The sequence below is a fragment of the Hyperolius riggenbachi genome, chromosome 4, assembly GCF_040937935.1.
Source record: "Hyperolius riggenbachi isolate aHypRig1 chromosome 4, aHypRig1.pri, whole genome shotgun sequence".
NCBI lineage: Eukaryota > Metazoa > Chordata > Amphibia > Anura > Hyperoliidae > Hyperolius > Hyperolius riggenbachi.
Genome location: NC_090649.1, coordinates 323728564 through 323872742, shown reverse-complemented (window position 1 = coordinate 323872742; position 144179 = coordinate 323728564).

The following is a 144179-nucleotide window of genomic DNA, read 5'->3' as shown; positions in this document are numbered from 1 at the left end:
GATCTTTTTGCTCATATAACCAATGCCAGTATTTTCTCAAAATTGGACTTACGTGGGGGATACAACCTGGTGCGCATCAGGGATGGTGACGAGTGGAAGACGGCCTTCAATACGCGAGACGGGCATTACGAGTACTTAGTTATGCCCTTCGGGTTGTGTAACGCCCCGGCGGTCTTCCAAGAGTTAATAAACGAGGTCTTCAGGGAGGTATTGGGGAAGTTTGTGTTGTTTTACCTTGATGACATATTGATTTTCTCTCCCAACCTTAGAGAGCATCGTAAACATGTCAAGTTCGTATTGAAGAAATTGAGACAGAATTCTCTGTACGCAAAACTAGAAAAGTGTCTCTTTGAGGTCACTCAAATTCCTTTTCTGGGTTATATTATTTCGACTTCAGGTCTCTCTATGGATCCAGAAAAGGTCTCTGCTGTCTTAGAGTGGCCACAACCGGTGGGCTTGAAGGCACTTCAGAGATTCCTTGGTTTTGCTAACTACTACCGGAGATTCATCAAGGGATTTTCTTCGGTAGTAGCCCCTCTGACTAGTGTTACCAAGAAGGGGGTTGACCCATACCATTGATCTTCGGAGGCTCAGTCAGCCTTCGATACCCTGAAAAAATTATTTTGCTCTGCACCCATACTGAGACATGTTGATGTCACTCTTCCCTTCATGGTGGAGGTGGATGACTCGGAGATTGGGGTGGGGGCTGTCCTGTCTCAACGCTCGGGTCTGCAGGGCAAGACACATCCTTGTGCCTATTTCTCACGTAGGTTCTCCCCTGCTGAAAGAAACTACGATGTGGGCAACAGGGAACTCCTTGCCATCAAGCTAGCTTTCCAAGAATGGCGTCATTGGCTTAAGGGTGCAGAACACACTATTGTTGTATATACTGACCATAAGAACTTGGAGTACATTGAGGGGGCCAAAAGGCTTACTCCCAGACAGGCCCGCTGGTCTTTATTATTTTCACGTTTCAGATTTGTCATCACGTACACTCCAGGTTCTAAAAACGTCAAAGCAGATGCTCTCTCCAGATGTTTCGAGCCTGAGACAGCTCAGTCTACACTTCCCGAGGGCATTCTATCCCGCAAGGTGGTGCTAGCTGCCGTCGAGACCTGGGAGGATTGGGCAGCCACATTAGCTACCTACCAGTTAAGATACCCCGGAAGGGAAACCGGAAGGGGTTCTCTTTGTACCACTTCCCTTCTGATTACAGATCATGCAGTTATTTCGTGCCCATAAGAACACAGGTCACCCTGGGGTCACTCGCACTCTGGATCTGCTCACGAGGTGTGTTTGGTGGCCTTCATTGGCCTCGGATTATAAGGAATTTGTCAGAGAGTGTGTTGTGTGCGCCAGGAGCAAACCTTCTCGCCTGGCTCTGGTGGGTACCTTACAATCCTTGCCAGTGCCAAGTGAACCATGGACCCATCTGTCCATGGACTTCATCGGCGAACTCCCCAGGTCCAAAGACATGACTGTCATATGGGTGATCGTAGACAGGTTCAGCAAAATGGCCTATTTTGTTCCTCTTAGAGGATTTCCCTCAGCTCAAGAGTTAGCTGATCTCTTCGTACAACACATCTTCCGGTTACACGGAATCCCGGATGATGTGGTTTCTGATAGAGGAGTCCAATTTGTATCTAAGTTTTGGAGGGTCTTTTGCCATACGTTGGGTATGAACCTGCCCTTTTCTTCTGGGTATCACCCGCAGACCAACGGGCAGACCGAAAGGGTTAATTAGGCACTGGAACAATTCCTTAGATGCTATGTGACAGATGCGCAAACTGAATGGGTTAGGTTTTTGCCCTTTGCAGAATTTGCGCACAACAACCTGAAAAGCTCTTCTACGGGGTTGTCCCCTTTTCAGGTTGTATCGGGGAGGTCTCCTAAATTTTCCCCATTACTGGTGTGTTCTTCTCCCTTCCCTGCCCTGGAGGATTGGCAGAAGGCTTTGAAGGAGCTTTGGGGACAGGTGAAGAAAAATTTAGGAGTAGCTTTTCGGAATCAGAAGAAACAGGCCGACAAGCGACGGTCTGTTGAGTGGCACTTCGCCCCAGGAGACATGGTTTGGGTGTCAACCAGACATCTGGCTCTCAGACAACCATCCACCAAGTTGGGTCCCAGGTTCATAGGGCCTTATCCGGTGGCCAGGAAGATCAATGATGTTTCTTATGTGATTGATCTCCCAGCCAGCATGAGAAGCGGGAGGTCATTCCATGTCTCTCTGTTAAAGCTGGCAGTGTATGTGGATTCCTCCCCCCCCCCAGTGGTAGTGGAGGGCCAGACGGAGTATGAGATTGAAAAAATTTTGGATTCTCGTCTGGTACAGAATTCTGTGCAGTATCTAGTCCACTGGAAGGGGTATGGTGTGGAAGACAGATCTTGGGTACCAGAGAATCGCATGCATGCTGAGAAATTAAAGAAGAGGTTTCATCAGTTACATTCTGAGAAGCCGTGTAGGAAGTGTCCTGAGTCCACTCCTCAAGGGGGGGGGGGTACTGTAAGGTTTAGCAGAGGTACCGAAGCCGCGCTGGGCAGCATGGCGGCGGTCTCCGCTTCCCAGCCGGCAGTTTCTGCCACACATGCGGAGCTAGTGGCACAGAGCGGTGGGGACACCGCTGCGGCTGGCGACATGGCGGCGGGTCCCGCAACCCAGCCGGTGGACTTCAGTGCGCGTTCGTGCGCTGACCCGGGGCATGGCCTCTCTGGTACACAGAGGCAGAGGGTCACGCGCGCGCGAGGCGGCAGGACTTTTACCTCCTACGTAGGAGGGTCAGCTGACTCTCCAGTCAGCTGAACCCAGGGGGTCTCCGGATTGGCTGGGCTTCTGGGGGGGTTGGCTGAGTGACTCTCAGCATATAAGGAGCTGGATGTCAGTTGCTCCTTGTCTGCTGTTGTGAATAGTACAGAAACAGAAGGCTGATTCAGAGTCGGTAAACAGGCAGTCGGCAACTTGAATCAGATAGGCAGAAGTACAAGAGCGATTAGAGTAAAGAGTAGTCAGGGATAGCCAGAGTCAAAACACAGGTAAATATACGAATATAATCCTAATCTAAGGTGTGACGTCCTTGGTATCAACACCTAGGAAACTGGACTAAGGTCTGAGCGCTAACACGAATGTATTCACGACAGCAGACGAGGAGCAACTGATACCTGGTTTCTTATATGCTAGGAGCGCATCTGAAGCGCCACCCAGCTGCCCAGCCAATCCAATAGCTAGTTGGAGTCAGCTGACCGGCAAGTCAGCTGACTCCCCGTCTAGCTGCATAAAGGTCCTGCCGCCTGGAGCGCGCACGCGTAATGCGTGCCCTGTTTGCGGCCGAAGGACCTGTGTGTAGCAGCGAGGCGGGGACCGCCGCCGGCTGCCACGTGGAGACTGCGTCCATGCCGCTCTCTCCGCCGCGGCGGTATCCCAGCCGGCTGTTACAATGTGCAAACAGTCCAATGCAGTGAATAATGTGTATAACGCACTGCATGAAGTACTTTCACTTAACGTGCAGCGTTAGTCACCAAAAACAGAAGTTTGCTTTCCTAAAACAGAAAGAATTTGCGATAATTCAGGTTGGAGTGAGCTCGAGATGTCTCCCAGGCACCACTGCTGAATATATGCAAATTAACCATTGTACCCTTAGAAGCTAAACACACTTCCAGAACCGCTGGAATGCAATGATGTGTCAGCTTGTTAATATGTACAGAGCCATAATAATCCAACATGCATACAGACTGTTTCGGATTGTTTGATCCTCATCAGTGCATGGCATGGATTAATTTGGCTCTATGTTAGTCACCAACACTGTGCATGGTGAATGGGGCATTGATTTTCATTGCAGTGAGTTATTCTGCGTTAAAAATGTTGTTTTAACGTGCAACTTTAACATTGCACTGTGAAAGAGGCCTGAGAATAAAATAATTCTTAACATAATGTACCACCCAAAGAAAGCCTAAATGGTGGTGTAAAAAGCAAGGTATAGATCATTTATTTGTGATAAGTAGTGATAAAGTTATTGGGGAATAAAAGGGAGGAGTGCTGAAAGGGGAAACTCGTTCATAAGGTGAAAAATACCCGCGGGCTGAAATGGTTAAACAGAAGACAAAAAAATGATCTTTAACCCATTCAGGTTCCGTGGTTTTCACGTGAGAAATGTTCACCTCCCATTCATTAGCCTATAACTTTATCACTACTTATCACAATGCACTGATCTATATCTTGTTTTTTCCGCCACCAATTAGGCTTTCTTTGGGGAGTACATTTTGCTAAGAGCCACTTTACTGTAAATGCATTTTAACAGGAAGAATAAGAAAAAAATGGAAAAATTCATTATTTCTCAGTTTTCAGCCATTATAGTTTTAAAATAATACATGCCTCCATAATTAAAACTCGCGTATTGTATTTGTCCATATGTCCTGGTTATTACACCGTTAACATTATGTCCCTATCACAATGTATGGCGACAATATTTTATTTGGAAATAAAGGTGCATTTTTTCCATTTTGCATCTATCACTATTTATAAGTTTAAAATAAAAAAAAATAGAAATATTTCATCTTTACATTGATATTTAAAAAGTTTAGACCCTTAGGTAAATATTTACATGTTTTTTTTTTTTTTATTGTAATGGTTTTTTTTTTTTTATACTAAACATTTTATTTGGGTACTTTTGGGAGGGTGGGAGGTAAACAATAGATTTATAATGTAAATGTGTGTTAACTCTTTTTGGTTTTTTTTTTCAGGTGTAGTATTACTTTTTAAGTTTGTTTACATGACGTCACTCTAAGCGTGACGTCATCGGGAAGGAGACAGCCAGAAAAAGCTCAGCTTCCGAGAGAAGCTGTCGCTTTTTCAGCGGGGGAGAGGAATCAATGATCGGGCTCCATAGCCCGATACATTGATTCCTTGGCTACCGAATCCGCGGCCGGGAGTGCGCGTGCATGCGCACGATCGGCCGCGGGGGCGCGCGGTAGCGCGCATGGTTCCTGGACGTAGAAACTACGTCCAGGAACCAAAATAGGTTAAGGACAAAATGTAGGATAAAAAGGTGAAGTGAATCAGGTCCTATGTATCTTGTCAACTATTAGCAAAAGCAGTCTGTGCCTCTTTAACGCTATGTTAAAAATAATTATGTATTCAATTACTTTGTGACACAATCTGAATTTTGTTAATAAAGTATTACAGTTATTAGATTCTGATTAAGTAAAAATAAACAAGATTAGTTGTAAAGGAATATTCTAGAATCTGTTCTATCTTTGAAAAAGGATGACCTTCCAAAAGGTAATTGAGAATATATTTGACTAATAGATACACCATATTTCTTTGCACATGTCTTATAAATAGTTTAGTTTTAGTCAAGCAAACTCTTCATTTCTAAGATTGCTATATGGAATATAAATGCAATGAATTGAAATAATAGTTGCAGCAGTAGAAGAGTTAATTTTTAAATCTCCTCTTCTATTCTTTAACAGAAAAACTTCCTTCCTCTAAATAAATTGATGAATGATTTTGATCTTCCTAGGGTTGCAATTACAGCAAATATGTTGGAAGGGAAAAATTGCTTCTCCCATAACTGTCACCTTTAATTTTAATAGACATAAATTGCACCAGAGCATGTCATATTTAATTTTTTAGCTAGATTATCTTGACCCTTGCATTTAAATGATTCAGTATTTATGACACATAGTGGGGCTATTAAATAACGGCATCTATTGATGAGAAAATTAATCACTCTGTTTGCTGTATTTCACTTAAACAAAAGGATCTAAACAAAACCATGTTTCTGCATGCAGAGGTAGTTTTATGTATAGCATTTTGTACTATGTCTTAAGGGAATAATATATTTATTCTTGCATCAAATGTATGCCATACACACATATTACATGTTCGCATATCCATCACCCTGGCATGAGTGGCTGATTGGCTCAGCACAAAAGGACAGTGTTTAAGGAGGGTGGGTGTGTATATATATATATATATATATATATATATATATATATATAGTTACACCTACACTTTTTTTTAAACATTTATGGGCTTGTAATCAGTGATGGATGCAAACTGAAAAATTGCACCTTTATTTCTAAATAAAATATTGTATAGATCATTTTATTGTGGTAAGTACTGATAAGGTTATTGGCAGATGAATGGACGCAGCGCTGAAAGGTAAAAATTGCTCTGGTTTTATGGGGAAATGCTTGGAAGTGGAGTGGTCAGACTCTTAAACCCCCAGCAAGCAATAAAATACTCAAAATAATCTTGATAGTACTTTTTCAAGTACTTTTTGATACTTTTTCAATTGAAAATAATGAAACGTTATTTTAACCACTTAATGACAGGCTGACTTAAAAAAACGCCCTGCTAGAGCCTCTTAATAGCTCCAGGAAATTTTTATAAGTCAGACAGTGCTGCTGCCGCTGTGCGCGTGCACGTGCGCGCCCCCGCACGTGCATGTGAAAATAGTGAAATTAGTGAAAAAAAAACACCAAAGAAAAAATACACCTTTATTTCCAAATACTATATTGTCACCATACTTTGTACTAGGGACATAATTAAAATGTTGTGATAACCAGGACAAATAGGCAGATAAAATGTGTGGGTTTTATGCTCAGTAGCAGTGTTTATATTAAAACTATAACCATATTTTTTTCCTTATTTTTCCCCTTTAAAATGCATAGAAAATAAAGTAATTACTGAAAAAATAAATCAACTCCAAAAAGCCCAATTGGTGGTGAAAAAAAACAAGATATAGATCATTTCATTGTGATTAGTAGTGATTAAGCTATTGGCAAATGAAAGGGATGAGCACTGAAAGGTGAAAATCGCTCCTGTCCATTAGGACAGGGTAGTAGTTTGGGTCACCCTGAGCTGCTTGGTTACTCTGTTGTACTCGTCCAAGCCCTATTTCATACAGCCTTATCAATCCCTGCCATGTACTGATGAGGACCAAAAGTCCGAAACAGGCTGTCTACATGTGGGTTTGATATAGCTGTGTAAAACTTAAAGCTATAGGCTTGCTATATACCAGTGGTTCTGGATGCTTGCTTGGCTTAACAAGGGCAAAAAGGGATAATTTGCATATTTAGTGGTAGTGCATTGTGGGTAACCACAAATGTTCATTTATAACTGAATTATTGCAAATTTCCTTTTGTTTTAAGAAGGCAATTATACCAAGCTTTGCTTTTTTAGTAAGAGGGCTTTTTGGTCCCGTTTATCCCCCTACACATTCCTAGTAGTTTGGGTCACCCTGAGCTGCTTGGTTACTCTGTTGTCCATTAGGATAAAAATGCCTTTGGGGTGCAGTGGTTAAAGAGAATATGAAAAATTATCTACTAGGAGAAAATTCAGGTGAAAAAATTAATTGCATATGGGCCAGTCACTGTATCTTCTGTTTTTTTTTCTCAACATAATCAACTCCAGCCTAAACAAACATACTGTCATTAAGTTACATTAGCTATGTTAATTAAAATAGATAGGTAATATAATCTCTTACCCACACTGTTTTAAAAGAACAGGCAAATGTTTGATTTCATGATGGCAGCCATCTTTTTTGGTTGAAAGGAGGTGACCGGGAGCATGAGACACAGTTCCAACTGTCCTGTGTCCTGAGCACCTCTCCCAGTTGCTAGGCAACGTGAATAACAACATAGGAAATCCCATCATGCTCTGGAGCTTAGCTAAAAATGAAGCTAAAAATGATGCTTTGGTAAGAAAAACAAAGTTATGATGCTGTGAAACTTTTAAAGAAACACCAAGCCTTTTCATTTCTGCTGAGTAGATTTTTATTCCGGAGGTTCACTTTAAGCACTTATCATATATTTTTACAAGATTTTTGTAATGAATAGCGGAGATATGGCTGCAACAGCAAGCGGCATGGCGGCTATCTCCACGTCACAGCCGGCGGTTTCTGCCGTGCAGTTACACGTTGGTACTTTGACTGGTCCTTCTATTGCTTATAGACAAAGGGCTACGCACGCGCGCGCCAGGCAACAGGACCTTTATGCAACTAGAAGGGGAGTCAGCTGATCAGACGATCAGCTGACTCCAGCTATGCTCCGGATTGGCTGAGTGACTGGGGCGGCGCTGTGGAACGCATGCAGTATATATAGGACAGGTCATTCAGTTGCTCGGTGTCTGCTGTTGCAAATGCTACGTGTTAGCACTCAGACCTAGTCAGATCCCAAAGTGTGCTAGAACCAGCTGGAGCTAGGGATCCACACTTAGCCAGATTCTGTTGATAGCTTAAAGTACTAATTGAATTGTATTATTTGTTATGACCTTCTGCTAGCCTGACTACTCTTCTGTTTACTGACCCTGTACCTTTCCCTATCTGATATAGTTGCCAACTCTGCCTGAAATACTACTCTGATCTAGCTTTCTGTCTCTGTACCGTATCTGTCCGCTCGTTGCCAAACCTGCTTGTCTGACTCTCCTATCCTCACCAGTGAGCCTAGTCACTGGTGAGGGATTCTCTGCCAGTATCACCTGCTTCACTGGTGAATACTAGCTGTGGTACTATCTGAATCACCTGCCACTCAGGTGGTCAGTAGCTGCAGTACAGTCTGAATCACATGCTTCTCAGGAGATTACTAGCTGCAGTACTATCTGAATCACCTGCTCCTCAGGTGGTCAGTAGCTGCAGTACAGTCTGAATCACCTGCTTCTCAGGAGATTACTAGCTGCAGTACTCTCTGAATCACCTGCTCCTCAGGTGGTCAGTAACTGCAGTACAGTCTGAATCACCTGCTCCTCAGGTGAATAGTCACTACACTACCATCTTCTCTTCCTGCCCCTTAGGTAATAGTGGCTACAGTACAGTCTGAATCACCCATTCCTCGGGTGATCAGTACACTTGTTGTAACATAGTTCCATTCGCTCCTCGGGTGAACTATCTCACTATTGTCTGTTTCTCCAGCTTGCTGGAGTTTGTATTCCAGTGTTACATAGATATACTCCTATCTCCCAGCTCCTCTGGGAATAGAGAGTATCTCTATCATTACTGTTGCACCAAACACATACCCTCACGTTGGTTGTCCTGGTCCTGGTTATACCAGTATTATTGGTGATTCTGCAGATCACACATAATCAGGTATAGCATCTGTTTTATTGGTGATACTGCAGATCACCAATAATCAGAAAAATCTGTTCTTGCTGACACCAATCGTTACAGAACAGCAGACCAAAACATTATGGACGCACTGCGTGACCAAGTTGAAGTCCTGACCACCGCGGTAAACAATCTTACCGGGGTGATTAATACACAGCAGTCTCAGATTACACAACTGTCTGGGACTGTACAGGTACTTCAAACAACCATTGATGCAGTGCGATCCCCTCCAGTCACGGACCTTCGTATGTCCGTACCTGAAAAGTTTTCTGGGCATAGATCTGACTTTCAGAATTTTAGGAATTGTGTGTTGTCTTATTTTGAGTTGAGGCCCAACCTGTTAGGATCTGAGAACCAGAGGGTAACATTTATAAAGACCCTTCTGTCAGGAGATTCACAAACATGGGCATATAGTCTGCAGGATGAGCATAAGGCCTTATCCTCAGTTCAGGAGTTTTTTAAGGCCATGGCCTTTATATACGATGATCCGGATATTGCTATCACGGCTGAAAGGAAACTAAAGACCCTCAGGCAGTGTTGTAATCCAGTAGAGGTTTATCCCGCAGAGTTTAGGAGGTAGGCTGTATCAGCTAGATGGGGGACGTATGCATTGTTAGATTGTTTCCTGTCAGGATTATCTGATGCAGTTTCTGATTTGATGTTAGGGCATCCTGAGCCTAAGTCCCTAGAGGAAGCGATTTCGTTGGCGGTACGAGTTGATCACCACCTTCGCTATCAGAGACAGACCCGTGGGAGAAACGCTATAAGATCTGTTTCTTACACCTCTTCTCCACCCTCGTCACCTCAAGATGAACCGATGCATATCGGTCACTCTAGGTTAACGCAAGTGGAAAAGAATCGCAGAAGGTCAGAAAGACTCTGTCTATACTGTGCGGAGGAGGGTCACATTGTCCAGAATTGTCCTAAGAAGTTGGGAAATGCTGCCGCCTAGGTGTAGTCAGAGGTAATACCCTAGGCGAGCCGTTTCTACCTCTAAACAATAACCGTTTGCTCCTCCCTTGCTCCATTACCTGGGAGGGTTAGGCCACAGCCACAGAGGCATTCGTGGACTCGGGCTCTGCAGCTAATTTTATAGACTATGACTTTGTGAAAAAATTGGGTATTCCTTTACTCCCGCTGGATCGTCAGATTCTGGTCACAGCGGTAGATGATTCTCCGTTACAGTGTAGACAGCCACTTTCCCAGACTCCCTTGTTGTCATGTACTATAGGGGTGCTACATAAGGAGAAATTACAGTTCTTTGTCCTGCAAAAGGCAACTTCTACCAGTATCCTCGGTATGCCCTGGTTGCAACTACATTCCCCTTAGATTGACTGAGCTTCCGGTCAGCTACAGAGCTGGTCAACCCATTGTCATCATCATTGTCTGGAGAGAGTTGCTGTTTGTGCCACCAAGGTTCAGGTGAAAGGGGTGCTAGTGCATTACGCTGAGTTTTCTGACGTGTTTTGTCCCAAATCAGCAGACAAACTCCCACCTCATCGAGTTTCGATTGTCCCATTGAGTTAAGATCAGGTTGTATGCCTCCTAGAGGTCATCTTTATAATTTGTCTGGGCCTGAGAAGCTGGCTATGCAGAAGTACATTAAGGAAAATTTGGCCAAGGGCTTCATCCGTCCTTCCAGATCTCCAGCGGGGGCTGGGTTTTTTTTCATGCAGAAGATGGACGGTGGGCTCAGACCTTGTATTGACTATCGGGGGTTAAATAAGATCACAGTGAAAAATCGCTATCCACTGCCTTTGATAGACGATCTGTTTGTTCAGGTGACCAATGCCAGTATTTTCTCTAAACTGTACCTTCGAGGGGCATACAACCTGGTACGCATTAGGGACGGTGACAAATGGAAGACAGCGTTCAACACGCCCGACGGGCACTACGAGTATCTGGTAATGCCCTTTAGGTTGTGTAATGCGCCTGCCGTCTTCCAAGAATTGATTAATGAAGTTTTTAGGGAGGTTCTGGGAAAATTCGTGCTAGTATATTTGGACGATATACTGATATTTTCTCCCAACCTAACGAAACATCGTAAACATGTGAAGTTTGTGTTACGTAAATTAAGGCAGAACTCGTTGTATGCTAAGTTGGAGAAGTGCTTCTTCAAGGTCATTTAAGTCCCTTTTTTGGGATATAATATTTCCACTTCAGGCCTTTCCATGGATCCTGAAAAAGTCTCTGCTGTATTGGAGTGGCCGCAACCTGTGGGTTTGAAGGCACTCCAGAGATTTCTTGGCTTCGCCAATTACTACAGGAAGTTCATCAAAGGGTTTTCCTCTGTAGTATTACCCCTAACCAACCTTACCAAAAAAAGGGGCTGACACTTACCATTGGTCGGCAGAGGCACAGTCTGCCTTTGCTACGCTTAAAAAGCTATTTTGTTCTGCTCCCATTCTGAGACACGTGGATGTCACCTTCCCCTTCATCGTTGAGGTAGATGCATCAGAGATTGGGGTTGGGGCTGTACTGTCTCCGCGCTCTGGCTTACAAGGCAAACTCCATCCCTGTGCCTTCTTTTCTCGTAGGTTCTCTCCAGCTAAGAGGAGCTACGATATTGGCAATCGGGAGCTTCTGGCCATTAAGTTAGCCTTTGAAGAGTGGTGCCATTGGCTTGAAGGGGCAGAACATACAAATACAGTCTAGCCAAAAGACTTAGTCCCCGACAGGCCCACTGGTCCCTGTTCTTTTCAAGGTTCAGATTCGTGATCACGTACACCCCAGGAAGTAAGAATGTCAAAGCAGATGCATTGTCTAGGTGCTTTGAGCCAGAGACAGTTCAGCCTGCAACCCCTGAGACCATCTTACCTCAGAAACTGGTTGTAGCAGCCACGGAAACCTGGGAGGATTGGGCAGCTACCTTAGGGCCTTACCAACAGGATATCCCAGAAGGGAAGCCCGAGGGGGTTCTCTTTGTGCCACTTCCCTTTTGCTTACAACTTCTGCAACTATTTCATATCCATAAGAATGCAGGGCATCCCGGAGCTGCTCGAACTCAAGACCTATTGGGTAGATGTGTATGGTGGCCATCCTTGGCACTTGATTGCAAGGAGTTTGTAAGGGAATGCTCTGTGTGTGCCAGAAGTAAGCCATCTCACCAGGCACCGGTGGGTACACTTCAGCACTTCAGTCTCTACCAGTGCCAAATGAACCCTGGACTTACTTGTCTATGGACTTTGTGGGAGAACTCCCCAGCTCTGAGGGCAAGACGGTCATCTGGGTGGTAGTTGATAGGTTCAGTAAAATGGCTCATTTCGTACCTCTGAAAGGACTCCCTTTCCCTCCCAGGAATTGGCTGATCTCTTCATCCGGCACATTTTCCGGCTGCATGGCATTCTGGAGAATGTAGTGTCATCAGATAGGGGAGTCCAGTTTGTGTCGAAATTCTGGAGAGCCTTTTGCCGTCAGCTCAATATGAACCTTTCATTTTCATCAGGCTACCACCCATAGACCAATGGACAGACCGAAAGCGTTAACCAGTCATTGGAACAATTTCTTAGATGTTATGTGGCAGATGCACAATCAGATTGGGTAAAGTTCTTGCCATTTGCAGAGTTTGCGCATAATAATCTGAAGAGTTCTTCTTCAGGATTTTCTCCATTTCAAGTGGTCTCGGGGAGATCTCCTAAGTTTTCTCCTTTGCCAGTGGCATCTTCTCCCTTTCCAGCCCTAGAAGATTAGCAAAGGGCTTTGAGGGAGATTTGGGTCTTAGTAAAGAAAAATCTGGGAAAGCCTTGCAGAAAAAACAGGCAGATAAGAGACGATCTGAAGAGTGGAAGTTTTCCCCAGGGGGAAAGTGTGGGTGTCTACTCGACATCTAGCGTTGAGGCAGCCATCACCCAAGTTGGGACCCAGATTCATAGGCCCATACCCTGTGTCCAAAAAGATTAATGATGTGACATATGTGATTGATCTCCCAGCCAGCATGAGAGGTGTGAGATCATTCCATGTTTCCTTGCTTAAGCCTGCTGTGCATGTGGATTCCTCACCCCCCCTCCCCCTGTGATGATTCACGACCAGCCTGAGTATGAGATCGAGAAGATTTTGGATTCTCGATTGGTGCAGAATTCTGTACAGTACCTAGTCCATTGGAAGGGGTATGGCCTAGAGGAGAGAACTTGGGTGCCGGATAGTCGCAAGCATGCGGAGGAGTTAAAGAAAGAGTTTCATAAGTTACACCCGGAGAAACCGGGTAGGAAGTGTCCGGGGTCCACTCCTCAGGGGGGGGGGGGGGGGTACTGCAATGAATAGCAGAGATACGGCCGCAACAGCAAGCAGCATGGTGGCTATCTCCGCGTCACAGCCGCGCAGTTACACGTTGGTACTTTGACTGGTACTTCTATTGCTCATAGACTAAGGGCTACGCGCACCAGTCGACAGGACCTTTATGCAACTAGAAGGGGAGTCAGCTGATAAGGCGATCAGCTGACTCCAGCTATGCTCCGGATTGGCTGAGTGACTGGGGCGGCGCTGTGGAGCGCTTGCAGTATATATAGGACAGGTCATTCAGTTGCTCGACGTCTGCTGTTGCAAATGCTACGTGTTAGCCCTCATACTTAGTCAGATCCCAAAGTGTGCTAGAACCAGCTGGAGCTAGTGATCCACACTTAGCCAGATTCTGTTGATAGCTTAAACTCCTCGGCGGTAACCCCGTGTGTGACACGGGGTAAGCCGTAGGAGGGTGTCGCTCAGGCCCTGCTGGACCGATTTACATAATTTTTTTTTCATACACGCAGCTAGCACTTTGCTAGCTGCGTGTCTGGTCTGATCGCCGCCGCCCGCCGCCGATGCGCCGCTACCTGCCGCGGAAACAGGCCCCCCCCGCATACCCCTTGCGCAGCCTGGCCAATCGCAGCCAGGCTGCTCTATGGGGTGGATCGGGATTCCCTGTGACGTCATGACGTCGGCGACGTCGATGACGTCACTCCGTTCATTGCCATGGCGACGGGGAAGCCCTCAAGGAAATCCCGTTCAGAACGGGATTTCCTTATGGGCAAGCGGCGCCGGCGGCGATCGGTAGGTACGGGGGGGGGGGGGACGCCGCAGGGAGGGGGAAGCATGTAGCTAGCGCTAGGCTAGCTACATGCTAAAAAAAAATAATTTGAAAAAAAACCTCCCGCGGCCGCGCAGCCGCATTTATCATACCGCCAGGGAGGTTAAAGTACTAATTGAATTGTATTATTTGTTATGACCTTCTGCTAGCCTGACTACTCTTCTGTTTACTGATCCTGTACCTTTGCCTATCTGATATAGTTGCCAACTCTGCCTGAAATACTACCCTGATCTAGCTTTCTGTCTCTGTACTGTATCTGTCCGCTCGTTGCCAAACCTGCTTGTCTGACTCTCTTATCCTCACCAGTGAGCCTAGTCACTGGTGAGGGATTCTCTGCCAGTATCACCTGCTTCACTGGTGAATACTAGCTGTGGTACTATCTGAATCACCTGCCCCCAGGTGGTCAGTAGCTGCAGTACAGTCTAAATCACCTGCTTCTCAGGAGATTACTAGCTGCAGTACTATCTGAATCACCTGCTCTTCAGGTGGTCAGTAGCTGCAGTACAGTCTGAATCACCTGCTTCTCAGGAGATTACTAGCTGCAGTACTCTCTGAATCACCTGCTCCTCAGGTGGTCAGTAACTGCAGTACAGTCTGAATCACCTGCTCCTCAGGTGAATAGTTACTACAGTACCATCTTCTCTACCTGCCCCTCAGGTAATAGTGGCTACAGTACAGTCTGAATCACCCATTCATCGGGTGATCAGTACACTTGTTGTAACATAGTTCCATCCGCTCCTCGGGTGAACTATCTCACTATTGTCTGTATCTCCAGCTTGCTGGAGTTTGTATTCCTGTGTTACATAGATATACTCCTATCTCCCAGCTCCTCTGGGAATAGCGAGTATCTCTATCATTACTGTTGCACCAAACACATACCCTCATGTTGGTTGTCCTGGTCCTGGTTATACCAGTATTATTGGTGATTCTGCAGATCACACATAATCAGGTATAGCGTCTGTATTATTGGTGATACTGCAGATCACCAATATAATCAGAGAAATCTGTTCTTGCTGACACCAATCGTTACAATTTTGCATTACGTTACAATTTTCTTTTCTTTTCTTTTAACTCAGTAACTTTTATTGAAGGAAATGAGACAGGACATAAATGAAATGGAAAATTTCTGCCTGCAGGCAGGATAATACCAGAAGAAATGGTTCGTCATATAGTGGAAACGTAATGCAAACAGAGAGGAGTATCAATAAACAACATACTGAATAGCAGAAGGTGTCTAAAATGAACAGTATAACATCAAACAGAACCAACTATAATGGTGTGTAAGTACCCCAGACCCTGCCATGCCATACCCACTCCTAGGATAAAAGCTCATAAAATAAGTAAAAAAGGGTCAGGAAATAGAAGGGAATAAGATAGTTATTACACCACTATGGATACACGGGTATTATCACTATATAATAACTTACGCTGATATATATTATAACTTATGCTGACAATTGAATTAAAAGTTATTTATGTTCTGTTTCATGATAGATTCTTGTACTACTTTAGTCGCATTCCTCATTACACATGGGGCCTGATTTACTAACGCTTGGTGTGATTTTTTCGCGCTAAGCATTTTTTGCACGCGCATACATTTGCGCACGCTGGGTTTGCTCGGGGTGCGTCTTTTTGGACGCGCGGAGCCCAATACGGGTCCATGGGCTTTGTGCATCCGGGGCGGCGCATTGCGTCCGGGCTTCCGCATTAGCTCTCGCGGATGTTTGGAGGAGCAAACAAACAATTAGACATGCAAAGGGGCTTATCGCCCTTTTGTAAATCAGGCCCTTGGTGTTTGCACGTCTCCTGTCACAGCAGATCGCCCCTTCTGTGACAGACATAATATGTCATTTTGCATTTTGTATTATGATGGCAAGCACTTAGGGTCGTGTTTTGTTTATTGTATATTGTTTATGGTTTGTATGCTTGATTTTTAGCTTGCACTCCTTGCCTGATGAAGCGGGTTATAGCTGCGAAACGCGTTGCGGAGTGCCAAAATAAATTGTTATTTGCGATTTGAACAATCTCGATTGTCCATCATTTCAGGGGGTAAGTCCACCTGATCATTTTAACCTGACTGGCGCCTCTGTCCAAATTTGCACTGTAATAAAGGAGATGGAGATGTTCGGGGCGCACGTATTTATGTGCAGTATCCCACTTTTAGTGTTTGAGCAAAGGTAATGGGAAGGTCTTTAAAATAATAGAAGTTCTTGGCTCCAGTAAGGATAATGCTAACGAATTCAATTTGTGAGAGAGGAGGGAAGTCTGCTAGGTATCTAGAAGTCTGTCTTTGTTTAAAGTTAGATCAAAAAAATAGTGTGAAAATTGGGCCGCAAGATAATAGATATGGCCGTTAGGGACTGCCAAATAGTTCAAGGGTAACCCTACATTCAACCTGTGCAGTTTCAATGTCAATGCATTTAATTTCTGAATTTGTCTAACAATGAGTGTAAAGGTCTCCCAGACTGGGGCGTGGCCAAGATGGCGATGGAGTAGGTGGCATAGCTGCTGAGCTCCGGACAGACCATTTTGCCAGCACTTCCAGCTTTACTGCAGAGCCCTTGCTGTGCAGCGTCTAGACCCTTGGAGCCTTGCCGACATCACTGCAACCATGTCCCACCAAAACATAGACTTACCGGCAATGAGACCATTGAGAAATACATGCGGCTTGATCCTCCAGGCCTTCCACAATGAGGACATCAGCTGCACTGTGGGAATGGAACGGTAAGTGACGGCTCCCTGTCTCCCCCATGCTCTTCTACCGCTGCTTGCCCGGACGCCTCTGTTGAGGAGAATCAGGTAGCTGACATCGCAATGTAGGGAGACGCTACCTTGCACATGGCAGAAGTTAACTCTCCACCATCCTGTAATGCAGCATTGATTACCGCTGATCAGGCCTCTGATGAGACTTTATCTCTCCCCCAGATGCTACCATAACCGACTGGGACACAGTAAGTGTAACTGGGGATAATGGAGATCCTGAGGTTATACTTAAGGATGTACATATGCAACTACTTTCCGCCATTACTGAATCCCGCACCACAGTCACCACGAAAGTGGGAGAGATCAAGATTGATGTAGCCCTAATCAAGCACGACATGCAAAAACTGCGTGATCGTACCTTAGGCTTGGAAGTGAGGGTCTCAAGTATTGAAGATATGGTAGCTCCTTTTGCTGCAGATATCCATTCTATACAACAGCAAACCACTGCTAATTAAACAAAATCTGATGACATGGAAAATCGGTTACGCCATAATAATTTGAGATTTGTTGGGATCCCGGAGGGGTCGAAGGGCTCCCGACCCGAAGAGTTTATTGAACAATGGTTAATACAACAATTTGGTGCTGAAAATTTGTCCAAAGCATTTGTTGTTGAACAGGCTCACAGAGTCCCTGCACGTAAGCCACAACCTGGTAGCCCGGTTTTTTCGAGAATCCTGAATTGCAGGGACAGAGACAATTCTTCGATTGGCGCGCAACAAAGGAGAACTTAAAGTGGACAATGCTAAAGTCATGATCTTTCCTGATTATTCCCTGGACCTGAAAAAAAAGCGTGCTTCCTTTATAGACATTAAACACAGGCTTAGAGATGCCAATGTCCCCTACTCTATTCAGTTCCCAGCAAAATTGCGTATTGTTAAATGTTTATGGCAAATTTTCTTTACTGATCCAAAAGAAGCAGTGAATTGGCTAGATGCTAAAGCTTGATCAGTTATTTTGATATCTCATATAGAGATGGCCCGAACCTCCGATTTTAGGTTCGCGAACCTTTGCCAAACGTTCGATTTGCGCAAACTTTCGGAAACCGCAATAGACTTCAATGCGGAGGCGAACTTTGAAAACTAGAAACATTTATGCTGGCCACAAAAGTGATGGAAAAGATGTTTCAAGGGGTCTAACACCTGGAGGGGGGCATGGCGGAGTGGGATAGACGCCAAAAGTCCCAGGGAAAAATCTGGATTTGACGCAAAGCAGCGTTTTAAGGGCAGAAATCACATTGAATGCTAAATTGCAGGCCTAAAGTGCTTTAACACATCTTGCATGTGTATGCATCAATCAGGGAGTGTAATTAGAGTACTGCTTCACACTGACACACCAAACTCACTGTGTAACACACCACAAACAGCTGTTTGTGTAGTGACAAGCATGCTGGACTGATGCACAGCATGGCGAGAGAGCAGGCTGTGGTGGTTTCCAAGCCCATATGGTCGCCAGGCTGTGGTAGCTCAATGATAGAACAACAGTGACTGTCCAGCTGATCAAATTTGGTCTGTCCACAATGAAGCAACAACCTTATTATCTCATATAGCCGTCGGTCATTGCTTCCTTGTGATACGCAAGCCCCTTCACCACGGCAAGGTAATGATCATGAATGGGAATTGGCACATGTACATGCCTTTTGTTTTGTTGTTGCAGCTGCAGTGCAGCCAGAAAAATTAGGCAGGCATGTACACGCACCAGAAAATGTATTATAGCGGCCGCTGCTTGCAGCAGCCTTAAAAATTCAGGAATCCACCTGGAGTCCTGGACCCTGTTGGTGGAGAAGGCAGTCAAGCGGCCTGCGGACAGAGGTGCTGTGTGGGGAGCGACTTAGTCTTGGGGCAGGCAGTCACTAGAGATGGCCCAAACGGTTCCAGGCTAACTTTAGGTGCTTCGCGTTCGCCGGCGAAGGCGAACTTTTGCGGAATTTCGATTCGCCCCCATATTGCTCCATTAAGAACAACTTTGACCCTCTACATCACAGTCAGCAGGCACATTGTCGCCAATCAGACTACACTCACTTCTGGAGCCCCACCCCCCCCTTCTAAAAGGCGAGGTTCTCCTGCCTTTTTACTCACTCGTCTGCCTACAGTAATTAGTTAAGGGACAGCTGCTGACAGACTCTGCTAGGGAAAGCTTAGTTAGGCTCTTGTAGGCTTGTTAGCTTGCTCCTGGCTGATTGTTATTCCTTATATTGCACCTCACCACAGCTCCCTCCTCCTCCAGAGGAGTAGGGTCTTGTCTCCCAGGGAATTGTGGTATTTCAAAAGCCAGTTTACATACCTTGGCCAGGAATTGAACCCAGGTCTAGTGCTTGGTAGGCAGCTCTCTTCACCACTATACCACCACCAACACTACATGCTGAAGCCAGCCTAGCATGTACCATTATAATATATCCAAGAGAAAAATGAGCTTGCTTAGGGATTTGTGGCAGGAGGCCTGCCTGCAAGCCATGGAGGTGTCACAAATTGGTCCACTGCACAGCCACGTACTCCCTGCTTGCCATTGGTCACCAGGTTGACCCAATGGGCTGTGTAAGTTGTGTACCTACCCTGACCGTGCTTGGCAGACCAGGCATCCATGGTCAGGTGGACCCTTGACCCAACGCTGTGTGCCAGAGATGACACCACTTGCCTCTCCACTTCACGGTACAGTTTGGGTATCGCCTTTTTAGAGAAATAATTGTGACCTGAAATCTTCCACTGCGGTTTCCTAATGGCCCCAAATTTACGGAAGGCCTCAGAGTCCACTAGCTGGTATGGTAAAAGCTGGCAAGCTAACCGTTCCACCAAGCCAGCTGTCAGATGCTGGGCAAGGGGGTGACTGGAAGAAATTGACTTCTTCCACTCAAAGATTTCCTTCATGGACACCTGCCTGCTGTGGGCAGAGGAGCAGGAACTGCTCAAGGGCAGAGGTGGAGTGGAGGGGGGTGGCTGGGAAGGTGGAAGGGAGAAAGTGGCTGAAGATGCTGCACCTGAAGGAGGAAGAGGAGAAGGAGGGTGACTTTGCTTTTGTGTGCTGCTTTTGCTCAGGGGCGCTTCCCATTGCAGTTATTGCCTTTTCTCCATGTGCCTTCGTAAGGCAGTTGTCCCTACGTGGGTGTTGGCCTTTCCATGGCTCAATTTTTGGAGGCAGAGAGAACAGATGGCATTGCTCTGATCTACGGATGACACACTAAAGCATTTCCAAACCGCTGAGCCCCCCTGGGGTGATGGCACTATGGTGGCATCATCAGCTGACATTGAAGGGCATGTTGGCTGGTGCTGGGCACTGCCATCAGCTGTTTCTGACGACGAGCTCCCCCTGCTTCTTTCAGCAACTCGTCTCCTCCTACTCCTCTCTGGCTCCCCCTCTGAACTGTCCCCTTGGTCATCTTGTCTCTTAGGATCCCACGGGGTATCCGTATCATCGTATCATCATAATCATCCTGCCCAGCTTCGCTTGCCTCAGACACCTCCAAAACTGCACGAACAGCAGGCACTTCATCCTCCTCATCCTCACACGTTACGTCCATAGTGTCGCCGCCTAACTCAGACATATGAGGTGGTGTAACTTGCTTAGTTAGCGCCTTCATCTGGTTGTAACAATAATGGCTGTGAATCAGTTAATTCCCCACCAATTAACTCCTGTGACGTGTCAAATGCAGCGGCTGTGGTGCTTGTAGTAGCGCTGGTGGCTACGGAAGATGAGGTGTTCTGTCTTAAATCGTCAACCACGTCCTGACAATCTTGGGAGTTGATGGGACGTGCCTTCTTCTGAGCACTGTACTTTGGGCCAGGGCCGCACGAAATCACATCAACACGACCTCGCACAGACCTGCCGGGTGGCCTTCCTCTGGGTCTGCCTCTACCTGTTTTGTCCATATCGGGGGGGGGGGATGAAGTGAAAGGTATCCACTGACTTAACTAATACAATGTGCAGTCACACAGGTGCAGTTAACGGGTATGCACGGAGTGGTATATCACACTGCGTGCACTTACGTAGGTGGGTGGGAGCACTGTGGTGCACAGGTAGGTAGATGCAGAGGGTATTACAATATGCACCTGTCACACACAGACAGGCACCGGACAGGCACAGTGACACTGTGTGCACTCACAGAGGTGGGTGGGTGCACCGTGAACAACAGGTAGGTATATGCATTGGGCATTACAATGTGCACCTGTCACACACAGACAGGTACCGGACAGGCACAGTGACACTGCGTGCGCTCACGTAGGTGGGTGGGTGCACAGTGTACAACAAGCAGGTAAATGCAGTGGGTATTACAATGTGCACCTGTCACACACAGACAGGTACCGGACAGGCACAGTGAAACTGCGTGCGCTCAGCTCACGTAGGTAGATGGGTGCACTGTGAACAACAGGTAGGTAGGTATATGCAGTGATGGGTATTACAATGTGCACCTGTCCCACACAGACAGGTATTCACTGAATGTGCTGGGCCTGGCGGTGGCACACACAGTAGAAATTACCAAGGCTGTCTATGCAACACAAGTGTCAGTAGGACACACACACACACACAAAAAAATTAGATCACAAGAACAAGATTAGCTCTCAAAAGAGCTGTTGAGTGGTGCCTTTTTATAGCAATAAGAATCAGCAAAGAGCAAGCTAAGAAGCCTACAAGAGCCTAACTAAGCTTTCCCTATGAGAGTCTATAGCAGTTTTCTCTTCTCTAATTACTGCAGGCACACAAGTGAGTGAAAAGCCTGACGCTGCCTGCCTTTTATAATGGGGGGGAGGGCCTCCAGGAGGGAGTGTAGCCTGATTGGCTACAATGTGCCTGCTGACTGTGATGTAGAGGGTCAAAGTTGACCCTCATGATGAACTATGGGGGCAAATCGAACTTCTGGTAAAGTTTGCGGTTCTCTGTGATCGCGAACCCCGGAATATCGCTGGGAACCGTTCACCGGCAAACCGTTCGGCCATCTCTAATCTCATATGTGCCTACAAGTGATCTAATACCACATTTTTCTGCATTAATTTCATAATTTAGACGGTCACTAGAGAATATATAACCTTTCTACTTCATTGGTATAATGTAATATCTTGCTATTATTAACTGATCGTTCTATATGCAATGTTAAAATGTATGCTACCTATTGTTTTCACATAGGGGGCACTGCGGTGTATACCCTGCCATTGGTCTTTCCGGACCAATACTACCACTTGGTTCTCTTAAGTATAGTCAGTCTATAGCTGACTTCTTGCCTAGGTTTTCTTTGGGTAAAAGACCTCGGTACTGGTTGTTCATTTAGTTAGTACTGTGGGTAGGGGTTAAAATATTCTGTTTTCTTGTTTCAGTTAATTGTCTATTATGGTTTTTTTTTACATCATATTGCTTAGCACCTTAATTGAAGACACTTTGTCCTATTTTCCTGCACTATGTAACTATACCAATGCTCACTATGTCTTTGGATAGCTTAAAATTCTTGTCCTGAAACATTCAGGGCATGAACGACAGATTTTTAAACAGGTTGAAAAACAGAGACCTGATATACTCTGCTTGCAAGAAACTCATTTACTACCTGGGAAAACTTCTTATCTCCGGAAAAGATGGGATGGTTGGGCTGCTCATAGTACATACTCTTCATATTCACCTAGGGTTTCTATACTATTCCATAAAAGACTTAGATATAATATCCAAAAACGTGATATACATGATCGTGGCAGATATATGTGCATAGCACTTCATATTAAAGATCTCTAATCCTTATAGGAATATACAACCCTCCACCTGCATCAGTGTCTCTTCTCCGGCATATTGCCTTATTTGCACTGGATTTCCCAGGTTACCATGTAGTCTGCCTTGGTGACTTTACTATGCTGATGAACCGAACTCTGGATAAATGTTATGATCTTCTTGTTGTGCCACCTCCCCCTTCACCTACAACTTTGGCTACATTTGTCAACAAGCTTGCGTGGATTGATGTATGGAGGTCTTTCTACCCGACCACGACTCAATTTACTTGCCATACTGCTTAGCGACATGCACTCTCCCGTATTAACTACGTCTTTGTTACCCCACAAACGTTACCCCATATTGCTAGTATATCTCATCTGCCATGTTCACTCTCAGACCACGTCCCAATAGTATTTACCTGCTCCTTACAGAATATCAGACCACAACCAAGATGGCGATTACTTCTATTTTGGTTCTCCCAGATAATTGAGCATGGTGGGGTGGGGAAACAGCTGGAAGATTTTTTTGTTATTAATGCTGATGAAACTAGTATTAAAAATAAATGGGATACCTTTAAAGCGTATGTTAGGGGCCCATTTAATCTTGCTATTAAAACTATTAAGAGAGATACTCGTCAAATGGAACTTAAAGTGAACCCCCGGACTAAAAATCGACTCAGCAGCACTGAAAAGGCTTGGTGTTTCTTTAACAGTTTTACAGCATCAGAACTTTGTTTCTCTTATACAAGCCTCATTTTTAGCTGCACAGAAGAAAACTGCCTGGGCTTTTTTCCCCTGATGCTGTGCAAAGCATGATGGGATTTCTGATTTTGTTGTTCCCGTTCTGCTGTTTTGGTGCAATTTTTTTTACATTTTGAATATGACATTTAAAGCCTAGCGTGTGCAGCTGGGAGGGGTAATCAGGACACAGGGCAGTTGGAACTGTGTCTCATGCTCCTTGTCACCTCCTTTCAACCAAAAAGATGGCTGCCCCCATGACAAAGATGGCAGCCCCCATGAATCACAAACATTTCCCTGTTCTTTTAAAACAGGGTGGGCAAGAGATTATATTGCCTATCTATTCGAATTAACATAACTAATGTAACTTGATGACAGTATGTTTGTTTAGGCTGAAGTTCCCCTTTAATTTAGAATCACGTCTGTTATCCTCTGAAAACGAATGTACTCAAAACCCAAATGATTCTACTAAGCGTACGTGGTCCTAAAGAATATAATGCTATCTTGGTTGAAAAAGCTAAAAGACGTGAATTCTTCTTTAAGCAATGCAACTTTGAAATTGTTAACAAATCTGCTAAACCTTTAGCTCAATTAGTGCATTCCAATCAGGCCCCACAAACTATATTAGCAATAACAGGTCCAAACGATGTAGTATATAAAAAATATTCCCAATATGATTGCATGTTTTCGTGATTTCTACAAACAGTTGTATACCTCCTCCCTCACTTGAACTGATCTGGAGATTAGCAACTATCTAAACTATATAAAATTTTCTCAGCTATCAACTTGATCAGCAGCAAATGATGGATAGAGATATCACTATTGAAGAAGTACAAGAAGCAGTTATGTCACTAGCTAATAATAAAACTCCAGGTCCTGATGGCCTTCCGGTGGAAGTTTATAAATGCTATGATGAAACACTGATTCCTGAATTATATGCGACATTGAAATCCTGTACTAAATCATTCTCTCTTCCGGATTCTTTTAACCAATCTAAATATTAAAACCTGGTAAAGATCTTATGCAGTGCTCTTCTTATAGACCAATCTTGTTACTTAATAGTGATTATAAGGTATTTGCCAAATTATTATCTAACCGCATTAAAAGTGTTATTTTGGATATAATTCATCCAGATCAGTATGGATTCATGCCTGGGAAGTCAACGTCAATTAATATCCGCAAAACGCTAACACACTTGGTGATTAACCATGACTTGATTGGGGATAGGGCCTTGGTATCATTCGATACTGCCAAGGCCTTTGACACTGTTGAGTGGCAATTACTATGGCAGGTTTTGGGTAAATTTGGGATTAGACATACATTTTTTGCCTGTGTTCAACTACTGTATAAAGTCCCACAAGAAATTTTGATTGTTAATCGGTCATATGGCAGCTCCATTGTCACTCACTAGAGGAACTAGACAGGGTTGCCCTATCTCTCCTTATTTGTTCTCCTTAGTTATAGAAGTACTTGCTATTCATATACGCTCTAATGCTCTGATCTGTGGTCTGTGTGTGGATGGTCTTGTTGATATTTTAGCTTTGTATGCAGATTATCTAATCTTGTACTTGCAGGACACAGCGGAATCCCTTTATCAAGTGTTTAAGACCATACAATCTTTTTCTACTTATTCTGGATTATGCATAAATTGGCAAAAGTCTGTTTTACTTTTAAACACTAATTCCATTAAAGAAATGTCCCTACAATCTCAGGTTCAGGTTGCCAAGAGCTTCAAACATCTGGGCATATATATTGTGGCTGACAAAACAGAACTGAGGAGACCCAATTGGCACGCCCACTCCTCTGAGCCAATGAGGAGCGGCGAAGGTCTCCTCTGACGTCAGCCGACCAGCTGGTCAGCTGACACGCCTCCTCCCTGCATAAAGGTCCTGTCTGTGCATGCGCGCACGCGACAATGCAACCGTATGTGCGGCTGACAAACCCGTCCTCGGCGTGCTAGACGCCAGAGGCATGGGTGACATGCTGGACAGAGGAATGGAGGCAGCTGCGGAGGACGCCAGACTGCCCGCAGCTGCGGAGGACGCCAGACTGCCCGCAGCTGCCTCCTCCACATTTATTACAGTACCCTACCCCCCCCTTGATGCGTGGACTCCGGACACGATCTACATGGCTTTTCTGGATGCAACTCATGGAACCTCTTTCTAAGTTCCTCAGCATGCATACGATATCCTGGCACCCAATACCTTTCTTCATAAGTGACATTATTAATCTTCTTAGACACCAGGTATGGGCCTATAAATCTGGGGCCCAATTTAGTTGAGGGTTGCTTTAAGGTCAGATGCCGGGTAGCGACCCACACCATGTCTCCTGGAGCAAAATCCCATTCTACAGACCTTCTCTTATCTGCCTGTGTTTTCTGGGACTGAAAGGCCTTTTCCAGATTCTTTTTGACCAGGACTCAAATCTCCTTCAAAGCTCCCTGCCAATTTTCCAAGGCAGGAAAGGGAGATGACACCACAGGTAATGGCAAGAATTTGGGCGATCTTCCCGTAACCACCTGGAATGGGGAGAAACCTGAAGAGGAACTCTTCAGGTTATTGTGCGCAAATTCTGCAAACGGTAGGAACTTAACCCAATCCAACTGGGCATCTGCCACATAACACCTTAAGAACTGTTCAAGGGACTGGTTAACCCTTTCAGTTTGACCATTGGTCTGTGGGTGGTAGCCGGAGGAAAATAATAGGTTCATACCGAGATGATGACAAAAGGCCCTCCAAAACTTGGACACGAACTGGACTCCCCTATCTGACACTATATTTTCTGGTATCCCATGCAACCGGAAAATATGCTGGATGAAGAGTTCTGCCAGTTCTTGAGCTGAGGGGAGTCCGTCCAATGGAATAAAGTGAGCCATTTTGCTGAACCTATCGACTACCACCCAGATAACCGTTTTACCCTCAGATCTAGGTAGTTCACCCACAAAATCCATGGACAGATGGGTCCATGGTTGCTCAGGTACAGGCAATGACTGAAGCGTACCTACAGGAGCCTGTCTGGATGGCTTATTCCTGGCACAGACTGAACAATCTCTAACAAAGTCCCTACAATCTGAGACTATAGATGGCCACCAGACGCATCTGTCCAACAATTCCTGTGTCCTAGCAACCCCTGGATGCCCTGCATTCTTATGAGCATGAAATACATTTAGAAGTTTCAGACGGAATTGCAGTGGCACAAACAGAACCCCATCTGGTTTCCCTTCGAGAACATCTTGCTGATAGGGACTTAAAATGGACGACCAATCCTCCCAAGTTTCTGTAGCTGCGAGGACAACTTTCTCGGGAAGGATGTTCTCAGGGGTTGGTGGCTGTACTGTCTCGGGCTCAAAACATCTAGATAATGCATCTGCCTTGATGTTATTACTACCTGGTTTGTAGGTAATAATGAACCTGAATCTCGAGAAAAATAACGACCAGCGAGCCTGTCTAGGACTGAGACGTTTGGCTCCCTCAATATACTCTAAATTCTTGTGGTCAGTATAGACCGTAATAGTATGTTCTGCCCCCTCGAGCCAATGTCGCCACTCTTCAAACGCGAGTTTGATGGCCAACAATTATCGATTTCCAATGTCATAATTTCTCTCGGCGGGAGAAAACTTCAGAGAGAAAAATGTGCATGGGTGTAATCTGCCCTGTAGACCGGAGTGTTGAGACAGCACAGCCCCAACCCTGATCTCTGATGAATCTACCTCAACAATGAAAGGATAAGAGACATCTACATGACGTAAAATGGGGGCAGAGCAAAACAATTGTTTCAGTGAGGAAAAGGCAAATTGTGCTTCAGGTGACCAATTATAGGTATCAGCCCCCTTTTTGGTAAGCTCAGTGAGGGGTGAAACCACAGAAGAAAATCTCTTGATAAACTTTCTGTAATAATTGGCAAAGCCAAGAAATCTCTGGAGTGCCTTTAGTCCCAAGGGCTGTGGCCACTCCAGAACGGCAGAAACCTTGGGTCCATAGAAAGTCCAGCAGTGGAGATAATGTATCCCAGAAATGGAATCTCAGGCACTTCGAAAAGACATTTCTCTAACTTTGCATATAAAGAATTCTGCCTGAGTTTCTTTAGCAAAAATTTCACATGCTTTCTGTGTTCAGTTAAATTGGGGGAAAAAATAAGTATATCGTCCAAATATACGAGGATGAATCGCCCCAGGACTTCTCTGAAAACCTCATTGATTAGCTCCTGGAAGACGGCTGGAGCATTACACAACCCGAAGGGCATGACAAGATACTCGTAGTGCCCGTCGGGTGTGTTAAATGCCGTCTTCCATTCATCACCCTCCCTTATCCTTACCAGGTTGTATGTCCCTCTCAGATCAAGTTTAGAGAAGATACAGGCATCCGTAACCTGAGAGAATAAATCGCCAATTAAGGTGAGAGGGTAACGATTTTTTACAGTAATTTTGTTCAACTCCCTGTAGTCGATACATGGCCGAAGACCACCGTCCTTTTTCTGTATGAAAAAGAATCCTGCTCAGGCCGGAAACTTAGAAGGACGGATAAATCCTTTGGCCACGTTTTCCTTAATATACTCCTGCATAGCAAGCTTTTCAGGCCCTGAAAGGTTATACAAGTGACCTCTAGGGGGGCATACAACCTGGTCTTAACTCAATGGGGCAGTCAAAACTCCAATGTGGAGGAAGTTTGTCTGCCGCTTTGGGACAAAATACATCAGCAAAATCTGAGTACTGAGCAGGCAATCCTTCCATTTAAACCTTGGTAGCGCAAACCATTACTTTCTCCATACAATGATGATGGCAAAAGGAGGACCAGCTCAGCAACTGTCTGGAACTCCAGTCGATCTGAGGGGAGTGTTTTTCCAACCACGGCATACCAAGGATCACTGTGGAAGTAGCCATTTTGAGAACAAAGAACTGTATCTGTTCTTTATGCAGTGCCCCCACCTGACATAACAATACGGGAGTGTAACGATTGTGTAATTCTCTCCGTGGTCAGCGCACAGGACGTGCGCTGACACTGCGGAAATCCTCCACAAGCGTATAATTCGAGAGAACCCAGCAAAAGGTCCAACGCACCTGTAGAGGGAAATTCCTGTCGGCAGATGGAGCTGTGGAGTGCAGAGGAACAGATCCTCTGCCCTGCCACAGACGCCAGATAGGAATTGTACGAAGGGAAGAACGCAGGGCAAGATAGCCCTTAAAGAGAGTAAAGCGACAGAGTGCATGTGTGTCCACCAATCTAGTCGACACCCAGCGACGATGAACACACAACCATGAAGATCAGGTGAGAAGGCAATCGCAAGAGTTGGCGCTTGCTAACAATGACACAAGACAGAATAAGCACAGAGGAGGAATGTATGTGTGTGCACCAATCCAGTCGCCAACCTGCGATGGTGGACACACAACAGAGGAAACCAAGTGAGAACGAAATCGCAAGAGAAGAGATTGCGAATGAGAATGAGCACAGGGACAGAATGTATGTGTGTGCACCAATCTATCGGCGGCGAATCGCGAAGGCTCTATTCCAGGGGCATCACACCGCTTCCAGTCATCTCCCAGCACTCGGGTAAGCTTCCCATTCTTGACACGGTTGATCACATCCATGGTTTTTTAGCTGACGCCGTCCAGCCCTTTCACTACCCTTGCATGCTGGGTTTCTTTGCTCTGTTCTTTCACTTCCACCATGCTTTCATGCACGGGGTCCCTCGTTTTTTTCTTGTTGAATCCTTTAGGTCTTACAGTGATCATTTAGGGGGAATCCCCTTTTTTACATGCAGTAGCACTTTAGCCTGCTCTATTTATGGGGTGATATTCATCTTTCATCACTTTTTGGAAGCCAATTCATGATTGTATGTAATATTATTCATATATCATGTTGATTTATTATAATGGTGTGATAGCCTGGATTATTCATTTTAATTGATTTTATTGGTGGAACCTAATTGTTATACAATAAAGCTTTTGTTACTTGGTTTAAACCTGTGTGGTGCGGTTTCTGTGGGGATAAGTCTTTAGTTTGGTTGATTGTGCACCAATCTAGTCGCCAACCCGCGACGGTGCACACACAACAGCAGATACGAAGTAGGAACGCAATCGCGAGAGAGGCGATTGCCAGAGGTGACACAAGGCTAAAGCAAGACAGGGCATGAGAGTAGCAAAGGCACAGCAAATCATACAATGAGAAGATAAGGAAAATAACAAACGCTAACTAAACGTGAACACCGCAACATTCGCAACAGCGAACGCGTTTACAGCGCGATCTCCGCACGTTAAGCGCAACAGAGACAAGCACGCCTAACTAACCCCCGCCACCCAAACACGAAACAGAGAACGCAAGCACTTGCTTAACGGTTACCTCACCGAGCCTACAGCAAGCGTTCGTATCAGACAAGACAGACAGACGAACGGGAAACAGGATAGGAAAGATCCACTGCTCTTTCCGCCAGAGCGAGTGCGATCCAAGTAAAGCAACAGAGCTTAGCAGGATCCACTGCTCTTTCCGCCAGAGCGAGTGCGATCCAAGTTCAGGGACAGGATAGGTAAGATCCACTGCTCTTACCGCCAGAGCGAGTGCGATCTGGGTTCAGGGACAGGATCACAGATCAGAAGGATCCACAGCCGCTACCGCTAGGGGCTAGTGCAATTCAAGCAAGACAGGCAGATTAGATAGCCGGTGGCAACCGCTGCTCCAGCTATACTCCAAGAAAGCAGATCAGAAGAATCCACAGCCGCTACCGCTAGAGGCTGGTGCGATCCAAGTAAGACAGATGAAACAGAAGGGGCTACCAGTAACAACTGCTGCTCTGGTTAGAACCCACAGACAGACAGGACGATTTCCTATCGACCACCGTTGGCGACAGGACAATCACAGCAGAGAGGCAACATAGACAAAACAGATAAGCAGGCTAACTGCACTAGAGGAGCTGCCTAGTGCAGTCCCCATAATTACTCTAAGATACCTATAACAATCCAACAGAGAAGGCTGACACTCCAGGAGTGTATATAACAAACCGTTATGACCAGCAAAGCCTTCTGGTCAGCAGAAGGCTTTTATACTGCCAGCCCTCAAACGAGACAGCTGGGCAATTTGCATGTATGCAAATCCCTCAGCAAAGCAACTCTGAAAGTTGCAAGATGAAGCCAGGTCTCTTTTCCAGAGACCTGCATCTTTCAGACATAAGGAATGGTCAAACAGCTGTCTGCCTGTGCAGCCAGCTAAAGCGGATCATTACAAGGAGTCTGTGATAGAGGTTGTTTCCCCTGCAGTGGTGAATCGTCCACTGCAGTAACACAAATTCTACAACCCAAGGAAACAAGGGGAAAACCAAACCTAACAGCAAAATCATAGTCCATAAAATTGGCTGCGGAGCCCGAGTGTACAAAGGCCTGGGTGAATCGGACTTGAACTTCCCAGGTGATAGAGCACGGGAGCAATAACAGATTTTCTTTTAGAGGTAACATAGGTTTGCCTAGGGTAGTACCTCCAGCTACACCTAGGTGATACAGTGTTCTGCCTTCTGAGGACAATTCTGTACCATGTGACCTTTCTCAGCACAGTATAGGCAGAGTCTCTCAGTACGTCTCCTAGTTTTCTCTGCCTCAGCCAATTTAGATTGTCCGATTTGCATCGGCTCATCTTGAGGAAGAGAAGGAGCTGGGGCAGAGAACGTAATGGGATTAGATCTCACTGGTGCTCTACCCCGAGTTTGCCTTTGGTAGCGAACTCGGCGATCTATCCTTACAGCCAATGAGATTGCATCATCCACAGATTTGGGTTCTGGGTGACTCAACATAAGATCGGCAACAGCATCAGATAATCTTGATAAAAAACAATCTAAAAGAGCAAAGTGTCCCCATCTGGCTGACACCGCCCACCTTCCAAATTCTGCAGCGTATGTTTCAACAGTATTATGCCCTTGTCTGAGAGCTTTTAACTTCCTCTCTGCGGTCACTGCTAAATCGGGATCGTCATATATAATTGCCATAGTCTTAAAGAATTCCTGTAAGGCTTGGTGGTGTATTCTCCACAGTCAGCATGCAACGCATGAGCTGACGTGGAGGAGGTACACACACTAGCACAAGGAAACAGGCTATCCCTAGTATAGTGGAGGGGAGGACTAACTCCAAAAGGAGATTGTGGCGCACAGGGCCGGTGCAGATCCGACAGCCACAAACAATGCTTTTGCTATAACGTCTCAGCGCAAAGTAGCGCTGAGCGCATAAACCAGAACTGAGGACATCAGGACAGGTAGACAGAATGAACGCTTGCTAGCTAGCCGCTACTTAGTGACAGCAAGCGTCCACAACAAGACAGACTGGAAAGAGGCAGCCAAAGCGTAGCGGCGATGGCGTGCCTCACAAAGACAGGACAGGATAGTCAGGAATTAGCAGGATCAAGATAGATGAACGTAACACAGATAAATATACAAATAGTATGATTTCCTAGCGTATTACAATTACAGCTATCAATGAAACTATTTGTAACGTCTGACTAACATATGTATATATCGGCAATGAACCGATATATGACATAAGCAGGAACACTGACTTAGGACTGGAACGATACAGGGAACAGGACTCAGAAGGATTCGCTATCTCTTCGCAGAGATGAACGTAATCCACAAACGGTAACAGGACAGGATTCAGAAGGATTCGTTATCTCCTCGCAGAGATGAACGCAATCCACAAACAGGACCAGGAACAGGATAACTAGCTCAGCACGGGTGATCAACGTGCTAGAACTGACTAGCTGAACACAGGATATAAACAGTTCGTGTACGTATATATCAGCGTCACTGATGTATCAACGTAACACGAATACAAGGAAAATAATAAACGTGCTGGTATGCATATATATGGGCAATGAACCAATATATGATGCAAAACCAGCAAAGTATCTTTAGAACAAGAAACACGATCGGGGGCTGAAGCGACAGCAAGACAGGCCTAAATTGAAGCTATGAAAACCCGAGAAGTCCTGCAGGAAGCAGATCTTTATACTGAGGTCATCCAATGGGAGCAGACATGCAGATTCTCACACAGGTGAATGATAATCAGTCACAAGCTGACAGCAGGGAAAGGCAGACAAAGCTATGCAGCTTGCATGGAAAGAGATCAGAACTACCTGAGCTGCAGCACTACTACTTCCAGCAATACCTGCTGCAGCAGCGATCATGACAGTACCCCCGCCCTTAAAAGCGGATTCCAGACGCTTTTCAAAACTGAAATTCCCAACAAAACAGTCTGACTGATAATTCATGATGACCGGGACAGCCCGGCAAGACTGAATTCCAGAATCAGTCCCCACAAGACTGGACCCATCAGAACCAGAACCTACAGAACCATGCCCATCAGTACTACAAGCCCCAGTGTGACACCCATCAGAACCATGATTTCCAGAAGAAAGCCCTCCGAAACTCCCTAAACGATACCCACCGCCTTCCAGGAACCGTTCAAAAACGCCAAAGCCTTTGCAATGCCCACCGGGACTGTCTTTACCAACACAAAACCCACTGTTGAACCAGTCCAAGGCACCAGGACAAGTTTTCTCAGAGACCTCCCAGAACACCTTGAAGCTCCAAAGAGATCACCATAGGTCAGAATGCCCCTTAGGCTCACATGGAGAACTATCAAGAACCCCTATGGAACCTAGGGCAATTCCCGAGTCAGGGCCACAAGGACAAACATCAAGATCAGGGCTTTCAGGGACCAGAACCATCTCTGGGCATGCAGGCAGACTGGCAACATCAGAACATGTTCCCACTAAGGAAGCATCAGAGCACGCTAACACCTTAGACACACTTGGGCATTCTGGCACACAAAGAACATCTGGGCACACTGGCACAAGAGAAACCTCTGGGCATGTCAAGGAACCGTGAGCCTCAGGGTCAGCCAAGACAGGACCAAAACCAGGACTGGCCAAAAAAAAAATCATCATGACTAGACTTCGCAACTACTGGACTTTTACACGAGAATGCAGGATCAGACTTAGATGTCGCTGATTCCAGCAAAGTCAGTAACAAATCAGATTCAGGGGCACTAACAAGACAGGACAAATCTTCTGATGTATGCACTGAACCAGATAGGGACTCCACAACTACCTCTGGACTGGACAGAGACTCATCTAATACACTGGATTGGAGCTCATGAGGCGCTGCAGAACAAGTCAGTATTGCAGCAGCCCCCACTGGACTAGGCAAAACTGAGGAATTCCCTGGACAGGAAGGGGACTCTGGAACCTCTGCCACAGCGGCCAGAGAACCAGAATCTTTCAGGATACAAGGCTGGGTTTCAGGAACACTCATCAGACCGGACTGAAATTCTGAGATTTCTATTATTTTGACCAGAGAATCAGAATTATCCATGTTACAGGGCAAGACTTCTGAAACATTCAGAGGACAGGGCTGGAGTTCCTCGGCTGTTACAACACTGGAGAGGGACTCAACAACATTGGTTAAATCAGACTGTGTACAGGGCAAGGTATCTAACACACTTGCTGACGAGGACAATATTTCAATGGCTTCTGCTTTGCTGGGCAGAAATTCATCAAGTTTTATTAGAGCAGACTGTAATTCCAAAACAGCTGCTAGACAAGTGAATATTACTGCAACACCAACTGAGGTAAGCAGTGCCTCAGACTCCTCTGCTAGAGGGTTTGACGTATCCAAAGTACTGGGTGAAGCATAAGACTCTGCGACCACAGCTTCACTGGACAGGATCACTGAACAGTCCATATTGCAAGGCAAAACCATGGAAGCACCTGCTGGACAGCATAATGATTCTGTGACCTGAGTTTCATTGGAGAGATCTACTGCACAATTCATGGTACAGGGCAAATTTACTGGAACATTTTCTGAACAAGGTAATAATTCTGCGATTTCAGGTTCACATAGCAGATGCTCTGAGCTATTCACGATACAGGGCAAATTTACTGGAACATTTTCTGAACAAGGTAATAATTCTGCGATTTCAGGTTCACATAGCAGATGCTCTGAGCTATTCACGAAACTAGAGCGAGGTGTAGAAACAGGAAGATCAAGACACAATGTTTGCGCATCTGAATCACCATTCATTTGTAAAATTGGAAAATTCAGATGCTGGGGTTCTGAGGTTTCTAGACAGGATTGCTGGGACTCGGAAACTGATGTAGTGCATCTATTGGCATCTGCTGGATCAGACAGGAGTTGAACTTTATTAACACAGGTAATTTCTGCAGAAGTGTTTGCAGAGGCAGGCAAGATTTTTCTGGTGTCTGTTTCACTGAACAAAGACTCATGAGTACTGGCTAGACTGGACTCGGAAGTCAGCAGGACCTCTGGATTCTCTGCTGAGAAATTTGTGCAGGGCAAGGTTAAGAAAGTATCAGTGGCTTCTGTTTTACTGGGAAGTAACACTGAGTTATCCATGGTACAGGGTGGAATTGCAGGAACTTCAATTTCACACAAAAAGAGCTCCGAATCACCTGCTGAATCAGCGAAAGGTGCTGAAGCAGGCGGGTCAGAACGCCATATTTGTGAATTCGGAGTCACATAAAAATCATCCAAAATCAGTTCCCACACATCAATCAAAGGAGCCACACAGTCATACCTACACACACCAGTCTCTATTAGGTTATAGGCTGACTTAATGCATGCATTCAATACCATTTCACTTTTTGCACTGTAAAATTGACAAAATGAACTTGAATCATTCTTCCATTCACAGACCAGGGCTTCCATCTCTCCCCTCTCGAATGGAGGATCCCATGCATACTTAACAGCGAAACATTTAGGCTGATCACAGTTGGCAGATATGATTGTGGCAGGCACATGTATAGGGTTAATTAGCAGGTGATTGGCAGATTCCTTATTCTTAAGAATCTCCAATACCTGTAGCAAGTGTTGAACTGTAGTGTATGCAAACTTCCCTTGGTTCACAAATGATTTGTTCAATACTCTGTAATATCTCCTCATAATCATACTCAGATAATTCTTTTAAACAAAAATCTTTATTTTCCCTAGCCAGGGAGGAAAGTTCATTAGTAGTCTCATAAGTCCATTTAACTCCCCTGATAGACAATTGCATTTCATTATCTGTTAATGGCAGAATCTCATTATAGGTCTCAGTCGCTAAGGATAACGACTCTGCAGATCGGACACGTTTCTTAGAACGTTTGCGTTTTGCCTTAGACCCTGCTGCCTTTGGTGATTTATTCAAAGCTGCAGGAAAATTATCAGGAACACTCTCTGCTTGCTGATCATTTTTGCAAACAATTGAAGGGGAAGCTGATTGGCCTGCTGCCAGGAGTTCATTTAGAGGAAAAGGCAATGGATCTATGCGCAACCAGTTATGGATCACAAACGCTAGAAATTCCAGCGGTCTCTCTTTCAAATCGGAATGATTGAGAACATCAAATGCCCACTGAAACAATTGCCCTTTAAACAAAATATAAACTAGCTGGAGTGCCCAGGTTGAAACAGGAGTCGCTTGGAGATCGGGATTGGCCAGGAACCTGGCACATTCAGAGAAAAACTCATTTTCTGTTTCAGAGTTAAGTTCTTCAAATTTCTTAAAGGAACAGGAACCATAATTAACAGTGTCATACTTTCTGGGAATCCCCCCCACAATGGGGATTGGTAATGGGGTTTTCCTAATGTAAGGCTTGGTGGTGTATAGTCCACAGTCAGCATGCAACGCATGAGCTGACGTGGAGGAGGTACACACACTAGCACAAGGAAACAGGCTATCCCTAGTATAGTGGAGGGGAGGACTGACTCCAAAAGGAGATTGTGGCGCACAGGGCCGGTGCAGATCCGACAGCCACAAACAATGCTTTTGCTATAACGTCTCAGCGCAAAGTAGCGCTGAGCGCATAAACCAGAACTGAGGAGATCAGGACAGGTAGACAGAATGAACGCTTGCTAGCTAGCCGCTACTTAGTGACAGCAAGCGTCCACAACAAGACAGACTGGAATGAGGCAGCCAAAGCGTAGCGGCGATGGCGTGCCTCACAAAGACAGGACAGGATAGTCAGGAATTAGCAGGATCAAGATAGATGAACGTAACACAGATAAATATACAAACAGTATGATTTCCTAGCGTATTACAATTACAGCTATCAATGAAACTATTTGTAACGTCTGACTAACATATGTATATATCGGCAATGAACCGATATATGACATAAGCAGGAACACTGACTTAGGACTGGAACGATACAGGGAACAGGACTCAGAAGGATTCGCTATCTCTTCGCAGAGATGAACGCAATCCACAAACGGTAACAGGACAGGATTCAGAAGGATTCGTTATCTCCTCGCAGAGATGAACGCAATCCACAAACAGGACCAGGAACAGGATAACTAGCTCAGCACGGGTGATCAACGTGCTAGAACTGACTAGCTGAACACAGGATATAAACAGTTCGTGTACGTATATATCAGCGTCACTGATGTATCAACGTAACACGAATACAAGGAAAATAATAAACGTGCTGGTATGCATATATATGGGCAATGAATCAATATATGATGCAAAACCAGCAAAGTATCTTTAGAACAAGAAACACGATCGGGGGCTGAAGCGACAGCAAGACAGGCTTAAACTGAAGCTATGAAAACCCGAGGAGTCCTGCAGGAAGCAGATCTTTATACTGAGGTCATCCAATGGGAGCAGACATGCAGATTCCCACACAGGTGAATGATAATCAGTCACAAGCTGACAGCAGGGAAAGGCAGACAAAGCTATGCAGCTTGCATGGAAAGAGATCAGAACTACCTGAGCTGCAGCACTACTACTTCCAGCAATACCTGCTGCAGCAGCGATCAAGACAATTCCTGCACTGAATTTAAAGCCTCATGACCAGTGGGGAGACTGTAGGCCCATGACTGTGAATCTCCAGATAATAACGTCTTTATAAAAGTTACTCTCTGACTTTCTGAACCTGAAGAGGCAGGTCGCAATTCAAAATAGGAAAGACACCGATTTTTAAAATTTCGGAAATCAGACCTATGCCCTGAAAACCTTTCAGGGAGAGGTATCCGGGGTTCCATAACAATAGGGGATGACACTAGTGCATTGGGAGTTCGTAAGGTGCGCACCATCTCAGACAGCTGGTCTATCAGTGTCTGCTGGGTGTTTATCGTGGAGGTTAAATTGTTAACGGCTGTTGTCAGGAGTTTGACCTGACTGCACAGTGTCTCCATAGATATTTTGGTCTGCTGTTCTGTAACGATTGGTGTCAGCAAAGCAGATGTCTGATTATTGAGTGATCTACAGTATCACTAATAATCCAGACACTATACCTGATTATGTAGTGTCCTGCAGAATCACCAATAATACAAGTATAGCAACACACAGAATGGATATTATGTATAGTGCTTAGTGCAACAGTAGTACTTGATAGCTTCAGCTATACCTCACCAGAGGAGCTGGTGGGTACTATCAGTACCGAGGCCCTCACCAGAGATCAGGGCTCTCTGGTGGGGAGGCGAAGTCAGACAGGTAGGGTCAGCAACAGACAGGTAGTGACAGTACAGAATCAGATAGCAATAGGAAGGTGGTTGTACAGGCAAAGTCGGCAACAGGATCAGATGGGTAGAAGTAAGTAAACAAGAGAGAGGTCAGAGGCAAGCCCGAGTCATACACAGATATCAATACAGAGTAATAACAATAATTCCTATCTTGTGTGAAATCCCCGGTTTCCTCCCGGATCAAAGCACACCGGATCTATCTAAGGTCTGAGCGCTAACACGTATGTATTTGCAACAGCAGACAGTTTGTAAGTGAAGCCGATAGGCTTAAGAAGCAGAGGAGACCCAATTGGCACGCCCACTCCTCTGAGCCAATGAGGAGCGGCGAAGGTCTCCTCTGACGTCAGGCGACCAGCTGGTCAGCTGACGCGCCTCCTCCCCGCATAAAGGTCCTGCCTGTGCGCGCGCGCACGCGACAATGCAACCCTATGTGCGTCTGACAAACCCGTCCTCGGCGTGCTAGACGCCAGAGGCACGGGTGACATGCTGGACAGAGGAATGGAGGCAGCTGTGGACCCGCCAGACTGCCCGCAGCTGCCTCCTCCACATATATTACAATAACATGTTCATATCCCAATTACTAAAACGTTCTTTACTGAACTTAACTCGCTAGTAACCACCTTTTGTATGGGGTAAAGGTAGGCATAGAGTTAGACTTCAATCTTTGCAAGCTCCTAAACAATCTGCTGGTCTAGCACTCTCTAACTTTTATCTGTATTATTTAGCTGAACAGCTTAGGTATTTAACCATCTGGATACATGATCATTTGGAACGCCCTATCTCAGAGCAGATTTTAGCTAAATTTGTTAGAGGAGATAATAATCTTTTGTCATTTTTGGAAACCCCCAAAACTCAGTTAATTCGTAATGGCACTTCAATTCATAGATTGGCCGTTAAGGTCTGGGGGGAAGCTAAGCAAATTTTTGGGGTGAATACTCCATTGGAGATTACCCCCTTGTGGTTTAATTACAAATATTCACAACTGGCCTCATTTCATGGTGCTCTAGAATGGCAACGGTTAGGTATCACTATGTTCAGCCATCTTGTAGCTCAGGGTACTTTTAAGTCTTTTGACCAATTTAAGCTGTCGCATAGCCTTACTAACTAATCAGTTCTATAAGTATTTGCAGTTAAGACATTGCTGGCAAGCCCAATTTGGCAATCTTCAAATGACATTTTCTGACTTCCCGATAATTGGAGTACTTCATACGCAAGGTATGGGTGGATTGGTATCTATGATGTATACTTCCCTTATCATGGTACTGGCTGATCAGGACACAGACCTTCTAAAATCTAAGTGGTCTAAACTCATAACAGATATGGATGATGAAGAGTGGGAGGATGCTCTTGAGTCACCTGTCTATGCCTCAATCTCAGCTAATAGTAAATTAATTAAATTCTACCTCATTAGGCAGGCATACCTTACACCACTTAGATTATCAAAGCTAACTACTCTCCAGCTTGTCCCAAATGTCCGGCTCCATCAGCTGATTTTTGGCACATGCTGTGGGAGTGTCCCCCGATATAATCCTTTTGGTCACAAGTTATTCAATTATTGGCTGAAGTGTTAGAAAAAAAAATAGACTTATGCCCTAAACTCTGTTTATTAGGTATGATTCCAGAACACCAGTACAGCAAATTTGAACGTACTATGCTATGTGAATATATGCACACAGATCTATTAGAATATGTTGGATTACTACGCGAGTTCCATCAATATCTGATTGGGTTATGCAGGTTAATAATGTTTTGCCGTATAATAAATTGGTATACCAACATAGGAATTGTCCTGGTAAATATACTAAAGTGTGGGGTAAATGGACTCTATCACCATCCTATCAGTTGTATTATAAGTGTCTTCTAATAATGCTGCACTCTAATTTTTCACCTGTATGTGATGTATTCTGATAGCCTTGTTGTGATTGTGTTACATTATGCCCTGTGGACATATGTTACTGGATGTATTATGCTGGCTTAATCTGCAATTTATTACCTGATCTCAACTAATAGCTGTTAATATGAACAATGCCTTATACCACCTTTTGTATTCTTATATTGATGATAATATTGTTCTGTTATATAATATTTGCAGATCTTTCAATAAAACTGGGTTGAAAAAAAAATAGTCTCCCAGACTGATGTGAATGCAGCAGAATCAGCCTGCAGTTCAAAAAAGCCAGCAAGAGCTACTGGAAACTGCTCAGATTCCTGGATTTTGAAAATCCAAAAGGGGTTGAGTCTCCACATGATGGAGTGAAGTTGGAAGGACCAGTTATACTGAGCAACATAGGGGGGCGTGGCCTGGATGGCTGACTGAGAGGTCGCATCGTGTGAACCTCCGCTGCCCTAATTCTGCAAAATACCAGATTACAGACAGAAAACTGACATTACATGGATTTTATTTTATTGCTAGTTGGGATAACACTTGGGGCACATCCTGGCTGAGTGGTGTGATCCTCCGCCGCCGGAGCTTGAAGAAACCGGCTCTTTTCCGACTGGCTGGGAAGACACGCCAGGCCCGAGCAGAGACTGTCTGACCCAATGCGACCCTCTCCACACGGCTTACCGATGTCGCAACGAAATAAAACAAACAAGGAGAAGGGGGAGAGGAATAAATCTCCAGATAAACCCCCTGCTACTCTGAGTTCCGGTAAAGGAAAGAACAAACAAGACAAAGTCAACAAAGAAGTTACCCTGGAACCAGAGAATGAGAATGAGGAGCAAGAAGTTATCCTGCCATATGCAGAAGCCCTGATGGACGCTAACAAGACCTGTCAAACGTCCCTAACAGCTAAAATTGACCATCTGGAGTCTGGCATGAGCTTCCTCCGCCAAGATATGTCGACTATCTGGGATAGAATGAAAGAGGTAGATAGGACATCCGATACTGAAGACAGAGTGCAGGAACATCAGATCGCCATCCCAGATACCCAAGGCAGGGTGAAGGCGTTAGAAGAGAGATCTAAAGATGCCGAAAATAGAAATTGGAGAAACAATATCCAGCTCCTAGGGCTCCCGGAGGAACGCGAGGGAACAGAAGTTTCTGCCTTCACAGAGACACTTCTCCGCCAACTTCTCCCGGCTGAAACATTCTCGCCATTCTTTCTAACAGAAATGCCGGGCAAAAGAGGCCCTGTCAGGGTGCCGCCACGTGTACTGATCTTCCGACTCCTAAACTATCAGGACAGGGACACAATTCTGAGGGCTGCCAGACAAGCAGGGGAGCTCAAGTTTGAGAATGCACACATTATGCTGTTCCCGGATTACACAACCCACACACAGAAATTGCGTCAATCCTTTGTACAGGTTAAGAAAAAGCTCCGGGACCGCAAAATAGAATACGCCATGCTCTTCCCGGCAAAGCTGAGAATTCAGCACGATGGCTCGACACCCTTCTTTGAAACTCCTGGAGAAGCAACGACCTGGTTGGAAGCCCTGCCTCGACCACCACGGTAATACTACCTTCTTTTTCTGAGGAACTGTAAGTACTGTCCTGTGCCTATATCCTACATATGCCTTTGATGATCCCTTTTATTGCTAATTCTATGGATTCTTAGCACCAATGACACTATGGGCCTGCTGCCCCTTGGGAGACCGCCATGCAGAGATACTCCATATGCCTTCTCTATATAACCACTTTGATGTTAGTCCGGTCTACAGAACATAGACAACACTTTATTCACTCTCACCCCTTTTTAAACAATGTGTTGTGGGCAATTATTATTATAATTAATAGATGTGAACATGTACTCTATATCAAATATTCCATACGAGACTACTACCTATAAATGGCGCTAAGAGATGTTCAAGGGGAGGAGCTTGTGCCCTCTTTGGCGCTCAAACTTTGTCAGAGACTGTACCTCCTGATAGCCATGTATACATTTACTGAGCGACATGGAGAATTACTAGCTGCTACCTCCCTCATAATCTTTTCCCAAGAGTGACTGTATGAGGGGTTTCTTGTAGTGTTTGACATCCTGTCACAGAGGAATTAATATCCAGACCAGTATACATCTGATCACGGAATCACCATGCCTGCATCCTTACGCAGCACAATGTTTCTAATATGCCCTCAATGTCCTATATGTGCCTTTAATCTGTATACTACTCTGGGGGTTGCCATGCCTCAATGAGCACTGTTAATCTAGGTCCTTTAGTTTGACTAGCAATGCTGTCTTGTATACATATATAATGCAGTATCCTACTGCTTGGTTCCACGCTGGACTTGTGTGGTTCCTAATTGCGGCATATAGCTTTCTGTCCTCCCCTCTCCTGTTTGAGAGACTTAACTATTAACAAAACTGTGTTTTATATTTATTCTGGACAATCTGCTTAGATACTGTGATGATATCGAATAAGCCTATTGAAGAGCCGTGCTAGCGTGTTCTGGTGCTTGTAAGGCATGGGAAACCCCATAAATCGACATCACTATTATTGTTTTTGACCTGGGTGGTGGGATTGAGTGGGGCTGATTATACTCTGATTCTGCATTTTAAGATCCCCATAATTGTTCTGGCTCCACTTGATCACATCGCCCTGCTGATCATATCGGGGGGAGGTGGGGCATGATGTCGCTGGCTGGACTTGATGTGGGGAGACGGGTGTGGCCAGGCAAAGCTGAGCTTGTTTTGTCCTTTCTTGTAACCTCTTTTACTGCTCTGGTTCTGCTCAGTCGCATCCTCTCTTTAACACAAGAATAAATTATAATGGTGCGGAATCTGTGCTGTGGGGGGGGGGGGGGTGACGTTTCTGGGCGGTGGGATGGAGCAGGGCTGATTATACCCCAGAGTTCTTGAACTCCCCGTCACTGCTAGGGCTCTGCTTGATCTCATCGTCCCTTGGGTCACTTGCCAGGAGGGGAGGGGGGCTGGGGGCAGGCTGGGCGGCGGGATCGGGCGGAGCTGGTATACACCCCGGTCCTATATGTTCCCCGTCACTGCTCCGGTCCGGCCAGGTTGTGCCGCCCTGCCTGGCCTCCTCGACCCTCTCTTTCTCTTCTTCTCCGGTCCCTCCATCCTTCCTTGCTCCTATTCTTCTTCTCCCCTTTGCTGCTTCTGCGCTATCTCCTGAACTGGAATCTGTTACAGGTGCCTGCTTTGGTCTCTCCTCACTCTGAGCATGTGATGCTTCTCCACTATACTTGATCCTTCTGATATATGTGTGGCCCCTCTAGGCCTATTCGTAACAATGCATGTGTGATTTCCTGCTGGACACTCCCCTGATGGGGACAGCTGGTTTGATAATGGCAATAGAATCCATACAAAGGAATTATAAGGGTATTGCTATGGGGTTAAAGGGTACAACTCTGCCTGCTAAGAGAAACACTCTGATGTTTTGTCTGCTTTGCCCAGTAGATGCCACCAAAGAGTATGGAACGTACTGAAATACGGCCTCTTAATATGCTGCATCGTGTGTATATATACAGGTCCTTCTAAAAAAATTAGCATATTGTGATAAAGTTCATTATTTTCTGTAATGTACTGATAAACATTAGACTTTCATATATTTTAGATTCATTACACAAAACTGAAGTAGTTCAAGCCTTTTATTGTTTTAATATTGATGATTTTGGCATGCAGCTCATGAAAACCCAAAATTCCTATCTCAGAAAATTAGCATATCATGAAAAGGTTCTCTAAACGAGCTATTCAGCTAATCATCTGAATCAACTAATTAACTCTAAACACCTGCAAAAGATTCCTGAGGCTTTTAAAAACTCCCAGCCTGGTTCATTACTCAAAACCGCAATCATGGGTAAGACTGCTGACCTGACTGCTGTCCAGAAGGCCATCATTGACACCCTCAAGCAAGAGGGTAAGACACAGAAAGAAATTTCAGAATTAATAGGCTGTTCCCAGATTGCTGTATCAAGGCACCTCAGTGGGAAGTCTGTGGTAAAGGAAAAAGTGTGGCAGAAAACGCTGCACAACGAGAAGAGGTGACCGGACCCTGAGGAAGATTGTGGAAAGGGACCGATTCCAGACCTTGGGAGACCTGCGGAATCAGTGGACTGAGTCTGGAGTAGAAACATCCAGAGCCACCGTGTACAGGAGTGTGCAGGAAATGGGCTACAGGTGCCGCATTCCCCAGGTGAAGCCACTTTTGAACCAGAAACAGCGGCAGAAGCGCCTGACCTGGGCTACAGAGAAGCAGCACTGGTGTTGGTCCACTGTGTTTTATCAAGGGCAGGGTCAATGCAGCTAGCTATCAGGAGATTTTAGAGCACTTCATGCTTCCATCTGCTGAAAAGCTTTGTGGAGATGAAGATTTCATTTTTCAGCACGACCTGGCACCTGCTCGCAGTGCCAAAACCACTGGTAAATGGTTTACTGACCATGGTATTACTGTGCTCAATTGGCCTGCCAACTCTCCTGACCTGAACCCCATAAGGAATCTGTGGGATATTGTGAAGAGAAAGTTGAGAGACGCAAGACCCAACACTCTGGATGAGCTTAAGGCCGCTATCGAAGCAACCTGGGCCTCCATAACACCTGAGCAGTGCCACAGGCTGATTGCCTCCATGCCACGCCGCATTGAAGCAGTCATTTCTGCAAAAGGATTCCCGACCAAGTATTGAGTGCATAACTGAACATAATTATTTGAAGGTTGACTTTTTTTGTTTTAAAAACACTTTTCTTTTATTGGTCGGATGAAATATGCTTATTTTTTGAGATAGGAATTTTGGGTTTTCATGAGTTGTATGCCAAAATCATCAATATTAAAACAATAAAAGGCTTGAACTACTTCAGTTGTGAGTAATGAATCTAAAATATATGAAAGTCTAATGTTTATCAGTACATTACAGAAAATAATGAACTTTATCCCAATATGCTAATTTTTTGAGAAGGACCTGTATATATATGTATTACACATTATTATACTTTGAAATCAAGAACAATGATACCACCATGTCTGCTATCTGTGTCTTCCATTCTGTATGAATAATATGGTTACTTTTTTGGCTGCTATGGAAATAGAGTTCTCATCCCTAGTTCTTGTCGGAGTCTACATCCCACCTGATGCCAGCACCAAGGACGCTCTACGAACACTCAGCTACAGCATCTCACGGTGGGAGACCGCACATCCAGAGTCACTCTTCATCATCCTGGGCGACTTCAACAACGCAAATCTGCATCAGGAGATGCCCCGCTATAAGCAGCACATCACCTGCCCCACCAGGCACAAGAACACCCTGGACCACTGCTACACGGTCCACAAAAATGCATACAAGGCCAGCCAGGGTGCCCCCTTGGGGAATTCTGATCACAACCTAATCCATCTGATCCCCACCTACAAGAGGCTTCTTGAGATTGCTAAACCCACTGTCAAGTCTGTCAAGAAGTGGACAGAAGAAGCCAAGCTGGAGCTGCAGGCATGCTTCGACTGCACCGACTAGTCATCCCTGGAGGCACCCACCCTTGACGAATGGTCGGAGGCCTCCTACATAAGCTTCTGCGAAGATATGTGCATCCCTTCCAAGACCTTCAAGGCCTTCCCCAATAACAAGCCTTGGTTCAACAACAAACTGCGACAACTTCGCAAGCGCAAGGAGCAAGCGCACAAGTCTGGTACCCCAGAAGAGTACAAAGAGGCCAGGTATGACCTGAAATGGGAACTACGAGCTGCGAAGAGAGCCTATTCCGATAAGCTAGGACAACGCCTTCAGTCCAACAACTCGAGGGAGGTGTGGCAAGGTCTCAGGGCGGTCACTAACTTCAAACCCTCTCCTCAACGAGTGACACCGAGCACTAAACTGGCCGAGGAACTCAACGAGTTCTACTGCAGGTTCGAGAAACAGCTCCAGCAGCCCGGGGCTCCAGGGTCGACGATGAGAATGGCACCCGCCGCAATGAGAGATCGTGATATCGCTGCACCGGTTGTAGTCCAGGAAGCAGAAGTTCTTAGGCTGCTTCGCAAGCTCAACCCCAGGGAGGCCTCAGGCCCGGATGGTGTGTCATCAAATTGCCTCAGGACTTGTGCAGATCAATTGGCCCCGGTGCTCACCACTCTGTTCAGTAAGTCACTTGCGGAAGGCACTGTCCCCTCCTGTCTCAAGAGGTCCACAATCGTATCAGTCCCCAAAAAATTGGGCAGTACAGACCTCAACAACTTCAGACCCGTGGCTCTAACACCTACCGTCATGAAGGTTCTAGAACGGCTTGTCCTGGCTCACCTCAAACGCACTACTGATGCACTGCTTGACCCACTCCAATTCGCATACAGGGCCAACAGGTCCATAGAGGATGCCATAAATGTCAGCCTGGCGTACATTATGGAGCATCTCGACAGGCCTGGCTCCTATGCCAGGATCCTATTCCTGGACTTCAGCTCGGCCTTCAACACGATCTGCCCAGACACCCTGGTCGATAACCTGGCGCAGCTTGGCATCGACCCCTCACTTCGCACATGGCTCAGGAGCTTCCTCACAGGCAGAACGCAACAGGTTAAGCTGGATAACTGCTCCTCGGGCGTGAGAACTACCAACACAGGGGCACCTCAAGGGTGTGTACTGTCCCCGCTCCTGTTCTCCATGTACACCAACAACTGCACCTCCGCCTCGGACTCCATCAAGGTTATCAAGTTTGCAGATGACACAACAATCATCGGTCTCATTGGCGTTAACGGAGAGGGAGACTACCGCAGTGAGATAGAGAGAATCTGCAACTGGTGCAAGAACAACAACCTTATCCTGAATGCCGCAAAGACTGTTGAACTGACTGTTGACTTCAGGAGGAACCCTCCCACTCTCCCACCAGTCTACATAGGTGACACCGAAGTCTCCAGAGTAGCATCAGTCCGGTTCCTTGGCACAACCCTATCCACCGACCTAAGATGGGGGCAGAACACCACCAAAATTCAGAAGAAGGCACAACAAAGGCTATTTTTCCTGTGCCAACTTAAAAAATTTGGAATGCCTCGGGAGCTGCTGACCAGTTTCTACACCGCCACCATGGAGTCTGTACTTTGCTCTTCAATAATCGTCTGGTATGTCGGCGCAACAGCCAGCGACAGACATAGACTGCAAAGAGTCATTAGTGAGGCAGAGAGGATCATTGGACTGCCCCTACCACCTCTGGATCTCCTCCACATGGCTAGGATGAGGAAGAGGGCCACCAAGATCTCCTGCGACCCCTCCCACCCTGGCAGCCGCTTCTTTGAGCCTCTCCCATCCGGCCGGCGCTTCCGAACCATCCAATCCAAGACTACCAGGCGCAGGAACTCCTTCTTCCCCCAGGCTGTTCTACTGCTCAACAACACTGACGCCTGACTATTCCCTCCTAGCCTGCAATCAGCATGCATGTCTGCATCCAACTCCCACTAGCACAATGATCCATGATGTCATCGTATCTGTTAAGGGTGCTTGGACTCCGTCAAGGTTATCTACTAACGCAGCAGCATATAAAAATGGTAGAAATTGCAGACGTAAAATGTAAAATGTACTGTTAATCCTTTTAGTTTAGTCAAGGTACTCGTATCTGTACCTGTAGCCATATATGTAAGATAGACAACTGTTGTCGTGTATTTTGCCTTTGCCATGTATACCACAAGCAATTCCGAGTACGGTACCCCCGCACTTGGCGAATAAATCCATTTTGTATCTTGTATCTTGTATCTTGTATCATAATCTCATATGTGAAGTGTATATATATTTGACAAACATTGGCTATTGAAGTACAATATAGTATTAATGGTATGTGAAGAAGGGAGAAGGTAGGGGACAGTTCTGACCATGTTAATGTTCATGTTCATTCTTTTTAATTGCTAATGTTGGTAAATTAAAGTATATGTCTTCAACTTGGTTTAATGTAATTGGGTAGCGGAGCTAACGCCTGAGAACTAGCTACCCCTATAAGTGCAATCTAGTTTAGTTACACAGACTTGTACTGATATTTGGGAGTTCAGGATATAAATATTCCTTGTTGGGACATAGGGTGTGGGTATATGAACAGACGATACTGTATAAGATTGGGGGGGGGGGGCTTCTCTTGTGGTCTCCATCTGCATGCTACACCGACATAGGAGGTATAGTCAATCATTTTTCTACAATTATTTGATTATGGCTGCTAATACCGATTGTAAGATTCTGTCATGAAATATAAGGGGCCTGAATGACAAATTTAAACAAGCGCTGGTGTTCAATTATATAAAACAGCAACACCCAGATATATGCATACTACAAGAAACTATCTTACTGGAAGTAAGGTCTTGGCCATGAAAAAAACGTGGGTGGGTAGCTGTTACCATGCTTTTTATTCCTCATTCGCAAGGGGAGTGAGTATCCTTGTTCGCAGGTCACTTCCATTCCAGCTCCTCAATCTTTAACTCGATCCCCGGTGGAGATATGTTGCAATGCATGCTCTACTCCATATGCAAGACATACTGATCATAGGTATCTATCTACCTCCTCCTGCCTCAACCGAATTACTCACTGAATTAATATCTACTACAACTGAATGGGCTCCGAGTAAAACACTAATCATGGGGGATTTTAATATGGTCCTACGTCCAGAGGACACTCAAAAGCCAAACTTAAGGGAACCTAAACATTTATTGCATTGGGTTAATAGCATTGGTTTTACTGACGTTTGGGAGTGGAAGCACCCGCGTGTTCCTGGCTATACCTATCATTCTTCTACCTATAAAACAATGTCACGAATTGACCTGGTGTTAGCATCCAACTCTTCCCTTCCAGTAAAACAAGCATTGTAATACCCATCACTGCATATACCTACTACCTGTTGTTCACTTCAGTGCACCCACCTACCTATGTGAGCGCACATAGTGTCACTGTGCTTGTCTGGTACCTGTCTGTGTGTGACAGGTGCACATTGTAATACCCACCACTGCATATACCTACCTGTTGTTCACTTCAGTGCACCCACCTACCTACGTGAGCTCACACAGTGTCACTGTGCCTGCTCGGTACCTGTGTGTGTGTGACAGGTGCACATTTGTAATACCCATCATTGCATATACCTACCTGGTGTGTTCAGTGCACCCACCTACCTACGTGAGTGCACGCAGTGTGATATACCACTCCGTGCATACCTGTTAACTGCACCTGTGTGACTGCACATTGTATTAGTCAAGTCAGTGCATACTTTTCACTTGATCCCCCCCCCCCCCAATATGGACAAAACCATCAAAACAGGTAGAGGCAGAGGTAGAGGCAGACCCAGAGGAAAGCCACCCAGCAGGTCTGTGCGAGGTCATGCTGATGTGATTTTGTGCGGCCCTGGACCAAAGTACAGTGCTCAGAAGAAGGCATGTCCCATCAACTCCCAAGATTTGAGGACATGGTTGACTATTTAACACAGAACATCTCATCTTCTGCAGCCACCAGCGGTACTACAAGCACCACATCGGCTGCATTAGACACTTCGCAGGAGTTATTTGGTGGTGAAATCACTGATGCACAGCCATTATTGTTACAACCAGATGTAGGCGCTAAGCAAGTTACACTACCTCATATGTCTGAGTTAGGCGACACTATGGACGTAACGTGTGTGGAGGAGGATGATGAAGTACCTGCTGTTGGTGCGGTTTTGGAGGTGTCTGAGGCAAACGAAGCTGGGCAGGATGATTATGATGATGATGATACGGATCCCATGTATGTTCCCAACAGAGGAGATAAACAGGGGGACAGTTCAGAGGGGGAGTCAGAGAGGAGTAAGAGGAGATGAGTTCTTGAAAGAAGCAGGGGGGCTCGTCGTCAGAAACAGCTGGTGGCAGTGTCCGGTGCCATGTATCGCCACCTATGTACAGCCACCCAACATGCCCTTCAACGTCAGCTGCTGATGCCACCATAGTGACATCACCCCAGGGGGACTCATTTTTTTTTTAATTTAATGTGTCTGCCTCAGATCCGAGCAATGCCATCTGTTCTCTCTGCTTCCAAAAAATGAGCCGTGGAAAGGCCAAAACCCATGTAGGGACAAGTGCCTTACGAAGGCGCATGCAGAAAAGGCACAAACTGCAATGGGAAGAGCACCTGAGCAAAATCAGTACACAAAAGAAAAGCCACCCTCCTTCTCCTCTTCCTCCTTAAGGTGCATCATCTTTAGCCGCTTTATCCCTTGCACCTTCACAGCCACCCTCCTCCACTCCGCCTCTGACCTTGACCTGCTCCTCTGCTCACAGCAGCCAGGTGTCTGGTCTGTGAAGGAAATCTTTGAGCGGAAGAAGCCAATTTCTGCCAGTCACCCCCTTGCCCGGCGTCTGACAGCTGGCTGTTAGCTCGCCAGCTTATACCATACCAGCTGGTGGACTCTAAGGCCTTCCGTAAATTTGTGGCCATTGGGACACCACAGTGGAAGATGCCAGGCTGCAATTATTTCTCTAAAAAGGCGATACCCAAACTGTACCGTGAAGTTGAGAGGCAAGTGGTGTCATCTCTGGCACACAGCGTTGGGTCAAGGGCCAATGTATGTGAGCTGGCTTTTGACATCTTACAATTCCCTAAGTAAGCTAATTTTTCTCTTGGGTATATCACAATGGTACATGCTAGGCTGGCTTCAGCATGTAGCATTGTAGTGTGTAGTGTTGGTGGTATAATGGTGAGGATAGCTGCCTTCCAAGCAGTAGGCCTGGGTTCGATTCCTTGCCAAAGTATGTCAGCTGGCTTTTGACATCCTACAATTCCCTAAGTAAGCACATTTTTCTCTTGGGTTTATCACAATGGTACATGCTAGGCTGGCTTCAGCATGTAGCATTGTAGTGTGTAGTGTTGGTGGTATAATGGTGAGGATAGCTGCCTTCCAAGCAGTAGGCCTGGGTTCGATTCTTGGCCAATGTATGTGAGCTGGTTTTGACATCCTACAATTCCCTGGAAGACAAGACAAGACAGGAGGGGAAGGGAGGAGGGGAGGAAAGTCTGGGTGGAATTTGTAAGTCTGTAGAGCAGAAATTCGTATTTTTAGGCAGAAATCCATTTGTTGGCAGAAAAATTTGCGGAAATTCACATTTTTCCTTGGAAATTCTGCCATAGCGCTATAGCAATTCCGCTCCGTCGGGACGGTACGGAATCACCAAATTCTGGCCGGAATCGCGGAAATCTTAATCAGTGGTGCTCAGCAGAGCTCAAATATTCGAGTAGCTCGAATATTCGAGCTCTTTTCCAGCTATTCGAGCTCGGTATTCGAGCTCCGAATAGCTGTAGCTATTCGAATGGGCTATTCGCGTACACTCGAATAGCCCATTCACTATTCGAGCTATTCGAGCAAACGGCGCTATTCGAGCTCGGTACCGAGCTCGAATAGCGTCATAGCCCAGATTGATGTCCTTAGAGCCAATCAGAGGGCTCCCAGGCCCTCTGACGGCAGCCAATCACAGAGGGGGACCCTGGCCAGCCCCTACCCTATAAATAGCGGCCGCCATGTTACGTTTCTCCGTCCTTGCCTGAGACTTGCATAGAGAGAGAGAGTTGCTCCTTTGTGCTTTGGCTTAGCAAGAGCTTTATTGTGGTCATTTACCTAGCGTTTTTGCTCACATACACCTCCTATACACACCTATATTGTTGTTAGTTAGTTAGACATTGTATTTTAGTTAGTAGCTTTTGTGTTACATAGAGACAGGCCAGCTGCTGCAGGCTTACAGCTTTAGGCCTCAGGGCCTGCCTGTGTGGGCAGCTGTCCTCCTGTTCTCTGTTTATTTCTCTCTATTCTATACCAGTATTTCTGCTGTCCTTTACTACTGATTGTATTAGTATTGTAGTTATATACTGTAACTGTACTAGGACACTCACTGTCACTGTTCATAGGCTACTAGCTGCTCCTGCGTGTGTGCACTCACTGTCTGTGTACACACTACACACACTCTATTTCCAAGTTCTGATAACTGATTGATTATTGTAATTGAATATTGTAATTAGTTAGTTGTACTCACTGTTACTACTTACTGTACTAGGAGTCTAGGACACTCAGTCACTGTTCATAGGCTACTAGCTCCTGCGTGTGTGCACTCACTGTCTGTGTACACACTACACACACTCTATTTCCTTCTGATAACTGATTGATTATTGTAATTAGTTAGTTGTACTTACTGTTACTACTTACTGTACTAGGAGTCTAGGACACTCAGTCACTGTTCATAGGCTACTAGCTCCTGCGTGTGTGCACTCACTGTCTGTGTACACACTACACACACTCTATTTCCAAGTTCTGATAACTGATTGATTATTGTAATTAGTTAGTTGTACTTACTGTTACTACTTACTGTACTAGGAGTCTAGGACACTCAGTCACTGTTCATAGGCTACTAGCTCCTGCGTGTGTGCACTCACTGTCTGTGTACACACTACACACACTCTATTTCCTTCTGATAACTGATTGATTATTGTAATTAGTTAGTTGTACTTACTGACTGTTACTACTTACTTACTTACTGTACTAGGGACACTCACTCAGTCACTGTTCATAGGCTAGCTCCTGCGCGTGTTTGCGCGTGCGTGCACTCACTGTCTGTAGTGTACACACACTAAATTTACTTGTGATTACTACTGATTATTGTAACTGCTAGTTGTACTTCCTGACTGTTACTACTTACTTACTGTACTAGGGACACTCACTCAGTCACCTCACCCACCAACCCACTCCATTAAAGTACCCCACTTTTCACCCGCCCTTTTAAAAAACTTTTGTCTATACGCCCAAAACATCGAAGATGTCTGGAAGTGGCAGCCAGCGCGGTTTGGGCAAGGGGAAGGGCAGCAAGGGAATCAGGAGGAGAGGGAGCAGCATTGTGGCAAGCCGCGGGCGCGGGCGCGCCACCATGCACAGTTCCGCAGCAGCAGCAGCAGCGTCAGTGGCTAACATTCCTCCCATAGCCACTGGCCGTGGACGCCTTGGGCGCCGCCCAGCAGGAGCATCTGCAACTCACGCTGCAGAGACACAGCAGCAGCAGCGTGTAGCACCTGCTCCGATTTTCCTCCAGCCGGGTCGGAAACGTCCCATTGAGGAAAAGCATGCAGACACTGTGGTGCAACTCATGACGGAGGATGAGCAGCCCGCCATCAGCTCTGCATCTGAGGCCTCCACCCTCACCACCACCACCACCACCCCTGTTCGCAGCAGCCGCCCAGCAGGGTCTGGGGAGGAGGCCAGTTCACCGTCACTCGCCAACCTGTCATTCAGCAGTCTTTTGACCCCAGGCATCATGAGTAAATTGTCTGCTGTTGTTGGCGATCTTGAGGAGGAGATGCTGATGGGCACTTTGGGGGATGAGGGATTGGACAGCAAGACTGTGGCGACAGTCAAGCAGCCCATCCATGCATCAGGAGAGGAGTTTGGGGGGTCCTTATCCCAGCAGGACATGTTTCAGGAGGGGGAGGATGTTGATGACCCGGTGACAGACAGAGACTGGGTGCCACCACCTCCAGGGGATGTCGTCCTCAGCAGCTCTGAGGAGGAGGAGGAGGATGCTCTTGTGGGCCTTGCAAGGAGGCGCATCATTGCAAGCATTGGCAGCAGCAGTAGGCAGGTCCCACAGCCTGCTGGTGTCTCAGGCTCAGCAGCAGCAGCAGCAGCATCTGCCAGTACCACCACCAGCCGCACCCAAGCCCCCCAAGCCCCACCCCCAACCACCACAGGGAGACAGGCAGCAGCGCTTCCATGCCGTAGGGGGATGTTTCTGTCACCAATCTGGCGCTTTTTCACCATGCCCACAGTGTACAGCAAGTACGCCACTTGCAACCACTGTCAGCGGAAGTTGAGCAGAGGTGCAGACCCCTTAAAGTTCTGCACCAGCTCGCTCATCAACCACCTTGCTGCGAAACATTTCCACCAGCATCAGGAGTTCCAGAGGCTGAAGGCATCTGGTGCTGGCAGTGGCACCACACCCATCACTGCACAGCCTTCAGCAGCAGCAGCAACAGCAGCCACCCGCCCTCCTGCTCCTCCAGCAGCACCAGCAGGAGTGCGGAAACGCACTGCTCCTCCCCCCTCTGCAACTCCTGCCGCCGACACTGAGGCCTGTTCTGGCAGCCAGTCCTCAGTGGCCTCCTCCGCTGTGTCTGCTGATTCCCGTGCCAGCAAAAGGCCACGCCAGAGCCTTTTGAGCGAGTCCTTCCAGGGGGTGGTTAGGGCTCTGCCTCCCAGCAGCCGTCGCGTGCGGCAGCTGAACGGCTTGCTGGCACGGGCCATGTGCTCCCAACTCCTGCCGTACACGCTCGTGCAGGAGGGGAGCGACATTCGTGCGCTGCTTGCTTGCGCAGCCCCAGACTGGCAGCTCCCCAGCAGACACTTTTTCTCCCGCAAGGCCATTCCTGCACTGCACCGCTTTGTGATGGCCAATGTGGAGCGAGGGCTGGAGCACGCGGTTGGTGAAAGGGTCCACGTCACCATGGACTCCTGGAGCAGCCGCTTCGGGACAGGCCGCTACCTGTCCTTCACTGTCCACTGGGTCAGCTTGGTGGAAGGGGGTGAGGATGGGAGAGCAGCAGCGGGCACAGCAGCAGCAGCAACACAGTGGGTGGTGCCACCCCGCAGGGTCAGGGGAACTGCAGCAGGTTCCTCCGATCCTCTGCCATCCTCCGGCACACCTGGCCAAACCCCCCGCCTCAGCAGGAGCGTGAAGGCCCGCCACTGCCAAGCGCTGCTGCACTTGGTCAGCCTTGGGAAGACCAAGCTGACGGCAACCCATGTGTTGGCCAAACTCCAGGAGCAGGAGAGGATTTGGCTGACCCCCAGAGGCCTCAGAGTCGGAGAGGTGGTGGCCGACAATGGGGCCAATCTGGTTGCCGCAATAGACAGGGGAAACCTGACCCACATCCCTTGTCTTGCCCACGTGCTGAACCTGGTAGTGCAGAAGTTCTTGCGCACCTACCAGGGGATGGGCGAACTGCTGGAAACGGCAAGGAACGTTGTGCGTCACTTCCGGCGCTCGGCTGCAGCCTGTGCGAGCCTGGAAGACGTGCAAAAGGAGCTGGATCTGCCACGCCATCGGCTGATCCTTGACGTTCCGACTCGCTGGAACTCCACCCTGGCGATGTTGGAGCGTCTGGTTGAACAGAAGCGCGCTGTCAAACAGTACCTTGCCCTGGCCACTGTTTCCGCCGCTCAGAGAAGGGACAAGACCAGCAACATCCCGTCCATCGTCCCCGATGATGACTGGAGGCACATGCAGCAGGTGTGCTTAGTGCTGGCTCCCTTTCTGCAGGCCACTAACATGGTGAGCAGGGACCATGCTATGGTCTGCGAGTGGGTGCCCCTGGTTTGTCTGCTGAACAGGGCCCTCGATGCTTTGCTGGAACAGGGAGCGGCAGCCTTGGACCAGCAGGAGCGGCAAGCAGCTGCACAGTCCACCTCTGAGGGGGAGGAGGAGGAGGACTTGGTGGAGGTCCCTGACCTTGCTGCTGATGAGGGGGAGCAGCACAGTGCAGCTGAGTTGGTGCGGGGGTGGAGAGAGGATGAGGCTGACGAGGCAGAGGAGGAGGATGAGGACAGCAGCACTGCCGTCGATGTGCCAGCAGACGTGGCCCGCCTCTTCCCAATGGCAGCGCACATGCTGACGTGCCTGCGCAGAGACCCCAGGGTGATCCAGATGAAGCAGAGGGAGGACATCTGGATCAGCATGATGTTGGACCCACGCCTCAAGGGGAAGTTGAGCCAGTTCCTGCCGCCTGCAGGAGGAGACCCAGCGCAACAAATAAGGAGCTTGCAGCAGGCCCTTGTTGAGCGCTTGGAGGAAGCCTTCCCCCAGCCTTCCACCCCCACTGTCCAGCAGCCAGCACAGAGGCAGCAGCAGGTGCCTGCATCCAGCAGCAAGCGCCCCACAGACCTGCTGTCTCTCAGCCACGAGCTCTACAGGACTGTAGAGGCTCCGGCAGCAGTGACTAGAGAGGAGGTGCATGCAGCAGCATCCTCCACCGGTCACAGCCAGCGCCTGACCCGCATGGTGGCTGACTACATGGGGTCCTACAGCGGGCTTGACAGCAATGCCCCTGTTGATCCCATGGAGTATTGGGTCAAGCGCCTGGAGATCTGGAGCGAGCTGGCGCAGTACGCCCTGGAAGTGCTGTCCTGCCCCCCTTCCAGCGTGCTGTCCGAGCGCTGCTTCAGTGCAGCTGGTGGTGTGGTCACCGAGAAACGCTCACGTCTGTCTCACAAGTCTGTGGACAGACTGACGTTTCTCAAGATGAACCAGGCGTGGGTGGAAGGCGAGTTCCTGGCCCCTGTTGTCGGCGAGAGGGGGACATGAACTGGCTAAGAACCATCGTTAATGTGCCTTACCACCCTTTACCACCTCCTGGCTCCTGCTCACTAAGCCAGCCTGGTTCACTTTGACTATTAAGTCGCCTGCAGCCACACATTTTACACCTACAGTGGGCTGCGTACTGCCCTTCTGCTGTCTGTCTGTGTTTCCCACTGCCAGGGTACACAGATTTACCTTCTGCTGCCACTCTGCCACCAGCTATTACGTCAAACAATAGCTATATATCTGTGTAATTTGTTTTACAAACAAAACCAAAAAACCATAAAAAAAAAAAAAAGGTTTAATTTTTCTGAGGTGCCCGGGTTGAAAACTGTGTTGTCCCAGTTGTGTATTGGACACAATGTGGGCTACACGACCGCTGTCTGGGACCTCCTGCCTGCTGTGTTTATTTACAGCCCTGGTATCACTGCTAGGTACCAGGGCTATTATGTCACGCTGCCTGCCTGCTGCCACACTCACACTACTCCTCCATTCCTCCTGCTGATGCTGCTGTCTGTCTGTGTTTCCCAACGCCAGGGTACACAGATTTACCTTCTGCTGGCACTCTGCCACCAGCTATTACGTCAAACAATAGCTGCTCACATTACTCCTCCATTCCTCCTGCTGCTGCTGCTGCTGTCTGTCTGTCTGTGTTTCCCAACGCCAGGGTACACAGATTTACCTTCTGCTGCCACTCTGCCACCAGCTATTACGTCAAAAAATAGCTATATCTGTCTGTGTAATTTGTTGTAAAAACAAAACTACAAAACCATAAAAAAAAAAAAAGGTTTAATTTTTCTGAGGTGCCCGGGTTGAAAACTGTGTTGTCCCAGTTGTGTATTGGACACAATGTGGGCTGCACGACCGCTGTCTGGGACCTCCTGCCTGCTGTGTTTATTTACAGCCCTGGTATCACCGCTAGGTACCAGGGCTATTATGTCACGCTGCCTGCCTCATTGACTGCCTGCTGCCACACACTCATCCTCCTCCTCCTGCTGCTGAATTTACCTCCTGCTGTCTGTGTGTTTCCACTGCCAGGGAGCACATACAATGGCGCTTCCAACATGCGTGCGCCACCAGCTATTTGTTACGCTCAAAAATAGCTGCATTTCTTTTAAAAAAAAATTTGAAAAGAGAAATAAGTGAAGAAGAAGACGATATAGAAGAAGATGAAGAAGATGAAGAAGAAGAAGATGAAGAAGAAGAAGAAGAAGATGAAGAAGAAGAAGAAGAAGAAGAAGAAGGAGAAGAAGATGAAGATGAAGAAGATGAAGAAGAAGAAGATGAAGAAGATGAAGAAGATGAAGAAGATGAAGAAGAAGAAGATGAAGAAGAAGAAGATGAAGAAGAAGAAGATGAAGATGATGAAGAAGAAGAAGATGAAGAAGAAGATGAAGATGATGAAGAAGAAGAAGATGAAGAAGATGAAGAAGAAGAAGATGATGATGAAGAAGAAGAAGATGAAGAAGAAGATGAAGAAGATGAAGAAGAAGAAGATGAAGAAGATGAAGATGATGAAGAAGATGAAGAAGAAGAAGATGAAGATGATGAAGAAGAAGAAGATGAAGAAGAAGATGAAGATGATGAAGAAGAAGAAGATGAAGAAGATGAAGAAGATGAAGAAGAAGATGATGAAGAAGAAGAAGAAGATGAAGAAGATGAAGAAGATGAAGAAGAAAAAGAAGATGAAGAAGTTGAAGATGAAGAAGATGAAGAAGAAGAAGAAGAAGAAGAAGAAGATGAAGAAGATGAAGAAGAAGAAGAAGATGAAGAAGTTGAAGATGAAGAAGATGATGAAGAAGAAGAAGAATAAGATGAAGAAGATGAAGAAGATGAAGAAGAAGATGAAGAAGATGAAGAAGAAGATGAAGAAGAAGATGAAGAAGATGAAGAAAAAGAAGATGAAGAAGAAGAAGATGATGATGAAGAAGATGAAGAAGAAGAAGAAGAAGAAGACAATATAAAAGAAGAAGAAGAAGATATAGAAGAAGATATAGAAGAAGAAGATATAGAAGAAGAAGATATAGAAGAAGAAGAAGAAGAAGAAGAAGATATAGAAGATAAAGAAGAAGAAGAAGAAGTATATACAGTACTGAACAAATTTCTGGACACAACTTCTCTTTTCAACTTTTTTTTTTAAAGGAACATCCCCACATAATCACTTGCTGTTGTTACTTGGAAAAAAAGAGGTTTCTTGCATCATTCACCCTCAAAACAAGTGTTGGAAGCTATTTAAGGCCATTTCGAATAGTCAGCTCGAATAATGAGCTCGAATACCGACTCGAATAGTGAGCTCGAATTCCGAGGTCGAATCGAATAGTAAAAATTATTCGACTCGAATATTCGACTGATCTCGAATAATTTACTATTCGAATTCGACCTAACTCGAATTTTGAAAAGGGGTATTTGAGCACCACTAATCTTAATTCCGCGGAAACCAGCGACCATCCCTATAGGCAATGCAAGAATACGTATTGACCCTCAGTATCTTGGATACAGCTAATAAGTTGAATGAAAATTAGTACATGTGGAAATAAGTAGGGAGACGCCGATGGAATGGGTGGAATAGGTAGAGTGGTAAGCCCATCTAATCCAAAAACGCGGAGGGCTTTGGGGAGATCCCCATCCAGGTGTGTCTCCTGTAAAGCAATAACATCTACTGTTTTTTTTTGCATAGGAACTCTAGGGTAACAGTTCTCTTGACCTTGTCATGTAGTCCTCTCACATTCCATGTGAGGCAAAGTAAAAATAGTAACATAAACATAGAACACCCAGCTCATGGCCCAAAACATAGAGTCTGAGCATTTACCCATAAAATAACGTAGTGCAAGGTAGCTGCAAAATATAAACCAGACTTGGAGTATCTCCAGGAGAGGAGCAATGAACAACAGTCCAGCAATACAAATAGCAGCCAACTAAGGGTCCGACATCTGAGGAGCAGATGACGCATATGGCCCTGCACACACCTGCTACGCAAGACTTAAGCAATTTGCAACATAAGTAGCATAACAAGTAATTATTTAAGAGGGAAAGGAGCAAGGGGGCTTGGTAGGGCAGACATGTCCAGGAGTGAAACAACCAAATTAGGAGTAAGACCCCATAACCTAAGGATAGGTTTCTTAAATTGTGCAAGGAAGGGGTTTCAGTATCTTCCAGGTTGACCAGAAATAAATTGTGATGAAAGAAGGCAAAGTTCTAGTCTTGCTCATCAACTTGAGTGTTATTAGGAGGATAATAAGTCTCCAGCCAAGGAAAAACCATGGGAGGGGATTGAAAAAAAGTAAGTCTTACCCAGTTGCATAGCTAAGAAGCTTTAGGCCCCAGTGCAAGTTTTAAAATGGGGCCCCTCAAGCACTCCGTACATAACAATTGATACAGTGCACCAAAACCTAACAAGGACAACCACAGTGTCAGAGGGGCAAGAAGGGGAGGGGAAACAGTTTGTTAATGATTAATACTATTCAAAGCATCTACAGAAGTGAATACTATCAGCACAGGACCAATAAAGAGCTAATACTGTGGTTAAGGGTGGGCCCCTCGGGGGCCCCTTTGGCCCAAGGGCCCCGATGCACCCCCTATTGCTATGCCACTAGTCTTACCATCAGCAATTACTCTAAGCCAGGCTGGGAAAAGCATGGCATACTTTTTACAAGCTTTTCATTCCCTTTGTTGTAGTAGCATCACAATCCTCACCTATGAGTTGGAGCAATTTTAAAACAGTTACTGGCGTTCTGCAGTCACTAGATTCTTTCATTTCACAACAGTCATTTTTCAATGCAGATTCCACCCTACATACTTTATATTGAGAATGTTGTTAAAAGAAACAATGATTATTATTTTGTAAAAAAAAATAGTAATAGTAATGCATTAAAAGCTTTACTTGCAAATAAACAACATGTGGGGCCATTTGTACTGCCTTGTGGGCCAAATACAACCTTTTGTATGGAAATAACAGTTCATGCCTCACCATTGGTTGCAGACCATAATCTACTCACCAGGCCTCCAGTTCCATCTTCTAACCTTCATGTAGCTCCTAGTGGTTTTCTGACATCTGTGTCACGTGGCCTGGCACCGGGAGTCGTACATGGAGGACACCAGAAAGCCACTAGGAGCTACAGGAAGGTTAGAAGACAGTGCTGAGAGCTGGGTAAGTATTTTATACTGCACTGGTGAACATTTGAGCTGCTTACCCTATTGCTTGCCAATGTCCACACACCAAACTAAACCTTCCTGACATGCATGCATGCCACTGCCTGCCATGCATGCCACATGCACTGCCACACGGTACCTCTTACCGATCGCTTGACAAGCATTTCCACCGGTAGCCAAAAGCTTCCCAAACTGTTATTCACTCTGCATTTCAATCCCACCACCTAGCAAAGTCTCCATGCCAAAAACTACCCCCCCCCCCTGGCACTGCATACCGGGAATTAATAATGCAGTCTATGGGGCAACTAATTACCGCCAGTTACCATGGGACAAAATTAACTGCTTCACACAAAAACACTTCATACAAACACATCCTCTACTCTTAAAAACTGCCTTTGGCAAAATTTGCAGTGTAGGATATAATTTTGTATTTTATACAGGAGCCACTTCAGCCTTGCTAACAGACTAATGGGAGGGGCTTTGGGGTACATCTTGGAAACAAAACATTCTGGGCATATGAACAATGAACTTATTGCCAAAATGGTACAGCTTTTCAATTATCAATACATCTATGGCAGATTAAGTGTTTATTTGCCAACATTTGAATATTTATCAAGGTACTAGAGAGATAACAGTTAACTTTTTATAAATAAGAAAATATCACCAACTTGTTAAGGCAAATTCGTGTCAGTGCCATCACTTATGACAATATTGAACCAGAATCATCCTTAGTAATATTAAGTTTAATTGCCAAAATACTGCTCCCACATCTTTTCACATACTAGATGAAAAGCATAACAGACCAGCTGAAGTTCATTTTGTGCCAAAAATATGTTGTCGAACTTGACAGCAATTCAGAGAAAATGTTGCCAAGAAATGATTACATATTTCTGCATTAATAATGCGAAGCAGAAAAGAAGTAGCCAAAATATGTTACACTTTTACTTGCTTCCAGCAAAAATGTGGGTTAGCAAGGTTTTTTTTCTTGCCATATGCTGTCCCAGCATTCAATCAGGATTTTGCTTTTTTCCTAGATGATCAAGTATTCCCATAAAGAACTAATCGGAGCACAAATAAAATTATAATTATTATTATATTGTCCACAAGGTGAGGATGGAGGAGCACCCATGTAGAGGAAAAGTGGTTGTGTGCCCAAGCCTTAGATCCCAGTACTATAGGGACCTTTAATCCAATCCACGACAAGAGGCTGGCACCACAAAAATCAAAGTTCAGCTCTTTATTGATTAGTCATTAAAAATGACATAAAGGTCAAAGGATAATAAAAATGGCAATAGCAGCGACAGCCCACTGTTTCGAGCCTCCTAGCTCTTTCTCAAGCCACTCAGGCATCATGGCTGAGTGGCTTGAGAAAGAGCTAGGAGGCTCGAAACAGCGGGCTGTCGCTGCTATTGCCATTTTTATTATCCTTTGACTTTTATGTCATTTTTAATGACTAATCAATAAAGAGCTGAACTTTGATTTTTGTGGTGCCAGCCTCTAATTATTATTATATAATTATAAGAATTTTTGTTTTTTTATATCTAATTTATCTATTTATTTATTTAAGTATTTATAAAGTGCTGACATATTACGCAGCGCTGTACAGAGTACATTGTCTTGTCACTAACTGTCCCTCAGAGGGGCTCACAATCTAATCCCTACTATAGTACAATACAATACAATAACATTTGTAAAGCGCTTTTCTCCCATAGGACTCAAAGCGCATAGTTGTGCCTCAGATTAATACAGGGTTGCAGGCTGGGTTGTGTTACAGAAGAGACAGTCAGATGTTCATGAATGCCAGACTAAAGAGGTAGGTTTTCAGTTTAGACTTAAATGCTTCCAGGGATGGAGCTGTCCTGATTGGGTGTGGCAGGGAGTTCCAAAGTGTAGGGGCAGCATGACAAAAGGCTCTGTCTCCAAAGGTTTTGAGGTGGACTCTGGGGGTGACCATGGTGTTACATCCTTTTGATCTAAGATTGTGGGAGTTGTGATGCAGTTGCAACAAGTCCTTCAGGTATCCAGGGCCCAGATTGTGCAAGGATTTGAATGTCAGTAAGCCAATCTTAAACAGAATTCTCCATTTTATCGGTAGCCAGTGGAGTGAGCTCAGGGTTGGTGTTATGTGGCAATGGCGGGGTTGGCTCGTTAACAGCCTTGCGGCGGCATTCTATACTAATTGCAGGCTGCGTAAGTCTTTCTTATGCAGGCCTGTGTAGAGTGCGTTGCAGTAGTCTAACCTTGATGTGACGAAGACATGGACTAGGGTTGGAAGATCCTCTGAAGGAATTAGGTGTTTAATCTTTGCAATATTTTTTAGATGAAAGAAAGAATGTTTCACAACAGCTGAGATTTGATTCCTGAAGCTTAATTTCCTATCAATCAGTACTCCCAGGCTGCGCACACAGTCTGAGTTTTTCAGGTCTGAGCTCCCTATCCTTAGCGGTGTTGGTTGAGACTGGGGCTGCTTTGCTGTTGAGCCCTGGCCCTCGATAACAAGAACCTCAGTTTTGTCAGCATCAAGTTTTAGCCAATTTATATTCATCCACTCCTGAAGCTCAGCTAAGCATCAGTTTATTTGTGGAGTAGGGTCTCTGATGCCAGGTTTGAATGCCAAATATAGCTGGGTGTCATCAGCATAGCAATGATATGTCAGGCCATGTTTTTGTATGATTTCTCCAAGTGGCAGCATGTATATGGTGAAAAGTAAAGGGGATAATATTGCGCCCTGAGGTACACCGTATTTTAGTGGTACAGGGTTGGAGAGGAAGGGCCCTAAGGCTACCCTTTGTGTTCTGCCAGCCAGGAAGGAGTTGAACCACTGGAGAACAATGCCATCTTTGCCACACTACTCTTGTAGCCTGTTGAGCAAGATTTCATGATCGACTGTGTCAAAAGCCGCTGAGAGGTCGAGCAAAATCAGGATGGAACATTGACCCTTGTCTCGTGCAATGAGCAGATCATTGCAAATCTGGGTGAGGGCTGTTTCACAGCTGTGATATTTCCTGAAGCCAGATTGAAGAGGGTAAAGGATGTTGTTTCTGGAGAGCCTGGATTCAAGTTGGAGGTAGACAGCTTTTTCAATAACTTTTCCCAGAAAGGGGAGGTTAGAGACAGGTCTGTAGCTGTTTAGAGCATCTGGGTCTAAGGATGGTTTCTTGAGTAGTGACCTGACGATTGCTTCTTTCAGAGTAGAGGGAAACCACCCTTCTTGTAAGGAACCATTGACTATTTTGTGGAATATGGTGTAAATAGTTCAGAGCATTTCAACATAAACTTAGTGGGGCCAGGGGCCAGATCGCAGGTAGTCTGGCGAAGGTTTGAGAGGATATCCAAAATTTCTTTTTCAGTGATTACCTTAAAATCAGACCATGGTGGTAGGCTATTTTCGCACCTGTTATAAGGCTCTGCATGGGTTTCTGGGGCTGTGAATTGAATGGCAGATCGTATGGAGGAGACTTTGTCTGAGAAGAAGTGGGCAAATTTCTCGCACAGTTCCTGTGAAGGTCTGATGCTGGATTTCCTGCAAGATGGATTGCAGAGACTGTCAACCGTGCGGAAGAGTTGGGCAGGTCTGTTGGCTGCATTTGCAATTTCGTGAGACAGGAATAAGGACTTCTTTTTGTTAATCGTCGTTTGATATTTTTTCAGGTGAGCAATTAGGGAAAGTTTGTCATCAGGGAACTGGTGTTTGCGCCACCTTCATTCCAGTCTGCGTCCCTGTTTCTTTAGTTCCTTTATAGAGTTGTCAAACCAGCAAGCGTGATGTAATGGTGCGGAACGTTTAATCTTTAAGGGAGCTATGGCGTCAAAAGAGGCTGAGACATCGTGGTTATATTTAAGGACCATGGATTCAAGGCCTAAGTTGTGATCTGTCAGTCCGCCTAGATTGAGGCTGTTCTGAAGGTGTTGGGTTGTCAAACCTTTCAAGGAACGATATTTTATTAGTTCTTTCACTTGGTGTTTTGTAGCCGGTGCTGTAAAGGAGAAGTGGACAGTGTAATGGTCTGACCAAACTACTGGATCAATTTCCACATTGGATATTAGGAGATCTGAATGGAAAATGAGGTCCAAAGTGTGTCCTTTTTTATGGGTAGGGAGGTTGACGGCTTGAGAGAAGCCCAGCTCATTCATGGAGAGAAGTAGCTCAGATCCTAATTGGGAGGAGTGTGTATCGACCCATGCGTTAAAGTCTCCCAGAATTATCCACCTAGTGTGTTTCAGTGTTATGCAAGATACAAGTTCTGCTATTTCCTTGAGAAAAGCTGAGCCACCATCAGGGGGTCGGTAGACAAGCAGTATGTTTATTTTTTTCTCAGCTGAGAGTTCGGCTGCCAGACATTCAAAAGAGTGGGTGGGGGCTACAGCGAGGGGTTTAATATTCAAACTGGATTCGAAGCACAGAGCTAATCCTCCTCCTTTGCGGTTTTGTCTTTCGCAGTGTAAAACTGAGTAATCGTCTGGTACCGCAGCCGCAAGAGTGGGTCTTGAGTTCTGATCCAACCATGTCTCTGTAATTAAAGCTAGATATGAAGCCTCTATTAGATCATAAATAACTGCTGTTTTGTTGTTTATGGACCTGGCATTGCAGAGTACTGCTTTAATGTTGTTTGCCTTAACTTTGAGGCCTGTGTTCCTAGCTCCTGGCTGGGGGTTGTAATCAGGAGTGTGGCAGCTATCTCTGTTATCTGGGTCCTTTACTGATACAACTGATTTATAGATGTGTGAGGATTGCTTGGCTTTGAGTTATGGGTACCTGCACCTCTTCCCCCGCCTTGTTTTCTTGAGAATCCCAAGGGATTTTAGAGGGGTAATCAAAGCAGAATCTATTTGTAAGAGTTTCTTGGGAACAGAGGTTGCAATAAAGATAAGCCTCTCAGCTGAGTATTTTAATGGTGACATTTGGACAGCTGATAGACATCCTGCTGAGATCAAAGGGAAGGGGTCTTTTGCAAGCTGTACTTCTCAGAAAAAAAGAAGATGCTCCAGTTGAAACAAATTAAAACAGTTCCTTGTTTCAATTTAAAAAGTTTGGAATAAATGTTGAAAGAGGGATAGTCATATAACGTACAAAGCTCACAAGGTGTTTTTTGCCATTTCTGATACTTACAGAAGGATCAGGAGCTGAGGGTTGAAGAAAGTTGAAGAATTTCAAGGTTTGAGGTCAGCTTCTAGCAGGCTAGGCATTTTCAGTCCAAGTCCAAATTTTAATCCAGTTTAAATCTCAGCCATCCAAAGTGATCCATAATTTCTGATGAGCTGTAGTTGTTGCCAGAGAGGTGATGAATATATAGTCATATGTCTATGTATGCATAGTGTAGTGTATGTATCATAGTCTAGTGCCAATTTACAGGGAAGCCAATTAACTTATCTGTATGCTTTTGGGATGTGGAAGGAAACCAAGGTGCCCAGAGGAAACCCACAGACACAGGGAGAACATACAAACTCCATGCAGATGTTGACCTGGCTGGGATTTGAACCGGGGACCCAGCGTTGCAAGGTGAGAGGGCCACCCTTTTAAAAAAAAAAAATGGGGTCGCCATATTAATTCATAAAGATTTACTATTTTTGCTTAAACAGAAATTCCATGACAAAGAGGAAAGATATCCCTAATATTACATCTAATACATTAAACTTTTAAAATGAGCAGGCCATCAGATTTTGCCTATCGTTGGTGTAGAACACATGTGTCGAATTCCAGGCCTGGAGGGCCAGATCCATGCCAGTGTTTAGGATGGACTGAGAAAGAGAGGACTGTGTTCTACCTGATGGACCACACCTTTACTGATTCAGACCCATCAATTCATTTGAGCTGTATCAAAAATGTGTGAGGATCTCGGCCCTCATAGGACCGGTTTTACATACCTGGTGTAGAACAATGAAATAATGAAAATAAGTTGATCATTTTACAAAATGCTTTTAGTCTTATTTAGTCTGTTTTTTATACTTATCAACTTGAGTTTTAAAAAAATGTTTTAGGTGTATTAATTTTAGTTGGTGACTTTTATTGTATTTGATGAGTTTTTATTAGATTCTGTCAATATATCAGTATGCACCTCTGGAGATGATTATTTAACTAAGAATTTCAAGTTCAGACTCACAGCCAATTGGCCCCAATCTCTTCTCAGTGACATTCTAGCGATTTTTAACCAAATTTCACATTTTACATTAACTACTTGCCGACCGCGACACGGCGGCAGTCCCAGGACCAGTGCCAATGCCGGCTGTCGTGCGCACCAGTGTTTGTGATTTTAATGCCGATTGGCGTAAGGTCCTATGGGCCTGTTTTGCAAGAGATCACGCGCGCTGATGTGCGCACATCTCCACTTGGTACACGGAGCTCCGCCCCGCCTTCAGTCTCCCAGCGGCGATTGACACTCAGAGACTGTTAGACAGCTGAAGCCTATGACAGCCTATCACGCTGATTGGCTGGTGGGGGGAGGGAGGGAGATAAAATAAATAAAAAAAATAAGTAAAAATATTAGAAAATAAATATTGATTAAAGAAAAGCATTGGGGGAGCGACCAGACCCCACCAACAGAGATCTCTGTTGGTGGGGAGAAAAGGGGGGGGGGGGAGATTCAGTGTTTGCACTGTTCTTTTATGCTGTATCTAATAAAGTTGTCGTGTTGGAAATTGAATGGAATCCTATGTTTTGTTTTGTTTTTTTGTTGTGGTTGTTTTTTTCAGTATAGAGACTTTTCATCTATTTACCTGGTATGGGGTCGCATCAATATTAAAAAGGGCTCGCGTATTCCACTGTAAGCCCCACAGGACTTATCTCCACATGTGTGGGGGTGTTTACCCCTTCTTACTGAGCATGAGGTAGGGATGAACCCCATGTAAATTATATTGACAAGTCTTTGTGGGTGAGGGGGAGGTTTCGGCACCCTCTCTTACAGAGTCCACATATGTCATGAACCATGTGGGCTAATGTAGCTCAGGGTGTAGAGTCCCATGTGGTTCAGGTCCAAATTCTGGCTATAACATCCTGCGCAGTGATTGATTGTAGTGCATGCATTATTGTGACTCAAAATAAAACATATATTTTCAACAACAACAAAAAAAGCTTGGGAGAGGACCCTAGGCACATTACTTATTAATTATACTGCAGCAATCTGTCATTTTTAATACATTCAAAACACGTTTTTCTATCATAACTTTAATATACATTTTGTGGAACTTTTTTCCTTCTTTTTGCCGCTGTTCTCCTACAGATACCTAGCAACTTTGGTGATAGCATATATGGGACCTTTGCAATTTACTGCGGAAGCCATTGATAAAGGAGAATGCCTCTGACAGTCTTGCAAAAATGTTCTTAAACTTTGGGTAGTACATGGATTCTCGGGCTACCGATTTTGTGAATTGCTTTATAGTCAAGGGTGCAACTTTAATAGCAAAGCCCCTATACATATTAGAACAACCACATTTTCTAGATCTGTATAGGAGAACAGTGGCAATAAGGGGAAAAATCGCAGTTAACCAATTGAGGACCGTGTGCTTACACCCTCCTAGTGACCAAGCTATTTTTCAGTAATTAGGCCACTGCAGCTTTAAGGTCTCGCCTCAGGGCCGTACAACTCAGCACACAAGTGATTCCTCCCCCCTTTTCTGCCCACCAAGTGAGATTTCTGTTGGTGGGCTATGATTGCTCCCAGGATGTTTATTTATTTATTTTTATAAATATTTATTGTGTTTTTTTTCAATAAATAAGCCTATTTTATTATTATTTTATTATTATTTTACTAACCCTCCCTCCAGCCGCCAGCCTATGACAGCAATTGGCTGTCAAAGGCATCAGCCTATGAGAGCTGATCACTCTTGTCTCCCCCAGGGGGACAGCCAAGTGTGACAGTACAGCGCTGCCTTAAATCGCAGCACTGTACACTGTAAAAAGACAGCGGTTTCGCCATCTAACAGTCTTCTAGCGATGAATGCCGCTGGGAGACTGATGATGGAGCTGAGCATCGGCGTGCGTGATTAGTGTTGGGCGAACAGTGTTCGCCACTGTTCGGGTTCTGCAGAACATCACCCTGTTCGGGTGATGTTCGAGTTCGGCCGAACACCTGATGGTGTTCGGCCAAACCGTTCGGCCACATGGCCGAACTAAGAGCGCATGGCCGAACGTTCCCCGAACGTTCGGCTAGCGCTGTGATTGGCCGAACGGGTCACGTGGTTCGGACTCGAACGCGCTCTGATTGGCCGAACGGTCACGTGGTTCGGGTAAATAAATACCCGAACCACGTCATATCTCCGCCATTTGTCTGTGGGTTTAGCTTTGGGTAGGCAGGCAGGGTAGTTCGCTCTCCAGCCACGCTAGCCAGGGTCCCCCCCAGTCATTGTGTGTCGCTGCTGGGAACAGTAGTACACCGCTCGCTCAGCCACACTATATATAGCATTGTTTACTGCCACTGTGTACCTCGCTCAGCCACACTATATATAGCATTGTGTTTACTGCCACTCTGTGTACACGGCTCAGCCAGACTATATAGCATTGTGTGTACTGCCACTGTGTACCTCGCTCAGCCACGCTATATATAGCATTGTGTTTACTGCCACTCTGTGTACACCGCTCAGCCAGACTATATAGCATTGTGTGTACTGCCACTCTGTGTACACGGCTCAGCCAGACTATATAGCATTGTGTGTACTGCCACTCTGTGTACACCGCTCAGCCAGACTATATAGCATTGTTTACTGCCACTCTGTGTACACGGCTCAGCCAGACTATATAGCATTGTTTACTGCCACTCTGTGTACACCGCTCAGCCAGACTATATAGCATTGTGTGTACTGCCACTCTGTGTACACCGCTCAGCCAGACTATATAGCATTGCGTACTCTGCCAGTCAGTGTGTATATTGCTGGGATCAGTAATACTCCACTCACCGCCAACCACTATATGAGCTCACCATGAGTTCCTCAGAGACCTCCGCTGTGAGCAGCACTCCCAACAACAGCAACAGCCAACGCCCCACGCAAGCTATACCATCCACCCCAGCAGCCAGTGGTCAGCAGCAGCCCTCCCCGGAGGAGAACGTTGTGTCCATCGGTCCGTCGCCAGAGCGATTAATGAGGACTGCCATTGAGGAGATGATGGGGCCTGATGTGGAGGAGGAGGTCTGGCTCAGGCCAGCATCCCAAGTTAATGTTGAGGACGATGAGGGGTCTGTGTCTGGGGATGTTGGGGTGGCAGAGGTGGTGGGTGGGTCAGACTCAGTAGAAGAGTTGTATGATGAGGATGATGATCGGGACCATCTGTATGTGCCTCAGAGTCCGACCCCGGAAAACATGTTATATCGTGTGTTTAGGTACTAAAATCTGCGTTCCCACTTCCCAGTACTGCCCGCAGTGCCCGGGTCCACGGATCCATATAATTTTTTGGGCAGCACTATCAAACTGTGGTACTATGAGTGAGTTGCCATGGTCCTTCTGTGCTGCCTGTCACACTCACCGTCTGTCTGCAGATGGATTGTTCAACACAGCTACGCCATCTGACATGTAGTCCTGGACCTTGACCATCTTCTCCAGGCGATTGGTGTTGGAGGACGTGGAACTGCCCGATTGCTGTTCTGTGGGCTGCTGCATGGGTGTCAGAAAATGTTCCCACTCCAAGGACACTGCCAATACCATTCCCTTTTCGGCACTAGCAGCAGCTTGTGTTCTTTGCTGCCCTCCTGGTCCTCCTGGGTTTGCTGAAGTCAGTCTGTCGGCGTACAACTGGCTAGAGAAGGAGGAGGATGTCAATCTCCTCTCTAAAGTCTCCATCCTCAAGGGCCTGCTGGAATTGTTCCATTTTTGACCTGTCTGACACTTTCTTCAATCAGTTTTTTAACATTGTGTTTGTATAAACTGGGTATAAACCCAGTAATTGGTGTTGTCCAGATTCCAGAATAATGAATAATAATGAATAGTGAATAATGCGCGGGCCGCGTTCAATGCAGTCTAGCATGAATTGAGCCATGTGTGCCAGAGAGTCCTGCCAGACTCCTCTGTCTTCATGTTCTTGTGAGCGTTGTGATTGTTGTGATGCACCATATTCGTCACCAGCATCACTTTCTTCCTCTTCTGCTGTCCATTCCCGCTAAATTGTGGAAGTCCAACGTGCACCGCTCTGTCCCTCGGCAGTGGGGGCATCCAATTCCTGCTCCAACTCCAGCTGTTCCTCGTCCTGTTCTTTGTCATAGCTGGGACCAGCGTTTCCTGAGGCAGGTTGCCTGATGTTGGTATCATCACGCTGATCGTTTTCATCTTCAGAATCCCCCACTTGCATCATGCCAGCGGTTTCCATCTTCAACATTGATTTCTTCAGTAAACACAGCAGTGGTATTGTAATGCTGACTGTAGAGTTGTCACTGCTCAGTCACGCAACGTGGATTGCTCAAAATTTTGGAGGACTTGGCAGAGATCCAACATGGTGGCCCAATCAGATCCACAGAAGCTTGGTAGCTAGCTGCTGGAATGCACCTCGGCACTGCGCAAAAGCGTGCTAGCATGTGCAGCGTAGAATTCCAGCGCGTAGGGAGGGACATCACCCAGCGAGCGATGGTGCGCTAGATTAAAGCGCTCCTGCATCTCTTGGTGAGTCCTTCAGAAGCGGTACTGGACTTTTAACAATGTTTTTTTTTTTCCTTCAACAGAAGATCTGCCACGTTGGAGTGAGGAGGACGCCGCCGACCCCGACACCAAGCTGAACCCCGGCGAACTCCAAGCAGAGGATCTTCAGGAACCCTCAAGGCTTTGAGCAAGCTGAGGAGGATCAGCAGTCCCGACGAGACCTCTCCTCATATGCGACTGAGTGCAGTGGAGCTCCCCAGAACAACCTCTCAGTGGTCACTTTGTCACTTTGTCATTTTGTCACTTGTCACTTTGTCACTTGTCACTTTGTCACTTGTCACTTTGTCATTTTGTCACTTTGTCACTTGTCACTTTGTCACTTGTCACTTTGTCACTTGTCACTTTGTCATTTTGTCACTTTGTCATTTTGTCACTTTGTCACTTTGTCACTGGTCACTTTGTCACTTTTCACTTGGTCACTTGTCACTTGGTCACTTGTCCAGATGATCTCGGTACACCTCCTGCGATTCAAATTCCTGCACACATTGCTCTGGGATTTGGGTGTGATGAATGATGCATCTAACTGGCCACCGGAGGCAATTAAGGCCTTCAAAACATTGAAAGCAGCTTTCTGTTCCGCCCCCATTTTGCGTCATGTTGAGTTGTTGACGTCATGTTTATCCTCGGCCTCGCCTTGCATTTCAGTGCGAGGTGCATTTTCCACAGAAAAAGGTTGTGAATCCGGGCACAACATTTGTGGCTGTTCCATTGACCTTTCACAGGTAGAAGATTGTGGGGGTGGGAATAGCTCCTCCGAATAGCCCATTGTGTCCTGAAAACTACTCATTGCATTGCTTTGCGCACACATTTTTTTGTCCTCATGCAAGGCCTGAGTTGCACCTGAAAGCGTGGCCTTCTCCTCCTGCGCCTCCTCCTGTTCCATCACGTCTGCTGCTGCTGGGTTAGCGTTGACGCCCGGTCCCTGTTTATTGAACCTCTTATCTTTATTACATTTATGACTGCATGGCGGTAAAAAGCATGCTATCCGCACGCTTCTTGTCCTCATGCAAGGCCTGGGTTGTTGTGTCTCAAAAAGCATGGCCTTCTCCTCCTGCGCCTGCTCCTGTTCCATCACGTGAGCTGCTGCTGCTGGGTTAGCGTTACCGGTCCCTTTTCCTGGAACCTCTTCTCTGTATTACATTTATGACTGCATGGCGATAAAAAGCATGTTACCTGTGCAAAGAAACATGACATTTTCCACATTTAAAAGACAGTTTTTCCTTTGAAACTTTACAATCAATTTTCTCAAAAACTATAAGCTCTTTTTCAAATATTTTTTTCCCTCTTGTACCCACTCCCAAGGTGCACATACCCTGCTAATTTGGGGTATGTAGCATGTAAGGAAGCTTTACAAAGCACAAAAGTTCGGGTCCCCATTGACTTCCATTATGTTCGGAGTTCGGCGCGAACACCCGAACATCGCGGCGATGTTCGGCGAACGTTCGCGAACCCGAACATCTAGGTGTTCGCCCAACACTATGCGTGCTCTCCTGCAAAACCCCGCCCCAGGACTTGATGCCAATTGGCGTTAGGCGGTCCTGGGGCTGCCACCGCGTTCATGCCCATCGGCGTGATGCGGTTATTGGGGGGTTAAAGTTACAGCAGGCAAATAGGAATTTTGCATGATGGCTTACAGAAGGTAGTAGAAACATTAGGCTGTGAAGGAAGGGCCTGAGCTTAAGAAATGGTGGAGCTACATGTCAACTCAGCTCACAAGCAGCAGTCTTTGCTATAAAAACAGCAGGAGACCGTGTTGCTAGCTGGTACCATGAACTGGTTGACATCTGGAATGGATGCCACACATAAAGGTGTCTAAAAGTAGTGCAGTGACATTAGGCCCAAGGATGAGGGACCTGAGATAGAGCATGGGTCAACAAGAGCAGTGTGTGGCTTCTAGTCAGCTCAGCTATAGCCAGGGAGAACACATTGCTAGTTGGCAGTGTGAGCTAGGTGGAGTGCATCAGCAATGCGACCCAGAGGCCTACATATAAGTTGCACTGCAAGGAAGGAAGGAAGTTCCGCACAAAATCCTATGTAGAATGTAGTCCCAATTTTATTGAAAAATATAAAAGCTGAACAGCCTGGTAGCTGACATGTTTCGGACATGCAGGTCCTTAATCATAGCACCTGCGTGTCTGAAACATGTCAGCTACCAGGCTGTTCAGCTTTTATATTTTTCAATAAAATTGGGACTACATTCTACATAGGATTTTGTGCGGTACTTCCTTCCTTCCTTGCTGTCTACTTGGGTCAAAGTCGCCTTGTTCCAGCACCATCCTAGTATCCGGCGTGCAGCGGATTTAACCCATTTATATAAGTTGCATTAACAGAGTAGTTAGTGGTAGTAGTAGTAAAGGTGGTTGGGCACTTTGAGAATGAGAGTAAACTGCATTGGTACCTGGCAGCATTAGATGGGTGGACTACATCGGCAATGCCACCCAGACATTCACATACAAGTTGAATCAATGGAGTACTGATGCTGAAATGTGGTGGTAGCAGCAAGAGGAGGAGGCAGTGGGCTCTGACACTTCAATGTGCATCACATTGGTAGCTGGTAGCATGAGTTATTACATTAGCAATGCCACCCAGAAGTCTAAGTACATGTTGCGCCAATGGAGTACTGATGCTGAAATGTGGTGGTAGCAGCAAGAGGAGGAGGCAGTGGGCTCTGACACTTCAATGTCCACCATATTGGTAGCTGGCAGCATGAGTTAGGTGGATTACATTAGCAATGCCAACGTGGGGCACGCCACTCTCATACCTTGCCAGTTATGTAAAGGCATTGTATGTGTAATTATTGTGCACTGTATATGATATGGCTGATACTATAGAGTGCCCCTCGCCTCTTTGGTTTTAAGTGGTTTTAATCATGGCTCTTGTGTTTAATAAAGATGGTTTATATTTTTGGATAAGTGATTGAGTGGTGCGTTTTTTTTTAGGGAACTTCTTGTTCTTACTAGTGCTTATGTTCATTATTTGGTTCCTTTCTGCACGCTCTCTGTTATTATTTACCCATATTTTATGGTGTGGTTGATGGTGCTTGCCTATTCTCCTTATTTTTTTACATGTATGTAGTGTGTGGTTTCTAGTTACACCCCTGGACAAATCCTTTCCAGCATCCCCATAATGTTCTTCCTCACTATCATCATCACATTCCTCCTCCTCCTGTTTAAACTCCTCCTACTGGCCACTGTCCCCTCTTGCTCCTCCTGATGCTGGCTGTGCGGTATGGGGTGGAATGTCACCCTCATCCCTTTACTCCTACCCACTCTATCTTGACTCAAATTGCCTCCTTCCATCAAGCCACACAAAATGTGATGGGTATGATGTTGTTCCAGCCTGACAGCTCCCGATTCATAACATTTGTGTCCTGCTCAAAAAAGGCCAACACCTTGCACAGTGTCTCCATATGCAGCCATTGGTCACTGGAAAAATAGGCCATGTGGCTGTGCCATAGGTCCTGGCACCTCCATGCATTATGCTCACAAAGACGGGCGAGCATATGCAAGGTGGAGTTCCACCAAGTCACAGTGTTCCAAACTTGTCTATGTGGCAGCAGCTTTTGTTTTTGCTGGATTTTGATAAACACCACAATGGCAGTAGGGGATTGGCAGAAATGGCTACAGATGGAGCACACCAGTCTCAGTAAATCCTCCAATGCAGGGTATATGCAGAGGAACTGCTACACCACCAGGGTCGGTACCTGTGCAAAGCAAGGCACATGTATTATGCGACCCATGCATATCGCTGGCAGTGGGTTGGTCCCGTTATTTCATACCACATAGCCTGTTGGGAGCTTGGAGGGCATCAGCTATCCCTCTACTTTGTTTATAAAGTAGTGGGATGTGGGTGTCAAAAACACCCTCTAGTGAAAAGATACAGGAGACAAAAGTGGGGGCCCAATGGTGTAGTATGTCAAAAACAATGGAACGTAATAAAAGTAAGACACTACTCACAAAGGTGGCTTGCAGGGGGGCAACCGACCACAGGAAGCAGGTGGAGACAACAAACCCGACTCCACTCGGGGTGGTCCCTAGGGACCTGGATGCGGTCGCTCTCCTTGGTAAAAGAAAGGGGACAGATATCCGCTGTGGTCGAAGCCACGTGTGGTCTGTACCCACCCCTCAGACGGGTGAGGTAAGGGGGGTATGATTGCACAATAAGGGTATAAGAGGCGCCCTGGTGTAATAAAAGCATCTAAAAGCAGTTTAAAAACGGAAAATAAATTTGAGGTAGCTTACCTCAGTGACGAAAAAATCGTTGTATTTTACAAAGGTTTTTATTAGTAGCACAGGCAACGCGTTTCGCGGGTCAGAGCCCGCTTCCTCAGGCCAATAACAGTGCCAAACTAAATGACAGATTCAGCAAAGGGAGGCTCCCTTTGCTGAATATGTCATTTAGTTTCGCACTGTTATTGGCCTGAGGAAGCGGGCTCTGACCCGCAAAACGCGTTGCCTGTGCTACTAATAAAAACCTTTGTAAAATACAAAGATGTTTTCATCACTGAGGTAAACTACCTCAAATTTATTTTCCGTTTTTAAACTGCTTTTAGATGCTTTTATTACACCAGGGCGCCTCATATACCCTTATTGTTTATAAAGTGTACAAGCCTCCTCTGGCTGTGTATATTTCCTCCCCCAAGGACACAATTTTCAGCACTGCCTGACAATCGTTTGTGCTTAAGGGAGGCGTAGCATACCAGCTTAACCACAGTTTCCTCAGTTGCTGTCCTTTTAGGAGGAGTGTTGAAAAGAGGCGGTGCGCTCGGCACATGCAATCAGCTTACGGAAGGAAACCTAGTCCACAATGCTAAAGGGCAGTGGCTGTAAAGCAAGTTGTTTAGCTAGGATTGAGGTCAATGCCTATTTTGTTTGTTGGCAGCATAGTCAGGTACCTAACTATTCCAACACGTGGAAGTAGCCTCTCAATACAGCCTTCTCAGGTATAGTAGAGAATCACACCTGGGTGTGCACACCTTTATTAACTGGTTGTTGTGCAATAGTGTATTCATGCATTTTAAAGCAAAAGGGTCCAGTGCCGTGTGCAAGGATACATGATGTGAGTTTGTGTTTTATTTTACTGATTCTGAGTTGTTGCAATAAAGTGTACTCGCCTGTGTTTGAACCTAGCCCTGACTCCTGCATATATGTTTTTTTGGGTGATGGTCACTGTCTTCAATATAGAGTATGTTTCGTACTTCTTGGACAGCACACCTATTTTGCTTCAACGGCTGTGCCAGGTCTAGCCTGTGTAGCTGATACAGACTTGATGCAAGCAAAAAAAGTAAAGATGACCAGCACTTGCTAATTCTTAAAAAGCAGAATATTTATTCACAAAAAAGCATTCACTTGACAAAGAGCGGTTTAACCGTTCGAAACGGCGACAGTCCATTGTGACTAGAATTGGGCTGCAATGGAGGTGTAACCTATTCTGGAGGAAGTCCTCATGCCATTGTATGCAGCTAAGAGCTATACTTACTACCAAGAGCTATAGTTACATTCTGGGAGTCCGGATGTCATGGCTATTTTTATTCACTCTTTTTTGTGAATAAATATTCTGCTTTTTAAGAATTGGCAAGTGATGGTCATCTTTACTTTTTTGCTTCAATATAGAGTACAAAGGGCCTGATTCACAAAGCGGTGCTAACAGTTAGCACGCTGGTGAAAAGCCCTTTATCATGCCTAAACTCAGTTTAGGCGTGATAAGTTTAGGTGTGATAAGTTTAGGTGTGATAAGTTTAGCCATGATAACTTTAGGTGTGATAAGTTTAGGCATGATAAGTTTAAGCGCCAACTGGGTTAGCACCGCAGTGCACAGCTGATTAAAAGTCTTGCGCTAGCAAAGTCTGGTGCACTTTGCCTAAAGTTTAATGGCGCTGCTTTGCGTGCGGGACTTTGCAAGCGATCTAAACTTATCATGCCTAAACTTATCACACCTAAACTTATCACACCTAAACTTATCACGCCTAAACTGGCTTTTCACCAGCGTGGTGCAATGGTTATCATGCCTAAAGTCTCTAACTGGGTTAGCACCGCTTTGTGAATCGAGCCCAAGGTGTCTGCAGGCTTCACTGTGTGCAAGAGTGCAATAGAGAGTGCTGATGATTATTGTTTATCTTTGATCACCAGGGGAGTGGCTAGTTTTAGGCACCACCAGGGGAGGGTTGTGTGTGCGGGTAGGGTTGGGTTAAGCTGTATTGTCGAATTACATTACAATTTTTAACGTTAATATATTTTCTTATCAACTCATGTCTGTTTTAAAACTGTATTTATCGGTAACCAATTTCGGTAGCAATGTTTATCATTATTGAGATTTCGTTATCCACCACCAACCTTTCGTTATCCAGCCAGGCCCCTTTTTTCCTGGCGCCCTTTTTTCATGCATGCCTAAAACCCTCCTGGTGGTTTCTAAACCTAAGACCCCCCCTGGTCGTGCCTAACCCTAAAACTCCCCTGGTGGTGCCTAACCCCAAGACTCCCCTGGTGGTACCTAACCCCAAGACTCCCCTGGTGGTGCCTAACCCCAAGACTTCCCGCTGGTGCCTAACCCTAGGACCCCCTGGTTGTGCCTAACCCAGGGGGTGCCTAACCCTAAGCCCCTCTCCCCTGGTGGTGCCTAACCCTAAGACCCCTCTGGTGGTGCCTAAACCTAAGACCCCACTGATGGTAAAATAAGTTAAACCAATTGTCAAAACGAATTTCTAAATGATATTTGTTACAAAACTTATTTTGTAAATTACACGGTCCCGGCAACCACTATTTAACGGGTTCCCTAATTTCTTCTTTGGCGCCCAATAGCCGATATTTTGCATTGGAGCCTATGGTGCACCCTTATAGTCCATTAGCCATATGCACCCTTTGTTTCCTGTTCCCAGCCATAGAGCCCACCTCCAGTATAGGTAGCTGGAGAGCCCCCCTAGTATAGGTAGTAGTAGAGCCTCCCCAGTATAGCTAGCTTGAGAGCCCTCCAATATATGTGGTGAGACCCCCCCCCCCCCCCCCAATGCAGAGTGTGCATGGGGAGAGGGAACGTAACTCATCTCACCAGCTGCCACAGGGGAAAAGAATCTCTTCATGGAGCATTGCTGCAATTTTTGGGGTGGAGCTTCGTGGCGGCTCATGGAGTTGCCCCTTCTGTGAAAAATATTGAGGTGCCCTGAGTAGCCCCTCAGGTCTCTCACGGTAATGGTCGACCCTGCCTTCATATATAGGGGATCTCAGATATTCATGTCCAATGATTTGAAAGGAGTATAGGGGTGCATCGGTAACCCTTACTGATTCTTACATAGAGTTAAAATAAAAATAAAAAAATAAAATAAAAAAAAACCTCTGTCACCATTAAAACAGTTTTTAAAGATGAATTTTACCCTGCTGCATATATTGCATGCTGTCTGTCTAGGTGTAAGAACACATAACATATAGAAAAAACTTGATTATGTATTCAGTATTGTATTCAGTGTTTTTGTGATGTTTATTTACTCTGCAGGATATGTTGCATATCATCTACAGTATGTGAGCTGGAAGCTGGAGCCCTGTTACTCTGCAGTTCCTGGAACAGCCACCAGAGAGCGTACCACTTATAGGAACTGAAAGAAAGGGGAACCTTTGATTACAAACATGATTTCTGGAGGAAGAGGAGATGCTGGAGCCAGAGGAAAGTGGAAGCTCAAGGGAAATTGAACTTAAGAAGAGAGTCATTGGTCAAACATCAACCAGGGAAAAAGTAAGTGATATAAAAACTGCCCATAAGTGAATCATGCTGATCTGAACCTAAATTGCAGTTGCTGTGCAAATCAATACAGAATGTGGCTATTGTAGCTGATAAAAGGTGCATGTGATGATGACCAGTGTATTAACTACTACTGATTGCACTAAGGACTTTACTTGAGTATTGTGGTGTACAAAACTGGGGTCATCAATGTGGATTAAGGGCTGGTTCACAGGGGCCGGAGCAGTGCTTTTCAGCGCTGCTAGATTTGGGCGAAGCCGGCGCCTCCATAGACTACAATAGGAAAGCGCTCAGTGAGTAACGTCGGCTCCGTCGGAGGACGGAGCCGAGGTTGCTTAAAAACATAATAATTCGGCCTCCAGCAATCGCTGGAAGCCGAATTATTTCATTCCCCCACTATCCATGGCGGCCTGGAGGGGGAATAGTAATTAAATTGGCCCGGACTTGTGCAGAAACAGGACCAGCCATATACCGCTGTGTCCTGCGTCCAAGTCTACCGGCGCCGATTTCAAATGTACTCCATGACTCCTGGGGGGCCCGCTGCATCTCTTTCAAATGCTTTTTTACAAGTGTGCTGATAAGCATTTAACTGCTGTAACGATCGGTGTCAGCACACAGAGAGAATCTGATTATTGGTGATCTGCAGTATCACCAAGAATACAGATATATACCCGATTATTGATGATCTGCAGAATCACCAATAATACAAGTATAACTAACCTCTGGACACCTGATGAAGTGTAAGTGTTTGGTGCAACAGTATATGAGCCTGGATCACCTGAGGAGCTGGTGACCCTAGACCGTAACGAGTATCTCTTAGTTAGGGTTGGAGATAACCAGAGAGCCAGTGATTCCCTGAACTGCTGGGAGTCAGACTCTACTGCAGTCAAAGGACTCCTATGGGATAGAGTCCCTAACTGGATTGCAGAGAGGTCCCTCTGAGGGACAGGGAGTCCCTGCAACGACTGAACACCCCATCGGGGAGGTGTCACAGGTAGAAGGGTCGGCCAGGCCGGATCGTAGAGTGACCAGACGTCCCGGATAGCCCGGGACACGTCCCGGATTCGGGGTCCGCTGTCCCAGGCTTGATGAGGTCCCGGGAAACGTCCCGCTTTCAGCAGCGGGACGTCCCAGCCTCGGGACTCTGGCCACTCTCTCCTTATGAACTGGCAGCGGCGTCTATAGACGCCGTGCCAGTTCATTGCCCGCAGCCCCGCTCCAGCCTCCTCTTCCGGTGTCTGTTCCGACACCGGCAGGCGAGCAGGGCTACGGCAAGATGGCTGCCGAAGCCCTGTACTGGAGACTATTTGTCTCCAGTACAGGGCTTTGGGCGCCATCTTGCCGTAGCCCTGCTCTGCCAGGCTGTCAGCGCGGGAGACTTCAGGAGGAAGGTGGTCCCGGGAGCAGCGCGCCAGAGGCCGGAGACTTCTGCCAGGTGAGTAAATGCGTTCTTTTCCAGGTGAAATGTTTGCCCGCATTGCGTTTCTTTTCCAGGTGAAATGTTTGCCCGCATTGCGTTTCTTTTTCAGGTGAAATGTTTGCCCGAATTGGGTTTTTTTTTTCCAGGTGAAATGTTTGCCCGCATTGCGTTTCTTTTCCAGGTGAAATGTTTGCCCGCATTGCGTTTCTTTTCTGGTGAAATGTTTGCCCGCATTGCGGTTTTTTTTCCCAGGTGAAATGTTTGCCCGCATTGCGTTTCTTTTCTGGTGAAATGTTTGCCCGCATTGCGTTTTTTTCCCAGGTGAAATGTTTGCCCACATTGCGTTTTTTTTCTGGGGAAATGTTTGCCCGCATTACGTTTCTTTTCTAGTGAAATGTTGCCCGCATTGCGTTTCTTTTCTGGTGAAATGTTTGCCCGCATTGCGTTTCTTTTCTGGTGAAATGTTTGCCCGCATTGCGTTTTTTTTTCCAGGCGAAATGTCTGCCCGCATTGCGTTTCTTTTCTGGTGAAATGTTTGCCCGCATTGCGTTTCTTTTCTGGTGAAATGTTTGCCCGCATTGCGTTTTTTTTCCCAGGCGAAATGTCTGCCCGCATTGCGTTTCTTTTCTGGTGAAATGTTTGCCCGCATTGCGTTTCTTTTCTGGTGAAATGTTTGCCTGCATTGCGTTCTTTTCTGGTGAAATGTTTGCCCGCATTGCGTTTCTTTTCTGGTGAAATGTTTGCCTGCATTGCGTTTCTTTTCTGGTTAAATGTTTGCCCGCATTGCGTTTCTTTTCTGGTGAAATTTTTGCCTGCAATGCGTTTCTTTTCTGGTGAAATGTTTGCCCGCATTGCGTTTCTTTTCTAGTGAAATGTTTGCCCGCATTGCGTTTTTTTTCCCCAGGTGAAATGTTTGCCCGCATTGCGTTTCTTTTCTGGTGAAATGTTTGCCCGCATTGCGTTTTTTTTCCCAGGTGAAATGTTTGCCCACATTGCGTTTTTTTCTGGGGAAATGTTTGCCCGCATTACGTTTCTTTTCTAGTGAAATGTTTGCCCGCATTGCGTTTCTTTTCTGGTGAAATGTTTGCCCGCATTGCGTTTCTTTTCCAGGTGAAATGTTTGCCCGCATTGCGTTTCTTTTTCAGGTGAAATGTTTGCCCGAATTGGGTTTTTTTTCCAGGTGAAATGTTTGCCCGCATTGCGTTTCTTTTCCAGGTGAAATGTTTGCCCGCATTGCGTTTCTTTTCTGGTGAAATGTTTGCCCGCATTGCGTTTTTTTTCCCAGGTGAAATGTTTGCCCGCATTGCGTTTCTTTTCTGGTGAAATGTTTGCCCGCATTGCGTTTTTTTTCCCCAGGTGAAATGTTTGCCCACATTGCGTTTTTTTTCTGGGGAAATGTTTGCCCGCATTGCGTTTCTTTTCTGGTGAAATGTTTGCCCGCATTGCGTTTTTTTTCCAGGCAAAATGTCTGCCCGCATTGCGTTTCTTTTCGGGTGAAATGTTTGCCCGCATTGCGTTTCTTTTCTGGTGAAATGTTTGCCCGCATTGCGTTTTTTTTCCCAGGTGAAATGTTTGCCCGCATTGCGTTTCTTTTCTGGTGAAATGTTTGCCCGCATTGCGTTTTTTTCCCAGGTGAAATGTTTGCCCGCATTGCGTTTCTTTTCTGGTGAAATGTTTGCCCGCATTGCGTTTTTTTCCCAGGTGAAATGTTTGCCCACATTGCGTTTTTTTTCTGGGGAAATGTTTGCCCGCATTACGTTTCTTTTCTAGTGAAATGTTGCCTGCATTGCGTTTCTTTTCTGGTGAAATGTTTGCCCGCATTGCGTTTCTTTTCTGGTGAAATGTTTGCCCGCATTGCGTTTTTTTTTCCAGGCGAAATGTCTGCCCGCATTGCGTTTCTTTTCTGGTGAAATGTTTGCCCGCATTGCGTTTCTTTTCTGGTGAAATGTTTGCCCGCATTGCGTTTCTTTTCTGGTGAAATGTTTGCCCGCATTGCGTTTCTTTTCTGGTGAAATGTTTGCCTGCATTGCGTTTCTTTTCTGGTGAAATGTTTGCCCGCATTGCGTTTCTTTTCTGGTGAAATGTTTGCCTGCATTGCGTTTCTTTTCTGGTTAAATGTTTGCCCGCATTGCGTTTCTTTTCTGGTGAAATTTTTGCCTGCAATGCGTTTCTTTTCTGGTGAAATGTTTGCCCGCATTGCGTTTCTTTTCTAGTGAAATGTTTGCCCGCATTGCGTTTCTTTTCTAGTGAAATGTTTGCCCGCATTGCGTTTTTTTCCCCAGGTGAAATGTTTGCCCGCATTGCGTTTCTTTTCTGGTGAAATGTTTGCCCGCATTGCGTTTTTTTTCCCAGGTGAAATGTTTGCCCACATTGCGTTTTTTTCTGGGGAAATGTTTGCCCGCATTACGTTTCTTTTCTAGTGAAATGTTTGCCCGCATTGCGTTTCTTTTCTGGTGAAATGTTTGCCCGCATTGCATTTCTTTTCTGGTGAAATGTTTGCCCGCATTGCGTTTCTTTTCTGGTGAAATGTTTGCCCGCATTGCGTTTCTTTTCCAGGTGAAATGTTTGCCCGCATTGCGTTTCTTTTTCAGGTGAAATGTTTGCCCGAATTGGGTTTTTTTTCCAGGTGAAATGTTTGCCCGCATTGCGTTTCTTTTCCTGGTGAAATGTTTGCCCGCATTGCGTTTCTTTTCTGGTGAAATGTTTGCCCGCATTGCGTTTTTTTCCCCAGGTGAAATGTTTGCCCGCATTGCGTTTCTTTTCTGGTGAAATGTTTGCCCGCATTGCGTTTTTTTTCCCAGGTGAAATGTTTGCCCACATTGCGTTTTTTTTCTGGGGAAATGTTTGCCCGCATTGCGTTTCTTTTCTGGTGAAATGTTTGCCCGCATTGCGTTTTTTTTCCAGGCAAAATGTCTGCCCGCATTGCGTTTCTTTTCTGGTGAAATGTTTGCCCGCATTGCGTTTCTTTTCTGGTGAAATGTTTGCCCGCATTGCGTTTCTTTTCTGGTGAAATGTTTGCCCGCATTGCGTTTCTTTTCTGGTGAAATGTTTGCCTGCATTGCGTTTCTTTTCTGGTAAAATGTTTGCCTGCATTGCGTTTCTTTTCTGGTGAAATGTTTGCCTGCATTGCGTTTCTTTTCTGGTTAAATGTTTGCCCGCATTGCGTTTCTTTTCTGGTGAAATTTTTGCCTGCAATGCGTTTCTTTTCTGGTGAAATGTTTGCCCGCATTGCGTTTCTTTTCTGGTGAAATGTTTGCCCGCATTGCGTTAATTTTCTGGTGAAATGTTTGCCCGCATTGCATTTATTTTGTACTGACATGTTTGCCCGCATTGCGTTTATTTTGTACTGACATGTTGCCCGCATTGCATTTATTTTGTGCTGACATGTTGTCCATTGCGTTTATTTTCTGGTGTCCGAGGTAACTGTTACTGCATTTATTATTTAATGGTCATAGGTGGCTATGTTTGCTGCTTTGTGGTTACGGTATACTATTAGCATCACACAGTTTCTGCACACCCATGATGCAAAGTCACGTTTGTCCACATCATGGCTTAAACAATGCCTCGCTATTACATCATTACGTTAGCTCCGCCCATACAATGGCATAGCAATGCCCATTTTTCGCCGTGGCCCCCTCCCCAGTCTTCGTCGTTGCGTGGTCCTCAATCCTCCCCACTTTTCGCCCCCACGCCCCCCCCCTCCCTGTCCCAGGTTGGACCCACAAAAATCTGGTCACTCTACGGGTCGGCAACACACGAGCAGATAAGGTACAGAGACAGAAGTCTGATTCGGTAACCAGGGACAGGCAGGGTTGGCAACAGGTAATCAGATATGCGAAGGTATCGAATCAGAGAGCAGAAGGGTCAAGAGAGCAATAGGTCATAACAGATATCAAGCAGAGGCCTAGTCTAGAGTGTGAGGTCCGTGGTCTCAACACTCAGGAACTGATCTAAAGAATAACACAGCAATGACACAGTATCCCTAATCTTGGGTGTGAGGTCCGTGACCAACAACTGACAAGCAAGAAGTATATATAGCAGAGCGCTCCTCAGCGCCACCCAGCATTTTTCAACCCTGCAGAGGGACATGGAGTTGTGGCAGTAAGTGACCCTGGAAGCTGCATGTTACTTCCAGGGTTGGCTGAAACGACTGGAAAAATCAAGGTCGGAACGCAACATTTGTGCAAATGGCAGTAAAAGTACAGAATAAGCACTGCCATGTAATAGGCAGTGCTTAACCGACAAGTGCCACATATGGTTGGAAAAAAGTGTGAACCAACCCTAACTAATAGTGGGACTACAAACTTTTGTTATCTGGATCTGCACAGATGACCATTGTAAGGGCTTATTCACACTAGTGAGTGAGTTGAAATGCATTAAAATGCATGAATAAAAACTCATGAATGGGTTTGTGAATTGTAGTGCATTAACCATGCATTTCCATATTTTCCATGAGTTTTAAATCCCGGCGAGTTGAAATGCACTGCACAGCAACTCACTGTCTGTGAACTTTCATGTTACCAAATAAAACACACATTGTTCGCAGCGAGTCAAAACTCACATAGGGCCTGATTCACAAAGCGGTGCAAAGTGTTTGCACGCCTGTGAAAAGCCCTTTATCACGCCTAAACTCAGTTTAGGCGTGATAAAATGAAACTCGCGTGAAAACCCTATGGGCGCTGCGCGCGGGACTTTGCGCGCGATAAAGAGCACAAAACGGTGCTAACTCAGTGGTGCAAAGCTTATTACGCCTAAAGTCTTTTAGGCGTGATAACTGAGTTATCACCGCTTTGTGAATCAGGCCCAAAGTGTGAATGAGCCCTTAGTTATGCATTCCTGATTATTACCACTTCCATTCCCTGCTGAGCAGTGGTGGGCTGAAATTTCGCATATGCAAAATTTTTCATCAAAATTTGCATTTATGCATCGTAATCATAATGCGGAATTTCAGGGAAAATCGTAATTGATTTCATATGTAATGGTAGTATTTCATAATTTCGCGTATTTTCATGTAATTTTTGCGCAATTTCGCAAAATTTTGTGCCAACTTTAGTGGTTAATAGCAAAGTCCCCATACATGCTATTGCTATCAAAATTTGGACATATGTTAAGTAGAATATTGGGTACAAGTCAAAAAAAGATTTTTTTCAAAAATACCTTGTAGTTTTTGAGAAAATCTATTTTAAAAATGCAAAGAAAAATGTTTTTTAAACTGTAATTTTTTTGTTTAGAAAGCATTTTTTCTTTGCATTTTCAAAATTCGATTTTCTCAAACACAAGGTCTTTTTGGAAAAATAATTTTTTGACTTGTACCTAATATTCTCCTTAACATATGTATGGGGGCTTTGCTATTCACTGCCAAAGTCTGCACGAAATTACGCAAAAATTATGCGAAATTGTAGGCGAAATTACGAATCACTATACGAAATCAATTGAATTTACAAATCGTAATTACGTATAAGCGTAAATGTGAAAATGTATATAAAATCTGGTGTAATCGTAATTAGCTGATTACGATGCTGAGTTCACTTACTTAGGAAAGCACTAAACATTTTGACACAGCTTTCTTTTTAGCTTAAAGTGAACCTGAACCAAGTAAAATTATTGAAAATAAACCCATGATGTACCTGCAAGTTATTACTTACCTCGCCGTCAGTTCCTCTCATAAGACACAGACACAGAATATTTATATCACGCTTTTCTCCTGGCGGACTCAAAGCGCCAGAGCTGCAGCCACTAGGACGCGCTCTATAGACAGTAGCAGTGTTAGGGAGACTAGCCCAAGGACTTCTACTGAATAGGTGCTGGCTCACTGAACAGGCAGAGCCGAGAGCCACTTCTAACAAGATCTTGTCAGACTTGTCTCTCAGGAAGCTGAAAGTCTTAGGCTAGGTGCACACTTAGCAGAAACGCAAGTGTTGCGGAAAACGCTGCTCATGTAAGACTAGGAGCCATATTAAACGCATATGCATTTTGTATGTGTGCCTCTTTAAAAATGCTGGTTTTGTTGCATGATTTTTAAAAACGCATCAAAAATGCACATAATGAAAGTTCATGGGAACGCAATGTATTGCGTTTTTATGCTTTTTTCATGCGTTTATATGTTTTTTTTATTGCTTTGTGATGTATTTCCACGTCCTATTGTCTTCCTAGTGATTTGCATAAAATGCAGTGTAATTGAAAGTGCAAATGCATGCAAAATGCTAGAAAAACGTGTATGCGGAGAAAAATGCAAACACACTAAAAACGCTAAAAAAAAACCCTGCACATGACAGAAAACGTGACCTTTCGTGCTCTGTTATGTGTGCACCCAGCCTTAGGCCTGAGACACACTGCAGGATACTTTGCTGGCCATCAGCGCTGTGTCTGCGGTTTTTAAAAAACACTCCCATTGACTTGCATGAAAATTGAGGTAAAAATTGTGGCAAAACTGCCGCGAACATTATTTTTTTAAAAATCGTGATCACTGCGATTTTACCCCAATTTAAATGCAAGTCGATAGGGGCGTTTGGTTTTTTTAAACGCAGACGTACAGCTGACAGCCAGCAAAGCGCTCTGCATGAGCATCTCCGGCCTTTGGGCCCTTTTTCAGTATATCAGTTGCTGTCAGTTATAACTGAAAGTACAAGGTCCATGTTTCATTATGGCTCAAGCAATATTACTGGATAAGGAACTGCTGACCTGGAAGATGTTATGGGGTCATCACCATTTTTAAAATGGAGGATACAGAATTCCGTTGATCACAGTGGACAAGCAGGGCGTGGGAGAGGAGAAAGAGATTGATAAGCAGACTATGCGGGAGGTAACTATGACGTGATTTTGACTTTCTGTTTTAAGTTCAGGTTTGCTTTAACTGCTTCCGGACCACGGTAATTTAAAACTATGCTCTGTTTGGGACCTGTTATTCCTACCAGGGCTTATATTTCAATTATTGCACAGACTAGCCACTACCACTGATCGCACTGTACTCCCATCGCTGCAGGCCACTCGCTCTGCCGTCACTATGACAGCAGAGCCGATTTCATTGGCTCCTGACCCTTGATCACTGTGAGCCAATCTCATTGTACCTAACTTTAGCCTCTTCCCTTAACATGGCTTAACATAACTTGCCAAATCCTAACTAAAAGCATTTAGGGCTCAATCACACTATGGGCAATATGCAATTCACTTTTTTTCCCCGAGTTTTCTCCCAGGTGATATTTTCACAACTTTTCATAAAATTCATTTTAAGCCCCCAGTAAGCAAGATAATACTCAGAATAAATTTGATACTACTTTTTCACGAACTTATGGGTATTTTTTAAATTTGTAAAATGCTGAAAAGTTAGTTTAACTACCTAATGACCGCGTCACGCCAATGGGTGTGAACGCAGTGGCAGCCCCAGGACCGCCTAACACCAATTAGCATCAAGTCCTGGGGCTACAGTTTCCCAGGCAATGGCCGCGCGTATGCACGATTGTTCCCTGCCTGTTCACGGAGTGGAGCCTGATGCCTATGAGGGGCGGAACAGAACGGATCGCCGTCCTGTTCAATACAGGCTCTCGGAGGGGAGGAGGGAGGGTGAAACAGCTTTTACAGGCTGCAAAAAAATAAAAAAAATAACGGCCGCAGGGATCGGACACCTCAGGCGGCATGTCCCCTAAAGGACAAAAAAAAAGGAGGTGAGTCCGATCGCTGGGCTCTTTAGCTGGGCTGTGTAGGAGGCTGAAAAGCCTGCACAGCCCAGTGCAACACACAACAGCCTTGTCGGTAGGGGGGTTTAACACTGCGGTCCTCAAGTGGTTAAAGAGAAGATGAAAAATTATCTCCCAGGAGATAACTCAGATGAAAAAGTTAATTGCATACGGGCCTATGTGAGTTGCAGTGAGTTTTGATTCACTGCACATAGTGTGCATTTTACTTGGTAACATGAAAGTCCATAGACTTTCATTTTATCATTCACAGTACAACAGTGAGTTTTCTGTGCAGTGCAATCTGATACCACATGCTTACCCAATCTAGTGGCAATGCAGAGAGCGCTGGCGGCAGAAAAGCAGATGTCACAAAGTGTTTGCAGATGGGCTGGTGAGTAAAGCCCTGTGTTATGATAGACTTGTCCAGATGTGTTCTCCCGGTTATGCGGACATACGCAAAGTGTATACGGAAGGGCTGGTGCGTGTAGCCCTGTGCTGGGACAGCCTTTTGCGTTATCGGAGATGCTCTGTGCCACTTGCAATGGAGGACTTGTGGGGTACACAAGACGCACCCACTTTTTCTTCCCACTTTTGAGGGAGAAAAAATGTCTTATAGTCTGAAAAATATGGTAACTGCAAGAATGAACGTATTCAATTTACAACAGCCTGAAATATGCATTGTGGTATCTGCTACCAGTGTCATATTAGTATGAATTTTAAAAGGGTTAGTGACACAATACCAGAAAGGGAATTGGATAATGTCTTCATACATGTCACAAGTCTTCTACTAAAAAATCCCTTTTGTTAAAAAAAAATCACAAAATCACATTAACTTAGAAATGTGTTGGCAGCCTGTACACTACTGATAAATTGGTAAAAAGGCCAAAGTCTATTTTTATCCATTTTGTAAATTCATAGCCCACTGCAACATAAAATGGAATGATTGTTTTTAGAGACATTAAATGGTTATTGCTTGTCCAGCACTGATATATGTTAATTCCGGTGTCTTACATTGTACATCAAACTGTTAAGTGAGTATCTGCTTTATTTCTGCATTGAAGTATTATTTGTAATAAGTTTAACAACAGTTACATTATTTTTTATGAAATACATAAAACAAAAAGTCCATGTACAAGCCAAATAAGCAAACTGTTCAAACATCAACTGTGGAGATCAACAGCATTTGTTTAGCACTTTTGTAACTCTGTAAGTAGGACAGAGTAGATGGAGTGGCCATGTTGTTTGGTACGTTCCCTCTCCAGCTGGTAAAAATATTACAATTTCTGACCCATGCTAAGATACCAGAAGCCCAGCCATCTGTCCCTAAACTAGTAATTGTGTATGATGTATTCCTGTGTATTATGAGTCTAACAGCTTTTTGTCTGTAAATAGAAAAACAGCAAATATGTCAAGATGTGATAAAGTCATCAATGTAAATGTTCACAAGTAATGCTCTTTAGTCATTATTGAATACACTATATAATATCTGTATAAATATATCTTGAACTATCACTATGTTGAAAAAGCCCACGTCTACTTACAAAATAAGTTCCAATATTTTTGCACTTTTCTACAATCATGAAGGTTTTTGCTTTTCTTTTTTAGCAGTTTCTCTTTGCTTTCTGTTTTAGCAATTAGCTGTAATGATCGCTGCTGCAGCAGCTATTACTGGAAGTAGTAGTGCTGCAGCTCAGGCAGTTCTGATCTATTTCCATGCAAGCTGCATAGCTTTGTCTGTCTTTCCCTGCTGTCAGCTTGTGACTGATTATCATTCACCTGTGTGGGAATCTGCATGTCTGCTCCCATTGGATGACCTCAGTATAAAGATCTGCTTCCTGCAGGGTTTCCTTGGGGCTTGCATAGCTTCAGCTTAAGCCTGCCTTGCTGTCGCTTTAGCCCCCGATCGTGTTTCTTGTTATAAAGATACTTTGCTGGTCTTTGCATCATATATTGGTTTATTGCCAATATATATGCATACCAGCACGTTTATTATTTTCCTTGTATTTGTGTTACGTTGATACATCAGTGTCGCTGATGTATACGTACACGAACTGTTTATATCCTGTGTGCAGTTAGTCAGCTTTCCAGCACGTTTTGGTAGGTTGCGCGTACCGTGACCACCCGTGCTGAGGTAGTTACCCTGCTCCTGGTTCTGTTTGTGGATTGCGTTCATCTCTGCGAAGAGATAACGAATCCTTCTGAATCCTGTTCTGTTACCGTTTGTGGATTGCGTTCATCTCTGCGAAGAGATAGCGAATCCTTCTGAGTCCTGTTCCCTGTGTTACTCCATTCCTAGTCAGCGTTCCTGCTTATGTCATATATCGGTTCATTGCCGATATATACATATGTTAGTCAGACGTTACAAATAGTTTCATTGATAGCTGTAATTGTAATACGCTAGGAAAACATACTTATTGTATATTTATCTGTGTTACGTTCATCTATCTTAATCCTGCTATTTTCTGACTGTCCTGTCCTGTCTTTGTGAGGCACGCCATCGCCGCATCGCATTGGCTGCCTCATTCCAGTCTGTCTGGTTTTGGACGCTTGCTGTCGCTAAGTAGCCGCTAGCTAGCGAGCGTTCATTCTGTCTACCTGTCCTGATCTCCTCAGTTCTGGTTTATGCGCTCAGCGCTACTTTGCGCTGAGACGTTATAACGAAAGCATTGTTTGTGGCTGTCAGATCTGCACCGGCTCTGTGCGCCACAATCTCCTATTGGAGTCAGTCCTCCCCTCCACTATACTAGGGATAGCCTGTTTCCTTGTGCTAGTGTGTGTACCTCCTCCACGCCAACTCATGCGTTGCATGCTGACTGTGGAGAATACACCACCAAGCCTTACATTATGAAAACCCCATTACCAATCCCCATTGTGGGGGGGATTCCCAGAAAGTATGACACTGTTAATTATGGTTCCTGTTCCTTTAAGAAATTTGAAGAACTTAGCTCTGAAACAGAAAATGAGTTTTTCTCTGAATGTGCCAGGTTCCTGACCAATCCTGATCTCCAAGCGACTCCTGTTTCAACCTGGGCACTCCAACTAAGTTATATTTTGTTTAAAGGGGAATTATTCCAGTGGGCATTTGATGTTCTCAATCATTCCGATTTGAAAGATAGACCGCTGGAATTTCTAGCGTTTGTGATCCATAACTGGTTGCGCATAGATCCATTGCCTTTTCCTCTTAATGAACTCCTGGCAGCAGGCCAATCAGCTGCTCCTTCAATTGCTTGCAAGAATGAGCAGCAAGCAGAAAGTGTTACTGATAATTTTCCTGCAGCTTTGAATAAATCACCAAAAACCGCAAGGTCAAAGGCAAAACGCAAACGTTCTAAGAAACGTGTCCAATCTGCAGAATCGTTATCCTTAGCGACTGAGACCTATAATGAGATTCTGCCATTAACAGATAATGAAATGCAATTGTCTTTCAGGGGAGTTAAATGGACTTATGAAAGTACTAATGAACTTTCCTCCCTGGCTAGGGAAAATAAAGATTTTTGTTTAAAAGAATTATCTGAGTATGATTATGATGAGATATTACAGAGTATTGAACAAATCAACTTATTTGTGAACCAAGGGAAGTTTGCATACACTACAGTTCAACACTTGCTACAGGTATTGGAGATTCTTAAGAATAAGGAATCTGCCAATCACCTGCTAATTAACCCTATACATGTGCCTGCCACAATCATATCTGCAGACTGTGATCAGCCTAAATGTTTCGCTGTTAAGTATGCATGGGATCCTCAATTCGAGAGGGGAGAGATGGAAGCCCTGGTCTGTGAATGGAAGAATGATTCAAGTTCATTTTGTCAATTTTACAGTGCAAAAAGTGAAATGGTATTGAACGCATGCATTAAGTCAGCCTATAACCTAATAGAGGCTGGTGTGTGTAGGTATGACTGTGTGGCTCCCTTGATTGATGTGTGGGAACTGATTTTGGATGATTTTTATGTGACTCCGAATTCGAAAATTTGGCGTTCTGACCCGCCTGCTTCAGCACCTTTGGCTGATTCAGCAGGTGATTCGGAGCTCTTTTTGTGTGAAATTGAAGTTCCTGCAATTCCACCCTGTACCATGGATAACTCAGTGTTACTTCCCAGTAAAACAGAAGCCACTGATACATTCTTAACCTTGCCCTGCGCAAATTTCTCAGCAGAGAATCCAGAGGTCCTGCTGACTTCCGAGTCTAGCCTAGCCAGTACTCATGACTCTTTGTTTAGTGAAACAGACACCAGAAAAATCTTGCCTGTCCCTGCAAACACTTCTGCAGAAATTACCTGTGTTAATAAAGTTCAACTCCTGTCTGATCCAGCAGATGCCAATAGATGCACTACATCAGTTTCCGAGTCCCAGCAATCCTGTCTAGTAAACTCAGAACCCCAGCATCTGAATTTTCCAATTTTACAAATGAATGGTGATTCAGATGCGCAAACATTGTGTCTTGATCTTCCTGTTTCTACACCTCGCTCTAGTTTCGTGAATAGCTCAGAGCATCTGCTATGTGAACCTGAAATCGCAGAATTATTACCTTGTTCAGAAAATTTTCCAATAAATTTGCCCTGTACCATGAATTGTGCAGTAGATCTCTCCAATGAAACTCAGGTCACAGAATCATTATGCTGTCCAGCAGGTGCTTCCATGGTTTTGCCCTGCAATATGGACTGTTCAGTGATCCTGTCCAGTGAAGCTGTGGTCGCAGAGTCTTATGCTTCACCCAGTACTTTGGATACTTTAAACCCTCTAGCAGAGGAGGCTGAAGCACTGCTTACCTCAGTTGGTGTTGCAGTAATATTCACTTGTCTAGCAGCTGTTTTGGAATTACAGTCTGCTCTAATAAAACTTGATGAATTTCTGCCCAGCAAAGCAGAAGCCATTGAAATATTGTCCTCGTCAGCAAGTGTGTCAGATACCTTGTCCTGTACACAGTCTGATTTAACCAATGTTGTTGAGTCCCTCTCCAGTGTTGTAACAGCCGAGGAACTCCAGCCCTGTCCTCTGAATGTTTCAGAAGTCTTGCCCTGTAACATGGATAATTCTGATTCTCTGGTCAAAATAATAGAAATCTCAGAATTTCAGTCCGGTCTGATGAGTGTTCCTGAAACCCAGCCCTGTATCCTGAAAGATTCTGGTTCTCTGGCCGCTGTGGCAGAGGTTCCAGAGTCCCCTTCCTGTCCAGGGAATTCCTCAGTTTTGCCTAGTCCAGTGGGGGCTGCTGCAATACTGACTTGTTCTGCAGCGCCTCATGAGCTCCAATCCAGTGTATTAAATGAGTCTCTGTCCAGTCCAGAGGTAGTTGTGGAGTCCCTGTCTGGTTCAGTGCATACATCAGAAGATTTGTCCTGTCTTGTTAGTGCCCCTGAATCTGATTTGTTACTGACTTTGCTGGAATCAGCGACATCTAAGTCTGATCCAGCATTCTCGTGTAAAAGTCCAGTAGTTGCGAAGTTTAGTCATGATGATTTTTTTTTGGCCAGTCCTGGTTTTGGTCCTGTCTTGGCTGACCCTGAGGCTCACAGTTCCTTGACATGCCCAGAGGTTTCTCTTGTGCCTGTGTGCCCAGATGTTCTTTGTGTGCCAGAATGCCCAAGTGTGTCTAAGGTGTTAGCGTGCTCTGATGCTTCCTTAGTGGGAACACGTTCTGATATTGCCAGTCTGCCTGCATGCCCAGAGATGGTTCTGGTCCCTGAAAGCCCTGATATTGATGTTTGTCCTTGTGGCCCTGACTCGGGAATTGCCCTAGCTTCCATAGGGGTTCTTGATGGTTCTCCATGTGAGCCTAAGGGGCATTCTGACCTATGGGGATCTCTTTGGAGCTTCAAGGTGTTCTGGGAGGTCTCTGTGAAAACTTGTCCTGGTGCCTTGGACTGGTTCAACAGTGGGTTTTGTGTTGGTAAAGACAGTACCGGTGGGCATTGCAAAGGCTTTGGCGTTTCTGAACGGTTCCTGGAAGGCGGTGGGTATCGCTCAGGGAGTTTCGGAGGGCTTTCTTCTGGAAATCATGGTTCTGATGGGTGTCACACTGGGGCTTGTAGTACTGATGGGCATGGTTCTGTAGGTTCTGGTTCTGATGGGTCCAGTCTTGTGGGGACTGATTCTGGAATTCGGTCTTGCCGGGCTGTCCCGGTCATCATGAATTATCAGTCAGACTGTTTTGTTGGGAATTTCAGTTTTGAAAAGCGTCTGGAATCCGCTTTTAAAGGCGGGGGTACTGTAATGATCGCTGCTGCAGCAGCTATTACTGGAAGTAGTAGTGCTGCAGCTCAGGCAGTTCTGATCTATTTCCATGCAAGCTGCATAGCTTTGTCTGTCTTTCCCTGCTGTCAGCTTGTGACTGATTATCATTCACCTGTGTGGGAATCTGCATGTCTGCTCCCATTGGATGACCTCAGTATAAAGATCTGCTTCCTGCAGGGTTTCCTTGGGGTTTGCATAGCTTCAGCTTAAGCCTGCCTTGCTGTCGCTTTAGCCCCCGATCGTGTTTCTTGTTATAAAGATACTTTGCTGGTCTTTGCATCATATATTGGTTTATTGCTAATATATATGCATACTAGCACGTTTATTATTTTCCTTGTGTTTGTGTTACGTTGATACATCAGTGTCGCTGATGTATACGTACACGAACTGTTTATATCCTGTGTGCAGTTAGTCAGCTTTCCAGCACGTTTTGGTAGGTTGCGCGTACCGTGACCACCCGTGCTGAGGTAGTTACCCTGCTCCTGGTTCTGTTTGTGGATTGCGTTCATCTCTGCGAAGAGATAACGAATCCTTCTGAATCCTGTTCTGTTACCGTTTGTGGATTGCGTTCATCTCTGCGAAGAGATAGCGAATCCTTCTGAGTCCTGTTCCCTGTGTTACTCCATTCCTAGTCAGCGTTCCTGCTTATGTCATATATCGGTTCATTGCCGATATATACATATGTTAGTCAGACGTTACAAATAGTTTCATTGATAGCTGTAATTGTAATACGCTAGGAAAACATACTTATTGTATATTTATCTGTGTTACGCAGTGCTGGGCCGAAATTACGCATTAGCGTAATTACGCATCGTAATTCACTACAAATGCACCGTAAGCGTTACGTGTAAGGTTACGGTATTACGCGTAATTAATTACGCGTAGACCGTGGGTTACGTTTTACGCGTAACAAATTACGCGTAAGACAGTAAACTCCCATTGAAATTACACAGTCTGCCGTAATCGCGTAATATTACGCTCCCGTATAATATAAAAAAGCCGCCGACTTTAAGGGTTAATAGCAAAGCCCCCTTAAGTGCTAAGAGCCTCAAATTTGGAGAATATATTAAGGAGATCAGAAGGAATAAGAGGAAAAAATTTTTTTTCAAAAAGACTTTATAGTTTTTGAGAAAATCGATGTTAAAGTTTCAAAGGAAAAATAGATACATTTAAAAACCCGCCGAATTTAACGGTTAATAGCAAAGCCTGCTTAAAATTTAGAAACACCAAATTTACAGGGTATATTAAGGGGATCAGTGGGAATAAGAGGAAAAAAATTTTTTTCAAAAAGACCTTATAGTTTTTGAGAAAATCGATTTTTAAGTTTCAAGGGCAAAAATGTCTTTTAAATGCGGAAAATGTCAGTTTTTTTTGCACAGGTAACAATAGTGTTTTATTTTCATAGATTCCCCCAAGTGGGAAGAGTTTTACTTACTTCGTTCTGAGTGTGGGAAATATTAAAAAAAAAACGACGTGGGGTCCCCCCTCCCAGACCTCTTTAACCCCTTGTCCCCCATGCAGACTGGGATAGCCAGAATGCGGAGCACCGGCCGCGTGGGGCTCCGCACCCTGACTATACCAGCCCGCATGGTCCATGGATTGGGGGGTCTCGGAAGGGGAGGGGCAGCCAAGCTTTCCCCTCCCCCTCCGAGCCCTTGTCCAATCCAAGGACAAGGGGCTCTTCTCCACCTCCGATGGGCGGTGGAGGTGGAGGCCGCGATTTCCTGGGGGGGAGGTTCATGGTGGCATCTGGGAGTCCCCTTTAAAAAGGGGTCCCCCAGATGCCCACCCCCCCTCCCAGGAGAAATGAGTATAGAGGTACTTGTACCCCTTACCCATTTCCTTTAAGAGTTAAAAGTAAATAAACACACAGACACTTTGAAAAAGTATTTTAATTGAACAAAAAACATAACCACGAAAAAAGTCCTTTAATATTCTTAATTAACCATTAATACTTACCTGTCCCTTTAAAAGCCAGTTCCCACGCAATATCCTCGGAAATATACTAATCAGTTACAATGTAACAAAGCTATTACAATGTAACAACTTTGTTACTTTGTAACACCACCGCACCCGACGTCACTCGCCGCCACCGCCGCGTCTGCGCTGACCCGACAGAGCTCTGAGCTATATAGCTCAGAGCTCCCTAAGCATCTTTGTATTTGGGCTCCAAGGAGCCCCATTGGTCCTTAGCAGACCAATGGGGTTCCTTTAAATCAGAAGGAACCCCATTGGTCTGCTAAGGACCAATGGGGCTCCTTGGAGCCCAAATACAAAGATGCTAAGAGAGCTCTGAGCTATATAGCTCAGAGCTCTGTCGGGTCAGTGCGGGACGCTAAGTCCCCGCCGCCTCCCGCTGTCAGCCCCGCCCACATCTGTCACCCACATGTCACCCACATGTGGGTGACATGTGGGTGACATGTGGAAGAGGCGGGGAGGACAGCGGGAGGCGGCGGGGACTTAGCGTCCCGCACGGACCCGACAGAGCTCTGAGCTATATAGCTCAGAGCTCTCTTAGCATCTTTGTATTTGGGCTCCAAGGAGCCCCATTGGTCCTTAGCAGACCAATGGGGTTCCTTCTGATTTAAAGGAACCCCATTGGTCTGCTAAGGACCAATGGGGCTCCTTGGAGCCCAAATACAAAGATGCTTAGGGAGCTCTGAGCTATATAGCTCAGAGCTCTGTCGGGTCAGCGCAGACGCGGCGGTGGCGGGAGTGACGTCGGGTGCGGTGGTGTTACAAAGTAACAAAGTTGTTACATTGTAATAGCTTTGTTACATTGTAACTGATTAGTATATTTCCGAGGATATTGCGTGGGAACTGGCTTTTAAAGGGACAGGTAAGTATTAATGGTTAATTAAGAATATTAAAGGACTTTTTTCGTGGTTATGTTTTTTGTTCAATTAAAATACTTTTTCAAAGTGTCTGTGTGTTTATTTACTTTTAACTCTTAAAGGAAATGGGTAAGGGGTACAAGTACCTCTATACTCATTTCTCCTGGGAGGGGGGGTGGGCATCTGGGGGACCCCTTTTTAAAGGGGACTCCCAGATGCCACCATGAACCTCCCCCCCAGGAAATCGCGGCCTCCACCTCCACCGCCCATCGGAGGTGGAGAAGAGCCCCTTGTCCTTGGATTGGACAAGGGCTCGGAGGGGGAGGGGAAAGCTTGGCTGCCCCTCCCCTTCCGAGACCCCCCCATCCATGGACCATGCGGGCTGGTATAGTCAGGGTGCGGAGCCCCACGCGGCCGGTGCTCCGCATTCTGGCTATCCCAGTCTGCATGGGGGACAAGGGGTTAAAGAGGTCTGGGAGGGGGGACCCCACGTCGTTTTTTTTTAATATTTCCCACACTCAGAACGAAGTAAGTAAAACTCTTCCCACTTGGGGGAATCTATGAAAATAAAACACTATTGTTACCTGTGCAAAAAAAACTGACATTTTCCGCATTTAAAAGACATTTTTGCCCTTGAAACTTAAAAATCGATTTTCTCAAAAACTATAAGGTCTTTTTGAAAAAAAATTTTTTCCTCTTATTCCCACTGATCCCCTTAATATACCCTGTAAATTTGGTGTTTCTAAATTTTAAGCAGGCTTTGCTATTAACCGTTAAAGTCGGCGGGTTTTTAAATGTATCTATTTTTCCTTTGAAACTTTAACATCGATTTTCTCAAAAACTATAAGGTCTTTTTGAAAAAAAAAATTTCCCTCTTATTCCTTCTGATCTCCTTAATATATTCTCCAAATTTGAGGCTCTTAGCACTTAAGGGGGCTTTGCTATTAACCCTTAAAGTCGGCGGCTACCTAACATTGATCCATGCGTCAACTTTTCCGCTTGGCAGCATGACCTTACGCATTAATTGCTAGTAGGAATTTACGCGTAAGCCTATAACGTAACAACTTGAATTACGGTGTTCTTACGCGTAATTGCGTAAGGGCAATGCGTAATTACAGACATGTACCGAAATTGAATGTCTATGCCGTAAGCGTAATTTCGTAATGCGTAATAGCGTAAAATTACGCGTAATGATCCGTAAGCGTAGCTTTTTCCATTACGATCAGCACTGGTGTTACGTTCATCTATCTTAATCCTGCTATTTTCTGACTGTCCTGTCCTGTCTTTGTGAGGCACGCCATCGCCGCATCGCATTGGCTGCCTCATTCCAGTCTGTCTGGTTTTGGACGCTTGCTGTCGCTAAGTAGCCGCTAGCTAGCGAGCGTTCATTCTGTCTACCTGTCCTGATCTCCTCAGTTCTGGTTTATGCGCTCAGCGCTACTTTGCGCTGAGACGTTATAACGAAAGCATTGTTTGTGGCTGTCAGATCTGCACCGGCTCTGTGCGCCACAATCTCCTATTGGAGTCAGTCCTCCCCTCCACTATACTAGGGATAGCCTGTTTCCTTGTGCTAGTGTGTGTACCTCCTCCACGCCAACTCATGCGTTGCATGCTGACTGTGGAGAATACACCACCAAGCCTTACATTAGCTCCGTAAGACCGTCTCTCCTCTCCTTGAAAAAGCGGGGTGACGCCCCGTGGAACTAGTGGGGTCGTTTAGAGGGGATCCCCATCTCTTCTTGCCACACCTGTTGCCTGCACTGCATTTGCACCCGGCTAAGTATTTCTTCACTGTGCACTTTATCTCTAGGCTGCTTCACTGTATTTAGTAGTAAGGTTTTATTCACATGCTAACTGCTCTTAATTAGGATTGTTTGCGATTGCACTATTCAAGCACTTTGTGTATTGTTTGTCATATTTTAGGTAGTAGATTTTTTTTATGAAGCTCTGTAATTGATGATATATGTTTTACTGTGACTGAGTAGCAGCATTTTTGCACATACTTTCTGCACCTTACATAATACTGAACCCGGGTTCATACAACCTGGGGGCACTTTTCATACACTATTGTGTATGGAATGATTATTTTTGCAAACGGATATAATGGCTTGGAGTTTTATGGGATGTTTTATGTGTTTTTAATTTTTTGGATGTTCTTTGGGTGCACAATAATTTGTGATTGATCACTGTTTAATAAAGATCTTGTTTGATGATTGCATTTGAATTTTAATCGTGATCACGCGCTCCACTTGTGATCATGAGCTGAAATCCGCTAACCGGGGAAATGACGTCGCTGGGACAATCATAGGGCCCCCAGCTGAGGCCCTAGCAACTAATCAGAGGAGGGGAGCCTCTGCCCTCCCCTCCTCCATATAAGGCGGCGGCCATTGGAGGATGTCGGCCTTGCTTGTGACTCTGTGTTACTGAGAGCATCTCCAGTGCTATTGTCCATCTGAGCAAGTGCTTTACTGTTAAAAAAAAACAAAGCGTTTTGCCTATTTTATACATTTCCCACACATTTATTGTATTGCTGTATAGTTAGCTAGTCATTTGATTGTGTTAGTACAGTCAGTGTAGTGTTTGTATACTGTGCTTAGCTTAGCTTAGGTTTGAAGCTCAGTTAGGTTAGGTTAGCTGAGCACTGTGCTTGTGCAGTGCAGGCCAGGCCTGCTGTAGCCTGTAGATGCGTTAGGTTATCTTCATCTGTACTGTTAGTTTATTTAGTGCTAGTTAGACTAGCAGTACTACAGTAGCAGGGCAGCATCTGTGTCTCTCACTGTGATTCTTCTGCCTGTAGCGTCAGTGTAACAGTCTTAGTGTCACTCTCTTGTCTCTAGTGTGCGTTTTTCTATCATTCAGATTAGTGACTTGATGTTCACTCACTGTCACTGACCGTGTACGTATACTGAAATGAACTAGCTCAGTTAGTACATTGCTATATAGAGTAGTGTAGCATATTGTCTGTTTAAAAACAAAAAATACGCACCCATTTAAATTTGTCCCACCAGACACATATTTGATTTAAAAAAAGTACACTTTTCCTGCCTTCCATATTAATTTTATTTGTATAATATTGTATTGTACAATGTCTGCCAGGGGCAGCAGAGGTAGAGGCGGCAGGAGAGCCACTGGGCGCCCAGCTGTGCAGGAGGGAGCTGAGAGGCAGAGGCGCAGCGGTTTCGGGCCCATCTTTGGCCAGGGTTGTTGAGCCACTCAGGAGAGGCAGGCAGAGGCTGTCGTGGAGCTGATGGCGGAGCAACAGGCCACCAGTTCCACACAGACCTCCAGTGTGACCAGCACTCCTCTCAGCAGCAGCAGACGCCCCCGCTTGATGTCATGTCAACCCCAGCGGCCAGCCAGGCCTCACTGGGTGAAAGCTCACTCTTCAGTCCAGTGTTTGCGAGCACCTTGAGGGCTGTTGGGGAGGAGATACTGGGGCCGGGTCGTGTTTTACAGCCCATATGGTCGCTGGGCTGTGGTAGCTCAATGATAGAACAGTGACTGTTCAGCTGATCAAAGTTGGTCTGTCCACAATGAAGCAACAACCTTATTATCTTGGGTTTGCCCCCCCCCCCCCCCCCCCCCCCCGAGACACTCATATAGCCGTCGGTCATTGCTTCATTGTGATGTGCAAGCCCCTTCACCGCGGCAAGGTAATGATCACAAAGAGGTATTGGCACATGTACAGCTAGAAAAATTAGGCAGGCATATACACGCACCAGAAAAAGTAGCATAGTGGCTGCTGCTAGCAGCGGCCTTAAAAATTCAGGACTCCACCTGGAGTCCTGGACCCTGTTGGTGGTGACGGAGAAGGCAGTTAAGCGGCCTGCGGGCAGAGGTGCTGTGTGGGGAACGACTTAGTCTTGGGGCAGGCAGTCACACGGTGTGCTGTGACATCACCTTTAAATGCATTGTAAAGCATAGTTGCCAGCTGATTCTGCAAGTTCTGCATCCTTTCTGCCTTCTGGTGATTTAGAAACATCTCCGCCACTTTGTGCCTATACCGAGGGTCTAGTAGTGTGGCCACCCAGTACAGCTCATTCCCCTTGAGTTTTTTTATACGAGGGTCCCTCAACAGGCTGGAGAGCATGAAAGACGCCATCCGCACAAAGTTGGATCCAGATGTACTATCCATCTCCTCACACGACTCTTCCTCCTCCTCCTCCTCCCCCCTTCTGTGCTGCCGCAGGTGTTGAGGAAACATCTGGTTCTTATGAGAATTGATCCCAAAACGCTTCCTCTTGTAACTGTTCCTGTTCACGCTCCTCCACCGCTTGATCCACCACTCTATGCACGGCACGCTCCAGGAACTAAGCGTACAGGATCAAGTCGCTGATGGTGCCTTCACTGCGACTCACCAGGTTAGTCACCTCCTCAAATGGCCGCATGAGCCTGCATGCATTTCGCATGAGTGTCCAGTTGTTGGGCCAGAACATCCCCATCTCCCCAGAGTGTGTCCTTCTACTGTAGTTGTAGAGGTACTGGGTGATGGCTTTCTCCTGTTCTAGCAGGCAAGAGAACATAAAGAGGGCAGAATTCCAGCGAGTCGGGCTATCGCAAATCAGGCGTCTCACCGGCAACTTGTTTCTCCGCTGAATATTGGCAAAGTGTGCCATGACCGTGTAAGACCTCCTGAAATGCCCACACAACTTCCTGGCCTGCTTCAGGACATCCTCTAAACCTGGGTACTTTGACACAAATCTTTGAATGACTAGATTCAGCACATGTGCCATGCAGGGTACATGTGTCAGCTTTCCCAAATTCAAAGTGGAAAGGAGATTGCTGCCATTGTCACACACCACGTTGCCGATCTCCAGCTGGTGCGGGGTCAGCCACTGATCCACCTGTTTGTAAAGAGCAGCCAGGAGAGCTGCTCCAGTGTGACTCTCCGCTTTGAGGCAAGACATGTCTAAGATGGCGTGACACCGTCGTACCTGGCATGCAGCATAGGCCCTGGGGAGCTGGGGCTGTGTAGCTGGAGAGGAGATCGCAGCACCAGTAGAGTTGAACTGCCACTCAGCCAAGGAGGAGGAGGATGATGACAGCAAAGAGGATGTAGCAGGAGGAGAGGAGGTGGTAGGAGGCCTTCCTGCAAGCCGTGGAGGTGTCACAAGTTGGTCCGCTGCACAGCCACGTACTCCCTGCTTGTCAGTGGTCACCAAGTTGACCCAATGGGCTGTGTAAGTAATGTACCTGCCCTGACCGTGCTTGGCAGACCAGGCATCCGTGGTCAGGTGGACCCTTGACCCAATGCTGTGTGCCAGAGATGACACCACTTGCCTCTCAACTTCACAGTACAGTTCGGTTATCGCCTTTTTAGAGAAATAATTGTCTTCCACTGTGGTGTCCCAATGGTCACAAATTTACGGAAGGCCTCGGAGTCCATCAGCTTGTATGGTAACAGCTGGCAAGCTAACAGTTCCCCCAAGCCAGCTGTCAGACGCCGGGAAAAGGGGTGACTGGCAGAAATTGGCTTCTTCCGCTCAAAGATTTCCTTCACAGACACCTGGCTGCTGTGGGCAGAGGAGCAGGAACAGCTCAAGGTCAGTGGCAGAGTGGAGGAGGGTGGCTGTGAAGGTGCAAGGGATAAAGCGGCTGAAGATGCTGCAACTTAAGGAGGAAGAGGAGAAGGAGGGTGGCTTTTCTTTTGTGTGCTGCTTTTGCTCAGGTGCTTTTCCCATTGCAGTTTGTGCTTTTCTGCATGTGCCTTCGTAAGGCAGTCGTCCCTACGTGGGTGTTGACCTTTCCACGGCTCAATTTTTGGTTGCAGAGAGAACAGATGGCATTGTTCTGACCTGAGGCAGACACCTTAAAAATTGTCCAAACCGCTGAGCCCCCCTGGGGTGATGTCACTATGGTGGCATCAACAGCTGATGTTGAAGGGCATGTTGGGTGGCTGTCCATAGGTGGCGATACATGGCGCCGGACACTGCCACCAGCTGTTTCTGATGACTAGCTCCCCCTGCTTCTTTCAACAACTCGTCTCCTCCTACTCCTCTCTGACTCCCCCTCTGAACTGTCCATTTGGTCATCTTGGGCTTGATTTACAAAACGGTGCTAACTTTAGCACTGGCCCTTAGCACGTCTAAACTCAGTTGAAATGTGAGAAGTAGTGATCGTGCGCAAAGTACTGCGCGCAAAGTTTTGCGCGCGCACTGCACAGAGCGCAGGGCGCTCCGCGCGAAGTGCCCACTAAAGCCTATGGGACTTAGCGCGCGCATAGGACTTTGCGCGCGCAAAAATTTGCACGCGGTACTTACCGCATGATCTGATTGAGAAAACTATTGCTAACCTACTTAGCACCCTGGTTAGCGCGCCTTAAGACTTTAGACGTGCTAAGTAGGTTAGCACCTCTTAGTAAATCAAGCCCCTTGTCTCTTAGGATCCCACGTGGCATCTGTATCATCTTCATCATCATAATCATCCTGCCCAGCTTTGCTTGCCTCATACACCTTCAAAACCGCACCAACAGCAGGTACTTCATCCTCCTCCTCACACGTTACGTCCATAGTGTCGCCTAACTCAGACATATGAGGTGGTGTAACTTGCTTAGCGCCTTCATCTTGTTGTAACAATAATGACTGTGCATCAGTGATTTCCCCACCAAATAACTACTGTGAAGTGTCAAATGCAGCAGATGTGGTGCTTGTAGTAGTGCTGGTGGCTGTGGAAGATGAGGTGTTCTGTGTTAAATAGTCAACCACGTCCTGACAATCGTGGGAGTTGATGGGACGTGCCTTCTTCTGAGCACTGTACTTTGGTCCAGGGCCGCACAAAATCAGAATCAGAATAGTTTTATTTCGCCAAGCATGACTGGGTCATGCTCGGAATTGGGTTTGGCACAATACATAGTACATAGCTCCAAGAGGTGCATAGGCAGAAAGCAGAAAAGAGCACTACAATACAATAAGGACATGGCAGTAAAAAACATCATACTCAGGAACATATTGCACTCAAAAAAGAGGAAATGTATGTACACAATATACATTCAGAAGTATACAGTCAGCGGCCGTATGCATTTTCCAGTGCGCTGTTGGAGTCTGGCCAGGGTGCATGGACCAAAAGTCCAGTCAGTTAGGAGTGATGGCCGGTTGCTTCAAAAAGCGTATTTAGTTTCGGTCCGCTACTGTGTCGGTGGTAAGGCACAGATAGAGGGTGGGAGAATGTTAAGGGAGTTCAGGAGGCTGACGGCCGCAGGGAAGAAGGAGTTCTTGTGTCTGGTCGTCTTAGTGGGGATGGCTCGAAGTCTCCGGCCCAGTGGTAGTGGGGTGAAGAAACAGTGACCTGGGTGTGAGGGGTCACTTGCGATCTTCAGCGCCCTAGCACGCAGTCTCGTGTCATGCAGGAGGTCGAGTGGAGGCAGGGGTCTCCCAATGATCCTCTCTGCCGACCTGATGATCCTCTCTAGTTTGTGTCTGTCCCTGGCAGTGGCTCCCACGTACCAGACCAGGATGGAGGAGCAGAGGATCGATTCAATGGTGGCGGAATAGGATCTCCTGTGCCATGCCGAACTTCCGCAGTTGGCGGAGGAAGAACAGCCTCTGCTGGGCCTTCTAACTGAGATCGCTGGAGATGGTAGTGCCCAGAAGGCGAGCACAGGGCACTCTGGTCACCTCGGCATCATCAATGTAGATGGGAGGTGGAGTGGGCACAGACTTTCTAAAGTCAATTATTGGCTCAACAGTTTTGGCTGTGTTGAGCACCAGCCTGTTCTCTATGCACCAGTGGCATATTCTCTCCACCTGCTGCTGATACTCCTGGATGTTGTCCTTGGTGACGAGGCTAAACAATGGTGGTATCGTCGGCAAATAACATCAGCACGACCTCACACAGACCTGCCGGGTGCCCTTCCTCTGGGTCTACCTCTGCCTCTACCTGTTTTGTCAGTTTTTTCCATATCGGGGGGGAGGATGAAGTGAAAGGTATGCACTGACTTGACTAATACAATGTGCAGTCACACAGGTGCAGTCACACAGGTGCAGTTAACAGGTATGCACAGAGTGGTATATCACACTGCGTGCACTCACATAGGTAGGTGGGTGCACTGAACACAACAGGTAGGTATATGCAGTGATGGGTATTACAATGTGCACCTGTCCCACACAGACAGGTACCGGACAGGCACAGTGAAGCTGCGTGCGCTCACGTAGGTAGGTGTGTGCACTGAAGTGAACAACAGTTAGGTATATGCAGTGATGGGTATTATAATGTGCACCTGTCCCACACAGACAGGTACTGGACAGGCACAGTGACACTGCGTATGCTCACGTAGGTAGGTGGGTTCTCTGTGAACAACAGGTAGTTATATGCAGTGATGGGTATTACAAATCTGCACATGGCACAGTAGTAATTATACCACCAAGGGGCCAAAGGCCAGCTGCGACTGACTGACAGGGCTGTATATAATGCAAGTGTACCACACACAAAAAAATAAATAAAAAAATATAGACTGCTAGAACTAGATTAGCTCTCAAAAGAACTGTTGAGGGGTGCTTTTTTTTTAGCAATAAGAATCAGCAACGAGCAAGCTACCAAGCCTACAAGAGCCTAACTAAGCTTTCCCTATGACAGTCTGCAGCAGCTCTCCCAATTACTTCAGGCACACGAGTGAGTCCAATGCCCGACACTGCCTGCCTTTTATAAAGGCGAAGGGGGGGGGGGGGCTCCAGAAGGGAGTCTAGCCTAATTGGCTACAATGTGCCTGCTGACTGTGATGTAGAGGGTCAAAGTTGACCCTAATGATGCACTATAGGGGAGAATCGAACTTCCGGAAAAGTTTGCGGTTCTCAGCGAACGCGAACCACGGATATTCGCCGGGAACCTTTCGCCGACAAACAGTTCGGGCCATCTCTAGTCACCATGGTCTCTTGGAGCAGCTGGTTTGGGACAGACTGCTACCTGTCCTTTACTGGGACAGCTTGATGGAAGGGGGTGGGGCCTCAGGAGCGGCAGCAACTGGCACAGCAGCAGCAGCCCAGTCAGTGGTGCTACCCCACGGGCTCAGGGGAAATGCAGCATGTTCCTCTGATCCCTTTCCATCCACTGGCACATCCTGCAAGCATGCCTGCCTCCGCAGCAGCGTAAAGCCCGCCGCTGCCAAGAACTGCTGAAAATGGTCAGCCTGGAGAAGGAGTAGCTCATGGCCCCCAACATCCTGGCCGCCCTCAGGGAGCAGGAGCAGAGGCTTACCCCCGGAGGCATCAGAGGTGGTGTGGTGGTGTCCGACAATGGGGCCAACCTGCTGACCGCCCTCCACCGGAAACAGTTTACCCACATACCCTATTTAGCCCATGTACTGAACCTGGTGGTGCAGAGGTTTCTGCGCACCTACCCAGGGATGCTGGAAGCATCACAGAAAATTGTTCGCCATTTCCACCACTTCTCCAAATTTTTGAGCACAAAAAATGTACTCAAAAGTCCCCCCTCGGCTTATACGCGAGTCACTAAAGTTTGTGTCCAGGCTCACCTTTTTTTCCCAAGTGACCAACCCGGATTGGCATTTGCAGGATCAGATATGGCAGTCTCCATAGTTAATTGGGCTGGAAAGCACGTGAGTGGCCAGGGTGCATCAGGCATCGGAACGGAGGAGTATGGAGGAGAGAGTGTAGGATGAGCTCCAGTCTCTACCATTTAAATCAATGTGTGCTCCTACACTTGTCACCGCTCCACTGTCATCAATGTCCATCTCTGTAGAAGTGCAACAGGCCACTTGTAAAGGATCACAGCGGTGAAGTCTGCAACGGGTTTCCTCTTCATGCTTTGTGACACTCACGCTGTATCATCTTTATTGTGCCCTCTAGTGGCATCTTGGGATACAGTGTGCGCGTCACACAGGATGAAGAGGAAACCCCGGAGCTGATGTCACTGCTGATATCCTCTGCAAGTGGCCTGGAGCATTCCTAAAAGCAAGGACATTGATGTCAATGATGAATGGAATAGCACATGCTGATTTGAATGGTAGAGTGCGCGTCCTGCTAATCTCCTCAAAGCTTCTTTGATCCAATGCCTGATTGCACCCTGGCCACCCACGTGCTTTCCAGCCCGATCCTGCACAAGTCGCCGGGCCATTCCTGCACGGGCCTGCTGGCACACTTTATACAGGCAGCATACAGCTACAGGAAGGATCCCTGGCACTGAAAGGTAAGCCACTGCTGCATGCTCCACTCAAGCATGGTGGAGGGGGCATCTAGTGCACCTGGCTGCCTAATACAGAAGGGGGATTCCTAATATAGGGGGCACATCTGGCTATGGGGGGATGCCTAATGCAGGGGAACAGCTGGATACCCATGAGTGGGGGGGGGGGGGAGATGCCTAATGCAGTAACAGGTATTACATCTGGCTATGGGGGGTTGCCTTATACTGGGGGCATATCTGGCTATGTGGGGACTACCAATTGGCTATGAAGGTGGCACATCTGGTTATTTATACTCAGTTGGAGGGGATTTTTCATACTGAAGGCACAACTTTTACTATGGAGGGAGCTGTGGGGCAATGAATGCGATGGTGGTGGGGGGATTATACGTGAGTAAATAACTTTTTTCCTGTTTTCTGACGGAAAAGTTGGTACCGCGGCTCATACATGAGTATATACAGTGTGTGTGTGTGTATATGTATATGTATGTATGTATACATATACATATATATATATATATATAATATGTGTATGTGTATGTGTATATATATATATTATATATGTATATATATATATATATATATATATATATATATATATATATATATATATATATATATATATATATATATAGTGTGTAGGGTTCTGCCACTTACTGAAAGGTGTTTTTTTTGTAATTGACCCAATAGCCACACAGCCATCTGTGGGCCTTATTCAATTTACATTTTCTCCTACGTTTTCTTGTAGGAGATAATTTTGTATCTTCTCTTAAAAATACCTTTGCACCACTCTGTGTATTTTCTTGCTTGCTGTTGGCTTAAAAGGCATGCTATTGATAAAGTGTGACAATGTCACCGAGTAGAAAAAGTGAATTGAATAAGGGCCAGCATTTCTTAGTGTTTAACCCTTTAGCAGCCAATTTAGAGGCTTGCATGTGCTCCAGGCCAATTTATTTTAGCAAATGTTTTTATTTTTTATTTTGTACAAATCCTTGCTGCGAATTAGTTCTGCTGTAATGTGTATTTGTGGACACTTGCGACTAGGGGCAGAGAGACACAATAACAGAACTTCAGCTTTCTGTTTCTGTATCTTCTGCTAGCAGAGAGACTTAAAAGCATTTCAAGAATTTACAGCACGAGTGCTGCTGGCAAAGGCTCAAATTACCTAATTCCTTTAAAGCTGCTAATGGGTTAAGCTAAACAATTCTAAATATATTCGCTTAATAAGATTTTGTCTGCACTATAGGTAACCACTTGACAGATCTGTTTACTGGACAATGGGATGCATTTATTTTTAACCACTTTTTCCCCCTCCTACAGTATATCTACATCATCTGTGGCACCCTCCAAGCCACCATGACGTAGATATACTGACCCGCTTGCAGCCCTGCTGTGTACGATCGGGTGCGCTTTAGAGCGCACAGCCTCCCCCCCCCCCCCCCCCGGCACTGTCAGCTGCATTACTAATTGGCAAAGGGGAATATGTTCCCTTGTAGCCAATTAGTGACCCCGATGTAGCCAACAGCAGTGATCCTTCATTTCCCCCCCTCTGTGGTCGGATCGTGAAAAAAATGCCCCTGCAAGTTGAATATCTCACCTGAACTGGTTCCTGCGACCATGCTGCAGCTCCAGCCTCCATTCACCGCTTTTCACTCAGCCCTGTGACGCTGAATATCTGGGTCCCGGCTTGATGACGTCATCAAGGCGGGACCCGGTGTTCGGTATCACAGGGCTGCGTGGACCGCGGTGAATGGAGGCTGGAGCTGCAGGATGATCGCAGGAACCAGGTAAGGTGAGATATTCTCCTTGCAGGGGCATTTTTTTAATGATCTGGCCATGGTGAAGGGGGGCGGCTAAGTGTTAACCTTCTTGGCGGTATGGACGAGCCCAGCTCATCCATAGCCGCCGAGGCTGATATCTCTGGCCCCGCTGGGCCGATCTACTTGAAATAAACTGTGCCACACGCAGCTAGCACTTTGCTAGAAGCGTGTGGTCTTCGATCGCCGCCGCTCAGCGGCGATCACCCGCACGCAGCTGCGAAAGAGGCCCCCCCGCCAGAGCCCTGCGCTGCCCGGACCAAAAACTTTCGGGCAGCGCAAAGAGCTGGATCTTTCTCGTCTGACGTCAGGACGTCGGCTGACGTCATCCCGATCGTTGCCATGGTGACGGGGTATGCCAAAGAAGAAATCCCGCTCTCCGCGGGATTTCTTGTTACTTGTGATCGCCGAAAGCGATCAGAACGGCGCACCACGTGCGCCCTCTAGTGGGCTTTCATGCTGCCAACTTTCAGTTGGCAGCATGAAAAAAAAATGACATAGAAAAAACCCTGCCGCAGCCACCCTGGCAATTTAAATAGAACGCCAGGGTGGTTAAGGGTGGGCACATCTGGCTATTTATAACAGAGGGTGGGGGTTCTAAATCTGAAGGGGAGGGTTGAAATGATTATTGGAGCCCATCAGGGTAACAGGGGTGGGGGATTTCATAATGGAGGGCACATCTGATGGTCCTGAGGGACATAACGTAATACTGGGGGCACATATGGCTATAATGTGGAAGGAGGAGGCGCCTGGAGATGGCAGCCTCGGCAGCTTGCTCTGTCTTTCTATGTTTGTTTTATGTATTTTTGTTTTTCAACATTGCCTTGTGCAACCCAACCCGGACAACCTTCACCAGTGAACAACTACTGAGCATTCGGAACTTAGCTAAATATAATCTACCCCTGGATATTTCATCTACTCTTGATCTTCTGGGGATTCTGACCAGTGGAGCTATAGTGCTGAACCAGGCAGTGAGGCTTAGAAGAAGAGGCAAACGCTCTAGGATCCAGACTCGCTTTCGACGCAGAGGACTGCGCTCTCCACTACCTGGAATCATACTCTCTAATGTCAGGTCCATATGTAACAAACTGGATGAGCTTCAACTACTGATCAGAACAAAGAAGGACTTTTATCTCTCTGCGGCTATTTGCTTCACAGAAACTTGGCTATCTGAGCTTATTCCAGACAACGCACTGCAGATTAATGGATTTACATTCTACAGATCTGACCGGGACCCACTTACTTCTGGCAAAACCAAAGGTGGAGGACTCTGCTTCTATATTAATGATAGATGGTGCACGGATGTTACAGTTATTAAGAGGACATGCTCGGCTGGGCTGGAAACACTCTTCATAAACTGCAGACCCTACTACTCACCCCGTGAGTTTTCTTCATTTATTTTGGCTGCTGTGTACATCCCTCCACAAACATGTATGCAGCCTGCGCTCCAAGATCTCGCAGATCAAATCACTGAGGTGGAAAGGGAGTACCCAGATTCTTTTTTTATCATACTAGGGGATTTCAACAGTGCTAACCTTTCCAAAGAACTCCCCAAATACAGGCAACACGTCACAAGCGCAACTAGAGAAGGTAAGACACTTGATCACTGTTACACTACGACTAAGGACTCGTATCACTCTGTCAGCAGGGCAGCTTTGGGGAACTCTGATCATGCTGTTATACAGCTTATCCCAACATATATCCAAAGACTAAAAACTGCCAAACGTGTAGTGACCACAGTTAAGAAATGGACTAGTGAAGCTGTAGAAAAACTGCAGAGCTGCTTTGATTTAACTGACTGGAATTTATTTAAAGAATCCTCCAGTGACCTAAATGAATACACTGACGCTGTGACATCATATATTACCTTTTGTGAAGAGTCCTGCATCCCCACAAAAAAGTGCACCAGGTACAATAACGATAAACCCTGGTTTACATCACATCTTAGGAAGCTGCGCCTCGATAAAGAAAGGGCACATCGTACAGGCGATAAAGTCCTCTACAAAGCTGCGAAATACAAACTGCAGAGAGCCATTACCGACGCAAAAAAAGATTATTCTCAAAAACTCGAGGAAAAATTTTCTAACGCCGACTCATTCACAATATGGAAATCTCTATATGAAATTACCAGCTACAGGAGGAAATCTCCTCCCCCCTCACTACATAACCTGCAGCTTGTAAATGAACTGAATACATTTTATTGCAGGTTTGACACTACCAACAAAAGCCAAACACAACAAGTCAATTTGCATCTCTGCCACAGGCAAACTGAACACTCTTCCTGCCAGCCAACGTCTCCACCCCCTGCGGTGCCTCAGCAACTACACAACACAGGAGGCCAGACACAATCTATTGACCTGTCCCCAGATGTGCATGCTCTAACAATATGCCAATCAGATGTAAATAGACTCTTTAAAAAACAAAACACCAGGAAAGCAATGGGACCAGACGCTGTGTCTGCGAAATGCATGAATCTCTGTGCCGACCAATTAGCGCCTGTATTTACAGACATATTCAAAGCATCTCTAGAACTCTCAATTGTTCCTGCCTGTTTTAAAAGCGCAACTATTGTACCAATTCAAAAGAAAACAAAACCTACATGTTTTTTTTTTTTTGATTGACCAAAAGGTTTATTGTGTGTAAAAGGATCATTACAGAGTATACAAGTACATGTGAGAACAGAGTTCTTAAATACTTTACAAGACTTGTACATAGGAAGTATAAACATAGTCTGTATAATACAAATAACCTGGAAGTAACAATAAAGAGAAGTTACCCATAGAAAGCGGACATGACAATATAGGCATATGGGAAGAAAAAGAAGAAGAATGCAACCGATGTGGCGGGTCTATGACTGCACAAGAGCTAAAACGCCAAGTGGTTAGGGAAGAGAAAGCCAGAGTTCAAGGGTTTTAATAAATGGACATTTGAGTAGGGTAATGGGTGCTAATGAGCATAGATCAGTTAGCAACCTTAGTTACTCGTACAATACATCAGTGGACCTTGTCCAGCCATTTGTCCCAGATTTTATTAAATTTAGATGGGCATCCCCTATGCTGGTATACCATTTTCTTGAGAGGAAGAGAGTTCCTTACTTTAGTTTTCCAGTCAAGGAATGTAGGGCATGAAGGGGACAGCCATCTAAATGCTATACATAATTTGAGCATGAACATTGTTTCTATAAGAAAATACTTGTCGAATTTGTTTACATCTTCATTATATATATTCAGAATACAGCATTTGACATCCAGTGTAGCAGGTGACCCCATGGTATCATGTAGAAAATTGACTACTTGTCTCCATAGATCAGTGATTGGAGGGCAAGACCATAAGAGGTGTAAAAATGAGGGGTTGCCAAGTGCACATTTCGGACAGATATTGGCTATATGTGAGGAGTATTTAGAGATTTGCTTAGGGATAAGGTAGCTTTGGTGAATTATGTATAGTTGGGTTAGGCGATCCCTGATACAGGGAGATACTAGACGGGTAGCGAGCAGACAGTCCTCCCACTCCTCTTCGTCTATTTGGAAGTTTAATTGCAGCCATTTGTCTTTGGATTTTTCCACAATTGGGCCGGCTATATGCTCATTTAGTATGTTATATAGAGTGCCTATATGGTGTGGCTGTGGGCCGTCTTTAAGGAATTCCATAAGAGTTGAAGTTTCAATGGAAGGGAGGCCATTAGGAAATTGGTATCGTAAAGCATGTTGAAGTTGAAGGTACATAAATTGAAATTGTGGGGATAATGAGTATTGGTTCTGAAGATCTATATATGGGCGCAAAGAAGACTTTATGATGATTTGGCCCAGGTAGTGGATTCCAGAGTCAGCCCAACGGGAAGTGTTGCAGAGTTTAAGTAGTTCTGGTAATTTAGGATTCTGCCATAAGGGTGTAAAATGTTCCCATGTGGAATGGGACATAAGTCTGCTCGCCGTCCGCCAAACCCTGGAAGCTTGCGTTAGGATAGTATTGGGGTAGGTTTGGAGGGTGAGGGTACCTTTTAGTAGTGCAAACGGGAGATTGTTTGCAGGTTCGGTAGAGGAGAATCCCAGCAGGTCTGGGGATTGTAGAGACTCAGTTACAAACCAGTGAGCTATCTGTTCCAGTTGGGAAGCTATATAGTACAGGAAGGGGGATGGCAGCGATACTCCTCCTAACGAGGTGGGACATTGTAGTATGACATGTTTAAGTTTAGCGCGTGATTTGTTCCATATAATGGATAGTATCAGGGATCTAAGTTTGTTGAAGAGTCTCATGGGGATATGTACTGGTGAGTTGTGTAGGATATAGAGAATTTTAGGCATTAGGACCATTTTGACCAAGTTTACACGGCCCATAACTGAGAGTGGTAATTTTGTCCAAGCAGATAATTTCTGCTGCGTAAGTGGGAGTAGTTGGGCTATATTATCTTCGTAGTACTTAGAAACTGGAGTTTGAATCACTACACCTAAATACTTGAAGGATTTTACCACTTGAAGGGGACAGGGTAGCGAGGAGGCCGAGATCTCTGAACCGTCTAGAGACAGAATGGCTGATTTGCTCCAATTTATTGATAGGCCTGAGTATTCGCCCATTTCGTTGATTAAGTCGAAAACGGCGTTAAGGGAAGCGTGGGGATCTGCCAGATAAAGGATAGTATCATCCGCATATTGGCTGATTTTCTCTTCAATAGAGCCAATTTTCAGGCCAATAATCCGGGGGTCAGCTCTGATTTTACAGGCTAGGGGTTCAGCTGAGAGTGCATAAAGTAAAGGGGAAAGGGGACAGCCCTGTCTGGTACCTCTGCCTATTGGGAAAGGATCAGAGATGTTAGAGTTAGTACAAATTTGGGCTCTGGGGTCTGTATAAAGAATTTGTACCCAGCGAATAAAGTTGTCTCCAAACCCAAACCTGGAAAGGGTGGCCAGGAGGAAAGGCCATTCAACAGCATCGAAAGCCTTGGCGGCATCAAGTGATACCACCACTCTGCTACCACTGTTAGCATGATTAGCTTGTAGATTAGCAAATAATCGTCGTATATTAATTGAGGTTTTTTTTCCTGGCATAAAGCCCGTCTGGTCTCTGTGGATAAGAGACAAAATTACTTTGTTTAACCTTGAGGCTTATATTTTGGCAAGAACCTTAACATCAGTTGGAAGCAGAGAGATTGGGCGGTATGAATCGCAGAGTAGTGGATCCTTTCCAGGCTTGGGAATGAGCACTATAAGAGCTGTTCGCATGGATACAGGAAGGGAGCCTTGTTCAAATGCAAAATTAAATGTTTGGAGAAGGGGGGCAGCAATAATTTCAGAAAATCTTTTAAGAACTTCACCAGGAATACCATCTATCCCCGGTGCCTTCTTATTTGGGAGTGAGTGAATGGCAGACTCAAGTTCTTCTATAGTAATGGGGGCTTCAAGTAGCTCAACTTGATCTGGGGTTAATCGGGGTAAGGTTATCTCTGATAAGAAGATCTCGGCCTCCTCACGGGAGAAGAGGGACCTCGGTGTGTATAGGTCATGAAAATATGTGGCAAAGCATTTATTAATAGGGATTGGACCAGTGACTACAAAGGAGTTTGCGTCTTTAATACTACTAATGGATCCGGAGGAGGTTCTATTTTTGGCCATTCTAGCCAGAATGGTACCAGTCTTTTCACCCTGCTCATAAAATGTTTGTTTTTGGAAAAAGTTTTTAGCCTGGGCTTTTTCCTTCAGTACGAGGGTTAATTGGGTTTGAGCTTTTTTCCAGGCACCCTCATTCTCATCGGTGGGGTCCCCCACATATGTCTGCTCTAGGATAGGAATCTGCGACTGTAGATCCTGAATATATTTATTTGTTTCTCTTTTGTGGTAGGAGACAGCACTAATGAGGATGCCCCTCAGGTATGACTTAAAGGCATTCCAAACAAGTGCCTTGTCCTCAACCTCGTTGTGTGTGTGGAAATAAGTTGTTAATTTATCTATTAACCAGTCCTCAGAAGTGAACAAGGAGAGCCAGAAGGGGTTAAACTTCCATATAATTTGTGTGGGAGTATTATCCCAAGATAGAGTCATGCTGATTGGGGAGTGATCAGAGACAATGCGAGGGAGGAATTCAGTGGCCAATATCACCGGGAGCAAATTGTTGGATACAAAAAAGTGATCCAGTCTGGAGAGGGTGTTATGGGAGGCGGAGAAGCATGAGTATTGTCGTAAAGTGGGGTGAAAATAACGCCAGGCGTCAACAAGGGACATCTCCTGCATTAAGTGAGCAAAGGGCGTTGCTTTATTGGCTGCGGCAGGAAATCTGTCCATAGCAGGGTTACAGACCATGTTAAAGTCTCCCATCCAGATATTGGGACATATAGGAAGTGTAGATATAAAATGTAAGCCTTCTTTTAACAATATTGAGGAGTAAGGAGGGGGAATATAAAAGGCAAGTAGTGATATAAGTTTATTATGAAGTAAGCCATGCAAAAAGACATATCTGCCGAATTGATCAATTTTAATAGAGTGTGATGTGAAGGGGACAGACTTCCTGACGAGAACAGAGACTCCTCTGGAGTGTTGGGAGAATTCTGAATGATATGCTTTGCCCACCCAATGTCTCTCCATAGATTTGGATTTACTACCGGTGATATGTGTCTCGATCAGTACAAGTATATCTGGCTTTCTCTTGTTCACATAATTCAAAGCTGTGGAGCGTTTGATGGGGTCGTTTAAGCCTCTAACGTTCCAGCATAGTATAGTTAGATTCTTAACATTCGCCGCCATCTAGTGGGTAAAGTGAGTAAGTGGTAACCATAGGAGAAAATTATAAGGGATGCATAATGTTGTATCCGTGGGTACATTATAGGTCAGTATTGTAATAAGTAAAAGACAATAAACCTGTGGGGTCAATAACTGGTATAAAGCACAACTTAACTGAAAATAAAACATTCCCAAATAAACACCCTGCTTCACTATAACAGCTAAGTGAAGCTTAGACCCTAACATGTATCCGTGTAAGATCAAGAGAGCAGACTAGGGCTAAACTAAGCACATCCAGTCTGCTCACGAATGAGAGCCGACACGAATAGTAAACACTACAAAATGTAGGCAAGTGAGGTGGGGTGGTGGTAGGACGGCGCAGAGCAAAGCCGTCCAGCAAAAGTAAAATGCAAATAACACATGAAGGCCCATCGACCTCCCAAATATCATAGGAGTGTATCCGGGTACACTGACACCCTGGAGCGAGCAGCGGACAATATCTAAGTTTAGAGTTAGAAATATTAAACACATTTGCTGGAAAATAACTTAGGCCAGAGGTGGTTGATTATGAACATAATAAACCGTGATATGGGACATTGCAGGTGGCCACCTTAACTATGTTCGTGAAGTGATCAATACAGTAGCAGAGGCCCGGAGTCATAGATTTCGTAGACAGGTACTGCATGAGATACATGATCCAGGGCGACTCAGGGGGATAGTTAAGTCCCTAATGCAAAGGTAGAGTGGAGAGTTATCTTCCAGTTGGGTTGCAGAAGTGAAGCGGCAGTCCGTTAAGGGATAATGCAGGCCCAACGTATTCCAAGTGTAGAGGGGATGATTAAATTCAAAGGGCACAGTACCTTAACGTTGTGGCGAGGTGCGCCTGGAGCTCTTAGCGTAGTTGCCCAGCCAGGTGGCGACGTCTTCGGGGTCCGTGAAGAAGTGGGACTTGCCATCTGCCAGAATCCGCAAGCGGGCAGGGTATAGCATTGCGTAATTAAGCTGCTGGTCTCGTAGCTTGCGTTTAATGGCGGCAAATTTGGCTCTTTGTTTCTGCACGTCATTGGTGAAGTCAGGGTAGAACGAGATTGTAGTGTTCTCGTACGAGATGGCGCCCTTTTCCCGCGCGGCCCGTAGGACCGTATCTCGGTCCCGGTAGTTTAAAAGTTTAAAGATGAACGTGCGAGGGGGTAGTCCTGGTGCAGGGATGTTGGGGGATATTCGGTGGGCTCGTTCTACCACGAAGACATGCGAAAAAGTACCTTCACCAAAGAGGGATTTCAGCAGGGCCTCCGTAAACTGCTCCGGAGAGTTGCCTTCGGCCTTTTCAGGTAGGCCTACGATCCTAACATTGGAGCGCCTTTGACGATTTTCCTGGTCTTCCTGGCGATCCATGGTAGATTTGACGTTTTTTTGAACTTGGCCCATCTCTCTATTCAGCGGGCGCACCGAGTCCTCCAGGTCACTGATGCGTTTTTCGGAATCCGTCACGCGGTCCTTCAGAGCGACCAAGTCTTGCCGCAGGAACGTGACATCCGTTCGTACTGACCCCAGCGTGGTAGTGATGATGACCGCAAGGGAAGCCTGGCAGTCAGCGATGGCTGAAAGAACTTGTGCCAGGGTGGGTGTGGGTTGTTCCGACTCCGGAGGATCAGAGCTCCCTGCCTCAGAGATCGGGGAGTGAGGCTCCTCGACGCCATCTTGGTTCCCTCGGCGGAACTTTTCTAGCTTAGCAGCAGCTGCTGATACCCGGGGAGTCGTCATCTTGATGCCAGCAGGTATGGGGAGAGGTCAATGACTCCAGGGACCAGTTAAGGGAGGTGGAAAGGCCTTCAGGATAATTGTAAAAGGTCAGCCAGACGGGAGCTCACTCGACACACGTCCTCACGCCATGAGCTTTCGGCCACGCCTCCCAAAAACCTACATGTTTAAATGATTACAGGCCTGTTGCCCTGACATCACTGGTCATGAAAGCATTTGAAAAACTGATAATGACTTATCTGAAATCCATCACAGATCCCCTGCTGGACTCTTTGCAATTTGCCTACAGGCCTAACAGATCCGCAGACGATGCCGTGAACATGTGTATGCATTATGTACTACAGCATTTAGATATCCCAGGAACCTACACCAGGATTTTATTTATAGATTTCAGCTCTGCATTTAATACCATAATTCCATCACTGCTGCACAGCAAGCTCTCCCAGCTACACATACCTGAATCCCTCTGCAAATGGATAACCGACTTCTTAACCGACAGAAGACAGCGTGTTAGACTTGGTAAACTCACATCAAGCTCTCTGACAGTCAGTACTGGTGCACCCCAGGGCTGTGTGCTTTCCCCACTGCTGTACTCACTTTACACCAATGACTGCATCTCCACAGATCCATCTGTTAAGGTTCTGAAGTTTGCAGACGACACAACAGTTGTTGGTCTCATTCAAAACGGGGATGAGTCTGCATACAGGCATGTGGTGGGACAGCTTTCCTCCTGGTGCAGCAGCAACAACTTGGAACTAAATGCTCTCAAAACCATGGAGATGATAATAGACTTTAGGAGATCTCCCCCCCAGCACCTCCCCTTAACCATAAATGGATCCACAATAACCCAAGTGTCGTCATTCAAGTTTCTTGGGTCCACGATCTCAAACGACTTAAAATGGGACAACAACACTGCCACTATTGTCAAGAAAGCACAACAGAGAATGTACCATCTACGGCAGCTGAAAAAGTTTGGCCTACCTCAAAATCTAATGGTGCAGTTCTACACTGCAATCATCGAATCCACCATAACATCATCCATGACTGTATGGTTCGGCTCCTGCTCAGCATTAGAAAAGGGGAGGCTGCAGCGCATCATCCGATCAGCGGAAAGGACAATTGGCTGTAGCTTACCTTCCCTGCAGGATCTTTACACTAGCAGGTGCAGAAAGAGAGCAACCAAAATTGCCTCTGACCCCTCTCACCCAGCTCACTCCATCTTCCAGCGCATGCCTTTAGGAATAAGATTCCGGTCAATCGCTACCAAAACCTCTAGACACAGGAACAGTTTTTTTCCTCAAGCGGTAGCCATACTTAATGCTGAACCACGTTAGAGCTGCTAGGACTGAAAGTAATCAGCACAGAACTAAACATGAACAATTCTCACATTGCTTACTGCCACTATACTTATAATGTCCTTAACTTGTAATATTCACACTGTCTGTCCTTGTATTGTTTTTGTTTGTGTTTGTTAAGCAACTGCCAAGACAAATTTCTTGTAGGTGCAAACTTACTTGGCGAAAATAAATTGATTCTGATTCTGATTCTGATTCTGAACACTGATCCTGGGGACGCATCTGGCTATAATGAGCGGTGCTTTATTGGGGTACGCATCTGTCTATATATGGGGGTAGCAAATGCGGGGACACATTTGGCTATAATGGAGACTGATATTGGGGGGCACATCTGGCTATACTGGGGGGGTCCTGATACTGGGCACACATCTGGCTATCTATCCTTGGGGGACATAATACTGTTGACATGTCTTTTACCTGCTGTAGCACTTTTTATTTTTTACTAGAATTGAAGAAAACATGAAAAATAATGCAATTTTAACGGTTTTCCCACTAAAATGCGCAGAAAAAAAATTTCCCTGCACAAAATATCCCCCAATGAAAGTCTACTTTATATTGAAAAAAACGATATCCAGATCATTTAGATGTCGTGAGTAGGGATAAAGTTATGGCTGTTTAAATAGGAACAATGTCAAAACTGCTCTGGTCCAGAAGGGGAAAACAAGGTCTGGATGCGAAGTGGTTAAGGCCTGGTTCACATTAGCGTTCACTATCCGGATTCGCCTGATCTGATTCGGACCGTATACTGTGCAAACGGAACGTACGTTCCGCATAGCAATGCAAAGTCTATGCGGACGTTCACATGCATCCGTTCCGTACAGAACGGAGCCGGATCGGATCTGGACTCCGGACACTTTTCCAACATGCGCTATTTTTTGGGTCCGGATCAACCGGCTCACGCACCCGGACCGGAGCCTGACTGCACCATCCGGAAATAGAAACCAATGGGAAACGGATTGCACAGAACACACTGGCTACAAACACCTGACGTTCTACCCCACTTCCTATGCGTATTCTAGTGGCCATTTTGGATGGGGACACATGGGCCAAGCATTTCTGGAGTGGAGCAGCAGCGACTAACGTGCTGGAGCTGTTTGGCAGTATGTCGGAGGTGGAGGTGAGGCCTAAACAGCGGAGGACCTGATTCTACAGGTGCACCTTCTGCTGACCTCCCAGACCCCAACAATTATATAGTTTTATTTATTACTTTTACCAAACGGATCCGGATCGCAGCCGTATACATACCTGATGCGACCGGATCTGGATCGGAACCGCACGGCTCCGATCCGGATCCGATCCGGTCCGTTTGGCACAGAAACGCAAGTGTGAACGGGGCCTAAGAGAAAAGTATTTGAATTTTATTTTGCCAAATAAAAATTGACCCGATGAATTTTCTTTTAAAAAATGTATATTTAACTTGAACATAAATAATTCTATGCAGCTATCACTTAAATCACATTTTACTGTATTACTTTACAATTTGGTGTAAAAATTAAACTTTATCAAAATGCATTAAAACAAATCAACCATGTAAACAAAAACTGTTTGTTTTATACAGTATGAGCTTTTAAATGAGTATTAAAAAATCCTGTCTGCTGCTAAACAACCCAAAATAATTGTATTTTTTTCATCTATGAAAAGACTTAAAATATATTGTGTTAATCTCCTGGTTGAATTAAACTCCCATTAGCATTTAGATAATATATTTTACATTGTGCCCTTAATCCCTATACATTCTTAGAGATTTTTCTTATTAAAAATAATTGATGTAGTAAAAGTTGTGCTAGTAAAGATTAAAACAAAAATGAATGATGTAAGTATGAGTTGAGTAAGAGTATTGTAGTTTTAGAGTAAATACTATTAGCCATATTAATAGGGCAAGGTTCACAGTGGGGCATTGCGGTGCAGCGTAACAGCCATAACTTGGCTTTCCGCACTGCAATCACAAACCAGTTCAGTGTTTACAGTTCAGCCGGTGTGGACTAATGGTGTGCAGCATCCCAACACACTGCATGTTGTCTGTTACAGTTAAATGTGCATGTTGACAGTGAGTCATACTTTTCATTGACTGTATGCTTCACTGTATGCAAATTAACATGTGAATAACTAGCGACGTGACTTTTCTGTTTTGTTGCGTTCCTTCTTTTACCGGGAATGCAGTGCTCCCTGTGAACCTAGCCTAATTTGATGTAAACATTTTAAAGTGGAATTGGACATATTAAACTTGGCATCCGTTTTGCAGTCGTGCAGTCATTTGTAGTTTTACAGTCATGGCCAAAATTGTTGGCACCCCAGGATTTTTCCAGAAAATCAAGTATTTCCCACAGAAAAGTATTGCAGTAACATGTTTTGCTATACACGTTTATTCCCTTTGTGTGTATTGGAACAAAACAAAAAAAAAATAAAAAAAAAAAAAAAGGAAATTGGACATAATGTCACTCAAAACTCTATAAATGAGCTATGCAAAACTTTTGGCACCCGTTTATAATTGTGGACATGTAAAATTGTTTCGAACATGTCATGCACCTTTAATCTTAGCTGGGGCAAGTAGCAGGTGGGGGCAATTTAAAAATCACACCTGAAAGCAGATAAAAAGGAGAGAAGTTTACTTAGTCTTTCCATTGTGTGACTGTGTTTACCACACTAATGCTTCATACACACTTGAGATAAAAGTCTTTGGAAAAGGCAAGATCACAGACCAATTTTACCCCCTTCCATGTAGTATAAGAGCCATACTCTACACAGTCTATTCTATGGCGCTGTACTCCCCATCAGATAAAATCTTTGCAAGATGCTGCACACAAAGATGCCCGTACACACTCAAAAGATCATTATCTGCAAAAGATCTGTTCCTGCAAAATATCCATTCCTGCAAAATGCATTCATGGTCTATGAGATCTGCAGATCATCATACACACCTTGTTTAACAGACTTCATCTGCATATCTGGCAATTATCTGCAGATCTGAAAATCCATCCTGGTGGATCTGATCTGCAGATGATCTGCAGATGATTGTCTGTTAAACAAGGTGTGTATGAGGATCTGCAGATATCATAGACTATGAATGCATTTTGCAGGAATGGATCTTTTGCAGGAACAGATTTTTTGCAGATAATGATCTTTTGAGTGTGTACGGGCATCTGTGTGTGCAGCATCCTGCAAAGATTTTATTTGATGGGGAGTTCAGCTCCATAGAATAGACTGTGTAGAGTATGGCTCTCATACTACATGGAAGGGGGTAAAATTGATCTGTGATCTTGCCTTTTCCAAAGACTTTTATCTCAAGTGTGTATGAAGCATAAGTATGGACAACAGAAAAAGTAGAAAAGAACTACCTGAGGCCTGGAGAACCAAACCGGTGGAAAAAATATCAACAATCTCAAGGTTACAAGTCCATCTACAGAGATCTAGATTTGCCTTTGTCCACAGTACGCAACATTATCAAGAGGTTTGCAACCCATGGCACTGTAGCTAATCACCCTGGGCATGGACTGAAGAGAAAATTGATGAAAGGTTGCAATGCAGGATAGTCTAGAAGGTGGATAAGCAGCCCCAAACGAGTTCCAAAGAAATTCAAGCTGTACTGCAGGTCGGTGTCAGCGCTAACTATCCGTCAACATCTAAATTAAATAAAATAGTATGGCAGGAGACCCAGCGGGACCCACTGCTGACACAGTGGCATAAAAAAGCAAGACTATAGTTTGCCAAAATGTACTTGAGTAAGCCAGAATACTTCTGGGAAAACCTCTTGTGGACAGATGAGACTAAGATAGAGCTTTTTGGTAAAGCATATTATTCTACTGTTTACCAAAAATAGAATGAGGCCTGCAGAGAAAAGAACGCAGTATCTACAGTGAAATAAGGTGGATGTTCAATGATGTTTTGGGTTGTTGTTGTTTTTTTTGCTGCCTCTGGCACTGGGTGCCTTAATGTGTGCAAGGAATCATGAAATCTGAGGATAAACAAAGAATTTGGGGTCACACTGTAGAGCCCAGTATCAGTAAGCTGGGTTTGCGTACGAGATCTTGGGTCTTCCAGCAGGACAATGACACTGAACATACAGCGGTTGGACAAAATAATGGAAACACCTTGAAAATCAACAAACTATATTTTAATATGGTGTAGGTCCACCTTTTGCGTCAAATACAGCCTCAATTCTCCAAGGTATTGATTCATACAAATTGTGAATTGTTTCCAAAGGAATTTTAGCCCATTCTTCAGCTAAAACACCCTCCAGTTCTTTTAGAGATGATGGCGGCGGAAATCGACTTCTTACTTGAATCTCTAATAACGACTATAAATGCTCAATAATGTTGAGGTCTGGGGATTGTTGTGGCCAGATGAGATGCTCAACTTCATTAGAATGTTCCTCGTGCCATTCTTTAAGAATTCTAGCTGTATGGATTGGAGCATTATCATCTTGAAAGATAGCATTCCCCTTCGGAAACAGTTCTTGAACCATAGGATGAACTTGGTCACCCAAAACTCCTAAATAGTCTCGGCTGTTAATTCTTCCATGAAGGGAAATCATTGGCCTGGCGGATTTCCAAGAAATAGCACCCCGGATCATCACAGAACCCCCACCATGTTTTTACTGTTGGGAGAAGGCAGTCTGGATGAAATGCTTCTTTCGGCTGGCTCCAAACATACACTCGGCCGGAGGTCGGAAATAAGGTAAACAATGATTCGCCAGAGAAAATCCCATTTTTCCACTGCTCGAGGGACCAATTCTGGTGGTTTCCACACCACTCTACACACTTTGAAGCATTTGTCTTTGAGAGCAGAGGTTTTCTAATTGCAGTTCTTCCATGGAATCCAGATGCAGCTCCCGATGAACAGTTTTTGTGGAAACTGGGTTCTGTAGGTGTTCATTTAGTTCTGCAGTGATTTTAGGAGCAATGGTCTTGCAAGCTTTTTTTTTTTTTTTTTTTTTTTTTTTTTTTTTTAGACTCAGCGTATTATCTTGCCCGGACTTCCATCAACATGACTTCACAGCCATGCTCCTGTGTCCCTGGGCGCATCTTCACATCATAGTCTGAATCCAATTATATTGACATAACACAACAGCAACATCAACAAAAAGAAAAATCACACGAAGAAAAAGAATATACTAAAATAAAATAAAAAGTAAAAACAAAAAAAAAACGACAAAAAAAAGAAATGTCCTCACCGGTCTTATAGGTATACGAAAGGAAAAGCTACTAGGAATGGGTGCAAATCCAGCCGCTGAGTGTGAATCCCTGAAAGATTGATGCATTAAACCACTTATAGTATCCCGCAATAATTGCAGGGAAAATCGGAATCAGAATCGGAAACCAGATTTGCAGTGTGCAGGGAGCCCCATACTGCAGCCGCAACTACAACTAAACAACTAAATATCAATGCTGCACTGTGAATACCTCCTTTCCTTTTTTCTTTCTTTCTTTCTTCCTTTGCAATTAATGCAATTGTGACATAGGCATTAGATAGGGCTGCACGGTTTTTCGGCTTAAAACCGGAACCGTGGTTCGTGACAAGACGACCCGGCAATCGCCAGCACCCTTGGCCTCTACCCGGCCCGCCGCCCACGGACCGGCCAGAAGCAGCGAACATGCACCAGCGCCAATGAGCGGGGGGGCGGACCCACCCGAGTGAGCGGCTGGGCACACACAGCCCCACCAACCGCCGGACAGCGACAGAACGACGGCAGCGGCAGGCGGAGCCGCACACTCTGTACAGCTCCACCCACCGCCACCCAGCGAACGGCAAGGCCGCGCGCGCCCCCGCACCCACCCACCAACACACACCCACCACTCTCAGCCAACCCGCGCACAGCGGGGCCATACACAAGTGCACAGACAGCGGGCCAGGGAGTTCGGGCACTACAAAAACCGATATACTAGTGACGACCACCAGATGCATACCGCCCCCCGTCGCCCCCACATGACCGCCCCCCGCCTAGGGTAATCTTAGTTCACATTCACAGCAGCAGGCTAATGTGCATTGCCTGAAATACAACGCACAGTTGCACACACAGCTAAATGGTCTGAAAGAGCCCACCACAGCTAGGCTCCACCCCCTTCACTGCCATCACACGCTCCATGTTGAATGTTCAGACCCCTGCCATCAACCTGACAGACCCTGACCCCGACCTCCCCTCATACATGCATATATATGAATTTTGAAAAAAATTGTGAAAAAATCGGAATCGCAACCTCTGAGAGAAAGATCGCAACTTCAAATTTTCCCTGAAATCGTGCAGCCCCAGTGTTAGATATTAAAACCTGATAGTGGTAGCCGTTACTATAACTGCTGAACAGCTGTGCCGCACCCAATTTTACATTTCGCGTTCAGCAAGTAACATTTAAGAGGGGAAAAAGCAAACAATAACACAACAGGGAGTAAGGTATTTGCCTCCTTAATGTGAAGATGCGCCCAAGGACACAGAAGCACGGCTGTGAAGTCATGTTGATGGTCAAGTCCGGGCAAGATAATACGCTGAGTCTAAAAAAAAAAAAGCTTGAAAGACCATTGCTCCTAAAATCACTGCAGAACTGAATGAACACCTACAGAACCCAGTTTCTACAAAACCTGTTCGTCGGGAGCTGCACAAATCTGTATTCCATGGAAGAACTGCAATTAGAAAACCTCTGCTCTCAAAGACAAATAATTCAAAGTGTATAGAGTGGTGTAGAAACCACCAGAATTGGTCCCTCGAGCAGGGGAAAAATGGGATTTTCTCGGGCGAATCATTGTTTACCTTATTTCCGACCTCCGGCCGAGTGTATGTTTAGAGCCAGCCGAAAGAAGCATTTCATCCAGACTGCCTTCTCCCAACAGTAAAAACATGGTGGGGGTTCTGTGATGATCTGGGGTGCTATTTTTTGGAAATCCGCCAGGCCAATGATTTCCCATCATGGAAGGGAATGACCTCCTTACTAACAGCACAGCAATATAAAGAGTCGCAATCCCTCTAGACATACGTTTCTAAATTGTCCCGTAATTCCTTTATCACCCGTAACGCATCTCTTTCCGGTTCTACGTCCTTCCCCGATTCTATTCAACAAAGATAACATCTTGCAGGGCCATTCTGCAAAACAGGGAAGTGTATCATCTTTCTACCTATCTATTATCATTTTCATGGCAACCAATGAGCAATTATATAAAATATTTTTTAGGTCGTTCTCTATGTTCAATCTAGTCTGACCAAATAAGGCAAAAATCTCGTCATTCGCAAAGTCTGGGCTGTAATATTTCTTGATAAAGGCTTCTATCTCTTTCCAAAAACCACAAAGTTTATAACACTCCCAAAACCAGTGTTTATAAGATGGGCTTGGGGCTCCACATCTCCAGCAACCACTCTTTTCCCAGCTTTTTTGTTCATCCATTTTTCTCGGGATACAATACCACCTGGAGACCAACTTATATTGGGTTAACTGGACATTAGTGCTAGCTGGTAACCAAATGTCTTTATATACGCTATTCCAGTGTCACTCATCCTAGTACCCAATTCTCTTTCCCACATATGTACCGCTCTGCTTCTTCCAGAATCTCTTTCCTGACTTAGGAAGTTATAAAGTGTACCTAACCCCTTTTTGGGGATAGTACCATTGTTAACAAGCGATTCAAACTTGTTTAAATTTGTTTCAAAGGGGGCTCTCTTTTGGGCTGTCCTTAGGTAGTTACTTGGAGTTTCCCTAGGACAGTTAAAGGTATGGCCTTTTCATTTAACAAATCTATTATCTTGGTATCTTTGATATGTCCATTCAGTGTAAACCATCCTAAAGACTGCACAGGTATAAAGTCTGGGTTATCTCTTAAGGTTTGGAGCGGTGTTTGCCTCTTTTTCCATTATGTTTAATTAGTTCTAGCATTGTTTTCAACATTGGTTTAATGAAGGGGTGAGATGTACTTCCCATCAATTTACTAAGGTTACTCTTATTCCAAGAGAAGACCAAACTGAAGTTCACCCACGATGCCTCCATTTCTACCCCCCACTTCCTCTCGCCTATGCATCCCCATTCCAGGATTCGCTTAAGAAGATTAGCAGTGTGATACCGGGCCATTTCGGGAGCTGCTAAACCCCCCGCTTCTTTACTTTTCATAGGATAATGATAGGCGATTCTGGGAGTTTTGTTGAGCCAAATAAACCTTTTGGTCTTGCAAGCTTTTCTGACAATTCGATTTAGAGTCCGACGGTCTCTCTCAGACAACTTTGACTTTCGGCCCCAACTGTGATTTGCTGAGGACGTTTTTCCTTCTCTTTCAAAGGCAGTCATTACTTTTGAAACAGTACCTCTTGATATGCCAAGCATTCAGGCAGTTTCTGTTACAGTAGCGCCTGCAATACGAGCAACAATTTGGCCTCTTTGAAAATCTGAAAGATCTGCGATTTTTATAAATTATAACCAACTTTGGTTTAAATATCTGTAAAAAACAATTATTTTAATTAAACATATCAAATAACAAAAATAATAAAAAAAACATATGTCAAGTTTTGATTGCTTAACCTTCCTGGCGGTAAGCCCGAGCTGAGCTCGGGCTATGCTGCGCAGGAAGATATCTCAGCCCTTGGTGGGGCGATTTTGCCCATTTAAAGTGCTGTACGCACAGCTAGCACTTTGCTAGCTGCGCATACAGCTTGATCGCCGCCGCTCTGCGGCGATCACCCGCACGCAACGGCGGAAGAGGCCCCCACCGCCAGAGCCCTGCGCTGCCCGGACCAATGAGTTCCAGGCAGAGCGATGGGCTGGATCGGAGGTGGCTGACGTCCATGATGTCATTCCGATCGTCGCCATGGCGACAGGAGAAGCCAAACAGGGGAACGCGTTATATATACGCGTTCCCCTGTTTGCTATTGATGCCGGCGACGATCGCACTAGAGGGACACATGCGCCCTCTAGTGGTGTTTCATGTAGCTACCACTCTGGTAGCTTTACATGAAAAAAAAAATTTAAAAAAAGGATTTCTGCCTATTTGGCAGACAAATTGAACCGCCAGGAGGGTTAAAGAGAATCTGTATTCACAAAATGAAGTATAAACAAACATCCCTGCCTGTTTGGGGTCATCTCCTAGCCCCCTCTGTAATATTTTCGCTGCTCTCAGCTTAATAAAGAGGGTAAAAAAAACTGTTTTATAAACTGTTTTGTAAACAGAAAAGATGGCCACCAAAACAGGAAGTACATCAGCAGAGCAGTGAATTCAGTTAATACACAGTGAGTACACAGAGAATTCAGTGAGTTACACATTGAATTCAGTCTCCAGAGGTTATGTGCAAGTTTTGAAAGAGCTCTGTGTCAATGAAGCATGACAAGCTGTGTCTGCTCTGCACTAGTGTCAGCCTGACAGGCAGCTTCCTCCTCAACCAGCTATTCTTTGTTCAGTTTATCAGTCTGTGTTTATCAGCCTCACAGAAAGCAGACAAGCTGACAGTGAGAGCAGGGAGGTTGTTTGCAAGGAATAAAACACCACAGGAGCACTGAAGGGGCGTGGAAGGGGTTAACTTGTTCACAGTACTGAAGAGTTGGCAGCCTTCCAGACACAGGCGACAAGTCCGACAGGGGAAAGATAAGCTGATTTATTACAGAGACTGTGCAAGTAGAAAGTGCTACAGTAAGCCAGGGCACAATGGAGCAGCCTTAGGAACTTGAAGGATAGGAGAAATAATGCTAAAATGTTTGTTACGGAGTCTCTTTAAAACATGTTCAAAGATTATGATGCCAAAATGTTAGGCGTTTACATTATTTTGTCCAACCCCTGTACTTCAAAAAGCACCCAGAAAGGGATGGCAACAAAGCAGTGGAGAGTTCTGAAGTGGCAAGATCTAAATCCCATTAAACATCTGTGAAGAGATCTTAAAGTTGCTGTTGGGAAAAGGCGCCCTTCCAATAAGAGAGACCTGGAGCAGTTTGCAAAGGAAGAGTGGTCTAAAATTCTGGATGGGAGGTATAAAAAGCATAATAATAATAATAATTTCCATATTTGTACAGCATTTTTTTCCTGTTGGACTAAAAGTGCTAGAGTGCACTCAGTAGGCAGTAGCAGTGTTAGGGAGTCTTTCCTCCTACTGAATAGGTGATGGCTTATTGAATAGGAAGAGCCAAGATATAAACCCTGGTCTCCTTTGTCAGCGGAAGAGCCTTTAACCATTACACTATCCAGCTGCTAATTGATGGTTAAAGGAAGCAGCTGATTTAATTTATATTTTCCAAAGGGTGTGCAACCAAATATTAAGTTAAGGGTGCCAATAATTTTGTCCAGCCCATTTTTGGAGTTTTGTTTGACATTACGTCCAATTTGCTTTTCACTGTTTTGTTCCAATATACACAAAGGAAATAAACGTGTATAGCAAAATGTGCAATACTTTTCTGTGGGAAATACTTGATTTTCTGGAAACATGTCTGGGGTGCTAACAATTTCGGCCATTATTGTATGTGCTATTCCTACTACAAAAGTAAGAAAAAAAAAGTACAAATGGATGTGCTCCATAATGTAAGATGTGAAAGTCCAGGAATGCAGAGAAAATGTAAAAGTTCTCACCTTGTATGTATGACTGGGACCTGGAACCAAACCAGCCCAGCAAATGTTGCAGTGTCCCTGTATACCTGTCAGTAGAGCATTGTACCCATGTTAGCCATAAGTAAAAGCAAGATGTTTTGAATCAGGATGATACCATTTATTGGCTAACTTATAAGAATAAGAGTTAGCCAATAAATGGCATCATCCTGATTCAAAACAACTTGTATGCTTGTCAGAAAGAGAGTTGCACACCATAGGAAAGTTCGAGGTGCTGGACCAAACAACCAAATGGGCTGCTGGACCACGACAGGTCCCCTTTGTCAAGGCCTATAACAGAATGATAACCCAAATCATTTTGTTATTTGCCTTGACAAAGGGGACCCGCTGTGGCCCGGAAATGGTCGTTGGTGACTGGGGAGTGTCATGTGAAGAAACCACGTTGAACCTTGATTGAGTGTGCGGATCCTTTGGATTTTTTCCCTATATACCTGGGAAGCCAGTGTCACTATTAGTGCTTCTATTGTCCTGGGATTATCCACTGCTTAGCCACCTGATCTGCAGATGGGATGTAACCTAAATCCGGCCAAGATTGTAAATTGAAATAATACAAGCAAGAAGTGCCAATACGGTTTGTATTAATTAAGTAAGCATGTTTCTATAATCATATGACAGCCACTTGAGAAAGTGGGGTGCTATGCCTTAGGAAATGCGTTTGGTCTGTCCTAAGTGTGGGAATCAGTGCTTTTTTTATCATTAACCCCTGAAGTGCTGATTTGATAGACTCTAGGTAAGTTTCAGCACCTGGAGTTGCACAATAGCGGCCGCCACTGTGGGCCCCAATTTCCTTTCTTTGTTAATAGCGACTTTTATCATAGGCACCTATGGCAGCACCAGAATCAGAATCAGAATCAGAATCATCTTTATTGTCGCCAAGCACACCAATTGGTGGGCCCGGAATTGCTTGTGGTTCACATGGCAAATGGCAGTTCAGTTACATATAACATTTAACACTCGGCAAACATGATCAAGGCAAAGCAAAACATACACACAACCGTATAGAGCAACACATTTAGAGTCTTGGGTTGCCCTGGGGGCTAGAGTGTCTCAGTGGTGGTGGTGGGGGGGGGGGGGTCTTGAGTTCAGTGAGTTCAGCAGGTGAACTGCTTGGGGGAAGAAGGTGTTCATACGCCTAGTGGTTTTGGAGGGGATGGATCTGAACCGGCGTCCCAATGGAAGGGTCTCGAAGTAGTGTCTGCCCGGGTGGGAGGGGTCGAGTAGGATCTTGGTGGCCCTTGCCTTCATCCTCGTGGAGTAGAGGAGATCTAGTGGGGGCAGGTGGGCGCCGATGATCTTTTCTGCTGCGTTTATCACTCTGTGGAGTTTGTATTTATCCTTGGCAGTTGCTCCGGCATACCAGACTATGATGGAGCAGCAGAGGATGGATTCGATGGTCGAGGTGTAGAAGCTGGTCAGCAGTTCCCGTGACATGCCGAATTTCTTCAATTGGCGCAGGAAGAATAGCCTTTGCTGTGCTTTCTTCTGGGTTTTAGTAGTGTTCTGCTCCCATTTGAGGTCGCTTGTTAGGGTTGTGCCTAAGAACCGTACGCTTTGAACTCTGGAGACCTCAGACCCATCAATGAACACAGGGAGGGGGGCAGGGGGGAGTTTCCGGAAGTCCACGATCAGTTCTACTGTCTTTGCCGTGTTGAGAACAAGATTGTTGTCCCTGCACCAATCACAGATCCTCGCAATTTCATTTCTATAAGGGTCCTCCCCGTTTCTGTCGATGAGGCCGATAAGCGTGGTATCGTCAGCGAATTTAATAACTTTGACGGAGTCGGAGGTCGAGGTGCATTTGTTGGTATACAGGGAGAACAGGAGTGGGGACAGCACGCAGCCTTGCGGTGCACCGACATTGGTGGTTCTCTCGCTGGAGATGTGACTGCCGAGCTTGACCCGTTGGGTTCTGTTGGAGAGAAAGTCTTTAACCCACCTACAGAGGAGGGAGTCTATCCCGAGATGCACAAGGTTGTCAATCAGATGGTATTAAAGGCTGAGCTGAAGTCCAGGAAAAGGACTCTCGCATAGGCCCCTGGTCTGTCGAGGTGTTCCGAGATGTATGCTAGGCTGACATTGATGGCATCATCAACTGATCGGTTTTCCCTGTAGGCAAACTGGTGTGGTTCAAGGAGGGCGCTGGTGGAATGCTTCAGATGGGCCAGCACCAGCCTCTCGAATACCTTCATGATGATGGGGGTCAGGGCTACGGGTCTGAAGTTGTTGAGCTCCATGTTCCCAGGTTTTTTGGGGACTGGTATTATTGTGGACCTTTTGAAGCAGGAGGGGACCCCCCCCCTCTGATAGGGATCTGTTGTAGAGAGAGGTGAGGACGGGGGCTAGTTGGTTTGCGCAGGTTCTCAGGCAGTGTGAGGACACCCCATCCGGGCCCGAGGCTTTTCTGGGATTAAGTCTGCGGAGGTGTCGTAGCACATCCTCCTCTTGCACTGTGGTCAGAGCGGGGGTGCCACTGGTCACTGGGGGGCCCCGGGCATCCTTTTCCGTGGATGCCGAGGGATCCGGTGCTGGCTGAGATGCTGGGGCCGTGGGGGATGCTGAGGCCGCGGGCTGCTTGGGTTGTAGATCAAATCTGCAGTAGAACTCATTGAGTTCCTCTGCCAGTTGGGAGCTGGGGACTGCATGTTGAGGGGGGGGCTTAAAGTTCGTGGCTGCCCTTAGACCCTTCCAAACTTCCCGTGAGTTGTTTGACTGAAGGCTGAGGCCAACCTTGTTAGAGTAGGCCCTCTTTGCCGTTTTCAGTTCTCTATTCAGGGAGTTTCTGGCTTCTCTGAACTCTTCTGGGGTGCCCGTCTTGTGCGCCACCTCCTTGATTTTCCGTAGGCGTCGTAGGTTGCTGTTGAACCAGGGCTTTTCATTTGGGAAGACTTTGAAGGTTTTGGTCGGGATGCATGCGTCTTCGCAGAAGCGGATGTAGGAGAGGACATTTTCTGACCATTCCTCCAAGGTGGGTGCTTCCAGGACCGCCCAGTCGGTGCATTCCAAGCAGGCTTGCAGCCTCAGTTTTGCATCCGTGGTCCACTTTTTGACGGTTCTAGTGATGGGCTTTATCGTCTCAAGTTGCCTCCTGTAGGTGGGGATAAGGTGGATCACGCAGTGGTCTGAGTTCCCCAGGGGAGCGCCTCGGGAGGCCTTGTAGGCATTTCTGAGGGCCGTGTAGCACTTGTCCAGGGTGTTGTGGTTCCTGGTGGGGCAGGTGATGTTCTGCTGGAAGTGGGGCAGCTCCTGTCGCAGGTTTGCGCTGTTGAAGTCTCCTAAGATGATGATGAGGGCCTCAGGAAAAGCTGTTTCCCACCCCGAGATATAGTCGCTCAGTGTTCTCAGGGCATTCTTGGTGTTGGAATCCGGGGGGATGTAGACCCCTGCCAGAATGAAGGAGGAGAACTCCCTAGGTGAGTATCTGGGCCTGCAGTTGATGGCTAGGAGTTCGACATCTGGTGAACCATTTTTCCTAAAGGGCTCCTGCACCCTTTTTCCTGCTTCGTGCAGTGTGCAATCAGGGTTCACATACTGTTCACAGTATTTGGTTCTGCTGAGTATTTTTTTTTTTAGTACAAGGGGTTAATATTGGTTTATATTTTATTAGGCCACATCCCTTAGCATCTACCCTTCCTGTCCTCAGTTCTCTGCAGAAGCAATATAGCTACACTTGTTTGTAAGTATGTGGTCCTGCCCAAAATCTAGTGACCACGCCCACTGTCCTCATAGGGGCTTACAAGCTTATCCCTACTATAGTCATAGTCTAATACTATCATTATCATGTACAGTGGCTTGCAAAAGTATTCAGCCCCCTTGAAGTTTTCCACATTTTGTCACATTACTGCCACAAACATGAATCAATTTTATTGGAATTCCATGTGAAAGACCAATACAAAGTGGTGTACACGGGAGAAGTGGAACGAAAATAATACATGATTCCAAACATTTTTTACAAATAAATAACTGCAAAGTGGGGTGTGCGTAATTATTCGGCCCCCTGAGTCAATACTTTGCAGAATCACCTTTTGCTGCAATTACAGCTGCCAGTCTTTTAGGGTATGTCTCTACCAGCTTTTCACATCCAGAGACTGAAATCATTGCCCATTCTTCTTTGCAAAACAGCTCCAGCTCAGTCAGATTAACAATAACAATAACAATAATATTTATATAGCGCTTTTCTCCCTGGGGACTCAAAGCGCTGTGACCCTGCATTATGCAGTCTCAAAGGCTAGGGAAAAGAGGTGAGTTTTTAGCCTTTTTTTAAAGCTGTCCAGAGAAGGAGCCTCTCGTACTGATTGTGGAAGTGAGTTCCATAGAGTAGGGGCTGCATAGGAAAAGGCCCGAGCACCAAATGTTAAGTGTATCCTGGGAATAACCAGCTTCATCTTGTTGGCAGAGCGGAGGGTGCGTGGAGGGGCATAAAGTTCCAATAGATCCGCTATGTATTTGGGTCCCATGTGGTGTAGAGCCTTGAATGTCAGCAGGCAGATCTTAAAATTGATTCTCCATTTTACTGGCAACCAGTGAAGAGTTTGCAGTACTGGGGTGATGTGTGAGCTGCGGGGGGCATTGGCTAGGAGTCTGGCTGCAGCATTCTGTACTAGCTGCAAGGGGCGCAGAACCTTATCTGTAGATCCGATTAGCAGGGCGTTGCAGTAGTCTAGGCGGGAGGATACAAATGCGTGAACCAGGGCAGGTAGGTCTTCAGCTGGGATTAGGTGTTTTATTTTCGCTATATTTCTTAGATGGAAGAAGGAAGACTTGACGACAGCTGATACCTGCTGTCTGAGTTTTAGATTTCCATCCAGGATCACCCCAAGGTTTCGCACAGAGTCTTTATACTGTACAGTATCTCTGTAAAAGTAGATTAGATGGACAGTGTTTGTGAACAACAGTTTTCAGATCTTGCCAAAGATTCTCAATTGGATTTAGATCTGGACTTTGACTGGGCCATTCTAACTCATGGATATGTTTTGTTTTAAACCTTTCTGTTGTTGCCCTGGCTTTATGTTTAGGGTCGTTGTCCTGCTGGAAGGTGAACCTCCGCCCCAGTCTCAAGTCTTTTGCAGACTCCAAGCGGTTTTCTTCCAAGATTGCCCTGTATTTGGCTCCATCCATCTTCCCATCAACTCTGACCAGCTTCCCTGTTCCTGCTGAAGAGAAGCACCCCCAGAGCATGATGCTGCCACCAACATATTTGACAGTGGGGATGGTGTGTTCAGAGTGATGTGCAGTGTTAGTTTTCCGCCACACATAGCATTTTGCATTTTGGCCAAAAAGTTCAGTTTTGGTCTCATCTGACCAGAGCACCTTCTTCCACATGTTTGCTGTGTCCCCCGCATGGCTTGTGGCAAACTGCAAATGGGACTTCTTATGCTTTTCTGTTAACAATGCCTTTCTTCTTGCCACTATTACATAAAGGCCAACTTTGTACAGTGCACGACTAATTTGTCCTATGGACAGATTCCCCCACCTGAGCTGTAGATCTCTGCAGCTCATCCAGAGTCACCATGGGCCTCTTGACTGCATTTCTGATCAGCGCTCTCCTTGTTCGGCCTGTGAGTTTAGGTGGACAGCTTTGTCTTGGTAGGTTTACAGTAGTGCCATACTCCTTTCATTTCTGAATGATCGCTTGAACAGTGCTCCGTGGGATGTTCAAGGCTTTGGAAATATTTTTGTAGGCTAAGCCTGTTTTACATTTCTCAATAACTTTATCCCTGACCTGTCTTGTGTGTTCTTTGGACTTCACGGTGTTGTTGCTCCCAATATTCTCTTAGACAACCTGTGAGGCCATCACAGAGCAGCTGTATTGTTACTGACATTAGATTATACACAGGTGCACTCTATTTAGTCCTTAGCACTCATCAGGCAATGTCTATGGGCAACTGACTGCACTCAGACCAAAGGGGGACGAATAATTATGCACACTCCACTTTGCAGTTATTTATTTGTAAAAAATGTTTGAAATCATGTATGGTTTTCGATCCACTTCTCACGTGTACACCACTTTGTGTTGGTCTTTCATGTGGAATTCCAATAAAATTGATTCATGTTTGTGGCAGTAATGTGACAAAATGTGGAAAACTTCAAGGGGGCCGAATACTTTTGCAAGCCACTGTATTTATATAGAATTACATCTTCTGCAGCACTTTACTGAGTACACAGTCATGTCAGTAGCTGTCCTCAAAGGAGCTCACAATGCAATCCTACCATAGTCAGCAATCCTACCATAGTCATAGTCTAATGTGCTTCTATATTACTGTATATACTCGCGTATAAGCCAAATTTTTAAACACAGAAAATGTGCTCCAAAGCCCCCCCCTCGGCTTATACGCGAGCCAGTTACTGCAGCCTCCCGTGTCTGTGACCAGTCTTACCTATTTATGTGCCCCCGAGTGACTGGAATGCAGAGTGGTGATGTAGCAGTGGTGGGGCTTTGCAGCCAGCCTGTGCCTGGTGAGGATCAGATGTCTGTCCTATATACACTCTTCCATTTAGATGCTCAGCAGCTGCGAGTTCCTCCGCATCTGTTCTTTCCTCCGTTTCCACCGCATCTGCATGATTGCCTGAGGAACGGAATGTGTATTGGCGGGCAGCAGCACGGAGAGCATCAGGCCGGAGGATCGCTCCTCCAATCAAGATGGAGGAGAGAGAACAGCTCTGCCTGCTCCAATCAAAATGCAGCAGGCAGAGCTGAAGGTGCGCTCCTCCAATCACGCCGCAAGTTCCTCCGCATCTGTTCCTTCTTCTGTTTCCGCATCCACATGATTGCCTTGAGGAATGGAATCGACATCGGCGAGTGACGGGGGTCGAGCGCGGGACAACATCAGTTTGATTCAGGCCGGAGAGGAGCGCTCCTCCAATCTAGATGGAGGAGAGAGAATGCAAGGAGTGCTCCTCTAATCAAAATGCAGGGGGCAGAGCTAAGGGAGCTAAAGGAGCGCTTCTCCAATTATGGCACAGGAGAGAGCACAGGGGAGTGCACTTCCAATCACATAAGCAGGACATCTGTTCTGTGTGAGCTCTGTAAGGCTGTTCTGCGTGCACCTGTGTGCTGAACTACCGCTGCAGTTTGTCAGTGTGACTCTGCTGAGTGTGCTGCTATAGTTAAGGTAATTGGCTAATAAAAGAAGTGTAATTACTGGATAAGTGTGATTACTGGAGGTATGGTGCTTTATACTGTGTTCCATACTGGGGTGATTGTTACATTTCGTATGAGGGTTATTGCTGTGTGGAGGGGGGCTCTCCCACCACCCCTTCCAGCAGCAATAACCCCCATATGAAATCCAACAATCACCCCTGTATGAAATGTAACAAACCTATGTGAAATGTAACAATCACCCCTGTACGGAACATTGCAATAACCCCCATATAAATGGCATTTACTTTGATTATTGAAACTCAGGAGCCACTGCATTTCCTGTCCTTGGCTTATACGCGAGTCAATCACCTTTTCCTGATTTCTGGGGGAAAAGTGGGTGCCTAGGCTTATACGTGGGTCAACTAATACAGAGTATATAAAGGGTTATTATTTATATTATTATTTAATATGTAATTAGCACTGACATCTTCTTCAGCACTTTACAGAGAACATAGTCATATCAGTGACAGTCCTCAATGGAGCTTACAAATCTATTCCCTACCATAGTCCTAGTCTAATGTCCTACATATTATATATTTACATAGCATACTGGTTTTTGGTAAGGAGACAACTTTGTCATAAATACCTCTCAAAACTTGAGGGATAAGCAAGACCCTTTTAATGTCCTGTTGTAATTAATGCATTTGAATAACACTTAGGCAAGACACTTGCCGAGATTGTGCATGTTTTGCCACAGACTGCAAAACCTGCATGGTTGAACAGGCTATTAAAGTCATTAGCCTCGCTCATGCAGCGCACGTTGTGAGCTTTCATGATTTTCCACGTTTTTAAATAGCATAACTTTCCACTTTTTCCTACACATTGCGCGCATTTGCAATTACAGTATTTGTCGTTGCAAACGTAAAATCATGAAATGAATGCCTTGTCGACACAGACCCAGGAATCGCAGGGGAAAACAGCCCTGCAAGTGTTTTCCCACCCTTATTTATACTTGCAAAAAAAAAATAAATGTACCTCCTTCTGATGTTCCTGTATTTAAGCTGTGTGTTCTAACATTTTGTCAGTCTACACAAATAGAGTCTGAAGATGCCTTATTAGCTGAAAGCTTACGGTTTGTTGTTGTTTTTTTGTTTGTTTTTTGTTTTTCCTTTTAAGTAAGCCAATTAATGGTGTATCCTGATTCAAAACTTCCTACTAATCATAGTTAGCACTGAGTATCTGCTCAGGATAAGTTCCTGTCTGAAATTACGTAGGGTAGTATAAATAACAAAAATGCCTGTCATAGCTGTCATCATGGATTTCTTGCTCTAACTCTGAAGGTGAGGGTTAGGCCCCATTGACACGTAATCAGTTGGTACGCATATTTTTTTTCTTCTTCATAGCAGTGCCTTATAAAAAATCTTTCAGTTAAGATGTGTATAGTGTGAACTGAGCCATTGGGAAACATGGGCGTTGCTTTGAAAATCAGTTGTCCTTTTAGTTATAATTGAGAGCATCTGGGGCCATAGGGCTTACCAAGTCCGTGCAGACCCATCCAGTCATGTAGACTACATTTGCTATAGAACTGCTGATTTCCCTAAAAAAAAACAATAAAAAATGACATGCACAAATCCATGCAATACATCATAACAATACTTTGTGTGCAAACTCTGTTCATTATCAGCAGGACAGGGTTTATTAATATTAATGTGCTAATGCTGTTTTGTTTCGTTGTGGTTTCTTTTTTTTTGGGGGGGGGGGGGGGGGACTGTAAGCACTGCAGGAGTTCAGGAATTTATACATGGTACTGTATTTTTTCAGGCTTGTTAGCTATGTTGCTGTACATTTTGTATTGTTGCAGAACTGTGCAATCTTAATTTTTGTCACATTCTGAAATCCTAGTGTCAAGTTTATTTTATTTGCCTCATGTACTGTTCACAAACTGTGCTCACTGCAATAATAAACCATGTTGCTTGTATGCTCTGTCAATTAATTTAATAGCATACCTCTTAGTGTACTGCAGCCATGATTCAAAACATTTGCAACTAAGCCACAAATGGTTCTAGATGACCAGTTCTGTCTATTTTTTTTCTAATGAAAGGCACTTAAGAATGGCATGATGCTGCAGGTAGGCCTCTATAGGTTTTCTGAGCGCAGTGATGCTGTCAGTTGACTGCTTTGACTCCTGCCAGTCTGACATTCATGCCTGAGATCTAATAGAATAAGTGGTGCCTGGGGATTACTTGAACTTTACTCTGCATTGCTCATTAGCTCTGACCTTCTTAATTATGTATTAAAATAGTAAGTTAGAAGAATAGTGAAAAGAAATAGACAGAATATTTGTGTAAGTGAATAAGTGTTTGCAAATTAAACTAAAACACAATGCACACATTTCTTTATTGAACTTGTCTACTTTTATTTATCTGAAGTTTAATGAAAGGAGGATTTAAATAAATTGTTCTGATCAAATAGCTTGTTATTTCTTTTGCACAGAATGTATAACCCAATTGTGACCCCTGGAGGATAATTATAATGTTGCTGTTCATTCCAATGCTTGCATTTACATTAGGAAAGCAAAGACTTTCAGAACAGCATGCCATTTTGTTTTAAAACATAACATAATTTAAGTTAAAGAATATATTTTATCAAAAAAAAGTAAGCAAGAGTCTGAAAATGTAAGATCTGTTTTTGTTTGTTTTTTTGCAATATCAACTGTGTTTATTTAGTTTTGCATTGCATTTAAAATGTTTCCACTTGAACTAATGTTGCAACATGTAATAGTACTCTAATATGTGATATTCTAAGAAAGACTGGTTATTCCGTCTTCTAAATGATCTTATTATACATTTTATATCATATGGGACATTTATTAATCTCTCCACAGACAGTTGCCTGTGTGTAAAGTCAATAAGCTTGTCCTAAGTGGAACAAAAACTGTTGAAATGACTGTGGACTTCAGAAAGCGCCCTCTCACACTTAACCTAGTCCTAATCAACAGAACTGAGGGTTCCAGTGTTCCAAGCGTCTGGTTTCATGGCACTACAATCACAAATTATCTGACATGGAAAGAAAACTCCACCATAACACAGAAGAAGGCCCAGCAAAGGCTGTTCTTCCTGAGACAACTGGAAAAGTTTGGTATGCCAAGGGAGCTGCTGCCCAGGTTCTATACAGCCACTATCGAACTCATCCTCTGCTCCTCCATCATTGTCTGGTATGCAGGCACAACCACAAGCAATAGGCTCAAACTACAAAGCATAATCATCACTGCGGAGCGGATCGTAGGGTCACCCCTGCCAACGCTAGTTTCCCTCCACAAATTGAGGATTCTGTTGAGGGCACATAGGATAGTGAACAACCCCAACCCCTTCCACCCTTGCAGGAGGTTCTTCAACCTGCTCCCCTCGGGCCGCCCGTCACTTCAGGAACATCATTGCCAAAACTTCCAGGCACAAGAACACCACCTTCCCCCAAGCAGCCCTCCTCCTAGACTCAATCCCCCTCCTATACACAACAGTCCTAGTCCCCAACATCATTTTATGATCTCACTTCCCCCAACCCTTATAAGTTTGTCAAAAATTGATAATTCTCATTGAGAAATGTTTGCATTACGTCTTATGTATTTGTATTACATCTTATATCTCATGATATCAATGCTTAGATTGTGATATTTACACTATGTCCTATGTCTGATGCCAAGTGTATCCAAAAAAATTCTGGGTAGAACACTTTTGCACTCTGCGAATAAAGTTGATTCTATTTTTTATTTTTTTTTACTTATTTGCATGGTTAATCTATAGGGCCTGATTCACAAAGCGGTGCTAACAGTTAGCACGCTGGTGAAAAGCCCTTTATCATGCCTAAACTCAGTTTAGGCATGATAAGTTTAGGTGTGATAAGTTTAGGCATGTTAAGTTTAGGTGTGATAAGTTTAGGCATGATAAGTTTAAGCACCAACTGGGTTAGCACTGCAGTGCACAGCTGATCAAAAGTTTTGTGCTAGCAAAGTCTGGTGCACTTCGCATAGAGTTTAATGGCGCTGCTTTGCGTGCGGGACTTTGCGTGCGATCTAAACTTATCTAAACTTAGCATGCCTAAACTTATCATGCCTAAACTTATCACGCCTAAACTTATTATACCTTAAACTGGCTTTTCACCAGCGAGGTGCAATGGTTATCACGCCTAAAGTCTCTAACTGGGTTAGCACCGCTTTGTGAATCAAGCCCATAGTCAATCATTAAGAGCCCTTTACAGTACTGACTCCCACACACATCACAAAGTCACTAGAAGTCAGCGCCAGATCATCCACAAGGCAAACCTAGGCAATTGCCTAGGTCCTGGAGGAAGTCTAGGGGCCTATGTGGATTCTAGCCCCAATCGAATCTTACTAAAAAACCCAGGTGTCCATCAGCCTAGGGCACAATTTAATCTTAATCCTTTTCTGCCAGAAGTATATGTCAAATTAGTTATTACATGCGCATAGAGATGGTCCAAACGGTTCGACCGCGAACTTATTCACACTTATTTGCGCGAGCTTCGGTGGTTCGCGTTTGCGGTGAACCTCGAACTATATGCTAGTTCAACCCACCCCCTATACTACATCATTAGGGTCAACTTTGACCCTCTACATCGCAGTCAGCAGACACAGGGTGGCCAATCAGGCTACACTCCCTCCTGGAGCCCCCCCCCTTATAAAATGCAGGCAGCGTCAGCCTTTTCACTCACTCGTGTGGCTAATTAGAAAAGAGAGAGAACCTGCTGACATAGGGAAAGCTTAGTTAGGCTCTTGTGTTAGGCTTGTTAGGTTGCTCCTTCTTGCTGATACTTATTGCTAAAAAGCACTCCTCATCCTCAACAGCTTTTTTGAGAGCTAATGTTGTTCTTGTGAACTATTTTTTTGTGTGTGTGTCCCACCGACACTTGTGTTGCATATACAGTTGTCAGTCAGTCGCAGCTGCTGGACCTTGGCCCCTTGGTAAATCCTGCTGTGCCACTGCCAGGCCCAGCACAATCAGTGACTACATGTGTGTGTGACCGCTGCACATTTGTAATACCAATCACTACATACCCACCTGTTCAGTGCACCTACCTACCTATGTGAGCGCACGCAGTGTTAAATACCAGTCAGTGGCTGCACACGGCACCTGTGTGTGTGACAGCTGCACATTGTATTGATACAAGTCACTGCATACCTGTTCACTGCACCTGTGTGACTGCACATTGTATTGGTCAAGTCAGTGCATACCTTTCACTTCATCACCCCCCAATATGGGCAAAACAGGCAGAGGCAGGCCACAAGGCAGGTCTGTTCGAGGTGATGCTGTCGTGATTTCGTGCGGCCCTGGACCAAAGTACAGTGTTCAGAAGGCGCGTGCCATCAACCCCCAAGATTGTCAGGACTTAGTTGACTATTTAACACAGAACACCTCATCTTCCTCAGCTTCCGCACGGAACCGTGACATATCTTCCTCCTCCCGCTGTGATTCTGGCACCCCACTTAACACTCAGTCAGCCACCACCACCAAAGTGCCATCACCCCAGGGCTCAGCGGTGTGGAAATTTTTGTGTGTGTCTGCCTCAGATGAGAGCAATGCCATCTGTACTCCCTGCCACCAAAAATTGAGCCGTGGAAAGACCAGGACCCGCGTAGGGACAACTTCCTTGCGAAGGCACATGATGGCAAAGCACAAACTGCAATGGGATGACCACGTGAGGAAAAGCAGCACCCAAAAGCAAAGCCACACACCGCAGTGGAAGATATCAGGCCGCAATTATTTCTCAAAAAAGGTGATACCCAAACTGTACCGTGATGTTGAAAGGCAAGTGGTGTCATCTCTGGCACACAGCATTGGGTCAAGGGTCCATCTGACCACTTGGTCTGCAAAGCATGGTCAGGCCTGCCTGAAGACTAAGTCAGTCCTCACACACAGCATCTCTGCCTGCCCGCCGTGTGACTGCCTGCCCCAAGACTAAGTCGCTCCCCACACAGCATCTCTGCCTGCAGGCCGCTTGACTGCCTTCTCCGCCACCACCAACAGGGTCCAGGACTCCCAGCGGATTCCTGAATTTTTAAGGCCACTGTTAGCAGCGGCCGCTATGATAATTTTTCTGGTGCGTTTACATTCCTGCCTAATTTTTCTGGCTGCACTGCAGCTGCAACAACAAAACAAAAGGCATGTACAGTACATGTGTCAATTCCCCTTCGTGATTGTTACCTTGCCGCGGTGAAGGGGCTTGCATATCACAATGAAGCAATGACCGCTGGCTATATGATTGGTTCTCAGGGGGGGGGGAACACCCAAGATAATAAGGTCATTACTTCATTGTGGACAGACCAGTCACTGTTCTGTCTGTCATTGAGCTACTTCAGCCCGGCTACCATATGGGCTGGAAAGCCGCCATCACCTGCATCACCTCTCGTCATGGTGCGCACCAGTCCAGCATGGCCGTCACTACACAAACAGCTGTGTGCGGTGCGTTACACAGTGAGTTTGGTCTGTCAGTGTGAAGCAGTACACTAATTACACTACCTGATTGATGTATACACATGCAAGATGTTTTAAAGCACTTTAGGCCTCCAATTTAGCATGCAATGTGATTTCTGCCCTTAAAACGATGCTGTGCATCAAATCCAGATTTTTCCCCAGGGTTTTTGGCATGTATCCCACTCCCCCATGCAAAAACTCAGATGTTAGACACCTTGAAACATCTTTTCCATCACTTTTGTGACCAGCATAAATGTTTCTAGTTTTCAAAGTTCGCCTCCCCATTGAAGTCTATTGCGGTTTGAAAAGTTTGTGTGAACCGAACCTTTTGTGGATGTTCGCGTTCAAGGTTCATGAACGGAGAATTGGAGGTTCGAGCCATCTCTACATGAGCATAGGGAGCACAAGATAGGACATTATATCCTAATAAGTAGAGATGTATGCGACTACAGTGCAACAAGCAAAACACTCAGAGAATTTTTATAAAATGGCATAAGCTAGAAGGATGGGTTCTTAGTCCATCTACACTAGGAATAATAGTACAAGTATATATTATGTTGCCACATAGTTTAAAAATTGCAGCATTTCAAACTTTGTGAATATATAACATAGTAGATATTTATAAATTGCAAATTCAGCATTCTGAGCAAAGATCCCTCAAACATAAAATTTCAGCACAAACACCAGCCAAACATTCTGTTGGTTTCAAGAGAAACATCTTTGGTGACAAACTGTTTACAGCATGTATGAAATAGTTATCATTTACAAGTAATAAAGGACTCCTGGAAAAAAGGGCTCCTGATACAGATGAAAAAAAAGACAGATTCAGCTACAAAGGGCGCCTGGTGTAGCCCATATGCCAACTTCGGGCTACAAAGGGCATCTGATGTAGGTGAAATGTCAAATTTGGTTACAAAGGGGTGCCTGGTGTAGCCCATATGCCAAATTTGCCTACAAAAGGTGCCTGGTGCAGCCCATATACCAAATTCGGCTTCAAAGGGCGCCTGGTATAGGTGAAATGTCAGATTTGACTACAAAGGACGCCCGGTGTAGCCCATATGCCAAATTAAGCTATAAAGGGTGCCTGGTGAAGCGCAAAGCTAGTTTTAGTTTATAAAAAGGATGCTGTTATAGGCACAATTTGTTGGGCTATAAAAGGGCTCTGGATATAGCTGAGGAAAGGGATTACTATGACCTAACTTCTCCCTACTCTCACACAAAACCCACCCCTGGTGGTGCCTTATCCTTAGACCCCCCCCCCCACCCCGTGGTGCCTAACCCTAAGACACCCCCCCCCCCCCCGCTTGTGATGCCTAATCCTAACCCCCCCCCCCCCCCCCCCCCGGTTCACCCCCAAATCAAACATCTCTGCTGTAAAAGGATGCCCTTTTGTAGCAGAATCAAAAACCTTGTAGCTGAATCAAAAATATGGGCTACAAAGGGATGCGCTTTTCTAGCAGAATTAAAAACCTTGTAGCCAAATCAAAAATATGGGTTACAAAGGGGTTCCCTTTTGTTAGCAGAATTAAAAACCTTCTAACCAAATAAAAATATGGGCTACAAAGAGGCACCCTTTTGTAGCAAATCAAAAACGTTGTAGCCGAAAACCTTGTAG